Below are 138,307 nucleotides of genomic sequence, written 5' to 3' on the forward strand. Positions count from 1 at the left end.
ATCTTTCTACTCCGTAAACATTTTCATATTATGTACAATTTCAGTCTTCCATACTTAAGATAAGCAATTGAATCGTTAAAAATGGTTTTATTTTATTTCCGTTATTCCGGCTAGGGATACCTTCATACCCCATTGAATCGCTGGCATATGCTGAACAAAGCCTTGGGATAAAACCCAAAGTATTTCCAATAACCGATACAATAAGGAACTGAAACAATCGAGGTGTGTATGTAAAGCGGGAAAAGTCGAGCAACATGTAATTTGTAAAGCTTCCTTTGATTAGGCATCCGTATTCGTGTGTTCCTTTGTCGCCGCATGACTCGTGTAGTTTATGGCACCATAAACCAATCAGTTTGGCCTCGGACAAAGAGTATTCACGCTTCGATGGTTCCGCAATTGACTTCTCTTTCATCTTTATTGTATTCGCGATGTCTGTAGGTTTGGGAGTCTGAATTCTGAGTCTGAGTCCGGGTTTTCGGCATTTGCTATTCGGTGGTATATATCCTTTTGCGTCCCGGCGCTGTCGAGTTTTTCCCAAATGCTATTTATTCCTGTTCCTGCTGTAATTTCATTGTTACTCCTTTTTGAATGGCTGTGTGCAACAACCACCACCCCATCGTCATCATCATCATCATCATCGTCGTCGTCGTCGTCATCATCCGAGCAACACGGCACCACCACTTCCACTTCCACCACCCAACACCACCCCATTTTTGGCATTTGGCGTCTGCATAGAAACAACAAACAGGTAAAAAAAAAGAACAATAACAGTATCACAACGAGGGGAAGTGAAATAAAGGCGAGTTTACGTCATCGCCCGAAATTGCACTTTGCCCAGTTTTGATGGGCCAACTTATTAGCATATCCGGCAACAGGATATGAAGGATATGGGTGGATACTTGCGGGGCTTCCCCAAAACTCAACTGAACTGAACAAGCGCGTGTGTCCAGTTCATTTCAGAATCCAGTTACCATTCCGGTAATTCGAAACTTTGTATTTTTAATTACATTTGTTTCGGACTTTCGTACGAATTGGGTTGGGGTGTTGGTTGTGATAGGGATAGAGGGAATCGGGATTGGGATACCCTCTCTCTCTTCCTCTTTCTCTGCATTTCCAGCAAAATTGGCAGCTGTTGCAGTTGGAAAACAAAAGCGAATGAAACCCACAAATCGTTAGGCGAGAGTCCCGAGTTCAAAGACCTCTTCTCATGAGTGAGGAAATCGAAGGGAAGGGCACGAACCCTGGATCAAAACGTTGAGGTGCGGTCCAGGTAGCCGAAGGCAGGCAAAATATAATAAAAAGGACAAGGACTCGCCCAGCGATCTGCAGACGGGACATCAGTCGATGATCTACATAAACACACACTGAAGAAAATCGATCGCTTGGGATAAAAAAGTTATCTTTGAATAAGATATGATATAAATATAGCCCTTAAATATTTTGAAAACGTCTGAAAATTTATAGTAGTAAAAAAGACAGAAGAAAGAAATGAATAAAGAAAAGATATAAATGATAGAAAAGATATAAATCTATATTTTGGGTTAGAAAAATTGTCATTAAAACACAGCCCGTAAACATTCTCAAAAGCCTTTAAATTGTATTATGGTTCACTTAAGAATCCTTCAACAGAAATCAGTGAATGTTGAGTAAACAGTTTTCTTGCAGTGCCCAAGCTGCAGTCTGCATGATAATGATGATTGCTGGTGTCAGGACCAAAAACCCCTGTAAAAAAACAGCCCAAGGGCAAACCGAACCCCATACAGAGAGCGAAGACCGCTTTTCACTCGCCTTTCAACAATTTTCCGACAGCTGTCCACATTGGCATTATTTCATTTTCTATTTTCCATTTTCCTCTGCGTGGATGCAACAGCAGCTGATTCCTGATTCCTGACCCCGGTTTTCTGGGTTCCAGGTTCCAGGTTCTGGGTTGTAGGTTCTGGTTTCTGCTGCACCCAGATCTTGAATTTCATTTTCGGGACTTCGGGATAAAGACTCGTTTAGGGAAGGGGATTGCAGTAAGGATTGGGATTGGGTTTTGGGCTTAGGCTAGCGCCCTCTGGCATTTGTTTTGTTTGCCATCCATAAACTAATGGCTTTCCAGGATGCAGCCGCTTTGGAAAATACTTTGAATATGTGAGGCTTCATTTTCCCTTCGCGCAGCAGTTGATTCAATTAAACCCCCTGATAAGTCAAAACTGGCGAGGGTTAGGCATCAATCAAGGAACCGAGTTGATTCTTCAATTTGTGGGAATTACTTAGCCAACACTCATTCGCACAAAGGAAGCTGCTTTCGGCAAAATCTGTGCTCTGTAAAGTGGTAATTCCAAGTGTTAGAGAAGCCATGTGCAGATACACATTACTTAGAGGAGATACAAATTAAAGCTGGGATTCTCTACACTGAAGTTGTGGCAAGAGATTTTAATTGTTGCCAAAGTTAATATGTATTTAATTTAAATGTTTAAGTCAATTATTTATTATCTCAATTAAAATTAGTTTAGTGAAACGATTTAAGAATGTAATAGATCATAAGCATTGCTAAGGACATAAAAAAATACTTGCTATTTAGAAGTTTGTGATTACATTAACTTATACCTCTATCAGTTTTGGCATCTCAGTCTTTAATTGATAGTTTCATTTACAATTAAGAACAATTTAATCCATTTAAAATTACAGATGCACATTGAGTTTTAGATTTCCGAACGGATTTTCTTATACCTTTCTTAAAGACGCTTTAAGCTATGAGGATGTCAAGAACATCCTGTTAAATTTTTGCAGAGTGCAGCTAAAACAAAGCAAGCAGAATGGCATAGAACAAGTTAAGTTGTTTGTCTGTGGAATCCTGTCTTCAGACGAATACGTACTCGCACTCGCACATACGTACATATTAATGTGTGTGTGTGTTTTTGTGTGCATATTGAGTCACTAATCTTAATTACTTGTGCAGCATGCAACAAGAGCACTTAGCGCTGATATCCTGGCAGACTCGTGTTGTTTCAGACATATGCACATACGTGATTATAGTTTCCGATGGCCTTTAGTGCTGCCTGCCCTTCAAGATACCTTACTATATAACCCCCCCTTCTAGTTTTTCCTCTTTTTTCCCCATATCTATCTTATTGAAATAAATTCTCAATGAACGCGCCCATTCGATGGGCCTTTCATTTTCATTTTCATGCGTGCCATTTGCAGCAGCTGGCGTTTTGGTCCTTGCAGCTTGTTGCTGATGAGATGCTGATGCTGATGTTGTTGCCACTGCTGTTGCTGTTGCTATTGCTATTGCTATTGCTATTGTTGCTATTTCTGAAACGCTTGCAAATCTGTGGCAGATGCTGCGCCGCACATATATCCGCAGCATATACATTCCCGTGTAGTATATCATATTTGGTTTGCGCATTAGCCCGGCCAGCAAGGCTAAGCGACACATGGAGCTCATCCACGTAGATGGATACACTCCGTGCCAAACAAGCGCAATTGGCGGTATGTGAATAGGGAATACAATTTCATGAGCTTTGATTTGATTAAATTTAATTAGCAGCATTTATTATATAGTTTATCACGTTTTTAAGGCCATTTTGAATAATTTGTAGAAATAAAACATATGGCATTGATCGCTCAAAATAGCAATTAAGATATTTTCCAGTCTTGATAAAGTCATAACTGATAATATGAAAAACCGAACCACATTAGAAGAAATCAAATACATTTTAATAATAAATAAACAAAAATATGTAATCATTTCACAAGAAACATAATCTTTAAAAAAGGAAATGTATAAACCCTTATAAGGATTTAAATTTGTTTAATAATGTAATGGTGAAATAAGATTATTAAGAATTGTAAATGGTTTGAATATTTTATAAGGATCTTAAATCTTGTTATATTATTCGATTGGTAGGCTTTCTCAGATACTTATTTTAAATATTATTATAATTTATGACTATTACGCTCGTCACAACCTGTTAACTAATTTATTCCGTCTTATAGATAGTTTTGATTAAAAAAAAAGATAAGTAAATGGTTAATATATTTTATTAGCATCTTAAATCTTCTAGTTGAAATGGGAAGCTTATTAAATTTTGTGTTTAGTATGTTTCTCAGATACTTGTTTAATATGTATGATTTAATGACTATTATGGCCGTCTAACCTTTTAAATATTTTATTCCGTGCTGTGGATAGAGTCATTATTTTGACCCTGGCTGTGCATATATGTGCGAGCGCGCTTGTTTGCCAAGTAGATGTTTAGGGGGTGGCTGATGGGCGAAACGGCTGCCCCAGCCCCAGCACCATCCTTTATGTTATCCACCATGTCCTTGTGCTTCAACTCGACAAATATTCAACACGTATTCATTTCCTGCGGACGCTCAGTTGCCAACTGGCAACATTCAGTGTTGCAGGAGGTGTTTGTATGGGGAAAGGGGAAAATGTGTAAAATGGGGAGAAGGCGGAAAAGGGGGGTGGCGATGACGAAGGAGATGCTGCACAAGTGCAGCCAGGACATGGATACTTGCACTTGATGCCGTAGCTACATAGCTTTGGCTTTGGCTTTAGCTTCAGCTGTAGCTGCTGATGAAGTAGCGACAATGCGGCAATGCGTCGCAAACTCACTTTGAGTGCTACTTGGCAGCAAGACAACGACGCCCAGACTTCAGGAGAAAGGCGAAAGCCAAAGAGAGATGCTGATGCTGATGCAGATGCACATAGAGATGGAGGTGCAAAAGGATGTGCAAAGATTGGTCCTTGGGGGCGGGAAGAAGATGCCAGCGGCGACAGCGTGACACGCAACAGGAGGGCGGAGGACCAAGGACGAAGGACAGTGGAATTTGCCTGGCCAGGATAAAGGAAACTCTTCTTCAATTGGCGACAGATGCGCCAAGGAATCTTTCCGTTTTGGATGAAAAGAAAAGCTGCGCTATCACTGAGAGATAGAGAGTGTTGGAACCGACGCGCTAAAAGAACGATGAATAATCCAGAATGCAGATCAAACTCCATGTTGTTAATACTGCACTAGCATATATATAATTAATAGCAACATTAACTTTTGAGTTTAAACGTTTTAAACGTTTACCTAATACATTACAAAAGTTCGGGGAAAAGGATATAATCATTAAGCCATTAAACATAGTATCAAATTAGTTAAAATTAGTCGGTAATTGGTTCCAGTGAGAGATAAGTTTTGAATCCCATGCGTTAACAGAACGATGAAAATACAGAATGCAGATAAAAGTCAATGTTACTTATTAAGAAATACTATTGATTATATTGAGCTTAAAGTTGGTTTTAATTAACCATGTCAAATTTGTTTTAAATATGTTTAAATACTAAAATGAAAAGGAGTATTTTATATCGATTAACTTAAATCATAATTTTTCATTTAATTCAATATTTTTGAACACAAAATTTCTTATATTTAAAAACGACTAAATTAAATCATAATTAGTTCCAAATTAGTTTTTGATCCTCCGTAAATTTTAATGCAATCCTTTTTGTCATTTTACCTATAGATTTTATTTAAAAATCATCAAGTATAGTGTCAGTTTTATGCTTTTGATTTTAGATGACTTACTAATTTTCAGTTATGTTCTAATATATTCTAATATTCTTTAATTAAATCTTTAGAAAAATTTTTAAAAATATGCGGTTTACATCTATCAATTACTTGTTTCAAAGACCTATTGTCTCTTTCCTCATTGAAGTACTTTTTTCTTTTCTTAGAAGTCTGCGTTGGTGTTTCAAGGCTTCTTTATCTATTTCTTAAGTTCCTCTGCATAACCCTATGTTCTACCCCTTTTTAGGCGGAAGTTCCCCGTGAAGTCTTGATAAATTTCCCTCACGAAGCGACCTCATCGCCAGGCAAAGCGAAGATGTTGATCCTTTGACGATTGCAAAACACTTCCAGCGTACATGCATTCAGTTCCCAGTTGTCGGAGTTGCCTCATACTAAAACGTAGCCCACCTCTTAACCCCAACCGTTTTTGGCCCAGCATTATTTCACCCCCCTGGGGGTATCTCGTCAAGTGACCCTCTCGATGGCTGTGGCTGCTACTCGGGCTCGGGTTCCTCCCAGGATATCTGCAGGACTTCTCCAGGAGGAAGCCGTGAACGCTTAACGCCCGCTCATTCCCTGTGAGAGAGTCACACGTAGCCACGAAATCATTTTTCACCACTTAGTCACGTCGCTTTGACAGCACATCCCAGGGAGGATGGGGTATTCTGGATCCAGCATCCAGGATCCGGTGAGATGGGGATGTGTGTGTTGGGGTTAGTCTGGTTTGCGGGCTAGGGATATATATGGTCTCGGTCGCAGCCTCAGCATCCGCTCTTATCTGCGGTTTAGTTGCTTATAATTGGCAGACATGTGAAAAGTGGAGTGAAAAGCGAAGCAGAGCTTTCCCAGAGAGTCCTTTTCGTTGCGAGCCTCTCCCCCAAAAAACCGGATGCCGACTGTTAATAGTTACACTCGCAGGATATCTATATGTCAGTAATTAGCCAACCGTAAGTCGGTACTACACTACTTTCCCACGGAGGCGAACATTGCGTGATGTTGTCATTATTAGTATGTAGTTGAACTCCTACGTAACTTGCTTGGCAATTACATTTTGAATTGCTGTCGATCGTTAGTTAGTTTCAGGAGGTGAGGTGAACTTTCCCGCCACTTTTTGGGTGGTGGGTTGGCCAACAGATGGCATCAATCAAGTGGAAACCACTAAGTATAATGCAGCATTGTTGCCCAAAAAGTTGCCAGTGCAGTTGGGAAATCTTGTTGCCCACTCAGCACCCCTCTTGTACGTACCCTCTTATATAGTATACTGCACGTTGGCAAAATGTGAGAGGGGAAAAATTCTGATAGTGCTTAGACGGTACAGCTATGCCTTAAAATAGAAAATGCCTAAAACACATCCATCTTCAAAACTTGAGTATCATCAGAATCTGTTTATGGTTATCAGAAATAGTATCATAAATATGCCTTTTATAGTAAACGTATTTTTAAATAATATTGATTCAAGAACGTAAGTGTAACTCAATGTATCACAAATGTTATTATACTGTACTATAAAACGCTTAGCAATATTAAGTTCTTTCTATGGGTAACTATTTCTCTCTCTAAACTTATCCAAAATTTAGCTTTGATAGATATCTCCAGAAAAACGTATTTAAGTATTCTCTTTAAATGAAATTGATGAACGACGGGTAACTAACATATCTTACAAAGTATTTAAACTTTAACCTAGAAGGTGTTTTTCGGTTGGTTTCTGGCAGTGTAAAATTAGTCTCCCAAGTGCTTGTAGTACGTGTTGTCCTGCTATTTGGTTACCTTGTATGGTTGCACTTCCTTCGCTCTGCTTGTGGCACGAATCAAAGTATTGAATTTCTATATCCGTTTTTTTTTTTTTGTATTTTTTTCTCCTTTCGCTTCATTTTTGTGTATTGTTTGGGTGAAAGGGGCGTGTTGCTGCTGCTGCTGTCGATGTTGCTGTTGTCGCTGTTGCTGATGTTGCTGCTTACATAAAGGACAACAGCTCAGCAGGACTAAATGAGTGCACAGGAAGTTTTTACATTGCTCACCTTGAGCAGGGGGTTTGGGTTGATGGGTTTTTACGTGTGGGAATGGAACGGAACTGTAACTGTAACTGGGTGCGGGGCAATTAGGTCCTCTGTATATGCCCCCTGAGTATCTGAGGCAAAACGGAAACTGTCGCAAGTGATCGGCGTGTTGATAAGTCCAACAGCAACAACAGCAACAAGAGCAACAACAATCAGCGGGAGCAACAACAGCAACGACAACAATCACCATCAGCACCAAGTTGAATTCAAAATGTGTTTCGCATTTTGGCATTTTCGCAATTGCCAAGGCAAAAGTTTCGAATGCGTTTTGTGTGGTGGCACCCACAAAAATCCATTTTTCGCATTTGTATACCCTGACAGAGGTTAATTGCTCGAGTTCGTCATTTTAAAGGTCTGCGATTTTTTTTCTACCCCAAATTACATTGAAAACTTTTTCGTATGCTTCGAGGTCTGCTCTCTATTGTGCGTCCTTTATTTGTCACTAGCTCTTTGTTTTTTTTCCCAGATGCTAAACTAAAGGGCATGCTTAAAATGGCATTGAAACAAAAAGTTATCAGGGAGTTGCTAATAGGAACTTCCCACTGACTAAAACTTTTTACTTTAATTTACTCAGTCAATAAACTTTATCTTAATTAAATCTAGAAAAATATCACAATTTACCAAGAAAGTCATTTTCATATTTAGTCAGGTGTTGTGAAAATACTGCCAGAACGTGTTAAAAATATATAGTCTGGTTTCAATAATTAGGTTTGTAAAAGAAATTAAAATTACTCATATGCATGAGTACATTTTGTATTTCTTTCTTGTAAAGTTTTTTTTATTTCTTTTGAAAGGCTTAAAACAACATTTTTTGAATACCATTAATATTTTTCCTCACTTCTGTAATAATTATGTTTGTAAAGGGATTTAAAATAGCATTTACTTAAATATGGATGGTTAAGTAAATATTTCATTGGTTTCTTGTACAATTTTTATGAAATACTAAACACAATTACTTAAAATAATTGTTCTGAACATTTTTTTAAACCATTTACGTTTTTCTTCACTTTCTGAAAAGTTTGCATTTTTAGCTGTCAAAACAGTTTGTAAACAAGGGTATTCAAACTATTGTTTATCGAAAGTTTTTTTTTTTACATTTTAAAGGTATTTTTTGGTGCAAGTTCGGATTCTGGCTTTCTGTATAGCTGTAGCTACTCGAAAACAAAGTGCTATAAAAGTCACGCCCGAGGCGAAATGAGTTTTCAGTTGTTGCTGGGGAAGGGAATTGGGAAGGGAAAGGAGGAGGGAGTTGGGGGAAAGGAAAGCGGCTTTTCCAGCGTGTTTTTTCCGTGTTTCAGCATCAGGTAAGCTAACCTTTTGTGCCGCCCATTAGAAACATGCACGCAGTCGGCTTACTTAAGCATACAAATTGTGTACCAGAGCCAAATGCAAATGCGCCAGACTCCCGGCAATGTGGAAATGGGAAATGGTAAATGTGGAATTGTAGAAATGTGGAAATGCGGAAACGTGCGGGGATTTGAGGCGGCTCTCTTGGCTGGAAAAAGTTTGCCATGCGTGCCGCCATTTGACTCGCAAGATTGACACGCTGCCAAAGGAACGAAAACTGTGCAGATGTGTCCAATTTAGTGGAACACTGGACCAACGCCCCCGGCCAGATGCTCTGGCGCTCCTTATGATTATTATGTATACAGCATACAACCCCCAAAAAACAGCAAGAAAAGGCAAAAGGACCGAGAAGCCGAGAAGAAAACCCAAACGCAAACCCAAACCCAAGAAGAGCCTTCGGGCAGCTCGACAAGTGGCGGAAATTAATGCAGTAATTGTGGTAAGTGCTTGTCCTGCTGGCTGCTGATTCATAATCGCATGTATTCAATTAAGGAGATTAATTATTTTTGGGGGATTTAAATCTGCAGGGCTTAGGCAAAGAGTTTCATACTACTTTTTTGCCAAGGGGGTTAACTCCCCAGCGGTCAGCGAAAGGTCACGTGGCCACCATAAATATGCCGGCTATCGATTGTACCTGACCACGCCACAGAACTATCCATCTTCCATAAGATGTCAGCGGCAGGAGCTTATGCAAAGTTCTCCTTCTTCCCTTTTTTGGGGGAGAAAAATCTGGGAATTTCGACCATGACAATAATCAGCTGCAGGGGGGTGTCAAAAGTAACTCCCCCTTTTCGGGGTGGTTTCAGTTTCGGCTTCAGATTGGTTTGGTTTGGGTTGGCCAAATAAATTAGGCAACAAAAAATTGACATTCCAAGGAGGCCAGGACATCGCCACTGATTAGAACAATATGCGTGAGTATGTAAAAGGCAATCTATAGACCCATACATACATTTACTTATATATAGATATCTGTATAGGCGTATATTTATATAACGCATATCTAGAGCTGACCGAAAAAAAAGATGTGTTCAAAATAAATATGCGTGCGTGTTGCTTCCTCACACCCAAAATACAGTAGTCGAAATGAGTATAGATTTGTTTGTTTGTATGTCGTTAGCATTGTTTTTTCCCTCAGTGCGTGCGTGAGTGTGCCTCCATCTGCATTTGTATGTGTCCTCTGGCTGTGAGTGTGTGTATTTTTGCCTTTCGTTGACACTTTCACAATTTATGGCAAATGCTGTCTTTCCCCTGCCACAGGAAAAAGACGCCAGCGAGCAGCAGAAGCAGCCCAACCAACCCCCTGAAAGTTACTTTCGCCACCCACCAAAAACAAAAAAGACATTCCCAAAAAAAAGGAAGCCCATTCAGTAGTATCGGGAGGTACGAACCCGGGGTACCTAAAATAATATCTAAGAAAAAGGCTTTTTAAAGATATTAATTAGAATATTAGTATGACTTTGTTTAGTTAAACTTTACAAATAAAATCAATATTAAAAACTTTGAGTGATATTCCTAAATAAATAGATTTGATTGAATTAATTCAATAATCCGAAAGATCTAAATATCTATTCTTTTAAGGTTCATAATAAAATTATGGTGTGAAATACAAAATTAGTTTCTTAATAACAAAATTAAAATAATAATTTCTTGGAAAAAATCCTTGAAAAAGAGTAACTGAAAATTAGTATAGCTTAATTAAATATTCTTTTAAGGTTCATAATAAAATGATGGTGTGAAATACAAAATTAGTTTCTTAACAAAATTAGAATAATAATTTCTTGGAAAAATTTCTTAAAATAGAATAACTGAAAATTGATATAGCTTAATTAAATAAATAAAAAAGTGATTAATAGTTAAAAAAAAACATCATTTTAGGCCCCAAAAATTTTTTTTTAAACAATCTTGAATTTTAGAAAATTTGTTAATAAATAGAAAAGGTACTTACTCTATATATAGATTCCCAATCAATTTGGTTATACCTTCACTTCTACTACAGGGTATCTCTCGATGGGCGTTTTGGGGGCGTGGTCAGAGAAGCATTCTGTTTACCAGTTTCCGCAGTCCCCAGTTGTACACAGGACTCATTTGAAATAAATATTTTTGTGTTTTTACTTGAAGCGACAATAACGCAAAACATGGAAACGTACACTAACAAAGGAGACACATGTCCCAATGTGTGTATGTGTACGTGTGTGTTTGTGTGTGTCCTGTGACGTCCTGGGAGGAGGATGAGGGTGCTGTAGGCAAAACCACGCGCGGCGCAGCGGCGTCAAAGTCGAATTACTCATACGCCACGTTGGCCAATGTCGCCTGGCACTTTTGGCTTTGTTGCCTGCCTCTGCCGTCTGCTGACACACAATCCGTGCCTCTAGTATTCCGCGTTGACGTTAAAAGCTACAGAGCAATTAATCATTAGCTTTTACAGGATTTATTGCAAATACTTTTATCGGATATATTAAATGAACTCCACTCCACTCCAATCCAATCCACACAAGGCCTTAGGCCTCTCTGAAATTATGGCAGCATTAATCCAGTGGGGTCTATCTGCCGACAACATCTTACTATACTACTACTGTATTCAGTGTTTTTCAGGGGGCTTTCGTTCGGCTTTAAGATTTGCGTCATCGCGGAGTGTCAGTCATGTGGGTCACGGGGCAAAGAATAGGTCTCGAAATAGGGAAATGTGACTGAGAGGAAAACGAAAAAAAACTTTTAGACAATATGCACACACGCGATGGCTTAGCAACAGTTTACATCGTATTGTACTATGTTGTTTACTTTCGGTGACAAAATGAGTTACAGGTTTCATTCATTGCCCTAATGCAGCTTGATAAATTTGAGCGCATTAATTACGCTCACTTGGCGCTGGGAGCACAGAGTGGCGAGTATAGTACTATATATATCCTTCGTCCTAGAATTGGGCTGCTCCTTTGTCAGCCGCCGATTCGCCGAGTGCCTCTGTTGTTCAGTTTCATGTGCCATTAACTGGCTCAAGCCGCCGCGATTGATCTTGGCCGTAAGTTGGGTTTATTGCCTCCTCATCGCCAAAGAAGCTGTTCTTGCTTAAGCACTGAACAAAAAATGGCATACGTTAGTTTATAATTGTTAAATTTATAAGCTTTAAGTAATACAGAAATATTTGTTGAGTTGAAATCGTTTGAAAAGGAGACTTAAAGAATTAATTGTGCAATGTAATTATATCTGGGGCAAAATCCCAAGGGAAACAATTGATGCAATAATAAAAGACCAATTTCCAAGTATGGTTTAATTATAAAAGATTTCCATAATACACATAAATTCTCTTATTTTTTATAAACTTGACTTTCGTTTTTTTTCATAATTATAACGTCATTTTCAAGTTTTAAATTCAAGTAAGGCTTTAATGCAATAATTTATAAACAAGTTTGACATTTATTATTTAAGATAAAATCTCTTTCCAATCCTTAAAATGTGATTTTAAACCAATCGAAGACTTTTGTCTTCACTATTAATCGTGTTTAAAATCTTTATGTTCAGCCTAAAAATGTATTTCAAAACATTGAAATGAATCAATCTATTATAAATGTGTGTTTTCATATTCAAGACTTGTTGTTTTATTTATAGCCCAAACAAGCGGTATTAAAACATAAAATGTTTGTAAATTTTATGTGAAATCTCGTATACTTTTAAATTTGATTCAGGTTAGTTTTATGGCGAATCAGTAAATTTCATAGCGATTCTAAGCATTATTTTTCCGAGTGGTGGACGTAGTTGCTTCTTTAGAGACGCCTGCTTCTTTCGTCCTCAGCACATGCAAATTTATAACAATTTTACGTTCTCACATGCTGAAAGTCGTAAATCGTATTCGGCAAGGTGCGAACTGCTTCTCCATTCTCCATTGCGCGCAAAAACCAAGTGGCTGTGCATAAAAAATCGTTTATGGCTTTGCAGCGCTCAAATAGAACAAAGCATAAATCCTAATTTACTTATGTGTAGCTGCAGCAGTTGCTACTTGCTCAGTGTGCGGGTGTGCGTGTGTGAGTGTGTGTCACCCAACGGTAAACATATATCAACAACATCTTAAACTCATGACGCCAAATAAATACAAATGTTGTAAAATGCAGGGGATGCCCCGGGATAACATAGAACCCAGGCCAGACTCGTAAATCGTTCGGAAAAGAGGGAAAACCCATTCCATACCTACAGGAAAAAAGGAGGGAAAAGCACCGTGTTGTGAGCTTAGTGGCATCGCGATTGAATGGGACTCTGAATAAATTTCACCTTAGCAAGTGGCTGTAAATTGTTTATATTTTACTCTCGAGCTTGCTGTATTAAAAGAGAATTTGATGGAATATGGATTAGGAGTGTTTGTAAGCTCGTTTTGAGTGGGTTTTTGATTTGGCGGGAGCAGAGAAGTGATAGAGATTCCAATGGAGATACTAAAAATAACTTTTCAAGAGCTTTTACGATGTGTTTTGAAATACTTGTACATTACATGGAACATTCAATTGGAAAAAATATTGAGTGTTACAATAAAGGGATTTATTTACCAATATGTTGTAAATATAAATTATATAAATTAGAATATTATAAAAAGAATATTTGACCTTTCACTTTCATTTTAAGAAAATACATTTTATACAAACTTATAATACTCCAATATACTTTGTAATTTTGAATAAATATAAATTTTCTATAAACTGTTTTTGAAATATAAAGCTACAGATATTTATAATTTTATTATATTATGTTATATTTAAAGTTCTTAAACTCTTTTTAGGTAGTTTGTTCTTAATTTTCCCTCTACAAAATCGAATCATTCAAGAATCTTCTGCCTCAGAAATGCAACAACACATTTTAATAAATCTTCAAAGGACTTACTGTAGCTTGAAGACGTTTACAAAATGCAGCTGCGCCGACAATAAATGCATTTCACAAATATTTCAAAGTGTTCTTGGGCAATAAATCTGAACGAAAGTGAGCTTTACCTCTTGATCAAACTAATCAAGTTGAGTAGCCGCCATTGAAGTGGTTTTGTTTACTTGAAGTTCTCGCCCAGAAATTGATATAATTAATGGCTAGCCATAACAGGCCACATTAGAAATGCCGGAGAATATGCTCCTCCTTCATCTGTTTCTGTGTCTCTGTGTCTGTGAGTCTGTGAGTCGGAGTCTGAGTTCTTGTTTGCCCATGTATTTGTCCTCGATTTGGCCAAAAGGAGCTTGACTTGTGCAATCCGAATTCTAACAGGAGAAAAAATAGTAAAGCGTCAGCGGCATGTTAAGTAAACTTTATGACCAGAGAATTCCGCAAAAGCGGACGGGAGATGAGCACGGTAGATGGAAAATTGCGGGCCGCAAATAAAACCAGGACCAGAACAAGGATACCGAAACCCGAGTGAGGCATCAAAAAGTAAGAGCAAATGCAAAAGCAACAACTATAAAAACCTGCAGCGATAGTAAAATGCAAATTGGTTGGGGTGGTGCTGGTGGTGCTGGTGGTGGACTCCAGGACTTCAGGACTCCCTTGGTCCGTCAACGGCAAAAAAAAAAAAATGGAATAGTAAGCTCTGGCATTCGCACTCGTAAAATAAAAGTAAAGTGCAACAGCAATTTGTTTGCACAATTGCTGAATGCGGCCATTGCTGTTGCTGTTGCTGCCGTAGATGATGTTGCTGCTGTTTTTGTGTTGCTGTTGGCACTCGTCGCATTGTTTGCTTTGTAGCCGGGTTGTTGTACATTTTTATGACAGCTCAAATTGGCCCCCATCGCCACCCGCGAGCAACACTGTCAGCATATGGCAATAAATGGGCAACAGGAGTTGCCTGCCCAGACTATAGACTATATATATATATAAATATATATATATGTAGATCCTCTCTCCTCCCCGCCCCTCAAATTTTGTTTTTGCCCACTTCGCGTCTGATTTGCGATGACAGAACCCCAGTTGATTTGATGCCTTGTTGCGAGTCCTTTTGATGACTCCCCATTTACCAATCCCCCTGCCCTTTTTGCTCCATTTCATTTTCTATTTTGGCACTTTGAAATTAAAATATAAAACCCGCGCGCCGCTTTGACAACTTTTTAAGCTCCATTAGCGTTGACGGAAAGAAAGCCTATGAAGCGGCAACAAAAGGCGGCCGTGGAAAAAGGGTCAATGTAACCGCGAAGGCAGCCGACGACGCGGCAGGACATCAGGACATCATAGCCAACTCAATGGCAGTAGCAAAAGCAACAGCAACAGCAACCCTTTGGCCGGGGTAACCTTGCGGTTGTTTCCACTCCCATTCCCAGTCCATTTCCCTGTAGCATTGCCAGGACCCAAACCAAAACCCGATTGCGAAAACCATTTAAACACTATAAAAAAGTTTGAAATTTGTGAGTCTTACAACTAATTTAACCTTAGCGTAGTTAAATATATAAAATTATATAGATATGTATTTTTCTTACCTTTGTTTTGTGCAAAGTAGTTTTTGTTCCGTTAAAAACTGCAACCTCTAAGAATCTATAAATAAATTATTTTATTTATTAGATTTATAACTTTGTATTCAGATTGTTTATTACTTTTATATTCTGGAAGTTCCTGTAATTATTATTTATTTTATTTCGTTTAATTCTGGAAAAGTTGATAAAAATAAATTAAAATCAAATTTTTGTTATAGTTAAAATTACTTTTCATATAATACAGGTTTTGCACTACTTTAAAACTTTTTTGAGCATTAAAATAATTTTTAAAATCGAAAATATTTCTCAAATGTTTTATTTTGTAAATTGTAAATTGAATGTTTTAACTTTCGGTTGTTTTGCGCTCCATTAAAGCTCTTATGGATAGTAAAATAAATAAGAAAATATTTTTTTAAATGTTATTTTTTTTAAAAAATTGAGTAAGACTACTTCTATTACATATTGTATTACATTGATAAACCAGAAGCGGTATACAAAATTTTTAGTAATTAAATAGAATTCATAAAAACGATGGCATTATTTTCTCTGAGTGCATCCTGTTCCGGTCTGCTCTGGGTTGGTCTGTTGGTCTGTTGGCCAACTTGGTTGGCTGGTGTTGCACTTCCGTGGCTCGAACAACAGCGGGACCCCGAAAAAAAAAAACATTTAACTGTTTCGCTGTTTGGCATTCATTGCGAATTTAAAGGGCGGCTTAGTGACAGGAATAATAAGGAAGCCCGCAGCGGAAGCGCTGATGTCAACGCAGCAGCAATGCCACAGAAAAAAAAGCAACCACAGGGGACTCTATTGGATTCGGGTGGAGGGAACTGGGGAAATGGAGAAACGGGGGGAACTACCAACCAACCGACGAGGAGGCAATAATGGGCCACGGGCCATGGAGTCCTTGCGGCCGTTCTGTGTGTGTCCTTTGGCCCCCTTTCGATTCGGTCTCGCATCTCGGCCTGTGCAAACAAACCAAACCAAACCAAGCCAAGCCAAATGAAAGCAAACCAAACGAAACGTAACGAAATAAACCCAAAAACCTCAGAACGTTAAAAGGACAACAGCTACAGCAACGGAAAGTTTCAGTTGTCAACTATGCTAAATATTTGGTCTAGCTAACCTAACCGAAAGGAAAAGATAGAAAAAAAAGCCAACCGAAGAATGAAAACAATACCAAATTAAACGCTTACAGCTGGAACAGCTTATAATTTATTTCTATGCTGAAACCCCTTAGAATTTCGGACTTCCAGGTTTTTGGTTTGGTTTGGGATTGGGGTTTTTTTTTTTTTTTTTTTTTTTTTTGGCAGCCAAGTGGCAGACATCAAAACACACCCCCGGCTTTTCGGGTTTCTATGGAAGGTACTTGTTCCCGGTTTTGCGGCCCCCTGTGGCTCAACCCCTCACCACCCTCTCTCGATTCCAAATGCGGTGCTGTTGCATAATTTTCGGCAATCCACAAGTGTGTGTGGCACGAGTTCCTGCCAGGATATGTTCTTTTGCGATAGTATTTGTGACTCGTTGCTTGTAGTTTGCGAGAAATATCACAAAAATATGGAGAAACTGCGCAGTCGCTTTGCATATACTCTCTTGGGGTTGTTGCATGTTTTTGGGTGTTTTTTGTTTGGGCGGCTAGGGTTTGGTGTTGCTGGCTACTTGTTGTGTCTTTGTGTGGGATCTATATATTATATTAATGGCTAGCCAATAAATCATGGAAATATGGCCCAAGCTTTAGGATCTTTTGCCGGGGATTATGGGAAGGGCCTACCAAACCGTAAAAACTTTACCACTAGGCCACAAACCCACCCCCTGGCCACCGAAAATAACACCCTCTTTTAGTGGTGTGCGTTGGTGTTGACCCGAAATCACGCACACTCGCTGTAAATCACACACATATATATAGATTTCTATATATATATGTATATGCTGTATGGCAAACTGAGCGGCAGAGCCAGCGAAAAGCTGCGAATGCCAAGCGCACAGTAGAAGGGAGTGGTACGTCAAAAACTGACGCACAGCGGCAGGCCAAACAAGTCCATAGTTTAATATAGCCAAGCACAATACCGCACCACAATAATATAAACTGTAAAATACATAAAACAAAAGTCCAGAAACTTACGTGACCAAGTGCAAAACAGCAAAAAAAATGAAGGAAAATCTATAACTATAATACGAAAACGAAAAGAGCAAACTGTCAGTGCGTGTGTGAAAAAAACAAGCCACAAATCAGAGCGAGTACGAGAGTTTCCCACTATATCATATCATATAACCGCTATAGATGTATGCCTGTTTTGTTCGTAGAGCTAAAACTAAACAGGAAACTCAACTTAAATTACAAAACCAATTTATGCATGATTTGATTTTAGTGTTGCATGTGACAATGTGATATATTGCATATAGATTCTTTGTATGTGTGTGTATAAGTCGCTGCAGCTGCAAAGTATGCAATAAAAATCTCGCATTGTTTATGTGCAGCAGGAGAAAGAGAAACCGAGAGAGTTCGAAAAGAGAGAGAGAGAGAGAAAGCAAGAAGGAGGTGAAAGGGGGTGGTACAGTGAGGTAGGCTAAGGCAACCAACAGTTGACTATTTGTTGCATGTACTCGCTATTAGGATTTCTAGTAACGAGTTCGCAAGCTCCAACGAGTGCGCCGTATTATCTTTCTTTCTCCAGTTCTCTCTCTCCTCACAAAAAAACCTCTCTCTGAGAGTTTCACCGTTCAATTTCGATTCACAAAACATTCGACAAGTGCAGAGTGAACAAGTTGTTGTTGCTAAAAACAACGAGCGGAAAAAAAGAGGAAAATTTATAGGATTTTCCAAAAACCGCAAGCATAAACCATTACCTAATAATATATTCAACATGTGATACGACTAAACCAAATACATGCAAGCATTTGCAAGGATTATATGCGTGGGATAATACCCATTGAGTTCTGTAGAACCTCGGTTAGTGCATTTCCTAAACAATGGCAGCGAGTGTATGCGCCATTTTTAAACGTGGGATAGGGATAGATAGTTTCGGTGTGCGTGCGTGTGCGCCACCTTCCAATGGAAGCTTTTCCGCCCAGAACCTACCCCTCCCACCGCTCCCTCCACCGTTTCCCACAGAAAATGAACTGCCAGTCCATGTACAAACCATGCAATTTAGTGCAAAAAGTATAACAATTTATCAATTAAGTGTAATCAAGTGTTGCAAATTTTCCCCAACCCTCTTGGCAAAATCAACCACCACCCCCTCGTCGGAAAAGTGTGCTCCCCTCTGTTGATTGCACAGCGGTTTCTGCATTTATAATGTAAATATTATGACTACCAGCCAACTGCAGGAACTTGTTTACAATTTTCGCACTTTAATCGCCGTTTAAATTATGCAATTTAGTTGTCTGCTTTCTTTTTTCGAGTGCAAGGCGTTTGGAAAGTGGTGGAGTGTGCAGTTAATGGTTGCCATAGAGTATTTACCTGCGATTTATGGGGTAGCGATACGGCAAGGTAGTCTAATGGGCTATCAGGAATTGCTAAGGGAGTTCCAGAAACGATTTCTTGCTTTTTATGGGTTCAGAAAACTAAGGAGTTCAAGTTTATAAAAAAGCGAACATTTAAGACTGTCATATACGATTCTTTCAAATTTACAATTTAAAACATTGATTGATTAGAATACATTTTCTTTGAATGAAATAACGGTTGTATCCCACCAAATTGAATTTATCTAAATTTATATTTTTCCAAATACTAAATACTTTGTTCTGCTGTTTTTAGAAACTAGAGCTTTTAAACTTGACTCACAATTTGTATTTAGAATTATTTCTACTTGCTTTTTTTCGCTATTGCTATTTTGTGCATTTGCAAAAATTTATAGCAAATAAATATTTATGTCAGTAAATATGTATTAATAATATTAATTTTAATTTAAAATACTTGAGTAAAGTGTTGTTTTTAAAACTATAGCTCCTTTAACTTGAACCACAGCAATAATTTTTATTTTTAAATTTTTGCTGCTTTATATATACTTTATCTTGTATATTTTTGAATACATTTTTTTATAGTATGAGTAAAGCATTAAATAACGCTTCCACCAGCGAACATTCATTTTAATAAGCAGCATGTTTCGAAGACCCACCATTGTCTTTGTCCCTTAAAAGCCAAACAACTATTATTTGCATGTAAATGTGACAGAGTCTTTGTGCACAGTCTTACCGGTAAGGTAAATAAGTGGAATTTAATGTACCTGTATTTCCATTACTTGCAGAACAGGAAGGGCAACGCAACAACGAACGCCAAATACCTTCAATTGCGGAGATAGCCGGGCTTATGAGTTATATGAAACAAGCTGCCAAGCGGATGTGGATCTAAAAGGGATTTCTTGAAGGGGGCAGGAGGATGCCAGGCAGCCGGCGAGCCAAAGGGCACAAAATTGCAACATCCGCAACTTCGGGGACTTCGAGGACTTTGAATCAAAGCTGAAGGAGCAACCGCAGCAATATACTCTCAAGGCAACTCATGTCAATGTCAAAGTTGAAGTAGAAGAGGGCCAAAAGGACGGACAGCTACTGCTATATAGCTATAAAAGCAAAAGCATTTTAAACTGCAGATGACAAAGAAGGTTGTGCTACATCTACATAGTAAATACAAAACAAATTTAAGCGTAAGAAACCCCAAAAACCACACACCCACGGCCCGAAAAACCCAAACCCCAAAACGAAAACCAAAACCTAGACCAAAATAAACAGTGAGCGAACAAGTGGACGGGGAATCCCCGGATTTTCGAACTGGCAAAGGAAGGCATACGGTTCCGGATACGGTGACCCGTTTTGCAGGCTGCAAAATGTCCGTGGACTTTATACTGCCCAATCGCAACAAGATCCAAACGATTGCCTATGCAAGTGCCAGCAAGAAATATGTGGCTGGATCCCATTTGGCATTGGGTTCGACAGCAGCAGGATCAGGATCGGGATCGGGATCAGGAGCTGACTTGCAGAGCTGGCGACGCCCAAAGCCCAGGACCTCGGGAAAACTGAAGCTGGAGGAGAAGTCCAGCCCAGTGACTGCTGCCAGTTCGGTGCTAAGAAATGCCAATGGAAATGGCCTGGCAAATGGTGGCGGAAAATCACCACTCAAATCGCTGGCCAAGAGATCCTCACGCTCGGTTCTTAGACGGGAAATCATCGATCTGGACGAAGAGGAGGGCGAGGAGCAAGAGGATCAGCTATGCGAGCATCTGGAGTGGTCGGCCGCCCAGTCCCTGGTCCAGATGAACTCCTCCAAACAAGAAAAGCAGCGGCGAGCGGGAACTACGGCTTCTCCTGCAACTGTGGCAGCGCCAATTTCCACCTCAGGTAAGTTTTTTTTATACATTCTCCAAAGCTGATTTGGGGGAAATATTTGATTTCAAATATATTTGAGATTTTTTGTTTAATATAAACATTTTAAAGTATCTAATTTGATTTAAGGAAGGCAAATCTTATACGATATTTAAAAAGCAATTCTGTTTTTTTTAGCTTCCCAAACCTTTTAATATCCACAATGGGAAAAGATCAAAAAGCTTAAGTCCCTTTCTCTTTTATTTAAGTTTAAATATTATTATTTATGAAGTGTTTTTAATGATTTATTTGTTTGTTTTGAAAGGTAGTTTTCCTGGTCTTGAGAGTTTTAAAAACAGTTTTTAATTTAGATATATTTCCATTAGATATATTTTAAAATATTTTAATTAACTTGGACATTATGAGAAATCCTATTGTATTATAAAATATTTCATTGGAAACTTTAGTATCTTTAATTATGAATCTACTTTTTTTAATTTTTGTCTTAATTTCAAGTAAAGCTTTTTGTATTTAACTGACTAATTTGACATTCTAAATAACTGTTTTTTGTTTAGACATGGTAAGAAATACTTTTGTGTTGAAAAATATTTCTTGGATGCTTTAATTTCTTCAACACTACATCTACGTTCTAAATTTGTCTTTTCTTTACATTTTCTTGAGTTGCAAAAGCTGTTTTCTTCTCTGTGTAGCTATTGTTCCATTTGTGAGACCTGCCAACCACTTCGTAGCCCCCCGGAATCCACCCCACCTGCACCCCCCGTAAAAGTTGCGTCACAACAATGTGAACAGGTGGCTGCGACAATTTGTGTGTGCTGGACTGGCTGGTTGGTGTATTTATTTTTAGTAGCCTGGTTCCGATGATCCCACTCCACTCCACTCCGTCATCGAAAGCCAGCGGCACTTCCAACCATTTTATGGCCACCCACTTGGCCAGCGTCCTTCAACCGCGCTGGGGGGTCACCACTGGTGACCCCACACACAGCCCCCGTTCTCCATTTCACATTTCGCATTTCCCTTCTCCATTTGGAACACTCCACTGTGAGCGCTCGTGTTTGACATTGTCGCCGTTAGCTAATCTTTTTAGCGTATGTTGGCATTTTCCATGTTTGCGCTTGCCTTCTTGTCGATGTCGTTGCTTGTTGCTCTTGAATGAAGGGAAAAGCATGGGAAAGTGCTGGGGAAAATCGGGTGGAAAAGCTGAAGAAGAAGCAAATGCAAACAAGCGGCATTGACTGCCGTTGGCAGGGGGTGGCTTGGGTGGTAGGGAGGCTTGGTTTGGCTTAGGAGGTCGTCATATCGATTGAGGAACTCGGAACGTAACAGGTCAGCCGCAGTGGAGAAGGGACACAATGCGTCAGCCCCAGCTTCAGTCCCATAAAATGCCAAAATGTGCATTTATGGTTACTGCTTTCTCTGCCTTTATGATTCCTTTTGGTAGTCCTTTGTGGAATATGACTTGCAATCGGCACACGCACCCTAAGAACATACATATTTACATTAGAACGAGCTTGCAAGAGGGCACACAAAAAATACTCAGTTTTAATGAAGACAGTCTGAAGGAGCTAAAGGTTTCAGGTTTCAACCTTTGAGGTCTACAGGTGGGAACTTAACAAACAGAAAGAGGGCAGAGGAATATAAAGTAAGATACAGGCACCAATTAAAATCAGGGGTGTTTAGCAAGTACCTATGTATTTTATTTACCGGACTAAAAATAACACATTCTATTTCTTATGTACGCATAGTTTTAAGTACTTTAGTTATTATTGTTCTTTAATTTTACATAAGTCTTCTAACCAAGTTTTATAAATGTATGTCTTGTTTACTGTATGCATGGTTTTTATACTTTTAATAATAAATATGATGCTTACGCTAATGACTTTTAATTGAATACATTTTATTATTTTATTACTTTATTTCTTGTGCTTTATTGTTTAATATTGTTTCCTTAAGTTGATTAAGACCAAACATAAAATGTATTAATCCTGCTTTTGTAAACCAAAAATTGGTTTCAAATTCTTTTGGCTCAATAAATATATGTACTTAGTTTTATATTTTTTGTTTTCTTATTTTTGCATAATCCACAAAGGTTACTTTGGTGTTTTTAGGTACTTTTTACCTTTTTCAATCGAGTCCTAACCAATTTATTGGTATTAAAATCAATCAACCCTATTTAATCAAATTGATTTTAAGCTGATTCCTTTCCGTCGTTTCCAAATGTCGAAGCTCACAGTTTATTAGGAAAATCTGTAACTGGTCAGCCTGTAAAATCAACAAGTCGTTTTGACAATTATTTAATTTGATTAGAGACAATTTATTTTTTATTTTGATCTGCTTGTGATGTTAAAGATTAACTTCCATGCCCCTGGATTGCAAATCTTTGGTAATTCTAAGCTGATTCCATTCCACCGTTTCGAAATGTCGAAGCTCACAGTTGATGAGGCAGCCCTGGTCGGCATGCTGATCCCTGGTCAATAATGACAATCCTGTAAATGGTCAGTCTGATAAATCAACAAGTGTCTTTGACATTTATGACGTTTGGAGGTTAAGTTTATTTTTGATTTCCTGAGCTTGTGTCGTGAAAGATGAACTTTACGGATAATGATGAATCGATGCCCCTCGACTGTTAGTTTTTGTATGAGTTTGCGGCTATTTTTCGGGTAATAAACCTTAGTATCTATCTCACAAAAACAGTATCGCTGCGCCGTCCAGTGGGAAGAGCTCCGGCGGAGGATGGCAAGGTGATTTTCTACGCCCCGCCCGCCAGCGCCAGTGGATCGCCCCGCCAGCCGGAGCCGGTGACCTTGAAGCGGGAGCGGGACAGGGAGCGTGAGAGGGAGAGGGAGAGAGAGCAGGATAGGGAGCGGGACAGAGTGAGGACAGAGCAACAAGTGGCCGCCTCGATTTACCGCGGTCGCAGTGTCGAGGAAACGGAAGCGGCCCACGATTTGCTCTCCCTCTCGCAGAGCCTGCCGCCCCTGATCCCGCCCTGCGTGGTGACCATCATGAAGCAGGAACAGGAGCAGCAGCTCCGCTCCCCGGAAATCCACGAGATATCGAACAGCGCTTCCAGCCGATCGCCCCAGTCGACCATCCGGTTCATAGGCAGCAGCTCCTACGACCTGATGAACGGCTCCTCGGAGGCGGCCAACAACTGCTCGCCCCTGACGCCGCCGAACTCGGACCACAGCTCCGACGTGGACATAGACATGTCTTCCTCCTCCGAATCGGGCCTGCAGCAGTGGGGCAAGCCGCAGAATCAGCAACGGGCCTCGGCCCTCAAGATGTGCCTCAACATGCTGGATGGCCGGACCAAGGCGAGCCGGGCGGCCAATGTGGGCAAGCAGGAGAGGGACAAACAGGAGGACAAACTGGTGCAGCAGCCGCGGCCCAAGAGTGCCCAGAGCAATGCCTCCTCCTCGGGCGGTAATACGGTGGCATCGGAACCCCCTGAGGCACCAACAGCCACTGGCTCCTCGGGCAGTGGGGAGAACTATGCCAAGCGGAAGAGGGGCTGCTACAAGTGCTGCGAGTGTGGCAAGCAGTATGCCACCTCCTCGAATCTCTCACGCCACAAGCAGACGCACCGCTCCCTGGACTCGCAGTCGGCCAAGAAGTGCAATACCTGTGGCAAGGCCTATGTGTCCATGCCCGCCCTGGCCATGCACTTGCTCACGCACAAGCTTTCGCACAGCTGCGACATTTGCGGTAAACTCTTCTCGCGGCCTTGGCTGCTCCAAGGTCACCTGCGATCCCACACCGGCGAGAAGCCCTATGCCTGTGTGCATTGCGGCAAAGCCTTCGCCGATCGCTCCAATCTGCGGGCTCACATGCAAACCCATTCGGGGGACAAGAACTTCAAGTGCCATCGCTGCAACAAGACCTTTGCCCTCAAATCGTACCTCAACAAGCATCTGGAATCGGCCTGTCTGCGGGACACAGGGGCCATTGATCAGGGCAAGGGCTTGGGCGAGGATGAGGATGATCTGGAGGGCGACGATCTACTGGACAGCGATGAGAACAGCCAAGACATTGTGGTGGCCTAGGAACTCGGACAAGCAACCATCTCCTGCCCGCAACTATGATACTTTACACCAGAACCCTATAAGCAATACTCGAGCACCCTTATCAAATTAATACTAAAAACAAAAAAAAAAAACTAAATAAGAATTAAAAACAAACAAAATCTAGTCTAGAATTCGGCTTATACTAGCGGAGTAGTACGTTAAACAGAAGGCAAGATGATGATGATGAAAACTGGATCTCAACTCAATAGAATCTTCTTCAAGCAGTTATATACACACACTTATATATCTACTCACTTATAATCTCTCTGAACTTTCCCCAAAAAATCTCTCCAAGTTGCAACTTTTACGGAACGTAGATTGTGGGAGGCAAAAGAAACAAAGCAAAAAACAAAAGGTTTGAGAAGGAAATCCAAAACGTAACTTATAGTAAAAATCTGACACAACGAATATTATGGAACATAAGTAGAAATTCTATATATACACAGATCAAATAAGCATTATATACAGAAGAAGGATGAGGAGGAGGAGCGAAAAAGAAGAAATATGAAGGGAATGGCAAATTATATGTATACATATGAACTAAATGATTAATACCTAGCGAGCAGAACCAATTTGCATGTTTTTTGGTAAATATCTACTTTTAGGCATCGTTTTAGGGCTCTAGAGTTTATATACACCCCCAGCAACACACTCACCACTAACCCCCACTCACCTAGATATTTAGTCCGAGTCGGAGCTCAGTTCAAGTCTTAGCAAACTAATCAATTAGTGAACTTATAGCACTTCCCGCAACTCCCTATATATCTCACTTTCTCTCGCTCTTAGACTCTTTTTAACCAATAACTCAATGATCAAGTTTAGCAATCGGAAACCGGATATACATATATAGTGACGATCGATGAGGGCTGAACCATTTTAACCGCTGCGGCAACTTTACACTCTAACCAAGTTTAAGATGAGATTACTTCCATATTATGCTCTAACTCGATAAACAGAAAACTACTTCAATTACTTAGAAATGATTAAAATTAATGAGAAAACAATTTAGAAACATATCACAAGGACAATACTTAACATAAATAAATACATTCAAAGTATGGAAGGAAAGTGTGTGGATGATGGAAGAAGCGACCCAATTAAGACCCCAATTCTCATACACAAGCAACAAAGTACTTACGAAATAGTTATTTTATTACTAGCATTAGAACCCCATGATGATTCGTGTACATACATATACATAATTGCAAGTTTAAAAACAATTTTATACAAGAAACTACCCCCGTACCCGCGACCCCTCGAGCTTTGGCCCAGCCAAAGGTTTCCAAAAACAAAAAGGATATACTCCAAGAAAGGATATGCTCGCATGTAGATGCGAGTATCCTTGAAGTTCTGGGAAGTCGAAATAAGTTGACGAAACGATGATGATAGACGTAGAAGACGCACTTGTAAAACAAATGATAACTAAAAGCAATTCCAAAGTTAAGTGACATAGTTTTTAACGAACAAAAAAAAACCAAAAAATACAAAAACTTGTAATTCTATTTAAAACCAAAAATCGAGAACTATTGATATATACACAAAACATGTATTTATTTTACGCGTAGTTTTTATTCCGAAACCATAACCAAAAATGGCAAACAAAAAACCGAAAGAGTAAACTTGAAAACAATTTAATTAAATTGTCAATTACAATTATTTCATAATTTAGAAATTGAAATGAACGAGGCGAACGGCGATAGAGGTTATTTTTTAAAGCATATATATACACATGAATATATTACAAAATAAATAAATATATTTAAAAGAGGCAGTTTTATATCGAAATTAATAATAGTAAATGCAAAGTAACAACAAAATATTGAAAACCATTCGAACTTAATTATACAACGAGCAAGAAACCATTAATTATAAACCCCGCCCCCTCCACACACACACTCACACATACGCCCACAATTTTATAGCAACAATGCAGATTATTACATCGTACTCTACATACGTGCGCGCCATGTAGATAACCAAGTAGCGCCGCATGTCGCAAGTAAAAAAGCAGAAAATTCTGAAAAAGCTGAAAAAAAGCAGAATATCGGGGCAGATTTAGAATTTAGACCAGAGAGTGCTATGCGCATTGTTTATAGGGCCATAGTTCGAAATCGTGTTTATGCATGGCTTTATTGATGATTATTGATAGCGTTTTAAATAGCATTAAATGCCTATATACACATAAGCAAACTAAAAAAAAAAAAAAACAAACAAAAAACCGAAGAAAATCTGAAAAAAAACGTATATAAGAAATTCCATTGAACAGTAGTGGTAACAATTATGTGATTTGCAATTTTACATTCAAAATATATATGAAATAATTACGAATATAAATAGATTATATATTGAGGCGAGCGTTTAATTGATTTATTTATGAGTAAGATTTATTTATACACATTATACACCACAAAAAAAAATCGAGAAACAAACAAAATGACAAAAAAGTAAAAATAAGCAGAACGTGGATGGATTAAGTAGAGGCGAAGCAAAAAATATTTTTACACAGAAACCTTGTTTTATACACGCGGCAAATTGAATCCCAAAATCGTAAAACCCCAAGCCACACCTGCAAAAATTAATTAGAGCCCCACTGAAACACTTTTAAAACAGACGTGCAGCTGTGCTCCCGATTTCACTTTTTTATTTAATTTTTAAAATATTGAAAAAATAAATATTGAAAAAAAAAAAATAAATAAATGCTTCCTTCTTTGATTCACGACGTACTTTTATCAGACTTGAACTTTAATAAGAAAGGGAAATCGAGAACTCGAGCTGTTAAACACCGACACCAATAATTTCAAGTTCAATGACACCAATTCAATCTTTATTATTATACAATAAATGAAAGGGCGGCAGAAATCGAACATGGTGAGATATTTTATAAAATGAACGATTAATAACGTAAAGATATTAATTTATATATTCATATATTAGAGATGCAAAAAGACTTGAACAGTTATATACATTTAAAATTGCAATATATTGTATACTTCATCAAAAAAATTATATACATACATACCGGCATATATATGCAACCACGTATATAAGTAAACATATTTAACTTATTTATATAAATGCTTACAGCGAACCGTAAACATATACATCATAAACCGAATCTCAATTTTTCCAATGCAAGACGAATAGGAATCCCTCAAGTACATAACTCAAGATCAATTCAAGTATATACTCAATGACCAGGAATATATAGCTAAAAAGATATATAATTAATACTACTAAGTATGCAATACAATGCCACGCCCACTTCCTGGATGGCAGGCAGCGATTTTAAGGCGCTGCCCGTAGGTGATTTCACAGATTTTTCCTTTTGATACTTAGCATTTGTTCTTGTTCTACTTTTAGTTAGAGAATGTTCAACTAGTTTCAGCTTTCGTAGGAGTTAAATAATCGACTTTAAAGAATGTGACACACACACAAAACAGCAACAACAGCAAAAACAAGAACACCTAGATGAACAGCAGCTATACTAATCTAATAACCCCGTAACCCCCGCACACACACGCTCTATTAGACACTAACCGACATTCTACAGACATACCCACATGCATAACCGTGCGATTTTATGGCAAATATGTAGAGCATATAACCTATTATATCCCAAAGAAAGCTAATCCATTCTTAAATTAATATACACGCGAGTAACCGGAGAAAGCGAAGCGAATAGAATCGAATCGAGAGGAATCACAGAAGAATTCATTATGGAAATACGTGACAACAAACAAAAAATGAAACAAACAAAGTAAAACCAAACCATAACAAGATCCAAAAAAAAAACGCATGCCACGATTGAGACGAAGGAATATAAATTAGAATCATAGTTATTAAAGCTACACCCACACACTAGTGCAGCCATGTAACTATTTTTAGAGCCTCGGAAATAAACATACATAAAATACATAAAAATATTAAATAAACGACAGAGAAAACAAAAATTGCTGAGAAGCTGTTTTCATTGGAATGTGGTTTTAAAGTAAGTATAATGTGAAAATATAGTTTACATTTAAGTAATTCTTAATATTCTTTTAGAAGTAGTGCCTAATCCTAAAAGTTCTTTATTATACACTAAAATTGTAAATACTGAAAAATAAAATTGTAATATTTTATTGGCTTTATTTTAGGTCATGACAAAGACCTATAAAATTTAATTTAGTTATTTATCATAGTATACATTCTATTTATATACAGAATAACAATTAAATATATAAATATACATAGGAATAGAAATAGAAATATAACTATTTAAAAACAAAAAAGTCTCTAAATATAAATATAATATAAATATAAATATAAGATGACCTAACCTTAAATTAATGCTACCCCATTAAACCATCGAACTTCACTTAATGTTAATTTAATGGACCATAGAAAACACGCATTAAAAGTGCCTGGCTATCCACAAACATTTCGCCCTAAAAGTTGAGGGCATGTTGAAGGTGGGACTAGTAGTTGCCTTGTTTTATGGGCGAATTACACTGCAACTAATAAACTATGCATCGCTGATTCAATTCAATTGGTGGAGCTGCACGGCTAGCTTCGTCAACAAACATTTGGGTGCACATATAGCACAATATAGTACAATGCTGTACTTGAGCATTATATCGGAATCTGGAGGGGCGCTGGCATATAGGACACACAGAGCAGACAAGTGCCTCGTCATGTGGAGTGTGTTTAAATGAAATTGCTTGATTCGGCATAAACATATTTACTCTGTTGAATATTTGCCCAACAATTTGATTCGCAATCGGAGGGTACACGATGTGAAATGCCGAAATCAAAATGGAATTGTATCAAGGACGCGGAACAATCGAGGCGGGCAAACACACACAAGTTCAGGAGGCCACCTCCCAGTCCTTCACTTGCATTCAATGGCGTAATCGCAGGCAGATACGAGTACTTGTATTCCGATTTCCGCCGGTGCAGTACAAGCAATCTACCCAGCCATCCATCCATCCATCCATCCAGCCATCCAGCCATCCACCCGCGGCATTTCATCCACAGATGTCAGCAATTTCTCGATTTGAATACTCAACAAAAACGAAAGTGGGCAAACAATTCAAAGGAGAGTGTGGAGCAAAAAATAACAGGCACAGGGCGCAAAAAAGACGAACCTCGAACCTCTTCGCGCAAATGGCTTCTCTAACGACCCAATTAATTTGAAACAAGTTGAAAAAAAAGAATAACGTTTGAATTTGAGGAACAGAACAGAGCACAGTGTGGAGGAGTGGTAAGAGTGGAACGCCACAGGCCACTAAATGCTAGGTTAGAACCCATCCCCCGTTGCCGCTTTTCAAAACCCACCCACCCCTCAACACCAAACTCCACCAATTGCCGCAGAACCCAAAGCTTTTTATATGCCCCACCACAGCTTGAAAAGTTCGCCGACAGCTTCATTACCAGCCATCATCGGAGCCATCATCATTCCGCTGCTGTTGCCAATGCACTGAAAAGAAAAAGGGTGTATGAATGAGGTTGCTACGATTTGTATTACGCAGTAAGCCTTAAAATTGTCTTTAGTTTGTTAAGACAATGTATTTTAATTAAAATCAAATAAGCAAAAACATTTCTCGTATGACAAAAATAAAGTAGATAAATTAGATAAGTAAATTTAATACCGTTTTTAGTTTAAAACCTACTTTAAGTTGACCAAAATTACGAAAAATGGGCATTAGAAAGTTTAGATTAGCCAACAGAGTCTTTAAAATCGTACAATTCTTCTATAAAGTATTTATACACGCATATTAAGCATGATTTTAATCAAAGACAAGTACTCTAAATAAAACCAATATTACCTTTATAGTAAGCAATGTACCTTCTAAAGTAAAAAAAAAATCTTAAATAATTTATTTGTAGAATTATTTAAGTAAGATTGTGCTGTAAACCCCATGTTAGTCTTTTTTTTTCTGCGTGCTGTGATGCTGCTACCCATGAGTAATTGGCCCGGCAAAAGTTTGCTGGAGTCGAGTCGGATTTAAGCTTGGCTGCCGGCCGATCTAGCCTGAGTCTCGAGTCTGGAGTCGCGACGATCGCAGATCGCAGTCCGAAATAAAATCGCGAGAAATTCACAATTAAACAGCCATAGCCATGGTCAAGACATCTGCCTGCCTGGGAAATAGCATCTTGCTAGGTCTTCTAGTATTCCTAGTACTCGGAATTTTCACATTCACCGAGGGTAAGTATTCGGGCTAAAAAATGATTTATTTTGAACGAGCCTTAAGCAATTCATATTTATGGCACATCTGCTTGAAATATTCACGGCTATTGTTTTGGGATGAGAGCCGAAACAGGTTTTCGAGCGCCAGAACCGCAAATCAGAGGCGTAGTTTCGCAGGGGATCTTTTGGGGCTTTGGCTCTCGGCTCGTTAGTCATAATTACGCTTTGTCGTGATTCAAGGCTTCCGGGTGGTGTATGTCATAGCCAAGGCGGTCGAGATTAACCAGCTGATAGGGAAACAGCAAACAGCAACGGCTACATAATTTAATGGCGTGTAATTAAAATCTCCCCAGCGGCCCCCTACCAGGAGTTGGAGCCCCGCAAAGGTCATGTTCCCGTCTATATACGACATGGCGATGAGCCACTAAGTGAAATCCATTCCGGACTGGCCGAGGCCTTCAAGGAGGGACAGTCCAAGGTAAGTCCAGGAAAACTCTTTTATTACTATTATTTTCTTACTATTTTATTTTAAATGGTCAATAATTTATTTGATAGTCATATTGTAGGAACCTCAATAATATAATATATAAATGGGTATGATAAATTGGTAAACTATAAACTTTTGTTCAACCGTAGAGCTTAAATAAACTTACATTGTTGAATAAATTCGAGGAATTGCCTTAAGTGTTATAGAAATTATAAATGCATTTTTGTTCAACTGTTGAAAAGCCAGAAAGTTTATAGCTTGTGTTATTTAGTAATGCTTTTAACATCGGTTGAAAGAATTTCCGGTTGCGAGAAAATCTTTTTAAAAGACTTAACTTCAGGGAGCAGCGCAAACGATTTTTTACTATTTTAAATCTCATGTATAAACAATTTTTGGTTGCTTTGTTATGGTTTTAAAATTAAAAATTTAATGGTTTCAGTTTAGTAAATACGATTTTTCCTTTTAAAATCAGATTTATAAAATCTGGCAAAAACATAACTTAATAAAATCAAATTATGACAAGTGGTAACCCAGGGGTTAATTGTCCATCGATTTAAGGACAGTCTTTCACTATTTTCTAACCCACAGAGTTTGGTCACCGACGCGCCCCAGGCAGAAACTACGAACCCACCAGCCACATCTGATTCTCCTGCTCCATCCAGCTCAACGGTTTCGGATATAGCCAGCTTTGAGACCATCAAAGCGATGTTGTCCGAATAATACAATTGAATAATACATTACATAAAAGGCCTTGAGGTCTAGAGACAAAATGAGATGGAAAATTTAAATTATTTTAAAACAAAATAAATACACTTACGAGAGAATCATGCAACAACGTAAATATTAATATAAGCTGTAAGACATATGCGAATATGTTTTTATTTAATAACTTATAATCATAATGGTCCCTTATTTTTCAGAAAATTGTAATTTATGAGGCTATTTTAGAAAGAAAGTTTTCTGATTCGGCTTTATTTAGCTTAAACTAGTTAATGATATAATTTTGTTTTTAAACCAAATTGATTCATTTTGTTTATTCAATTACAAAACTAAACGCAGAAGGTTCTGACCCCGTCATTAAGTAAACTTAAAAGTCTTTTGCAACTTAATTATTTGTATAATTTACAAAATTACCAGCCAAGTTAAGTCGCTTTAAACGATCCCATTCCCATTGCCATACCAATTCCCATTCTCATTCCCATGCCAAAGTTCGTCACCAGTCGGGACTCGTGTGTCCTGTCTGTCTGGCGCGTTTAAATGAATTTCTGGGGACCCAAGCTCGTTAAGAGCTGCGCAAGTTTCACACATTCAATGGAAATTATTCGGTCCTTTTGGGTTTCGCTCGTCTCGTCCGTCGCCTGAAATCGCCTTAGAGCTTTGTGTGTGATTTACTTGTTGTGCCCATTAGGGAGTGGCGGACGGCAGCCGAGAAAATGCAGGAAGCTGTGGCGCAAACGTTTGTAATTAATATAATGGCAACGGCCTGTGCCGAGTAAAACTCCAAAATGGCCTACACACGTTGCGGTTCGCCTTTTTTTTGGGGGAATGGGAATGGGAATCCTTGGTGATTGGGGCGATCACAAATTGTTGTTTCATTGTCTCTCCTTCGGCCCGGCTGTCTAACGAGCAATAAAACTAAATACATACACATAAAGTTAATTATAAAAGGGCAAAGGAAAGTGGAAGGTCCCAGACTACAGACTATTGAGCTGTAGGATGCAAGTGATGGATTAACCAAGATGGAGTGTCCTTTCGCGGAGTGTGGGTGATTTTATCTGCAGACGGAATCGGGCTGCAATCAAGAGGGCATTAAAAGGAAGGCAAAAATACGAGTTTAAGTGTAGAAAAACCTCGAAAAAAAAAATAAAAGGCTAAGAAAAGAAAAGAAAGCAAACGAGAAAAACCCCAAAAGAAATGCCAAATGCCACAAAAAAGCGACGAAAACTATGCGTAGTAAAAGCGAATTTTATGGAGCATCCTCGTTTAAGAAACAGCTCCTGAATTTAAATTTCCTTGCGTTTCGTATTCGCATTGGCACTCGTATATACGTATATTACGTATACGTATATTTGCACACAGAGGCTGCCAGGTCCGTGTTCTTGTATCATTGTGTGCGTTCGAGCGCATTCAACCTCAAAATGAATAATTGCATATGCTTCAATGATTTGCGACTTTATTCGAGCACAAGCACAAGCTTCTCGCAAGCTGCCAATACTTTAAAGCCACCTCTTCTTCGCACCGAGTTAAAGGCCGAAAGTTCAATTGCATTTGCAAATAGCGTTAGCAGAATGAAAATAAGAATGAGAATGAAGACCATCCGGGCTAATTTGAGAATTGCTCGGCTTAATTGCGTGGCACTTAAACAATAATCAAGTTAACGGTTATGCCAGCGATAATCGCCATTTTTACACCAATGCCAATACTAAGGATTATTGGCTGCCCATTAACAGGAGCAGCAATTCCGATCCGAGTACCCCATGCCACGCCCCTAATTTCGATTTCGTCCAACCCAACGACACTTGTGCACTGTGGAAAAGGTTTTCACCTGAAAATATGCTGGATTGCAGATAGGCCAAGGCTTTAAATAATACTTAAAAGTTGTACTATCTTTATATTTTGTTGGGTCATGTACCTCTAAATAAATGAATTTATGATACATTTCTTTAAAGTGAATGTTGGATCAAGTACAACTTAAATTTCTAGTTTCCTTATTGGTTGATACTATTGTTAATACTTAGAAATAAAAATATCGAACAAAACGTATTTCAAAAGCCATTTAAGTTATTTTAAGTTACGTAGCCCATATAATGGTAATGGTAATTTCACTATTTAATTTTCTCTTGGGATTTACAGATTTCTAAATGTTTAAGTATTTATAGGATATTTTATAACATTTGTTAAAATCAAAATTTTTTGGTTAGAAGATCACAATATTTTTCCAATTTCTGTAAGCATAGTTTTGGATTAAAGAATATTAATTTATTCTTAATTTGTAACATAGCTTGATAATCTAAAAAAAAATTTTAGCAAAAAATGTTCAAAGTTCACTGTTTACTAAATGTCACTCCAAACTGATTATCTGACGCAGCGAATATCAAAAATGAACAAAATGAATGAACTATTAAAAGAGTTGCAGAAACTGGAGAATAGTCGCGAGCAAGTGCATCTGGAGGAGCCCAGCAGCGCCAATGAGACAAAGCGATTAATCGAACTAGAACTAAACAGAGCGCAGCATTTCAGTAGCCAGCGTTCTTCCATTCTGCTGAATTTGCAGGAAGAAACTGACAACTTTGTGGCCATAAGGCGTGAAGAGATCCAGCAGGCTGAGCTGGATTCCATGGCACTGGCCGATCTTTGCGGGCAAGTACGCCAAATCAACCAGGAACTGGACAGGATGTACGAGGTTAACGACTGCCCCATCTGCCAAGAGTCCTGTGAAGTGGGTGGCAGTCATTGTCTGGTGTCACTGCGATGTGGCCACCTTTTTGGCAGGAACTGCATCCGAACTGCCCTCCGGAAATCAAAACAGTGCCCCATTTGTTTGCGCGGAGCACGTCATTCCCATATGCGCCGGATCTACGGCTTGACACATTTTCCCTTTTAAACTACCATAAATTATGTATTTTTATTTAAAATTGTTACAGAACATTTAAAAACCAAATGGTGAGTTTTATTACATAGATAGATTAAAACTGGATCATGTATAAAATTTTAGAGCTACCATATATTTTTAGATGTTATATTTGTAGCGTTTTAAGCTAATATTCAAAGGAATCATCTATATTTTTTTTTACCCAAGACTAGCGTTACTAGAAAATGTAGACATATGTATTCTGTGGGCTCACGTTTCTTTTTTAACCTTTAAACCTTTTTAATAATAGATAAAAAAGTCTGCATTTTTGCCAGTGTCACCATCTTTATTGGGCTTAATGTGAGCACATTTTCGCAAGGTAGCGACTCTATTTGCCACCCAGCAGACCGCCCAAGATGCCACCGCCACCGCTGCTGCTTCCGCCGCCGGTGATGCCCGGTATGGAAATGAGATTGCCAAGCAATGGGTTGCCATTTAAAGCGAGCAGGCAGCTGTCACAGCAATTGCGTGGAAAAGAGCAAATATATATGAGCTAGATAGCGGACCAAGCCGAACCGGAAGCCGGCACTTACCGCAGATCCAGGCGGATGATGTACTGGCAGGCCCATTCCTGGAGGCACTGCAGACGAGATCGGAGTTTGGTTTTAAAGCTCAGGGTGGGATTTATTTAAGCTCTACTTACCCGCAAAGCTTGGGGAGAAGGTCGCGGGCAAGTGCCCCTTCCCGATCCTCCTCCGCCGCCACCGCCGCCTCCACCACCACCACTTCCGCCGCCTTCTCCTCCTCCTCCGCCACCCCCACCCCCACCACCACCTCCACCTCCAGAACCTCCATCTTTGTGATAAACCGGAACTGGTACAGGAACAGGCACTGGCACCTTCTTTATGGCAGTGGGAGGCTGTAACTGCAAGGCTGTTATTAGCAAGGATAACCAAATTTTAAGTTTTTAAAAATATTGACTTACATCATGACCCACAGCCAGGGATAGTAATCCCAGCACAGCCAGGGATAAGAGTTGTTTTCTCATTTTAGTCTTAATCAGATGAAAGTCATCCACTGATTTCGACTCAATGCCTGAAAAACCCCTTATTTATACGAGAAAGTCCCACAGGTGTTTTTTATGTGGGTCAGGCCACGCCATTCCCATTTTTCATATAAAATAAAGGTTGAATAAACAATAAAAATAAGGTGCAATCTTGTACTATGAAAATAAGAATTTCAAAAAATTTATGTTTTACTTATTTAATGAATCTTAAATGAATTTTTTAATAACTAGGTCATATTTGACTAGCGCTGGTTTTTCAAACCCAAATAAACTTATTAAATGGCAGTTAAATTGCTCTGTAACACCATTACAAATCCAGTTACTACTTGACTATGCACTTGTAGTGTTTTAGTTTTATCGGATAATAAATGATACCTTTCTATTATTAATAGCGAAACACCTTGACTAAACGGTACAAATATTTGTAACTAAACAACGTTAAAGATGCGGTAGAATTGTAATCATAGAAACTTTTATTTAGTTTAAGTATTGCATGTTCAAGAAAAAGACGTGGAATTTCAAATTTAGTTAGAAAAGAAATAAAGATGGTGTTCATTACTTTTTAAAGTTGACGAATTATTTGTTATAGGTAAATTTACTTTTTGAAAATTGCGCCTGCGCCGAATCGGTTCGCACAAACTTAATACGATCTGGCCACCCTGTTTCCCGTTTCAAATGCCGCCAAATTTAAAACCAAAGTTCTTACTAAAAACTAACTTATTTTGGTACTTTTTCAACTGGAAATTTCCAGTTGACATTCCGACATTTACCCTTTTTCCCTGAATTGTTTAATAGAATAATAAAACAATTTATTCCCATTGATTTTCTATGTATATTTCAATTAATTTGATAATCATAAATATTTTATTTATTCGCCATGCAAACCATGTACAATTACATAAATAGGTAGGTTCATTTCAATTTCAATTTGTGATTTTAGTGGTTTCGTGTACTTTTTTTGTTTTTTCTTTGGCAACTAGTCGTTTATGTATATGTATATATATATAAGTTATAAGAACTAATTGTACAATAATTCATCTAATAATACCGCTGTGTATAAGAGTAATATGAACGATCGCTTGCTAGTTGATTAGTATACGTAAGACAATATCAATATCATTACCGTTGGCAATACAAATATCAATGGTGTAATTGATCTGCGCGAGAACAAGCGCATCAAAGGAGGAAAAACGCACATCCATAATCGAGAAATCGGGAAATCGAGAAATCGAGACTCCTGCTCTCGTAATTCCTAGTTCCATTGTACAGGTAGGTGAGGCTAACCATGCTAATCATGTTCGAAACATTCAACTGACTTAATTGTACTTCTTGAGCAGTGTTTTTGTGGATTTTCGTGGACAGATGGGTAATTTTGTTGGAGAAAACCAAACACAAGGACGAAAAGTTATCTCTGAGTACATTTTGTAAGCTGTTTTTGCAAAAGTAGTGAGAAAAAAACATTATTAATAATTTTCTTTGGTGTTTTCAAATTAAATTCATTTTCGTGCTTTAAATATGAACTTTTTTTAGTTTTAAGATCTTTTAATTATTTGTATCGGTTGTCTTAAATCATATTGGATAATTCTTAAGCCTTCACATTTTATTATATTCGTTTTCGTATTTAAAAAAGTATACGTTTAATTTGTAACCTTTATTTTATATGTGCAGTATTTCAAAATCAATTTTAAAGCCCTTATCCTTTTTATGCAAATACATTATTGTAGCTTTTCTGTAGGTATTTAAATAAACTCTGACTATAAAATGGTTTGTTTTACTTCTTAGTGAAGCAGAAAATATTTATTAACCGTATATAAGCATTAATGTTGCTTTTGTTATTTTAAATTTAAGTACTTGTAATGTTGAGCTTTGAATATTCTTTAAGTTATTTTCAGAGCAAAAGTGGTTAAGAAATTACTTTTTTTTAAGATATGTAATTAGTTTATTTGGTTAGCCAAATTTGAGCTTTCCAAAGTCAAGGAGTATTTAAAAAAAGCCATTTACTTTTTTAAAAATACCCTTTGACTTTGAAAAGCTTAAATTTGATTCCCCTAGAATACTTTTCGTCCTTGTGTCAGTTTTACAACCTTCAAAATCACCACACCCATCTATTAGTGATCAGTGTTTTGTTGCATCGCAGTCGTTTAGAAATCGGGGTGGTCGAGTGGAGTTATTAAGCCAGTGAAGCGCTAGCGTCCGAATCCAAATCCAAATCCGAATCCGCAGCTGCACTGCCCCGGCGATCCTCAGGTGCACTGCATCTTCTTGCAGTTGCACAGCCACTTGATGATCCTGGCATTGCGTTCCACAATCGACGGCGGCTCCGAGGGTCGGTATGCCTGCGTGGCCTGCGGCTGCGTTTCCGTGCTATCTGGCAATCTCATCGAGTCCACGGTGCTCACGTCCGAGAAGAAGACCGTGCTGGAGTCATCAGAGGCATCGTCCGTTTCGGAGTGGTGCTGTCTCCTTGGTTGACTGTAGATCTCATGGAAGGCCTCGTCATTCAGGCCCAGGCGATCGAAGAACTTCTCCAGCTCCGAAATGCTGGCGTTCAGGGCCTCCCTCTCCATGTCCAAGCTGTTGTGGTAGACCTCCGAGGAGAAACCTTTGGGGAAGAACACGTTCTCGTGGTCCACACTGCCGCGATGCTGCTTGTAGGCGGCCAGCACTCCGACACCGCCGGCCGTGGCCATTCCTCCAGATACTCCAGATCCTGCGGCCACCAGGCCACCCGATCCTGGTGGTCCTACCATTTCTGCATAGGGAAAATAAATTTGTACAAATTAAAATGATTTACACATTAAATTGTTAATTAGGAAAATATTAAATATTCTATTTGTTTTAAATGCACAATAGTCTAATATGTTTCAGATAATAAAAGCTGATTCGAAAATAGTCAAATTAAATATTAAAAAGAAAACTTAAATATTTCCATATTTAAAATAACTAAACACTTCAATAGATAAAAATAAATGCGAATTAGATTCAAAATGATTATAAAATTCTTGGTATTTTACTGAGTATATATTTTTGTTGGCCTTTCTTTCTGAAATTTCAAAAGATTTGTATGAAATAAATAAATAAAGTAAAATAATGTCGCGGTATTATTAACAATTAGTGAGATGTACAAAAGCCTATGGTTAAGTTTGAAACTTATATGTTTCTGTGCACTTTAAAAACCAAAACATTCGGAAATAATTATTTTTAATAATAGCCAAATAATTAAAGCCAAAAATTTAGTGTTATAAGTAGGCTATCTTAAGACACATTTTAACCGTTTTATAACTTTTTATGATTTCAGACTCTTGAGAGATCGCAGTAAAACCAAGTACAACTGTAGAGCAAATTACCTCCTTGAACCGGCAGTCGATTGCGGTTCTTGAAGCGAATGCAGCGCTGCCTTTTGAACTGAATGGGCGGCGGACTGATGTCGTCCACGGATGGCGCCGAACCGGGGCTCTGGACCAGCGAGCTCTGCGAGTGATTGATGCTCGTGTAGCCCTGGGAGCTGGTGTGCAGCTGCTGACTGGAGGAGCTCGAGTATCGTGGCGTCTGGGTCTTCAGCCTGGGCGAAGGAGGCGTGGGGGTGTAGTCGTCCTGAAAGGCCTCCGGAACCTCCGGCGTGGGCGTGAAATTCAGCAGATAATCCGAGCCCATCGCGGAAGTGTCCTGTTTGCAGCGGCAATCCAAGCACTCCGTGTTGCGTCCACTCATCCCAGAATAATCCCCTGCCGGGGTGACATAGCCACAGTAGGAGTTGGCACTGTGCTGGGTGGAGGAGCCACTATCTCGGCGCGTCGTGGCCACCAAAGTGCAGCAATTCTTGATTGTACCGCTCGCCGGGGCGGCCACATCCCGTTGTCGCTCCCGCTTATAGCAGGGTTCGCTGCGATGGGTGTAGTGGCCGGAGCTGCCGCCCGAATCCCGATTGATCGACGACTCGCCGGCGGACTTTATCGACCGGTTGCCACGGCTGCAGCAGCTCAGGATCTCGCTGTGCGGCGAATGGCGACTGATCTGCGTGTGCAAGTCCGGCAGCGACTTGTGGCTATTGATGTTGTAGTCGCCGGAGGGGTACGGAGCACTGCGGTCCTCACCCGAATTGGGCACCTCATGAGAGTGTGAGTACGAACGCTGGTAGTTGTATCTGCAAAAATATTCATTTATTAGTACCCCTGATTTTATATTACATTTATTTATCTAACTCTTTACTCTTTAACTCAAAAAGAGTAATTTCTTTCTACAATGGCCTCTAATACCATAACTTTACTTACAGATATATCCGATTTTGTAAAGACATAGGCTAGTGGATTTTTTTTAGAGAATCTGCGTTGAAATGTTAGTCTGTGATTTTGGATTGATTTTCATGAAAATTACGAATGTAACCCCTATCGATTTTTTCTACTAATTTCCTTGCAAAAAAGTGATGTACAACCAGCACTTCTAGGATTTTATCTTTACTCAAATGTATTAGATTGTGTAAAAGTTTGAAGCGCTTTAACATATTTCAAAAGGGGTAAATCATTTAACAAGTCTTCACTTATTAATATTTATTGCCTTATGAAAGTATCTTTAGAAAACTATGGAAAAGCTGTATAGCTCTATATGGCCATTAATTTCAAACAACATTTTTAGACAATTTCGGGTTTTCCATAAAAGATTATATCATAAATTTGTGTGAAAAAGCTCAAGTTTGAATGGTAATCGAATGGACTGCATTGCAATTCAAAATCATTGAGGTATGAATTTCTGTTTTAGGTGGGTACTAAAAGTTGATTTAAAAGTTAATTATATATTGCTCGAATTGGCTCTTGATTAAATTTTTTTTTTTGCTTAACTAATTCACCTGTAGCGATCGTTGTGAGCCTGTCCCGATTTGGCTGCATATTCGGCGGGCGGGCTGATGGGCCGATAGTTTTCAGTGAGCACGAGCGGCTCCTCGCCGTCCCGCCCGAAACTGTGGGTGGGCATGTAGAGGGGCGGGGGAATGCGCAGGGCGCCCGCCTGACCTCCGACCTCCTCCTCGCCGTAGTCCGTGGGCAGGAGCTCCGCACTGGACCCGTCGTTCAGCTCGTGGCGCCTCAAGGTTCCGCCATTTCGCTCCTTTCCAGCCTCCGAGCCGAGTAGCATGCGCAACTTGTGCTGCAGTAGGTTGTTATTAACGGCTGCTCCGCCGCCGCCGCCTCCTCCTCCTGAGCGACCTTGACCTTGGCCTTGGGCGTGGCGGGAGTGCGGGTGCTGGTGTGGGTGTGGGTGGGGATGGTGATTGTGCAGATACTGCTGTTGCTGTTGCTGCTGTTGCTGTTGCACCTGCTGCTGGCGGCTGTGATTTAGACTCATGTACCGCCTGTCCTCCAGTTCGTAGCCATGGTGACCATGCACTGGTAAAAAATGAGGTAGCAAAAATTAATATCTGAAGTCAAAATTGTGTATTTTATATTTAAATTAAATATATAAGCAACATGCATTGACACGAACTGGAGTAGTAAAAATTCATATTAAATTAAATATAAAATCATAAGCCCAAATACAATACATATTAAATTACTTAATTTGATTATAAAATATGTACAATTTGTTTAAAATATCTTATATTATATTAGAGTTTAAAAGCTTATATGGTTTCAATTTAAATTAAATTATCATATATAAAAATAGAGTTTAAATTTAAATTAAATTTTCAGATATAAAAATCTTTTACAAAAATAGGACAATTAAATATTAAAAAAGAATAAGTAATATTGCAAGCGATGGCCATTTAAATTGATAATGAAATACTTGGATTTGCTATGTTTTTGTTTTACCAGAGTGCGTTTCCTCCGGCCGGCGACCTCTTTTACCGCTGGTTACTCCATTGTTACCACCACCGTTGCGATAGCTAGCCTGCTGCAGTCGCTCGAATACCGCCTCCGATTTGATATAGAAAGGCTTCGATTCCGCTAGCAATTCCACGGCCGATTTCCGCTTACTGTAATGCCTGCCGCCCGTGTGATAGAATGCGTTGTGGTGACCCCAATAGTTCCGGCTGGCCGCCGCAGTTTCCGGCAGAGCGGAAGCGGAAAGTGGTCGCTGACCGCCGGAGGAGGACATTCCATAGCCGTAGCTCGGGTCCGGCATGTTGCCGGCGAAAAACTGCTGAGTGGTGGCATACAGCGTTTGACTGGTGGCCCTCGAGTATTTGGGAACATTGTGATAGGCGGAGGAGGACCCATGGTGACCTCCCGGGGAACTACTGCCGTTGCAGGATCGCTGCCGAGGACTGCTGCAACCATGGACTACTGCCGCCATTTCTGTTACTGATTTCTGGATTTCCTAAATTCTTGATTCCTTGCAATTCTTGAATTTCCTTTCTTGCCTATGCGTTATGTCAGTTTCCTAGTTTCTCAAATTCTTTGCAATTATCACGTTCCATGGGTTTTTTCAACTCCTCAAATTTGTGGGACACTTTGGCCTCCTTAGGTACCTTGAAAATGTTGTTAAACTTCTTGGTTTCCTTGAAACCCTTTAGTTTCTTATGTGTTTAAAGAATTTCTCGTATTTAGGTCCTGGAAATATGATGGGTTCTGAATGGTTTGGCTTTCCTCGATTTCAGGGCTTTCTAGGATTGCTTGAATTCCTTGCGATCTTTGTGTTCCTTGGATAGCTAGTTTTGTCTCTAGACTTCTAGTTCCTTCGGTTCCTTATTTGGGCAGGTGGTGCTGCAGGTGTCACCTGCTGTTCCTCCTACTTTTTTTTGTGCCCCAGCTTTTCTGCTGGCCTCGATTGGCGGGGGGTGCGAGTTCGGGTCCGGGCTTGTGGCATGCGCAGTGGTCGGCGTGCTGCGTATACTGAAATTACAATACATTAATTTTCAGCTAACCAAGGCTTGCTTGCAGTCACCTCCTACACCTCCATGCTGAGGCCAAAAACTAGACCAGACCAAGGCGAAACCAATGAGCAGCAGCACGACATGCACTTGGCCAAAGGAGGTGGGTAATAGTTGGTTGCTCTGTCGTGACTTGGTCTAGTTACCCAAGGAGTATTTATAGATTCCAGCGCACTTTCACTTTGGTCCTTTATGGGTAGAGGTTTCGAACTTGTCAACTACTTGGCTTTTTCTTGCATATTTCATCTTTACTAATATGTTAGGTAGCACTTTTTAATGCCCAGACATTAGTTTGGGTGTTTTTTTCGGTTTGAAGCACTAACACATTCCACGGGTGGGAACTCACCAGGCGCTACGAAAATTCCTTCACTTGTGCGACGGTGGCAAGGTCTGCTACATTGTGCCTCTTTGAATAACAGATGTTGTGCCGCTTCCAAAATGTTCCGTCCTCCCAAAAGCTCCGCACATGCGCTGCAGAAAAGTAGCTCCAGGCGAAGCTTTTTCTAGTCCTTTAGGTGTGGTGTGATTACCTGAAATAGTAAAAAATAATGCGCTTTAATAGTAACCGAATCATCGAAAAATAAATCGAATGTCATTTGTCTAGAATCGAGGTCGAGAATGAATAATCATTGTATTAACAGTAAGTAATAAGCAATATTTTCATTCATTTTCTTTCTTTCTTTTGTAGCCTAAACTGTCAGCGAGATCAATTCCTTCGATAACTACGCTTGATTGCTCTGTGTTGAAAAAAAAGAGTTCTGCGGCCTAGACTAATTGAATTTTGTAAATTATTGATATTAAAAGGATCTATTGGGTTTGTGTTGCGTATTATTTGATTTCTATGTTTTGGGGTGAAACTAGACGGCATAAGTAGGCAACTCATGTTTTTATTCTTAGCTGCTATATAAAATTATTTGTAGCATACTTTCGGGCTGCAGCTCGATAGTATACTTTTGGGCAGCTAATTGTGACAAAAATTAAATGATTTGTAGCATACTTTCGCGCTGGCGTTACCATACCCGCATAGCATACTTTTGGGCTGCTGATTACAACAACAATCAAATTACAACAACAAATTACAACAACAACAAATTACAACAACAACAAATTACAACAACAACAAATTACAACAGCAACAACAACAAATTACAACAGCAACAACAACAAATTACAACAGCAACAACAACAAATTACAACAACAAGACAACAACAACCATAATGACCAGTGCTTCTCAAACTATACAGCAGCCTCCCAAAAGTATGCAACAAAAGCGCGATGACCGGCATCCCCAAAGTATGCTACAGAATATATTGAATATTTAATTAAATATTTCAGCCCAAGAGTATGCTAGAGATAATATTGAACACATTTAACATAATTCAGGGTACACTGTCAAGTCAATACAACGAATTCTTCTAAATACGTTTTTATTTGTTTTTATTTTTTTATAGTACAAATGAGATGATGGAGATTTTAAACTCCCCGACGAATTAGCTCCTCGTTCGGATTTGCAGGTTGTTTCTAAAAAAATGTATAAAAAAACATATATATTAAATAATATTTTTGGATATATTAATAATAAAGCAGAAGCAATTCTAAATTAAAATTGATCTTAAAGCTCTCTTGTTTTGTTTGATATACTTGCATATTTAAATAAAAATAAATATATAAATCATCTTTAAAAACAATTTGTTAGACATTCAGATTGATTGCAATCAAAACACCGAAAACAAAATTGATTAATTCTATTGATTACGGTCCATCTGGTTACTTACCGGATTATATTTAAAATTAAACCTTTTAGAAAAGCCTAAAAAAGTTTCTCTTCAGCCTGATAATATTTTACCGCCATTTTTACTTGGCTTTTGAAACTTTGAGGAGCTTTTTCCATAACTTTGTGAGAGAACCTCAACGAGAATCTCGGTTCAGTCAGTCAGCGAGCAACTGTGGAACTGCGAAGATGACCGGCAAAATTCCGTACGTAAAGCACAACAATGGCACCCAAATCCAGAGCATTGGATTGGGCACCTATACGGTAGGTCCAAATCTTACAGATCACGTCTGCGATATCGATCGGGGCAATATATCAATAAAATGATTTGCCCTTTTTAGTCGCTGGGTGGCGATTGCGAGCGGGCCACGCTCCATGCGATTGATGTGGGCTACCGGCACATCGACACCGCCTACTTCTACGAGAATGAAAACGAAGTGGGTGCAGCGGTTCAGAAGAAAATCGCTGAGGGCGTCATCAAGCGGGAGGACATCTACATCACCACCAAGGTCAGTTGGCTAGCTGGGCTTGGAATGGAAATGGCAATGGCAATGTCATAAATCCATAAATGGGTATATATATTTCCTCAGCTTTGGTGCCACTTCCATGAGCCGGAAAGGGTGGAGTACGCCTGCCGCAAGACCCTGCAAAACTTTGGACTGGAGTACGTGGACCTCTATCTGATGCACTGGCCCTACTCCTATGTCTACAGGGGCGACACGGAAATGATGCCCACCGATGCCAAGGGAGAGGTGGAGCTCAAGTGAGTTGTTAAAATCTTATCAATTGGAAAAATTATATTTTTCCCACTTTCAGCGACATTGATTACCTGGACACCTGGCGCGCCATGGAAAAGCTGGTGGAACTGGGCCTCACCAAAAGCATTGGCGTGTCCAATTTCAACTCGGAGCAGTTGACTCGCCTGTTGGCCAACTGCAAGATCAAGCCAATCCACAATCAGGTGCGTCAATTGCGGTTGGTCCCTAAGTTTTAAATTACTAATGGGTTATTTTACAGATCGAATGTCATCCCGCTTTGAATCAGAAAAAACTGATCGCCCTGTGCAAGAAGAATGACATTGTGGTGACCGCCTATTGTCCGCTCGGCAGACCCAATCCCGCGGAAAAGACACCCAACTATATCTACGATGCCAAGGTGCAGGCTATTGGAGACAAGTACAAGAAGTCCACCGCCCAAGTGGTACTCCGATACCTGGTTAGTACTTAAACTTAATATTTACCTTTAACAAAATTCCTGATATTGATATTATATATACAAACAGATTGAGATTGGAACCATTCCCCTGCCCAAGTCATCCAATCCCAAACGCATCGAGGAGAACTTCAAGATCTTCGATTTCAAACTGGATGCAGAGGATCATGCTGTCTTAGATTCGTATCACACCGGCGAACGTCTGATCCCTATGACCCACGCCATCAAGAGCAAGAACTATCCCTTTCACATCGAGTTTTGAGCTGAAAAAAGGATCAACAAATTTCAGTGGCCGTTAGTTTTGATATTTTAAAAAACTTATATGCTGAGAACACGATATTTTGAAAAACAATCATAACAATAAGATTAAAATCTTTTATTAAAGAGTGGTTTGATGCCTATTAATTTGTAAATATCTTAGAGGAAATAAATGTTTCGAGAAATGTGTGAAGTAGAGATCTACGCATATCTACATTTCTTTAAGAAACGGTTTATGATCTCTTGTTTTATAGCTTTCTATGTACATTGTTAGTTCTTGTTACCTACAACCGCCTATTTGTGTCTTATCACTTTATTTATTTACTTTTAAAGTTCAAAAGCATGGCTAATCATTCTTCAAGAGAATTGTTGATTTAGGTTTAAAGCTATAATATTTTTTTACAAATGGGTAAGACGTAAAGTCTTTAAAAAAAAAAACAAAGTACTCACAAACCCTTTATTAAATTGTGTCATTTAATTTTTAAACATTAATATTTTTAAATTGTTTTTCTTTTGTACACCCCTGCTGATATTTTAGTAAATTGAGAGTGATAAAGATAGAAACAGAGAGATAATGACAAAAAGAGAGAGCTTTCGCAACTAGTTTTTAGACGAGAATCCGCATGGAAAATTCCATTTAATCAAGACCACATATACTAATTCAAGTCTACCGGCAGATTTAAATATTCAATAACCGGAAATTGGAAAGCAGAATGCAAAAATGTAAAGCAATGCAATGTTTTAACAAACCCTCATAATAGTAATCATATATACAATGTAGTTAAGTAAAAAAGCTTTTGGCGCCACTACACTATCAAACTTTCGATCAATTTTATTTGAATTTGATTACACACTTTTAAATATGGGTATTTCCACAGTCAAAAATTGGTTGTTCAAGAACAAAACTTAACATTTGGAAAATGTTGCTCATAAAAATTAGTTACTTAGTGGAATTTGTTTGTTTAAAAAAATCCTAGCTATTATAGGTAGTAAATGCGATCTCTATTTAAGAACAGCATTGCACAATTAGATGGCTAGATTACAAAATAAAATATTTTATTTTTTAATTTAACTTTTACAAACTAAAATTATTTTGCACGAGTTCAATAAACTTTTTTATTCTCTTTTGTGATTAAACTAAAGTTCCTCGACAGCTTAGTTATATGTTATCTGCAATTCTGAAAGGTCTTTTAAAGGTTCTCCAAACCTTTTCCCGCAACTTTATAAATGAGCTGCAGCGAGGAACACAGACATTCAGCGAGCAACTGTGTAACAGTAAAGATGGCCAGCAAAACAGAGTACTTCAAACACAACGACGGCACCAAGATTCAGCCCATTGGATTGGGCACTTTTGCGGTAAGTGGAAGATTTCGTCTCCGATATTGATTGGGAATAAAAATGTAACTATCAACTTGTTGTCAATTTGGAATTTATACTTAACATATCACTTTGATTTGTTCCATTAAAAAGAAAAAGCTGAAAATTACCATTAATAAATATCAATTTTGCACTATTCAATGTTAAAAATGATAAGTGTTTGTTGACCTCTGAATATGAAATCATAGCTTACTATTTTAGAGTGCGGTAAGCGGGAGATCACGTCTCCGATATTGATTGGGAATGTCCCTTATCAATAGGCCCCATTGAACGTCTAACGTTATTGATCACTTGTAAATTTCAGTCGCTGAAAGGCGATTGCGAACGGGCCGTTCTCCATGCGATTGATGTGGGCTACCGGCACATAGACACCGCCTACTTCTACGGCAACGAGGGTGAAGTGGGTGCGGCGGTGCAAAAGAAGATTGCCGAGGGTGTTATCAAGCGGGAGGACATATTCATCACCACCAAGGTCAGTTGACTAGTTCGGGTTGAAATGCACAATATCCTTAAATGGTAGCGTTTGTTTCCTCAGCTTTGGTGCCACTTTCATGAGCCGGAGAGGGTGGAGCACGCCTGCCGCAAGACCTTGCAAAACCTTGGTCTGGAGTATGTGGACCTCTACCTGATTCACTGGCCCTTCTCATACGCCTACCATGGCGACAACGAAATGATCCCCAAAGATGCCAATGGAGAGGTGGAACTCGTGTGAGTAGTCATCAATAACTATCTGATGACTTTTATTTAAAACTTTCAACTTATTATGACATACGACTCAATCGGCTGACGTTGCCTCTTCAGTTATCTTTGATTTACAATAAGTGGTAAACAACAAATCCCAACTACAATCTTTTACCCATTAATATAAACAACTTATTAAACGCAAATTCTTAGGCTCTAGATTTCTGCTCTCCACTTATATTTTATTTAGAATTATTGGACGGGAGAGCTAAAAGTCACATAAACAATAATTTTACCCTCAATTTAAAATAACATTTCATCATTAATAATCCTACAGTGACATTGATTACGTGGACACCTGGCGTGCCATGGAGAAGCTGGTGGAACTGGGCCTCACCAAAAGCATTGGCGTTTCCAATTTTAACTCGGAGCAGTTGACTCGCCTGTTGGCCAACTGCAAGATCAAGCCAATCCACAACCAGGTGCGTTAGTTGAAGGTTAGTCCTCTAGTTTGAAGTAAACCTTTGGCCTTCTTTAAGATCGAAGTCCACCCAGCGTTGGACCAGAAGGAATTGATTGCTCTGTGCAAATCAAATGACATTGTGGTAACCGCTTCATGTCCACTGGGTAGACACAATGCGGAGCTGAGGACGCCCACCTTTATGTACGACGGCAAGGTGCAGGCCATCGGCAACAAATACAACAAGACGATTGCCCAAGTGCTGATCCGATATTTGGTAAGGATTTGGAACAAGTGGTAAAAACAATATGATTGATCACAAACAAGTTTGGTTTACAGATTGAGATGGGAACAATTCCCCTGCCCAAGTCCTCCAATCCCAAGCGCATCGAGGAAAACTTTAATGTCTTTGATTTTCAATTGGATGCTGAGGATCATGCCATCTTAAATTCTTATCACACTGGCGAACGTGTGGCTCATGCTCGCCAGGCCATCAAGAGCAAGTACTATCCCTTCAACGTTTACAGTGCTTGCTTTTAAAATTTTGAATAAAGCTATAATTTATATTTAAGCAACAACCTTTTGATTATTTTCCCTGTAGATGTTCATGGAAATGAAGAATACACGCATAGAATTAAAAAAAAAAAAAAATTTTAAGAGACGAATTGAAGATCGATTTAAATGAATCAACAGAAATGATTTTCGAATAATGTGCTTTTATCGTTAACAGATGCTTAAGCTTAATACATTAAATTTGGAAACCTAAATATAGTAAGGTTATTGTTTGTTTTATAAACAATTTAACAAACCAATTTTTTACTTTAAGAAGTTTCAGAGGACATCCTGAATTCAGTTTGTTATTTGTAGCCAATGGTCCCTGAATTATATTTTATTATAATAATTTACAGAGAAAAACCTTCTATTTTTATTGTTATCTGTATTGAGTGGTCACTGTGGTATTTTGTAACGGTTTACACTAAACTTGAAGCATTCAATATATTTCAGTATATTATATTGAGCCAAATGGTATTTTTCCCTGACCCCCACTACGGTCACACCAAAAACTATTACAAGATAATTATCCTTGTAAATCGCCGGGATTTCACAACAACTTCCGGGGTAAACAAAATGCCAGCAGTACGTGGCCACCACCGCAGCGAAGATTACGTGGATGAGCAACTGCAGGAGGAGAAAGTGAAGTGAACCCCGGCGAACTCCAAGTAACTCCGTCCAAACAACGAAAATCACAGCAAAAGTAGAGCACGAGCACGAGCAGCCAGAAATCGATGCCCCACTGCCACAATATGGTCTATATGCGAATTGTGCTGACAACCTTGGTGACCATTACGTGTCTGCTGGGCGACAACTTTGTGGAACTGACCCAGCATCCGTTGCTGAAGGCCTTGGCGGACAATGCCACCCATGCGGCCATTGGAGCCCTCACGGGAATCGCCTTCGCCATGCAGTTCTACGAGCGAACTTCCCAGCTCCTCGGCTGGATATTGATTTTCACCTGCTTCGTTGTGTCATCACTGATTGACTTGGATCACTTTGTGGAGGCGCGTTCCTTGTATCTGGAGGTGAGTTTGGGATATCACAAAAACATACAATAATTAAGCCATTGCGATTACCCAGGATGCCACCAATCTCTCCAAGCGGCCCTTCCTCCACTGCTCCAGTATTATAGTGGTCATGCTGATGTTCTACATCTGCACCGCCTGTTTGAACTACTTCAGGACCAGCCTGATGCTGGGCTCCCTGCTCTGTGCCTTCATCACCCATCACACAAGGGATGCCGTGCGGCGGGGCTACTGGCTCTGCCCACTGGGACACACGGAGAGGATGCCCCAAGTGGCCTATATAGTGACCACCATCCTCACACCTCATCTGCTGGGCTGCCTGCACAACATATGCCGCAGTGCCAGCGTACTCAACTTCCTGGGCCAATACATTAAGCTGAGCGAGGGCCAGTATCGCAGCAGTAGTTCCACTGCCAACTATCGCTATATGCAGGTCTAGAGCTGTATCGTCAGCAAAAAAACACTTTGTGATAAGACATTGCAAAACATCATCAAATGGTAAATGCAAAATGCTTTTCAAGCTTCAAGCGCTTTAGAAATTAGTAAGGGAGATCAGCTAGAAACCAAAAAACTTCCACACTACAGGACACAATTTTACACGTACCTTTTTCTAAATTGGGAACTATGCCTTCCCCATCAATTGGTTATTTCCTTGTTAAGTAGGGTAGGTTTTTACTAGCAACTAAATATAGTACAGATAATATCCGTATATGTGATATGTAGTTATTAGACAAAAGACTAGAGTAACAAGCAAAGCGCACAATGATATATATGTAATCGATTTTCAACTTCTACTTTGACTCTTCTACTTGTAGGCCATACGAATTTTAAGCTTGTCGAACAATAAACTCAATGTAATTGCCTTAAAACATACGGCCTTGTAATCACGATTAATTCCATTTATTTACCTGGCCCACCTTAATTCTATTCGCTGTATATTTGTGGGCCAAATTAGTTGCCATTTACAAATTGGCCCTAATAGCTGGCATAGCTGCGAAAGAATCCCATCATAAATCGACTTTTCCGCTTATTTTGCCGAATCGGTCGCGGTTATTTTTAAACGAATTTAATTTTAAATGTTCGCCATTATAAATAAATCAAATTCGACTGAGAAGGTTCGCAAAGAATATAAAAAAACTTGCGTTTTCGCGAAATTTTCCTACGCATTTCTGCGGAAAATCGCCGTGATTTTGCGGGTCAATAATTGGGTAATTAAACTTCCACGTGCGGTGGAACAAAGAATACGTTCTAGGGTATTGTTGGTCCCAGAATTTCCCACGCATGCCCATTAACTGCGCCACTAACAACAATAACAGCGACTGAATCTGTTGGCAACACCCACGAAACAACATTTGTTTCACATACACTGAGCGATAAGTGTAGCAACAGAAGTTCGGTTTTGATAACAAAATGGGTTCTTCCTTGTTTGGTTCAAGTTTAAACATTTATGTATATATAATTTTAATATATTGTATAATAAACATAAAAAAAAGTTTATGGGGATCCCATTATATTTTTTGGTATTATTATCTGGTAAAACTTAAAACTACATTTATTATGTTTTAAGTTTTACTTAACTTTTATCAGCCATAAGTTATCAAGTGTAAACATTATTTTTTTTGTATTTCTTCACAATTATTTTTAATTTTTACTGTTAAAACCTAATGAGCTCAAATCGATTAAGTGACATATTTTGAAATGTAAAACATTTTACAATACCACAAGTTGATGTTTACAAACTAAACATTTTCTATATGTACTCACAGAAATTAATTAATTTTTTACTTAACTTTGAAAACAAAAAATAGTGAACCAAGATTTAAATAGTTTTTGGAATCAATTGGGAGAATATTGTAGCTTTTAATTTGGTACCACTCAGCTCTTATATTTGATGTTAGAAAATGTTTCTTTGTAGTTTTAATGTAAAGCTAATTTTAAATAACAAATCATGTAGTGCTCATTAAAACCCAAAAATGTATCTCCGTGTACACAAATAATGATCGCTTTGGGCTTGTTCACGTCTCGTTAGTGGACACATATTTATGTGACTGATCAGAGGCGCAGATCGCTGCAGAGAAGCCAGTACAAAAAGTGACGGCGCGGTGGCCACAGCAGTTGTTCTAAAAAAAAAAAGCAAAGCGGTCGCGTGTTTTTAAGAGTTTTCGGGCCCATCGATCGCGTGTGTATTTGTGAGTTGGCCAAGATTGCGGACCAAGAGGATATCAGTGAAAATCCGCTCGCCGTAAGTGCGCTGGATTTGTAGATTTTGGCTAACTGCTTGGCTTCCGTTGCACTGTTTTTTATTTAGAATTGTATAGTTAGAGTTTCGCTGTTTTTTGTTTGCCCCTCGACCTTGGGCACTTTTCACGCTTCGTTTGGCAGCCGACCGTTTATTTGTCTATCGATGATATCACGGCCGGGTCATTAAGTCCACAGCCAAGTGCGACATTTCTGTTTGCCTTTCGCCAAAAGCCGATAACTAACTTAAGTTGCTAAACGCCGTTCCCAGAGTCATTAACACCCCGTTTAAATCCAGCGTAAATCACGGGATCCGCCATTGGGCACCAGCAAAGTTTCATAATATTTATCTGGCACGATCCTAACATGGATACACAGTGTACGAACATGTATATTATATGTATATGGTTTATAAATAAACATTGTAAATATTTACATTGGAAATCTATAAAGAGCCCCAGAAGCCGATTTCTCCCCATAATTCTCTCGCTCGGCGATCACACGCTTTTTGGTCACAGGTTTATTAGTATTTTCTCTGAGAAAAGTAACAATAATGGCTAATAAATAAATAACTCATAAAAGTTCTATGTCTGACTGCAGCTGCTGCTGCTGCTGCTTTCATGTTTATGAACTGATAATGAGCTCGTAAACAGTCCAATTCCGGTTCCCTCTGCTTAGAAGCCATCTGAACTGATCCGATCTTGATGGCAGATCTCTGAATGCTCTTGCAGCATGGCAAGTACCTTCGCCTCTAGGGGTAAAGTCATTAACTGATAATGCCAATGATCGATAACGAGTTTATTGACAGCTCTCAAACAGATGTGCAATTTTTAAAAAGTATAATTAACCAGACAATCGTAAATTTAAAGTTTAATATCCATTAGCCAAACTGTAATTTGTAGCTACTTGAAATATGAATTATTATTATAAATATATTTGATAATTTATTATTTTTATTGTTTTATATAAAAAAAACTCTCTAACACTTTTAATTGGCAAAAGCTACCTTAGTAATGATGTCTAAAATTAACTTAAAATGCTTGAAATGAGAGTTAATATAACGAAGACTATTGAATTAAAATTGGTTGTCCTAAAACAAAAGATACAAAATTTGCTTACCTACTTACTTACTTAACAGACCCATTTCATACCTTACAAAATTCATTCGACAGAATTTAAAGACTTAAATTGAACTTTATGTTTGAGCAGCTGTACAGTGGCAAATAAAAAAAATTCGAGTGTTGTCTTAACCGCACAGAGATGAAGCTTTAGCTTATTGCGACCCCACGTCGTATGAGCAATGTGTCATTTTTGGACGCCTCACCTGAACAATTTGAATGGTCTGCGACAGCTGCCTAATTAAAATTATCGAAGATTCCGATGCTCCCTTGCCGTCTGCCAAATTTGTTGAGTGCGGCCAATGGGGCGGCTGGTCGATTGGTATAAATAGCGCATACGCAGAGTGGGCACACGAACGCACTTGCAATTGCATGGGGCACTTATTTTCTGTCATTTCATGTGCAACCGGGTTGAATGACTCGAGTCCCGTGCGTCCGACTAAATATAACTCTTGCAGTTTGCCCAGTGTACTCTTTCGAGTACAGCTGATCTTAGCTATAACATGGATTTGAAAAGTAACATGTTTTTGGCTCTAGGCTTTGAGATGGGGAAACGTGTTTGCTCGTCTTCTGATGGCACAGATCTTTCTTTAGAAAAACATATACACACAGGGAAAATTCGCCCCGTCACAAGAGACAAATTTAAAGCCGTTGACAAGAGCGAACAAGCAGCAAAATCGATGAAAATAAATAAAAACAAAAATAAAAATTAACAAAATGGCAAGCCCTGAACGAGGCGAAATTTCAAAATTTTAGGTTCAAAAACAACAGACAAGAGAGAGTCGCACTCTCTTTTTCACTCTCGTCTTTTTTGCTTTTTTTTGGCAGCTTTTTCGAGCGCGTTGGAGCGTCGTGAAATGCTCAATGTTGTTTGGGATTCCGTGGCGAGACGATCGTCGAAAGAGTCGCGCGCGCTGCTAAAATAAATTCAAGCAAATCACAAAGAAAAATATAATCAGCAACAAAAAAAAAAAACACACACACCATTAATAATCCCATAATAAAATTAAGATTTATATACACAGACAAATAGGATAAAATACAAAGTAAACACATTTTATTCGTGAATAATTATACTGTGCACAGTGACAAGAATGCTAACATATTTTTTAAACATTTAAGTGTGCTTGGTAAATAAGGCCGAAACTAGGCCAGCACAGAGAAAGACAGAAAGTTGATTTCAAACAAAATATTACTCATACACCACCGGCACCCCTCATTCATTCGCATCTCTGTTATCAGTTATCAGCTTTTGAATGAGCCCAATGAGCGGACTGCGTCAACAGCTAAAGGTAAGTACCGTCGATCTTCCCCAAAAAAAGGGACCCTACAATCCCTGACGATCTTGAGTCTTTAGTCTAAACCTGCTCGCAGTTGCATAAATATTTACCTAATCGGTTTTCAATGGTGGCAACAACTTTAGCTACCCGTCTGGCAGGCACTAAAGCAGCCTCTGTTGTATACACAATTTGTTTTCATTTCTTTTATGATGAGCAAATATTAAATCCCTCTCTCTGGTGGCACCGGCTATAAATAATTTTAATAACAATATTGGTACTACATTGCGGCACTTCGCTTCTCAGGGTCGCCAAGAAATATGTAAATTAGCAGATCGTATTTGTTAATTTCACCATCTTTTGTTCAATATTTAGGGTAATTAACTTACACGAGGCTTTAATAATTATTAAGGCATTAACGGTTGTACTGATATGAATAAGCTGATAACTGCAACTTTTGTAAATAAAAAACTTAGTTTATAACCAAAATTGAGTTGCACTAGGTTTCATAACAACGTTATAGTTTTTTATTTAAGTATTAGAAATGTTGACGTACTTTCATTTGATAGCTTTCCTTAAATATTGTACTTTTTTTAATAGGAGAAAAATTTTTTTAAAAATGAACAATGATCAGTTAGTTGGATCATTTTGTATTTGTTAAACAAAAATGATTTTTTTAATTGTAAACTAAACTTCCTTGTTCTTACCGAAAGAGCAAAAGCTAATTAATCTTTAATAGTACGTCTAAAAGCTTGACCAAATTGAGTAAAAATGCTGCTATATAATTTCCAAAAATAAAATTAAAGTCATATGTCGAGACACTCATAAAGTTGCCCCACAATATTGCATTCCGTTTTTCTTAAGCCATAAAATGCGTCGCTGTCGCAGCTCATAACTTTGTTGCCAAAACACATCATTAAAAAGTACAGGCGAGCATCCATAAAAGGCAAAACAGATATAGATATAGACATGTGCATATTCCCCTGGAAATTAGCCATTTCGAGGGAGGGCATCATAATGGTTTCTTAATGTGCACGTCCAGGATTTTTGGCGTTCAACATGCGCTTCAGTGCTTTCCAAGGCATTAAAAAGTCGATTGTTTATCGGCATAGACGAACATATACTTGGCGAATATAAACATTGGCGATTATTAACTTTTTGCCTACCTTTTCAATGTGTATATTTTAATTTCGTGTATCAGAATATGATGTGAGCACATCATACGAATTTCTATTTGAGGTCCAAAGTTTCGATACTTGTTTATCAGAATTTCCCAATTGACGACACAACAATATATTGTCTGGACTTATACAAACAAGCCGCAGATTTATGATTCTGGCAAGGCTTTTCGGCACATAAACAATTTGCCAAATTCGTGAAAAAGTGTCAACGAGAAATGCCATTAAATGAGCATAAAAACGCCGTTCTCTACAAATTTATTAATTTGTTTACATTTTATGCGTATTGGCACGTGAGCCATGCCAGCATCTGCATTTAATTTATTTTTTTCTAAAAGCCAATAGACCAACGGTTGGCAAAGGTAACTATCCTGGGACAAGGTTTTACATGATTGCCGTTCATGCCATGCGAACATCTGCTGCATTCTAATTACCAATTAGGTGGTAGATTGAATCTTAATTTGGATAACAAGACAACGTAAGATTAGTGTAAAAATTATAAATTGCTTCACTCATTTAAAACCCTCAGGTTTTATAACTCAAATAAATTGCTCAAAAACTCAATATAGAATATATTATTGAAACTTTGATTTGATTTAACAATAAATTAACCAGTAATAACAAGATAATCATTAAGAATACCACAATACCACATATAACAAACTTTTGTTTAGTAAACAACATTTTAAGTTATAAGTTTTTAAATAAACCAACTTAAAGAAAATCCAATTATAAAACTGTAAAGGTCAAAACGGAGCGAACAAACAGCACATGATTAAAAAGTTAATTATTTCCCAGTACACAATAGAAAAAAATTTCATTTAAGCATTGTTCGGATAATTTGATCTTTTCAGATATTTACGTAAACACTTTCCCCATTTTGTAATTAATCAAAAATAGTTGAAATACTTGCCTTTCACTACGTAATTGAATTGCAAAATAAATACATATATAAGAAGCACGAAATTTTGTTCCTCAAATTTGATCTAATCGAAGGGTTGATGTTTTGTTCTTAAAGAGCCAACTAATTGCATTTGCACTTTCTTTTGGCTCAGTTGAGATGTTCGGAATTCCTCGCATTAAAATAGATTGAAAAACAACAAGTTTCGAACGGGTGCTAAAATAACCAAAGAACAACGTAATAAACAAGAATGTCAAAAATAAAAAAGACTAATAGACGAAATGTAAAAATACCCACTCAGCCCAACCCCAACAAATGCCTTTTTGATTTTTCCCTGCAGCTCAAGAGTATGCTACATTTCCTTTTATATTTTTTATTGACTCTGACATTTATTTATTATGTTTAATTTGATATTTTTTTTTACGCTTTTTTCACAGATGCTGGGAACAGCTCTGCTGGGCAAACGGGCCACCAAGGTAAACACATTATTATTTCGGTTCGGTTTATTTTGACTGACCGTTTCTTTATTTGATTTTCACTTTCGTTTCGTTTTTTTGCCTTTTCATTTCACAGTCTGTCAAAAAGAAACCATTTACGGAGGTGGAAATCAAAGGTAAGTTACCAAATCAAACCACAAATCAACAAACAAATTGTTTATTAACAAACAAGACGTGTACAGTGACCTCTGTTCTTCTGGGAAAAACTCAACAAAATATGGGTTAATATACCAACAGTGGGTGTTGCTATCTACTATTTGATTATTCACAATTACAGAAATTTTATGGGCAAAGATAAACAGCGAGATCTGCCATTTCTTGGTCAAGCCCGCACTGCGTATACGCAATGTGTTTCAGATTATTTTTTGGTATGCAGTGAGAACAAATTGTTATGTTCCCTTTGATGGCCATAAATTCAAAACCTATTTACATATTTAAAACTAATTTTTCTATCTAAAAATATTATATTAAGGGTATATTGCTTAATAACTGTTCGTTAAATCTAAAATAAAATATAAAAAAAATGAATCTATTTCTGTGAATATACATTTAGCCCGACAAAGTTGCTGACCGCCTTAACGATGTTGGCAAAATGTGATTTATGGTGCCTCTAATTGTAGTCTTTGGTAGAACAGGTGCACTGGCACGCAAAGTTGGATGGATCCACACCTCTACATGAGTTATTTTTATATCTTGAAATTATTCTGGCAATACTGCTGCTTTAATCTAATCTAGATAGCCATAATCGAGTTGAAATTTAATTAACGCGCCTCCTTCTTTTCCGTCCGATAGTATAAATATGGAAGCGGAATACAGAGGGGTTTTAGCGGGCGGGAGATGGCTGACACCCTCGCATCACGTGCCCAATTAACGGGCGTATAAAGCGTCCAAAAAAAACAGCAATTTTAAAGTTTAAAGTGGAGCAGAAACAAAAAATACCTGACGTTCGGCTTTTGTGTTCATAATATAATTTTGCCCCCGGGATTTACCACCACACCTGCCATCGAATGTTAAATCAGATAATGCTGATCCCACCACCCATGTGACACATTTCCCCGGCTGACAAGCCAAACAAGTCATATTTAAATCGGCGCCAGGCACTTTCATTTGACATTGCCTTCAGCTGTTGATCTCCAGCAAATATTTGGCCAAAAGTGGAAAAAGCAGCGGTGAAAACAATCATAAATCGCATGACTCATTTATGAGCAAGGTAGGGTTTCATTGTTGCAAAATATTTAATGACAGTTGGAGCACTAAGAAAAGTATGAAATATACAAATAAGAGTTTATCAAAGTTTTAGAAAAATGTTTGGTAAAATAAAGTTCAAAACAACTAATTTAGCCTAATTATAAAAAAAAATCACTTCGTATATTTTTAGATTGATGAACTTCTCCCTAGTCTATTTTGCTTACAATAAAACCCCTCAATAAACACCTATGAAAGGGACGTCATTTGAACTACTAGTATTACCACATTATTGTCCAACAATCAAGATGACCCATTCACAACCACTTTTTGGGCTAAGGCCCCACCCAAAGTGACTGATTGTCTCACTCCGGCAATCACACAACTCAAATCAAGATAAGGCCAATGAGAAGAACAATAATGAGAGGGCAAATACCATTACGACATATAGACTAGCACTTAATAAAGTCGACCCATCCCAGATATACTATACTACATAGGTGTAGGGTGTACAACCACCTACCGACCAAAATCGGGCGCTGCCATCCGGCTGATAAGTCTGTTAGTTTTATCTGCGGGGAGCGGCGGGTGCTATCACCTCAAATGAAATATAATACAATATACTATAGAACTCTCTGCAAAAGTCGGCTGAGTTCTGGGTTCTGAGTTCTGGGCCCTGGTTAGTTCGTTTTCAGTCATTATCTTGGGAGTTTTCGTAGATAAATCGCTCGGTAACGCTGGCATTCCTGCAGCATTATTATTTCGCGCCCTCGCAGAGTATCGCCAGCTTATGTAGCGCTCGGAAGTGCCCCTCGAGTGTCTCTCCCCCAGCCGAGATTGATTGATTGATTGACTGACTGATTAACTGATTGATTGCCCGATTGTAAGTGCCGCCGTGTTTCTGCCTTCGAAACCCCCCACAAAGCGAACCAGTTATACCTGGCAAATTAGCGTCTTTTCGCTTCGGAAATATGAGCAAAGATGATAAGTGTGAGTATAAGTTGGCCAAATAACAAACTTTAGTCAATCGCTAGTATCGTTATCGGATGTACGAGTACTCACGGCAAGTCGAATATTACTAATTTGCAAACAGCAATCAACTTTCGCAGACACACGGCAATGTCAATTTGTCGCTCCACTTGTAAAACTAATTAAACGTTTGTCAGAAGCCACGTATGGCCCAATCAGAGAGATAAAAAATGTTAAAACTAAAGTCTTTTCAAAATAATAGGCAATTATTAAAATATTTTAAATTAAATCAGTTCTAAAATACACTTTCTATTACTAAATTGTTACTTTTACAAATACAAAACATTATTTCTAAAAACTTAAATATAATGAGGAGTTCCTCCTGATAAATTAATTTAGAATAACAATATCTTCTAATAAAAAAAGAAAATTAACATAATATTCTGATTTTCAAGACCCTTATTTGGATTTTTTGTATTAAGTTAATAAAAACAAATTTTTTTAAGCTATATCGATATAATATATTAATTAAAATTTTTGTTTTCTCTGTGTACCTCCCTGGCCCTTTATATATCTCTCTGTGATCGCTCCGGAAGTAATAAGCAAAAATGACCGAATATTTTTCTGATTAAAAACGTTATTAATGAAATCAGTTCTAACTAAATTGTTAACGTTAAAAATACTTAATTCATTTTCATAGAATGAGACTCAAGTTGAGAAGTGCTTTTTGATTCTATTAAATTTTTAATTAGATAATGAATTTAGAATAACCTTAATTTGATATAAAAGTAGAATATAAAATAATATTCTGATTTTCAAGAAACTGCCCTTGGATATTTTGTATTATTCTAATAAGTGTTTTTTTTTAAATATAAAGCACTAATTTAAAAACTAATACAATTTATTCTCTGTGTACCTCCGTGGCCCTTTATTTATCTCTCTGTTATCGCTCCGGAAAAATTATCTCACTGTGTGTTTGTGTATTTGGCAAGTGGGCGGTTGGCAGTTAATTTGTTGCCACTTTGCCGCTGATGAAACCTGACAGTCAAAGGCAGCCGTAATATTTTCTGCGAGTTTTTACTTATTTGTACTCTTTTTTGGGACACGCCTGCATTTTGATTTATGGTTACGCAACGTTGGCACTTTTTTTAGGCTTCGTTTACAGAATTCTCGGCTTGCTACTCGACTTGAGTTATGAGACAATTAGCCGAAACGAAAATAAGAGCGTTTGTTGACTGTAAAAATTCGAATTGACTTTAAATTTGATTTATTTAAGTCGCTTGATGCACCAAATTGGGCTCATTAAGTAAATGAATTTGTTGAGCAAACACTGGTTCGAAGAGTTTACCCATAAAACGTATTCATAAAAGCCTTTAAGCACTCGAATGTTTGCATTGTTAAGCAATTTTCATATTTATGAACTGTAATGTGTACATATATGTGTAAGTAAGTGCAAAGCGCTAATTCGGTCACGTAAATGGATTCAATAACAAAACGAGATGAAAAATTGTTTTCCATCGTCTGCTTCTGTGCGTGCCATAGTCCTTGACCCCCAAACATCTACCATCTACCACCCCCTTTTCGAACCCCTTTCCACTCTCTTTTGAAGCTCGTTTAGGGGGCACGTTTTGCGTATGAAAGATTTTGACGATGCCAGCGGCCCTCGAATTGATTTTTGCATATTAATGCAGGACATTGAATCGGAACCCAGCTGCACTTGCTTTCACATTTCAGGGTAAATTCTATATGGACCAGTTGACTGGCCTTGGGTATTTTGACGGGCCATAAAAAAAACCGCAGATAAAAAGCATTGAGTGCAAACGCATCTATAATGGCAATCGCCTCGTAAAATGCCACATTTATGATGCATTTTTGCGCACTTAAACTGAAAAAATTTAATTTCATATAGTAAACCAATAAGAAAATATTATATATATTTATAAAAAAAAAATGTCTTGTTTGTAAAAAAATTTTTGTTTTTCAAAATAATAATTGTTTAGAGAAACACAAAACTAAGAAAATATAGTGCTTCAAAAAACACTTTTGGTTACCCATTATAATAAAATCTATAACTTATTTTGTGAGCACAAGGAACCATTTGGCTTAAATTATCTATTATTGACATAATGTCACTGTAATCAACACTTTAAATTCGTATATTAAAATAAAGATAGTTAAAGAAGAGATAAAGTTTGGTTATAATTTATCATATCAACATAAATTGCTATCTAGTGAGGCAATTTGTTCCTTAGTCTAATGGCCTTGCCAATCTTATTATAAATGGCTTTTTTGTTAGGCACTAAAATCATAAGAATTAACCGTCTTAACCCACTGTCCGTGGGTGGCGCCCTCTGGTGATGGCACGTGACTTATTTTGCGTACCACCCACGATTTTCGTAGGCGTTCGTGATGTTTTTGGACCCGCCTTGTTGGTTACTCCGTGCCTAATACAATTTACGCCTTCTGGAAAAGTTTTTTGCGTCGCAGTTTTCCCTTTAATATACAAATCAGATAGCTCTGCAATAAAGGCCATCGTCCTGAAATAAGCTGCACATATGTATTGTGAACTCTATCCATCCATCTGTTAAGTTAACTGATTGGTGTTCGTTGGTCCTAGCTTGCATTTCACTCTGCTGACTGTTCAAAGTTTTCCCAATTAATTTTCATTAAAAAGTTGTTTGCATTGCCGAGAGTTGAACGAACTGGGGAATCGAGAGAGGAAAAGCGAGGGGCCCTTCAAAGCGAAAAATGAGTAAAAGTGGAAAAAGTGGACAGGACTTCGTTAAAGGATTGCAACTTATTTGTCGGAAGGAAAAACTGAAGCCAACATTTGTTTTAAAGTTCTTTCAACTTGCCTTTCTTTATAAGGAATGAACCAAAATATTTTCTGTATTTATCAAACTTAAATTTCCATTTAACTTTTTAGACTTGATGTTATACATAATTTACCCTTACCTGCATGTACATATGTATGCAACATTAATTGGTTATTCAAGAAGAAAAATACCTATTAAAATTTGGTATCTTTTAAATAGTAGTTAATTCGTATTTATAGGCTGAAATGATATGTAAGTTGACAATGCGATTTAATTGAAAATTACATAAAAATGCAGCGATACCGTTGCATAAAGCCTTACGTATAACGGTTGTCCCCGCATTCTCTTTACCTTTCTCTTTACCCACTCGCTTGGCAGATTTGCACAAATGCCGTTGCCTTGCGATGACAACAAAAATCCGTTTTCCATCATTTTGTTTTGTTCCGAACATTCGCTGAGCAAAACAAACGGGGCTTCCTCGCGATGGGTGTGAGTGAAAAGTAAGAGCGATAAAAAGAGAGACTCAGTCGGCATTCACACGATGTCTGCCGAAGAAAGTAAGGTGAGAGCGAACGAGAGACAGAATTGCGCCTCCATAAACACTAATACATTGGCAAAAATTGCATGCTGTACAGAATGCAACTTGTTGTTGTAATTCTCATTTGGTTGGGGCAAGGTTACTGGAAGCATTCTTATAAGATTTTGTTTTGAAGGGGCTTTCCATATACAGGGCGTATGCTAATCTCTCAAAGTTATTGGTAATAAAATAAACAATAATGTTTAATTTTCTTTTACTGTTACCATTGAAAGCATTTAAATTTAGTATATTTCTCAAAATATGTGCTTTTTTTCATATTTCAATTTAAAGCGTTTTTCAGATTTTTGCTTGCCCGCTTTTTAAAAGATTTTCGAACAGTAAAATTATTTAAACTTATTAACATATCTATATTAACAAAACATATTTTTTATTTGCAAACTTTACTTTGTTATTGCATCATCTTATCTCAACAATCAACACCCTTATCTAAATAATGATGCTCCGAACAACTTTCCTTACCACCAATTAAAAACTTCTTAAGCGCCGAAAATGAAACCACAATGAATATTAAATGATAATGAAATGCAAAGCTAAAAGAAGTGTGTACAAACTTATCAAATTTCGTACGAAAAACACCGAAAAGTCCTTCAAAAGCAATAAGCAAACGCCATCACGTGAATTCCGCCGAGTCGAAAGGGAAAACACTAAAAGGCATTCCAACGCGGAGGAGAGAGTGCCCACTCCCACACTCTCTTCCGCTTTCTCCGCGGCGCGAAGAACGTTATGAAAACAGAGGCAGCAACAAAAACAGAGAAGAATTCTTTAGTTGCCTCAGCAATGAATGAAATTTCGACGAAGCCAGGGAGTCCCGAAGTCTCGGGGACCCGAGGAACCTTCGTATAACGGGAATCAATGGGGGAGGGTACGAGTGCGGGCACGAACCTACTGCCAATGGGGCTGCCATTCATGGGGTTCCTCTTTATGGCTTTCAGTTTCAGTTTCGAAGTCGGCGCGAACGAAAGTAGCGACGGATTGAAATTAACTAACAAAAAATAAACCGAACTATCGGTGCGCTATCTCACTATCTTTAATCTAACACTCACTAAACTTCTATCAGTTTTTTTTTTCGATTTCTTGGCCCGAGCAGCTGGTTTCCTATTTCAAAAGGTTACAAATTATAAGAGCTTTTGCCTTTGTTTTGGTTTTTAAAATTCCGATTGACATGGACACCACCCCTTCGAATATTTTGAACTTAGTGCGCGTAATTGAAGCGTAAACTGCGGCCTTGAAGTTTTCGACTATGAGTCGTTAAGTCTTTGGTAAAAGTTAAAGGCCAAGGAACTTAAAACAGGACAGCAAGAACACCAAAAGAAGTTGTTATGTCACTAAGAGTTTCATGCAGTGCACTGCACTATGCATTGTTGTATGGCAAATGCCACAATCGCCATGACAAATGATGAGTCAAGTTGTGCAAATTTGATACGGAAAGCTAGTTTCCACATGTGATAAATTATGACATCAATTATATTTCAGGATGAGTTATTCCTCTAAAGTTGAAATATTTATAAACTTGTAGTTAAGTCAGTGTTATAAATATAGAATTATGTTTAAGGAGAGGCAATTTGTAAACAAATAAATTTTTAATAACAAAAAAGTAACAAGGTTATTCAAAATCAATTTGCTTTCTTACTTTCTTTAAGGTGACTAAATTTAATCGTTTACTCTTGCTGGTATAAAGAAACATCAGCTTTTTGCCATTTACCACCACACCTCTTAGAAATCGAAAGTCAGCTTAATTTGCCATCATATTTCTCTTGTTCGTGCCATAAAACTTTCAATTTGCATCACCCCAGACGTATATTTATTGGCCTTAAGAGAAATGGCTGTCAGGCGGCATAATTATTGAAATATCAAGTCTGGGAAAACTCAGCGAGTGACGGGCGATAAATTGAGGAAAGCCGACAAGTGTCGGCGTGATGTGAGGAAAAGGAAAACAAGAAAGGAACAAAAAGGAAAATAATAGACCCTGACCCTGAACGCATTTTGACCTCATTCAGTCGTGATTTCAGTAATTAATTGCAATTAAAACACCAAGCCAAACCAATCAGGCCGATTATAATTGTGTTCTGCTCGAGCCAAGATCAACAATAATCCAGTAATGATTTCCATTCTCCTTTTCATTGTTTAAGTAGTGAAAACTAAACAAATCGCTGGCGTTACTCATACGACCCGTTAACAGAGACAAAAATAAGCACACACATCCGCAAAAAAGCTAAAGTCATAATTGCCGGCGAGCAAAAAGAAACATTACGCTAATAACAAGTAAACGAGCGTCGAAAATAACACAAAACACTAAATCTATAAATACTATATAGATATAAGCAAAAAAAAAAGCAGAGAACAACAGAAATGGATCACAAAGAAATCGCAAGTGAAGTGCGAGGTGAGCTAAGTATGGAAAATAATTTATTCTCTTATTTCGTACATTAAATTTTGCTATTATTATGATACCCACAAGTCGCGATAATGCAATAAACGTTATTAATTTTTAAACTAATACACCAAATAGTGCATCGTAAATTAACCATGCCCACACTTTTTATTAACTACTTTGTTTTGCTATTGAAATTATCTGTCACACATTTCTATAATAGTGCTCAACGAGCACATGATGTTGATATGGGTAATTATCGCTGAAAACCCATGTGCATGTGTGCAATATTTAAAGGAGAAATTAGACGAGGGTGAATTTAACAAAACAGAGTCGTGTGTCATGCCAAATAATAAATACACCCACTCGACAAAGAAACACAAACAACGTTGCAAAGCACAATCAAATACAATCAACGGATTTTCCAATCTAATCAACACGATAACTTTTGGTTGTGTTTTGTTATTTTTCCTTTGCTTATTTGCTGTGAATTACCATAGACATGAAAATATCTTATCTTTGCGAGTCGACAACAAAGTCCATTATTATTTCACAGTCTCATTATTATTGTTGATTCTTTATTATTAGTGGGTGCCTTAAATTTTATTTTAATTTGCCTTAATATTTAAAATCATTGTGAACAGGCCAATATGATTTCAGCATAATTGACTGCACATGGTAATGTGCTTTACAGATTTTTATTACCTTATTATTGTCAATCAATGTTATTTTGTCTTAAACTTAAGAATAGCGCATTTCATTAAATATTCTTTTGCTTATCTCAACAAAGCAAATCAAAACCACCAAGTTTAATTGTGTTGTAAACCAATCAAGTCAGTTTCAGAACTCCCACTTTGACTTATCCTCCTTGCTGTTTTTTCCCTGAATAGTTAGTGTTTTTATCTTGACTTTGGCCAACTTTATATTCTACTATGTGCTCTATAGAGACTCCCACACGATGCCCCATATATGTATGTGACAAATAGAGGCTCTTGAACGAACACCCACGCCCACTTCAACTTGACACGTTTGAAGTGTTAAAAAGCCCGCGTAAAATGTTCAAGCCGCGTCCTTTGTGTGGATAATTTGATTTCAGTGCGAACATAAAAGGGGATTAAAAGGGGATTGCTTATTGCCAGGCTATTAATAGCCATGGAAACTCTAAAAACAAAAGGGCAAATCTGGATTTTCTAATCTAAATAAATTTGAAGTTTATTCAAAGTCATTGCTCACATTTACATGATGCTCTGTAAACATTGTTTAATTACTCATTTAAAACAATCAATAAAATTTAGGTTTTTATAAAATAAAATTTATACGCAACTTGATACATTGTGAATAAAAAAATAGTCAAAGAAATCCGTGATCCTGTTGTAAAACCCCTCTTGCTCTTTTAAGTCACATTTCATGGTCGCTGTGGTTTATGCATAGGGCGATTCCCTTCCCAGCGTTTTATTTCGCTTGACAAATCTTCTGCCAATATATGTGGGATGGCAAAAGTTTCGGAGCTAAAAAACTTTTCACTTTTAAGCGTTATTTACGACGGCGGCAGCACAGTGTGCAAGTGCAGTTTATTGGGGTTCCTCTGGGCGATGGCGAAAGTGTTGGCAAGTTTTGTTGGCAACTCAATTACACAGTCCCCAAAAACGAGGCCCCGGGGAGGAGAAACTGAAACTGAAGCTGAAGGCATAAAGGGTCCGTCGAGAGCGATGCAATGCAATTATCAAGTTCATTGACAACGCCAAAGAATAAACGACAAGCCAAAACAGACAAGGGCAAACAATAAATGTTTTTCTACCACATCGCCCCTTGTCTAAAAAAGTTGTTTAGCAGCAGATAAGGGAATACCCCCAAAACTATTTGTAAAATCCGAGGGACTGGTTCCCCCAGATGTCGCCTCAATTAGTTGCAGCGACACTTACTGATGGCCAACTTTCTGCCACATCGCTTTTTGACTTTGTCATGGAAATGCCAAGCCGATGGAACCTGAAGTTCGTCTTTGTCCCGACTAAGTAAGGCTATCATAAAACTTTCGCTAATTGCTAGTGCAAACACTTGAGCGCTGTTTGTGTCCAGCTTAGTTTACAATTTATTTAAAGGTCAAAGGAGAAAGTGCTTCGTTTTTTTCTAATTCCCACAGGGATTTAATGACAAGCCAACAGGCTAATAAGTTGATAGGAAGGCAATTAAAAAAATAAATATAATTTTTGTGTCTATAAAAAGAAATTTTTGTATTGTATTATGATTCGTTTATTACAAGTGGTTAACAGTTTTAAAAATCAGCTAATTGCATTAAGTTTTATTATATATATTTAATCTTTACTAAATTTGAAACTTTAAACCTTATGATTAAACTGAGTTTATTAAGTTTTTTTTTAAATTGTAGACCTTTTTTAACACATTATTAAAAATATTTTATACATTATTTGAAAATATTAAAAAATAACTTCAATACTATAGCTTTAAAATCTATTTTCTTAGAAACTGTCCACATTATCATTTATTTTTTTTTAAACATTCAAGTTTATTGCACTCTTTAGGTATTTACTCCGACACTGTGCACGTTACCAAATTTAATTTTGCCAAATTTGAATCTAAGCCACCGCAGCCATCAATCCGCTGCCAACGCCATAAAAGTCGAAATGAGCAACAGACCAATTTGAATTCGTTTCGAGCGTCGAATATATATTATATACAAACGAACGAGTGTGTCTGCCGTGGAGGCGACGACATCAACTTAACTAGATGCCAATCAAATGCGCCGATCCATGGGTTAACCTCAATATGTCCCAACTTCCCGACAGACACCTGTCATTCCCTCCATTCTCCATTCTCTACTCTGCATTCTCCGCTCTGTTCGAGCTGCACTGTGAAATATTGGTGTCAATATGTCAATATTTGAAGTATAAACACGTGTGCAATTACAAACTATACAAGTACGACAGCTCAAGAGTGTGTGTGGTCGTATTAACAAAAGGTACAGCAACGGAAGTGCTCTACATGCGCCGGAAAACGGGGAAAATGGAAAAAGGGCTGGCGGGAAGGGTGTGGTCTGTGTGGATAAGCGGCTTTTGCCCAAAGCAATTTACATGCAATTTTCGCATATCTACGTCCCTATTCCCTCTTTTCCTTTGCATCGCAGTTCATCCAGAAAGGGCCACGGCCTTTAAAGGATAATATTGTTTTTTTTCTGCACTTTCACATTCTAATTTTATTACACAATAAAAAAATTATAGCATTGAAAGATTGCTCAAAAAATATTTCGAAGAAAAAGAATTATACACCTTAAAATTTCGGAATACCTTTTATCTATGCTTTTCTACCACAAAATTGCTATCGGTACTTGCTAGCACTCCCTTAATTGAGATAAAACACAGTCAAAAATTATTTTAAAATCCTGCAAACTGAATGAGAAAATTCACAATGTTATCTTAAATAGTATCGCTCGGATGAACTCGGTTTTAAGCATACACTAATAACAAAAAGTAGTATATCGAAAAGTTTTTACTCAATTTAAGTATATTTCGCTTTGATTTTCATAGATTTCGGTTTTTAATTATTTTAAGTATGAATCTGTTAACATTTTTTTTTAATTTATCTCTTAACTACTTTTGAAATTGATTTTAATATTTCCAAAATTAATTTAAATTGAAACCATATTTAACTTGGGTAAAATGCGTTTGGTCTTAATTTTTAAGCTAGACTAACTAAAAACTTGAAAAAAATGTAATCTACGTTTTTCCTAACTGTGGTGTGATACAATTACCCTATTTTACTAACTCAGTTGCATAGCAAATTGCACGCAAAGTTATGCGCGATTGGGAAAATTATAAGTTTTGGCTAAACGGCAATATTATGGCCTCTTTCTGGCAGGCTGCAAGTTTGATCGATTTGGCATTGGGGCGCCCAGATCTCTGATTTTATGGCCACAAGGCATTGACTGAGGACTTGGTTCCCCGTTTTCTGTTTTCTGTTTTCCGTTTTCCGTTCTTGGCGTGCCGCAGAGAAGGCCATCGCAAGGCCTTAATTATTGTGCAAGGACCCCGCTGAAAAGCAACCCCAAACTTCAATAGAAGCCGCCTGAAATCCCGAATAAGCCTTTAAACCAGAGTAATTTCCGTCTTAGCCTGTGGAAGCAGGCAACGATTATTTTTTGTTTTCTCAGTGGGAAAAGGGAAAAGCAAGAAAAGTCCCCGCGGCGATAAACATTTTTCAATGGTTTTTGTTTTTCGCGCGCGTTCCATAATTTGTACAAATGCAGTAACAAACAAAAACAGGCACGCGAGTTTTCCCCCCAAAAAACAAATCACGCAGTTCCATAGAAATGGTCTTTCATTTTTACGACTCCTTTGCCCTACTTTATCACCCCCGCAAATATTTTTGGCAAATTTGCGTTTTGGGATTGTAAGAACTTAAGACGCCATTTCATTTCATTTCATTTCAACTGATATGTAAATACTTATGTCGCCTGTTTAGGTTGTTGTGGCTAACACGACGCATACGTAATAATGTCTCAAACGATTGAGGTTTGGATTGGGGAAAACCATAAATGAGAAATTGAATAAGCGGTTTTTCTGATGAAACTCGACAAACTTGAAATTTATATTAATATATTACTCGTTTCATTTGCATGTTAATAAATACTTGGTTACAAGAAGCTAAGAACTTCTAAATTTAGACATTGAAATAAATTTAATGATACAATACGTATTAAAACTCTTTTATAAATGTTCAAATATATTGGTTTAATAATTTACTTTAGACTACAAGGTGTTTAGGGACATGCCTTATAATTTTAAGAAAGTCTGTAAAGTTATCATAAGTAAGATAACTAAATTAGAAGGAAATATATAAACATTTAAGTTTTAGAAGTTTTTTATTTGTTTTATAATTTACGGATAATGGAGTATAGTTCTTGTATTATTCATTAAATAAATATTGTTAGGTCATTTAAATTAATATTTTAATATGAAGACCAATGAAGAACACTTTCTTTTGTCTTAACAAAGATATTAAATAGGTGTTAGATAAATAAAAATCGAGTGATATTGACTCTGCTCTTATATTTCATTCATATCCCTGACTTATTATTATTATTCTTTGAACATTATTTCAGATCTACGCACAGCATTCGATCTACTAGACAGAAATCGCGACGGACGCGTCACCGCCAACGAGCTGCAGTTTATGCTGAAGAATTTGGGCATAAACGTGAGTGACGAACTCATCCACGATCTCATACGTGAGGCGAGCCACTCGGGTAAGTGCCACTCTAGTGCCTAGTGCCTAGTGCCTAGTACCTAGTACCTTTGAAACCCACTTAATGTGGCCCTTTTCCACTCGGCCAACCTGGCCAACCTGGCCAACAACCTGTGGACACACAACACACAGAGTGCAACAGTTTGTCGCCGTGAAAGTGTTTCTTTGTCTGCCCTTTAATAATTCACAATGCCAGGTGGCACTTGAAAGGCCGTCGGGAAACGTTAATTAAACCCACCGAGGCATGTCGATTGGTTCTAGCGGTCTAACATTTAATCAAGTTTAGAACTGGACAGCCATAAATAAAAGGGTTGAACAAGAGGGTTTTTGTTTCTAATTTCCCACAGGTGAAACAAAAGTTGGAAATATTCCTTTTTTATGTTTGCATTCAAGTTATTAAAATAAATTAAAGTTTAAGGAAAATAAGTTAGCTCAAATAAGTATGCTATGCACTTGAACTAGACAAAAATCTCGATATTATAGATTGAATTTTTTAAATGAAAGGTACTTTTTTAAATTTAATATATTTTGAGTTACGCATTAATAACAGAAAAGATTGTTTATAAATTTATGTATGTATTCGTTCTTTTACTAAGAAAAATCCCGATTCTTACACAAACAAATAAGACAAGTAGGAAATCAGATATCCGCTTTAAGCCACTTTTCCACTTTTCCACTTTTCTCCTGTTTCCCGACGGCTGAAGTTTTTCTCATTTAATTTACTCGTTAGGAAATGCAATTTTTATTATAGAAACTCCTTAGGGAAGCAGGATATCCGTAAAAGGACTTTGTTGGCCTGATTGAAAATAGACTGCGGCTGTTGCATTCACGGGGTGCAGAATATTTATGTTATTTATACAGTATTTCATTCATCAATTTCGCACAGTTGCGCATATTAAAATTAAATTAGGGCAACCTGGCACATAATTGAATTCCGTTTTCTATTAAAATGCCATTGTTGTCGTGCCCACTACGTGTTCACGTCAATAATGGACTTGTCCTTAAATAGACATTATTATAATTATTAATCATTTATGGTACACTGAACAAAGTTGTAAGGAACATGATTCACTTGTGAGAAGTGTATTTGTTGCATAATAAATAAAACAAAATAGCCCGTTGAACGGCTTAATTTTAATCACCAGCTTACAGTTTTGTTTGCGTAAATAAAAGATAGTGCGTGTTGCCAAAGCCTACTTGTTTTTGTTTCTGTTTGTTTGACAATGTCAATTGAGTATCGGTTAATCGCTTCACAGGTAATTTAAATATTTGTCCATTGCATTATGGGCTCTTATCGATGGTCTGCAGTTTGCAGTTTGCACTGGTTATGCTGTAAATTTAAACTCGGTCACGTTCAGGACGAAAAGGATGGGCGGATGGCAGGTTTGCGGGCAACTGACATTTATCATATAAAAGCAGGCAACTGTTGCTGACAGCCAGCTCCAGACAGGACAGAAATAGAGGGGAGGGGGTCCTGGGGCACCAGGGACATGTTTTGATGGGTGCCACCAGCAGGCGAGTGTTGCACACACAGGCACACCCCTTCTGGCCACATGTGGATTGCGGATTGGCCTCTGGGAGACCTGTAAGTTGACAGCAAACAATTCTCGGAACACCAAGCAGCGACATGTGCCAGACAGACAAAATAAAAGGCTGAAAAATGCAATGGGTATAACAACTAAATCCGATCATAAATTTTGCGTTTTTGGAAACAATTCCACACGATTTTTTCAGTTGTTTTTAGACTAGATTCCTAAAACATAGGTCACCCAACACAAGTTTACATATTTTGTAATTGAGTGAAACAAAATATCTATGTAAACAAATTAAATATTCAAATGCCGTTGGGCTTTTAAGATAAATTCCAAAGGGCCTTACAAATCTTTTTGAACTAGTTTCTTAGAATATAAGTAAGCTGAATCAAAATCATTATTAACATAATAATAAAAACAATAATGTGGCTGCCCTCAAAAATAATCTATAAAGCATTGATGTTATAGATTTAATTAGCTTTTCCATTAATTATTTGGTAAAAACGTAGAAAATAATGACATTTTTACTTTAAAGCTTAAAAGAAATATCTCGAGTTTTAAATTTTTATAGTTTTAAATTTGAGCTCTAAATAATGTGCAACATCCGCTTGCCAAATCAGATCCTCAACCCCATTAAAAGGCAACTAAATTAACATAAAAGGGCAACAACTTTGCCCAGAAATGGCCACAAAAGACCCAAAGACAATGACACACTTGGCTCTGTTTTTTGTTCTTGCAGCATTTCGATTAAGGCCCGGTCAATTTGTTGATGTGGCTTAAAGCGTGCACTTTATGGCTTCATTAACATTCCAGGGGTTTCAATGACACCCTCTGTACGAAAAGAAAATGGAGGCCTGGAAAAGTGTGGGGAAAAGTGGGGAGAAAGACGCTGATTTAGCCATTCTGAAATGGCTAAGTGACCACCTGGCCGAGCTTTTTCTTGGCCTTATTTATGCCGTTAAAAGGAGCACGCAAGCAACAGTTTTTCTTATTGCTTTTTTTTCCAGCTTTTTTCCACATTTTTCCACTTATTTTCGGGGGTCAATTGCCGCTTAAGTAGAAAATTGACAATTTATGTTGGACAACATTTAAGAATTTACTACTCCAGGAGCGTTGAGCGCTATTTAAAAATAATTGTCACACGCTTGTAGGCCACGCAATTAATTGATATTTGGGAGCAGGTTGGTAGGCTACCTGCTTTTAGGCGCAAAATCCACATAAACGCCAACTGTGAGCCATTAAATTTGCTATTAGCCAAGTTGTTAAACATCAAAGCCATGCCCCTGGGGGATGTGTGTGTGTTTTATGTGTGTGTGTGTCTATGCCATGTTAAATTAGTTTGCCACAACCGCTGGGCTTCACATTAGCAACAACTGTTGGGGCGGCGATTGCACAACCACCCAAAAGTCAGCAGAAAGCCAACAGGACCACCCACCGAAATGGCATTGGTGCATTTGACCCTCTAATCGAATTTCAACGAAGACCTCTCTGGCCGAAATTTGCATAACCGAAAATGGCTGAAAGAAGTCGGGAGCCAAATTAAATACAGCTCAAATTCCTTGAAAATTGCAGACCAAGTGGAATAAAAAGCAAGCTAAGTTCAAAGTTCAGTTGAAACCCTGAAATCGCTGCCTTGAACTGCTTTTCTTGGCCCAAAAATGTTGGGAATTTCCCATTACCAGCAGACATTGCACATACGTAGCGTTGCCTTTTGGACGGAATTTAATCAAGGTAATTTATTGGCCATCAAAGGCAGTTACTACCTGTGTATTAGTCAGCACTTAATGCCCGTTTTACAAGCCCAAAAAGAGTGGCCAAAATGTCGCCTCACTGCAGAGCAACAATCGAACAGAAAAGTAGTGCCTCCCTCACAAATACAAAGAACCACCGGGTGAACTTCCGCTTCCGTTTGCAGTGGCATGAGGTCACCTACAAATTACAACCAACAATCTTCTACCAGCAGCTACATTTGCCAATAATTGATTACACTTTGGCATGAAGTTGTTGCCACACACCTCAGCAATTCCCTGCTCGAGACACCACCCTTCCCTTGAAGTCCTGAAGCCAAATGCACTGGCAACCGCAGTGGCCATTTGTTATGCCGGTTGTCATTGGACGTCTCTCATCGAGGGCAGACTTTAAGGCCCAAGGGAGCTGTGATTGAAATAGAGCCGTCCAAAAAAGGTGTCAAGCTACAGTAAAAGAAAAAATATCTTGTTTTTTATTGAGTATTTAATATTTGCTTAAATGATTGAGCCTGACAACTCCCGATTGATACTTAAGATTGCTTTTGACTGGCTTGAATTTAAATTTATTGAACTAAACTAAGCCAAACTTTAAGATACGATTTTTCGAGCATATTCAAAAGAATTTTTCCTCTTTTTGGTAACTAAATGTGTTTATATGTTGTTGATTTTTAAGATCCCTGAATAGACCTGAGTAGAAGTACTATTTTTGTAATTTTTAAATCGTAGAAATCATGACTTAACTATTTTCAAATCCATGATTGATTTAGCTAATTGATCGAAAACCTTTAAGTGTTATAACTTGGAATATAAATCTATAAACTAAACTGGGAAGCACATTCTCCTTTCTCCCAGCCATCGATCAATGTCAAGAAATTCCTGCAACTGCAGGTCAAGTTTGAAAATTCGTTGCTCTGCTTAACGAGCCAATTCAGAACAGAACGGGCATGTGTATGTGGCAGGAGCTCTTCCACAGGACACGTTGAATGCAGGACATTACCGAAATGTGCGACAAACAGTCGCAGCCAGAAACGCCCTCGCCTTCGTCCATATGGCTCAAAAAAAAAAAAGAAAAAATAAGGACGACAAACGATGACAATGGCGGCAACGTCAACATCAACATATATATAACCAAGCCATTTTCATTATCCTTGGACTTGTCCTTTTCGCAGGCTGACACAGACATTGGCGCAGATAGAGGCACAGATAGAGATAATGTGCATTTGGTTTTCGCATTAAAAAAAAATAGGACAAGCAGGAATAAGCTAAAAGGAAGGCCTCTCAAGAATTTGGGGGCTTGATACTAAAGATGTGAAAGGAAACTTAAAGAATTTGTAGTCCTTTAGTCCTGTAGACTTCATCCGGGATACTCTGTTTTTTGGATAACAATACATTCAAAATTATACTGATTTTCTTATTCCATTTATTTAATTAAAGTGAAAAACAAATTCATATTATTTCCATGCTTTCCATATTTTGTTTCCTAAAATTTCGAATTGTTCCGGTTATAGGTTATGAATGCACCCAATATTTAAATTATAATAAGACATTCAAAATTCGTGTAATTAATAAATAAAAATAAATTCTAAATAATTTGATATTGCAACTCTTAATGCACACAGTTTCTAAACTATAAAACTGTTTCGTTTTACAATTTGGGCTTGAAGAAATACTTAATACTTAAAAATTGAAATTGTCGTTTTCCGATTAGCCTAAAAACTCACGATTTTTTTTTTATTATTATTTATTATTTTCTTAGCATGAGGCATAGTCTGTATCCTGGCCGATGTTAAGTCCTATTTTAGAGTAATGGGAACTCCTAGTGGAATGAAAGCCGCTAAGCGCAAATGAAAATATTTTCCAAGCAGCGCTGACACACAAATGTCACACAGATGTCAGAGCGACAAGAAAAGCAGGAAAAACTGCGGCAGGAAAATGGCAAATAAAGGAAGATGGTTCGGGCCGAAGGGGGATGACAATAATGGGCCATGTATGACCACGTTGGGTGGCAACATTTGAGCAAATACCCAAAGCAATCATCGTGATATGTTGATATGTTGACGAGGGAGCAATATTTGTATTCATCGAGAGTTGAGTGTTTGGAACTCTGTTTTGTTAGCTGGCCTCGGGCCAAGGAACTCATTGGGTTGCACTGTCTAATGGGTGCGGATTCGGTTGTTTGACCCTTAATGCATTTTTGATGCCAGCAAAAGACCAACATTCAAATTGTTACTCAAGGGCAAAGTGAAAGGAGCTTGGTTGTTAATTACCAGCAATTATTTTCCTGCCAATTTAAACCGAAAATGTATATTTTACCTAGCAAAACGTCTTTCGTTGTCTTGGCCACGACTTAGGTATTTTTATTCAGAACGAACGTAACAAAAATGAAGCTCTGGAGTATAAATGTCTTGATTTTTTGTTCTTCCTGAGAGTTTAAAAAAAATTGTTACTTCCTTTTAGTATTTTTTACTGCCTTTTGAAGTTAATTAAATTGTATATATTTATTTCTGCGCTTTGTTTTTTGACGTAACAAAGTTTTTGTTAATACAAAAAAAGTTTTCTCAAGAATGTGTTTTTTTCCTGGCTCTTAAGAAGTTGGCATTTTAATTGAAATTAGGAAATCAGTCCCACAATCATAAGGACGTAAATTATTTATACCTCCCAAGTCTACTTCTTTGCTTTCAACTAACAAATAAATTAGCAATTCTAATTAAGGCTGCGGTTTGGTCAAACAAATTGCAATTAGAGATGAAAATGTGAATGATATAGAACCCACTTTTACTTTTTTTATTTCCCTTGGCATTTGCCAGAAAATTTATGCGAGCGGAGATTATCACAGATTTTGACTTCATTTTCGTTGCCATACACACAGTGAGAAAGATCCTTTTCGCTTGTTTTTCTTTTTAGGTTTTTTATCTATATTTTTTTCTACTATATAATATTTTGTCATGATTATGGTGAGGGTCAAGGCCGAAGAGCAGAGTGGAAAGGTTTTTCGGACGCCGTATCTTCTGCGTTTAATTATAAAAGTTTCAGCGGCAGAGAAAAGTTGAGCTATTCTCACTGAGAACATTCACTTGCAGCTTTTGGCTTGGGATTTTCACTCAGCTTTGGCTTTGGTTTTTGGTTTTGGTTTTGATTTTTCGCTTTCGTTTTCCCATTCTTTTTATTTTGGAATGTTAATGGTCCCCGAGATCTCAGCCGGAAATGCCTCTGACAATGCCACCACCTGGACGGCATTAGGATTGGCGCAGGAGGAATCCCTCCGAGCACATCCTGCCAACAAAGGATGTCCTCGTTGCTAAGGATTGAGGCGTGTAAACATTTCCCAACAATGAAAATGCATTTTTTTGTGCTCAAAGAAGTGTTCGTGGAAAATGTTTCCAGCAGCACTTACACGGAAAATATATATGTTTGAGGAATTGGAGGAACTACAATTATAGCTAACTCGGTTCAGAAAAGCTTTATTTGTAATAGTCCTTGTATAAGTTTACGTTTCAGCTGAATCAGAATGCCATTAAATGTTTTAACTTGACCAAATAAGGATCTAAAGAACGTTTAAGAGCAACCTTAAAAATCCTCTTCGTAAGGGGTTTCCTCATTAAAGTTAAACGAGGTATTTGATGTTTTACTTATGGGCGATGAATGGTTTTATTGAACTCACCCCAAAACGTGACACATGTTAATTAGCAAAAATAAGTTCTACTTTATAAATTAATTTTGTTTAATAGTTTTCATAAATAAATAAAAGATTGCACTGACTTTTTTCTCTATGTGCTTTCAAGTATTGCACCATGAAAATCTCTGTCCTCCCAGAAAACCCTACGTTTTTTCTTGATTACTGTCTACTTTTGCCGAACCCCTCTTGCAATATTGAGTCACATTTGGGGCAGAATAGACCAAATCCAATTTAAACCAGAACCCATTTCCCACCATTTTTCCGTGTGCATTCAATTATTGCAACCAAAAAATGTGATCTCTCTGGACGGAAAACCCTGCTGTTGCCCTTGCTTACCGTCTAGATTTTGCCAGAATTTTCCTCTGACTCGATTTCTCTGTTTCCCTATTTCGCAGGCAATGGCTTAATCAACGAGGCCGAGTTCCTGCAATGGGTGGGCAGGATCCAGGCGTTGCGAGACGACCAGCAGTCACATGAGGACAGCAAGGACAACAAGCCGGTGGACGAGGCCGATGATGTCACCGAGGACTTGATAGCCGCATTTAGGTATGCTTAGCATTTGTACTTGCAAACTTAGAAGACATAGCACTAACCGCCAATATAATATAATATTTCCTGCAGAGTATTCGATCGGGATGGTAATGGGTTTATAACGCGCGACGAGCTGCAGACCGCCATGGAGATGATTGGGGAGCCCTTGAACGAGCAGCAGCTGGAGCAGCTGCTGGTCATCGCCGACTTGGATCAGGATGGCCGCATCAATTACGAGGGTGAGTGCAGCCGCCGACACACGAGGCACAAAGGACACTGCTGACGCAGGCGTTCGCACGGAAGGACATGTGTGCACGGCAAAAGTAGCCATCAAAATGTGTCGCAAATGCAGAAATTTATAATTCCAAACTGGAAACTGGTTGTCAAATTGGGTTACAAAATTAGCCAAATTTTATAAATCGAGATTTGGAATTGTAAGTTTGGAAAAAAACGACAAATTTCAGAATATGCCCTCGGAACGAACCTCCTGTTGTAGACAGTTCCTTTATAAAATCAGTCAAATATTTTTTTTGCATACTTTTTAGCTTAAATATCCTTAGAGAAACAAAGTAATTTTGAGATTTTTGTTGGAATAATTAAATTTTAACTGTTGCATTACTGTCGTCTTGAAACAAAATTATGTTCATATATAGTATTTTATTGAAACTATATTGGACTTAAATGCTGTTTCTTCTGTATAATTGAAAAAAGCCTCCAAAGGCTGTGATCCTATGGGTTCTGCTATGGCAAACTGGCAAACTGATGTCAATATTTGTCCTAGCCACCGAAAACCGTACGCCCATAAATCAGCTAGACAAATAAGGCGACAACAAAGTTTATTAACCTCAAGTAATAGCAACAGGAGTTCACCTAATGCGGCCGAAGGTTTATTTGTTTGTTTACTCGTAAAGTTTTTTATACCCGCTACTCGCAACCTTGCTGGGCTTATTAAGTTTTCATAGACTGAGTCTCTAGAACTAGAAGTAGTATTTTATGATTCATTTACTTAAACTAGTAGCTGTAATATTGAGCATAAAAACCATTTAATTTCGAAAATTCACTTTTTAAATATAAAGAAGTAATGAAAAATTAAGTTTTATTGAAAATGGTTTCTTGTTTGATCCAGGATTGGAGTTACAGCCTTGTTAAGGCTTTCATTTCATGATATTCAATGAATCTTTGAACAACAAAGCTTAAGACTTTTTAACAGATTTAAATGTACTCTTCAAAGATTTTCTTTTACTTCGGGCATCGTTCTTAAATATATTCTGCCTGAAAGGTATCTTCTAGTCGTACATTGTGATGAATTCCAACACTGAACTGACGTCTGGGGCTAAACTTAAGTCGCAGACATAAAAAGTTTTTGATAAAGAAAATAGCTACAAAAGAAAGAAAAAGTCCATAATGCAGTTGACCCAGAATGAAGTGGAAGCACCTCGCCGTAGAGTCCACACCCACGTATCATTCTGCACTAATGGGAAAAAAGGACAACACAGAATTCCCTTGACTGGCATTAAATTTGTTTAATAATCTTAAACTAATACGGGGACATGCTCGACTCAAGTGTCCTCTTTGTACTTGGTTTTTTTTTCTCGCTTTTTTGCTGTTTGCCCGGCTTGGCATCCCTTGTATCATTAGGTTCATATGCCATCGCCTCGCTAGTTGATACTTTGACCTTGTAACGCATTGGCATGTCAGCGCAGAACACCCAACCACCCAACAAGCCGAAAGGCCCAACCCGCAACCCGCATTTGTTTGCTGGCATCTGCAATTTATTTACTCATTTTGCTGCTGTCTTTGCCTTCACGCTATTTACTTTGCACACCGGCATCGACAACGGCCAACAATGCGTATACTTTATACGTTTGTTCGGTATACGCAACGTTGTCCGTTCCATTTTTGCTGACACTGCAGTGTTGTTTGGCCGGAGGAACAGGTCGATTGGCCGGAGCAACACGTACGCCAACCACGCCCATGAAAAAATAGTAGTTCGTTCTTTCGGGCCGTGATTACCCAAAGGCGACAGCTTATATAGTTGGCCATCTCATCTGTGAAACGTTTTTGCCTCGGTGGACAAAACTGTTAAGGGCAGTGGTCGTCCTTCTGAAAATCTGGATTATTTCCTTTAATTTGATCACTTAACTGGTAGGTGTTTTGAGGTTTATTGGTGAAGGATCTACAGCATTTAAAAACCAATGAAATTAACATACTTATTTAAATTTTATAGAAACTGTAGAATTCCTGAATTGTGGGCATTTAAATTCTTGTTTTATGAAACTTGTGGAATTCCTGAATGGGCATTTAAATTTAATATTCTAATGAAAGCCACACTAAAACCCACATTTAAAAACATAAACTGCGTTTAGGTAAATAATTTCGCGTAAAACAACCATTGTTGATTCTATTATTTAAAAGTCTTGTGTTATAAATGTTTCCTGTGTCAACAATTACATTTAATGGACTCTTTTCACATTTTATTTTCAGAATTCACGAGACTTTTGCTCTAAGCAGTTTTACGCCCGACATGGAGGCATGGTCAACTGTAACCGCGGAAGATTTCGAGTGGAATGCACCCCGAGTTACCCCTTCAGCATAATTGTTAAGCTATTAAGAATATACTCAGACAGGCAGAAAATAATAATGCAACAAAATGTGCAGAACACAATTGTTTGAAATTTTATACAAAATATAAAACTTATTTATACAAGGGTTTGACAAAAATGCAAGGCAGGCCACACAGACACATTCATAAAGTTTTCGTTTCATTCAACACCCACCCCCACACACACACACAAACATATTCATATGTAAATTAGTTTCAAAGTTTGGTCGATTGTAAAAAGTGAATTACTGTTTCATTTTCTATACGAATTATGAGAAAAAGCATTTGAAAAGTCTAAATGGAAGAGTTTAAACTAATTATGGTAGACGATTTGCGTTGAAAATTATTTAAATCACACAGAGACACACACAACATAAGCATACAACATATAAAAAGCATATTCGGATAAGTCTGAGCGCGTGAGTGATATTGTGTTTAGGGTGCTGCAAAAACAAAGAGCAAGCAAATGAAAAACTACAAAAAATAATTACAATAAAAATATATCTTAATTCGGAGGAAGTCAGCAAGTGGATTCATATATTTGTATTTTATTGTAGTTATGCTGCTTTCAATGTATGCGTGTTTCAAATACCCCAAAACAAGCAAAAATTGTTTCAAATTTGTTAGAATAAGGAAATAAATGTTAACAATTTATATAAGAAAACAAAAGATTTAATTTCAGTTGGGAAATTGTCTTGTGTAGCTGTCAAAACATCGGTGGCGTCATTTATAAAACTTTAAAGCCCACTATCAAATTACCCATATTTTGTATACTTAAAAAACAGAGCTAAAGAAAATATTATGCTTTTTATTTGATCGGATATAATCTATACTCTTAATGATTTTGTTAGCTCTCTTTTTAAGGCATAAAAATCAGATAAGGCGAACAGTAAAAATTATATTTAATGTTAATAACAACGTTAACTAACAATAACCAACATCACGAATGGAACATTTCAGAGTTCTTAGTATACTTAAATATCTAGCAAGTTTAAAATTTATTAATTTATTTTTGTTGGTTTAAAAATTTGTTTTTAGAAATTCATTGCATATTGCCGTCCCATAGATAATTCATCAAGAAACAACAAATTATTTTGTATAACAAGTAAAACTCATCGATTTAAGGCATTGCGGTTTCAAAAAAATAGTTTCGTTATTAATTTCTATGCCCTTTTTTGATACAAATTTAAAGGTGTTAAAAAGAAAACAGAAAATTAAATTTAAACAAAAAATAAATAAAACAAAAGTGCTCTTTTGAAAATCAGTGAAACGAGAATTAAAAATATATTTATATTTAAACACTTTATGGATAAAGTTGGGTAAATAAACATAAAACCAGGTCGAAGGTACAAATAGCAAAATGGGTAAAAAACAAGGAAAGCAAACAAGGAAACCACATTTTTTGTATGGTATTTACAACAGAACTGCAAAGGCAAAGCTAATTTAAACCGAGTCAAAAATCGAAAACCTAATCAAACTAAACTTTAACCCAAAATATTGAATATACCCGATAAATGTACTTCAATTCAAGTAGTTTTTTATGACCTCTAAATGTGCTTAACTATATGCAGTACTATACCTATACCTACCCAACATTATACTACTTATATACATGATTACTGTTTATGTTACGGTCAGACTAAATACTTAATATTATCTTCTATATATATAGATACTGGATAACACGAAACACACAAAAACTAAGACATTATCTGTATGAGAACTTAAAGTGGTAGATATTTGGTTTAGGTATTAATGATTTCATAATTTATAAATGCGATTGCGAGAAAAACGAGATGTGACATAATAAATAACGGTACACCAACGCTCAATAAATGTTTTATTACTAATAGTTTAAAATTTGTAGTAGGCTTCTGCAGCTTCTGTCAGTTGGAAATCTAGAAATCGTAGTACCTATAAAGTTGTGCTGTTCGGTTTGACAAACGTTTCCTAAATTTCTGGCTCTGCGCATAATATTGTGTATATTTTTTTTTTTTGAAGACTTCTAACGCGGTTAAGTTACGACAATGGGTGAACCCGAGGAAAAAGTGAGTACATCAGTGAAATTGAATCCATTTGCTTGTGTGGGAACTGCAGTTTGCGCTTCAATGCTACATATGATGCATATTCGAATAAACTCTGGTTTGTCATTAACTTTACCAAGTAAATGTTAGGTGAATACATGAAAATCAGTAATTAAATGCTCAGTAAACCCGTTAAAATATTTTTGGGTATTCAAACGCTTACAAAAAAAAAGTATCAAAAATTGATACTTTTGACATGACTGTTTTTAGTGAAAAATCATATTTAAAGGTTTTTGATTGTAGGATAAAGTATATAATTAATAATATCATGAGTAATAATAAGTACCATGACTATTCATTAAAAAATCAAAAATACTAGAAGTGCAAAAACGCTTTTTTAGATTTCTCACGAATGCGTTGCGATATATCGATTTCGTCGATATCCACTATCGCTAAAAGTCCACCACTGAGCTCACGAGGAGCAGCACGGTATAAAATCAATTTTTATTGAAATTTTAAGCGACTGCGAACGAAAATTCCGCTAAGGCTCAATTAAATGCCAATGCGAACAGCATTTTGCGATCAATTTCCGTGATAAGTTCTGTAAGGGACCTTTCCAGGGGTGGCTATAAGGACAAACCCTAGATTTTCCGAGCGTGTGCGTTGATTTTAAGCCGCAAAAGTGGATACCGAAACAGTGAAAATCGAGGATTTGATGGACTCTGATCCTGAAATCGAGTTCATTGAAAAGGACAGCGGGATGTCATCGTTAGGCGGCAGCAAGGACGAAACGCCCGAGCGGCGCGCAGTGGCAGCCGTAAGTAAAAAACGTGGAGGCCCCTCGGAAACCCCCTCCGTATTCCCGATTCCCCTCAGTTCTTATCGTGCTCACGTAATTGTCGGTCAATCGCAGCAGCTGTCCCACAGAAGCGACTTCTTGATGCCCTGTACTAATCATCTTCTTTTCCCCTGCTTTTTTACAGACTTCAAATGAGCCACAAGGCGAAAATTACGATGATGTAAGTGGACCTGTTTGTAAACACAACATGCAAACTAACCTCAAACTTGAGGAGCATAAAGCCCACCATAAGGACTTTATTGAAGAAGAATTGTCCTTTTTGTATCCTTACTTTGAAGGGTTTTAACTTAATTTATAAATTTAATTTATATATTATTTGGTTAAGAAATCTGCTGTTAGCCAAAACGTGCTAGTACGTTAAAAAAGGTCATTGTCACTATGTATGTGAGTTTTCATTCTTTCTTTCTTTTTTAATGAAGAACTATGCCTTAAGTTTATTCAAATTCCTGTTAAGACAACAATAGAAACAAGCAAGTTGATTGTTAAAGACATTTTCATTATTGGCCCTAAGTATAGGTCATTTAAAAAATTTTTTTTTTAATATAACTGAATTGTAGACTAAATTCCTTAGTTCATTATAATATTTTGATTATTTTGATACTTATTTGTGGAGTTTTATCCAATACGTTAATCTGATAAAGCTCTTCTTCAGGGAGGCTTAAATTAATTTTTTTATACTAGTGAAGAATAGTACTAAAAATGTTTGAAATTTCTAACTCTGCACTTTAACCCAGTTCAAACAGAAACCCACATCACATTTACAAAAGCATTCTGCTTGAAGTTTTAATGCTTTTGTTAATCATCAAGGCTTAAGTCCTTTTCTCTGCCATCTTTGTATCTTAGTATAGAAATGTACTAAGATAAAATAAAATACGCAATTTCTTATACCCCTCTTCATGCCATTTCCCACAGGAACCCGAGGAGTCGGCGTCCGAGCGAATCTGGGGCCTGACAGAGATGTTCCCGGAACCACTGCGCAACGCGGTCGGAGCTGTGAGCAAAGCCACTGTGAACGGCGTCAAGGGATTCTACACGTTCTCGTGCAACGCCAGCTGGATATTCTTCACCAGCTCGGTGATCCTGTTCGCACCGGTCATCTTCGAGACGGAGCGCGCCCAAATGGAGGAGCTGCAAAAGTCGCAGCAGAAGCAGGTGCTCCTCGGACCCAGCAGCGCGATGGGCCCTGGAGGATCCTCGCCCAGCTTACCCTTGATTCGTTAACCGAGAGACACCCTACACCCTACCACATACGCATATTAGCTCTACGAAAACCGGCAGCGGAACTCCGGAAATTGCCACACGTTAGCTTAAGTTTGTCGATACCAATCAATCCCAGTCGAAATCGAGAGGTTGAGGACGTCCCCCGAATGGCCGAAGCTATTGCGCCAGCAATAGCACCCCAAAAGTAGTCACCCATCATCAAATGCCACTCCATAGCCCAGCATTTACACATCCACATTCAAGGAACTCCCTTCCGGTCCAAGGAAACGTCGTCCTCTTCGATCGAAGCGAACAGTTGCAAAACTTCAGATAGGTGTTAGCATTGTAGTGGCGTACAGTGTATAAACAAAGCAACCACTACGGTTTAAACCAATTAATAAAACTACGTTTATTAATAGTTAAAATTCCAGTTGTCCAAGTTTTGTTTTCATGTGTTTGCTGTTCATGATTATAATATTGTCTTATGTTATTCTGAGTATTGGAGGGTAACATAATTTAAAGACAGTTCTAAGCAAAAATGCTAGTATTTTTCATAATTTCAACTGATTTGTCAGTTTTTAAGCCCACACAAATCAAACCAAACTAAAAAGAATCGTGGATTGAAGATCTGATCATACTTTAAACATGGAATTATCAAATCTTGGTTTCATTATTGATTTGAAAGCTAATCAATCATATTAAGAGTTTAAGTAGTAACCCAAAAAACTGAAAGTATAATGGATATTCTCCATATAAACGTAAAAATAATTTTATTTAGATTCAAGCACTTACTGCAAGCCTAGGGACTCCCCAGATATTCCCTTGGAATCGGATGGTCCGTGAAATAACGCCGGAACTCGCCAGCATACTTGTTGCGCAAGTTGCGCTCCCCGAATTCGTTAAAACGCTGGGCCAGGAACACAAAAACATCCAAAACTTTGGCATGAGCTGAGAGCTTCTTGAACGATTTAGCGGCTCGCTCCAAGATGTCCAGGGACTTGAGGAGCTGCGCCTTTCGCTCCTCCACATTGTTCTGACTGATGGCCAGCAGGCAGCGAACGAACACAAAATCTGTTTTGGCCCGCTCGTAAAGACCACCATTGATGTGGATGTCGTGCATGCAGCGCTTTATGGCCTGATAGGCTTTCTGCGGCATTCCGAGGAGCAGAAGTTGCTGGGACAACAGCAGGTCCACCAAGGCCAACTCGTAATCCATCTGTGAGTCAGCCATTTCCTCGGCCACGCGCAGCAGAAGCATAGTGGTTTCGCTTGAAAAACGACCATCCGCCATGCCACAATAGCCAAGCAGGACTTGAACCCGCATTTTAAGGAGGAAAGGCAGGTTTTCCTGCGTGGCCAGCTTGTCCAGCAGGCGCCTGGCATTGAAGAACTCCCTTTTGGCAACGTATATCGAAGCCCTTTGCATTATGGCATCCGAGGAGTCTAGCAAATACAGCTGATCACAGGCTTTCAAGGCATCATGCCAGCGACACTGGTAAATGCCCGCTTGGATGACCACATGGCATTGGCTGATCATCCAGCTCTCGGCGCTGGGCATACGTGGAAAACGCTCCTTAGCCCGATGCAGCAGCACTTTAGATAGTTGCGGCTCCCCCTGCAACTGAAGCCACAGGGCGTAGCTGGCTAAAGCGCTGCCCAGACCCGAAGATCCGTTGCCAAAACGATGGCGGGCTGATAGTAAAACCTGGGAGTACAGGGCAGCCAGTTCGTGCCTTCCATAAGCTGACCACACGGCACTCCTTAGGGCCAAAGCCTCCGAAGAGTGGTCTGGAAAGTTGTTAAGATTGGTGAGATTGTCGCTGTGCTGCAGGAGATCGAAGAGTTTCAAGGGCTGATAGCCAGCCACTGTTCCCAGTTTTACGGCAAAGTGCAGGGCCAAAGTGTAGTTCTGCAGCAAAGACCTATCCACTTCGTTGGCATCCTGCACACTCTTTTGCACAGCGGACAAGGGCAGCTCATCCCTGAGCAGGCAGTACCAGGTATTGGCCAGATTGAGACTCTTTTTGTCGCCGTGCTCCTGGGCCAACATAATGCTTTCCCTGAGCGCCACTAGCGCTTCATCGCGATGACCAAAAGTGGCATGCAGCACTGCCAAATTGACGCAGAAGTACTGATAGCCCTTCTCCTGGCTCATCAGCCTCACGGGACTGCGATCCAAAGCTCTGTGCAGAGCAGAGAGTGCGTTATTGTAGTCCCTCACCCTCAACTGGTTCATGTAGCCCAGGAAATAGGGAGTGGTTGTGAGTGGCAGGTCGTGTATGATCTCCTGGATCTTCTTTTGCAGCTCCAAAGGCGGCAAAGCCATCCGCTCATTGCTCTCCAGCAGTACCGACTGCTTGTTGATGAAAAACTTGGCCTGTTTTGGCGCCCATTTGCTAAGCGGATTGCGTTCTAGAGCTTCGATCTCGTCTTTCTTTACAGTTTCAGGATCTGCAGGCTTTTCCGTAACAGGATTTGGAGGTGGAGTCTCTTCCCGGTGGAGTATGCCACCAGCTACGGCCATTCTCGAGCCAGAGGCTGCTGCACGAACTCCTCGCTCGTAATAGGAGCAGATGTTCTTGTACATATCCATCATTTCGGGGAAACTGAGGCGTTCCAGGACCACGCCCACTCTGCGCACATAAACGCCCACCATGCTGAACTGGCTTATGCCGTAGTTCTCGTTTAGAATCTCATCGATGTTCTGGATCTCAGTGAAATCAAACAGGGACTCAATGCTGCCCGCACAGAATTCGGCCATGGCCTTTTCGAAGGATTCCAGCATCAGGGTGTCCAGTTTATATCTGCCCGTGGTCAGCAAACTGTGCAGCTCATTGTAGCTCTTATCGGCCTCCTGGACCAGCTTGAAGACAAGAATATAGAACATGCGACGTCGCTGGGAGCCCATGGATACGCCGGTGTCCAAACAGGACTTCTTATTCTATGGAAATGTAGTAATGGGTAATATCAGGTTTTGGGGTCTGTAAACTTGGGAGGCACCTACGATCACATATTGCTTCAGCAATATCAGCACGGCTATCTTGTGCGCCGTGGGTGTTTCAATGCGGGGTGGCTCGATTTTGGAGGAGGGCTCCAACGTGTCCAGCTCCTCAAACAGATTCATGATTTAATTTTCAATTTAAGTGCACAGATTACTTTTCCTGTTTGCCGGCAAAACGTAAACAATAAAACCAGCAGCCGCAGCCAACTTAGCTTCGTTACAGATGACAAGCAGTTGAGAAAAGTTGAGCTTTCAGCCATCTGGCAACTCTAGAAGGCGCGTGTTTTGAATATTGGTTTATTACAATTGGAAATACAATCAGAAGGCGCGTGTTTTGAACATTGGTTAGTTCCACTTGGAAATAAAATCAGACGTTTATATAAACATGAAATAAATAAATATATTGCTTGGTTTATATATTTATTTAAATATTAAAGCCAAAAAAATTGAGCAAAATGTAACTATATATCATTAAGCTCCAAACTAGAGCTGCGCCTTAGATTTGTTCAAATTTCTGGGCACCTGGCGCACCCAAATAAACAATAACTGATTACGCGCGCTCCATCGAACTGCCCATACGATCAAAGTCCATAAAGCGACGAAATATGCACATGCCAACCGTAAACCGTACGCTTCTCCAAATTGTATTTGCTTTAAATCAACGAAAGCACAAAGTTCACTAGACAACTACCCGGTTAAACGCTAGCCAAAATGTGTAAATGTGTAATGTGGAATAGGTAATTGGTAATACAGCGAATGTGTGTGTCGCGGGGACTTCCATCCTACAGAGCCTACAGGACGAACGGGAAGATGGAGCGGCGCTGGCGTGGATAGTCCTTGAACTCCTTCCTGTAGTTGCGGTGCTTGGCCAGAGCCCACACGGTCATCTGGAAAGCTCCGGCGAAGGCGAACAGATAGGCGGCCAGGCAAGAGGTCAGCACGGAGAAGGAAACCCAGGCACCGATCTCGTATGTGTAGTTGGGGCACGAAACCAAGCTGGAGTTGGGAAAGTGCCAATTAAAATACTAGTTTGGATAAAGGTTAATACTATCTATCTACTCACTTGAACAGCTTGGTCAGGGGATTGGCATCGGGCACGGGAATCTTGCGCACTTTGGTTCCCGGTGGACGCAAGTTACGCAGGGCAATGTGCACCGAAAAGTTGCCCAGTTCGCAGAACTGAAAGTCGAAAATCAAGTAAGAATAAAAGTTGGGAAAATATGGGAATATGACGACTAGTAATGGAAAACTTAAAGACTTATCAAAGTATTGATATGCAATTATGATGATTCATACATTGTTTTCAGTTTTTTATGCTTTCTTATCACCTAACGTTTTAGTCATTATTTCAATAAGTAGTAAAGATGAAGAATGCCTAGTATTCTGGTAATAGATTTAATTATGTTAATGCGATTGGTAAAATTAAAAACAAATAAAAATAAAATGCATAAACTATAACCTGCATTTCAACAAATTTTGAGGATGAACAACATTTAACATACTTACAAAAGAAATAAAAAATATGCTTCTAAACTAATTAATATTTCATAAATAAAGCATATTGCTTTCAAAATGCCAAATATTTTGTAAGCTTCTGTAAAATATTTAAACTGCTTAGTAATGACTTAATTTTATTAACTTAAATCATACACAACAAATATTATCGAATTGTATATAAACATTAAACCATTTTAAAGGATTTTAAGTGAGTAATTTCATGATATGCACACTAATTAGTTAAAACTTTTCTCACATATCTTGTTAAATAATTATATTATAAATTTAAAGTGACATACACCTTATAAAAATGACCAATTTAATAAGTAACAAGTGTTTATTAATGTAAATTTATGTTGTTACTGCTAAAATAGAAGAATTTTGTTTTGGAAATCATTTGGCTTTGAGAGGGTTTTAAGATTAAAAAAATACCCATTTATAGTATTTTGTCATCCGAATCCAAACCCCAAAATACTTACAGCAAAAGCGCCGAGAGCTGCCCAAACAGTGCACATGCAGGGCGAGGTGAACTGCGGATGGTTCACGTGGTAGGACACATAGGCCGTGAATCCCCAGTAGTAGGTGCAGTTCTTGAAGAGATTCCTCAGCGGCATGGTGGCATGGGAGAACCGGTGGACGAAGATGGTCTCCAGTAGACGCTTCACATAGTGGACCGTATAGCAGCCAGCGGCGATACTACAAAATATAAAGAAAAGAAAGTGGGTTACTGGGTGAACCAACATCCAAAGTTCGTGGATAATTATGCAGAGCTGTTGCGTTTTAGTTTGCATAAGCGACGAGGTCAATTCGGTCGGAAATCGAATGAAAGATTTCAGCGACTTTCTAATATACTCACTGGGTGGTGAGGGAAATCGGCAAAGTGGCCGACTTGCCGTAGATTAACTCCGGCCGGAAATAGAAAATCAAGTATACGATCAGGGGACCGGCGTATTCGGCGAGAAAGACGGTTTTCCAGCCAATCTGGGGACCCAGATCCTTCACATAAACCTTATCACCGGTTCGCAGGGATAGGGATTCCAATGTGTCCGTATCCTTCAGACTTTTCCCCTTCAGCTCCAATCGCAGCGATTGCCGATTGGCATCCGGCGTTTGCTTCAAGCTCTTGTGGATTAGGGCGCGCAGATCCCCGATGGGCGTGGCGCCGGAGGGCACCTTCACCTTTCCATAGGGCTTGCTGTTCTTCGCGTTCACTATCTCCAGCTCCATTTTGCGTCCGGTCCGCGCTTGCAATCTATAATGTCCGAAATCGAAAGCTGGAAAAAAATCGCCGATAGCAGGTGGGCCGGGTGTGACCGTATCTGGGGGGTAGAAAAATCCACTAGCTCTGGAATGGTCACATAATTAAGTGGCATTAAATTTATTTCTTTGCTGATTTGCCAGGTAAATTCGACTATATCAACACCTAAACTTACTAAAGCTACTTAAAAATAAACTACGAAAAAAATTCTTTTTTATTTAAAAAACGGGAGTTAAAAGTTTTATGACAAACAACTACGAGTAGTGATGAATAGAGCCGATTTCAACAATGGAAATTTAAAACTTTTAAGTAAATGAAGACTGGATTATGAATTAAATGTATTTAAAACATGCCTTTTATAAACAAAGTTTTTATAAAAATATTAAATACCAAATTAATATAAGCGACGGCAGATATTTGAATTTTTACAAATAAATTTAACAAGGTAAATACAAAATTTTTATGAGTGTCAAGACTAGATTATGGAATAATATTATTAAAAAGATTTTACAAATAACTTTTTGATTTATAAAAAGGGATTCTAAAGAATTAATTTTTGTCTGATTTCTACAGTAATCATAATTAATGTTTATTTCCAAAAGGGTATAAAATCAAAACTATTTTTAAAGCAGTCGTTGCTTCGACAGTCATCACATCACACTTTCAATACACATTTACACAAAATTTATTCAAAATTGTCCAGTCAAGCTGCGTTTTTAAAAATAAATTTGCCGGTAAAGAGTACAGTGTCAAATAAAGGCAAAGTAGCAAAGGTACAGGCGAATACTACAACTGTTTTGAACAAAACTTTGGAATTCGGTAAGTGTAGATCTAATCTTCCTGTGAAATTACTGTCAATGTCAAAATTTTCTTCAAGTGATCAAAGTCAGTACGGTATCGAGGTCTTTTTTAAAATTGTTCCTTAAAAATATTTTTACTCTGCATTGTGGTGAGTAAGCAGTGAAAAAACCTTGAAAATTCAGCGTATAGGAAAATACGTATCACTATATACTTATATTTACGCGAGTCAAAAATCATTTGTCACGAACAGCTTATTCATATTATTTGAAATTCGAAAGGATGTTTTACTGAAATTTGGTTAGTTAATATATTTTCGGTAACATATATGTAGAATATAGTAAAGTATGTTTCTTGTGAATTTTCAGCAATTCAGAGATTCAGACGTTTCGGAAATACCTGAATTATTTAATTTCCTTAAAATGTAATTGGTGTTCAATAAATTTCAGTGTAGTGGCGTATTTTAAAACAAAGTAGCAATTTTTAGTACATTTTTTTGGAGACCGAGGGTATAAATTGCTCTTCCGCGAACGGTCTCACTTAAAATCAATCTGACAATTGCAGCAGCAAGTACAAGCGTAAAATCAAACGAACTCATATAAAGTATATATTATTTAATTTGTTGGTGATTAAAAAAAGAGGAGAATACCTTCGAAAGTTACAAGAAAACGTAAGTTTTTAAGCTACTAACCGTCTTTATAACAAAAAAAAGGCCGTAAATAATGCAGAAAAAATGCAGTTCAAGGTCTTTGTTCGGCCATTTTGTTTTTTCTTACTCAACCCTCTGCGGAATCAGAAAATTAGAAATTGGCAGCTACGCATTTCTTATTTAACATTAATTTGGCATCAAAATACAAACAAATCTATAAATAAAACTTGCGTGTTTATGCTTTTTCGCCAAGATGGCAATGGTGAAATTCGCAGTGACGCCACTGAAAATTCGAGAAGTCACGCATACAAACACGCATTTGAGTGATTGCAATACTAGTTTAAGTAACTAAAGCAATTGCTAGAAGTAAATTTGTTTTTTAAGCTCAAATAAAAATCATTATGCTAATAAGGCCACGTCTGAAAATTTTAAATTACTTGCAACGACGTGACGTCATCAGTATACATACGAAAAATAAAAGTGTATGTATGCATTTTGAGCTGCGTATACATGTACACTCACACAACGATACAAAAGTGACAAAGCAACGGAACAACGGTTTCTCAACTTCCCTTTGTTTCCCTCTTCGTTTCCTTTTGTTACAATAATCGGAAAAACGGGAAAAAAAGTCAAAACGATAATATTAAATTTGAACTTCAATAGAAAGCAGGCGTTGATTAATTCGTATACTCATTTCGATTAGTCAGACAGGGAATTTCATTAGTTGTGTAAATTTCAACCAACTGAAAAGGTCTAACTTTATACTGATTTTCCATCTCTCGAATTTCTACCTGCAGAATAAATCAAAATGCAGATCTTTGTGAAGACCTTGACTGGCAAGACCATTACTTTGGAGGTCGAGCCTTCCGATACGATTGAGAATGTGAAGGCCAAGATTCAGGACAAGGAGGGCATTCCCCCAGATCAGCAGCGACTGATCTTTGCCGGCAAGCAGCTTGAAGATGGCCGTACTCTTTCCGATTACAACATTCAGAAAGAATCCACCCTTCACTTGGTTCTCCGTCTCCGTGGTGGCATGCAGATCTTCGTGAAGACCCTGACGGGCAAGACCATCACTCTGGAGGTTGAACCTTCTGATACCATTGAGAACGTGAAGGCCAAGATCCAGGACAAGGAAGGCATCCCCCCAGATCAGCAGCGTCTCATTTTTGCTGGTAAGCAACTGGAGGATGGCCGTACGTTGTCGGATTACAACATCCAGAAGGAGTCGACTTTGCACTTGGTGTTGCGTCTTCGTGGTGGCATGCAAATCTTCGTAAAGACCCTTACCGGTAAAACCATCACTCTGGAGGTTGAACCTTCTGATACCATTGAGAACGTGAAGGCTAAAATTCAGGACAAGGAGGGAATTCCTCCAGATCAGCAGCGTCTCATCTTCGCAGGAAAACAGTTGGAAGATGGTCGCACTCTTTCCGACTACAACATCCAGAAGGAGTCTACCCTTCACTTGGTTCTTCGTCTGCGAGGTGGTATGCAAATCTTCGTGAAGACCTTAACCGGAAAAACCATCACTCTGGAGGTTGAACCTTCTGATACCATTGAGAATGTGAAGGCCAAGATTCAGGACAAGGAGGGCATTCCCCCAGATCAGCAGCGATTGATTTTTGCCGGCAAGCAGCTTGAGGATGGACGAACCCTATCCGACTACAACATCCAAAAGGAATCGACCCTTCACTTGGTCCTCCGTCTTCGCGGTGGCATGCAGATCTTCGTGAAGACCTTAACTGGCAAGACCATCACCCTTGAAGTTGAGCCCTCTGATACCATTGAGAATGTGAAGGCCAAGATTCAGGACAAGGAGGGCATTCCCCCAGATCAGCAGCGTTTGATCTTTGCCGGCAAACAATTGGAGGATGGCCGTACTCTTTCCGACTACAACATCCAGAAGGAGTCTACCCTTCACTTGGTTCTTCGTCTGCGAGGCGGTATGCAAATCTTCGTGAAGACCCTGACTGGCAAGACCATTACACTGGAGGTTGAGCCCTCTGATACCATTGAGAACGTGAAGGCTAAAATTCAGGACAAGGAGGGAATTCCTCCAGATCAGCAGCGTCTCATCTTCGCAGGAAAACAGTTGGAAGATGGTCGCACTCTTTCCGACTACAACATCCAGAAGGAGTCTACCCTTCACTTGGTTCTTCGTCTTCGTGGTGGCATGCAAATCTTCGTGAAGACCCTGACCGGTAAAACCATAACTCTGGAGGTTGAGCCCTCTGATACCATTGAGAACGTGAAGGCCAAGATCCAGGACAAAGAGGGTATTCCCCCAGATCAGCAGCGTCTCATTTTTGCTGGTAAGCAACTGGAGGATGGCCGTACGTTGTCGGATTACAACATCCAGAAGGAGTCGACTTTGCACTTGGTGTTGCGTCTTCGTGGTGGCATGCAAATCTTCGTGAAGACCCTGACCGGTAAAACCATCACTCTGGAGGTCGAGCCCTCAGATACCATTGAGAATGTAAAGGCCAAAATTCAGGACAAGGAGGGCATTCCCCCAGATCAGCAGCGTCTCATTTTTGCTGGTAAGCAACTGGAGGATGGTCGCACTCTTTCCGACTACAACATCCAGAAGGAGTCTACCCTTCACTTGGTTCTTCGTCTTCGTGGTGGCATGCAAATCTTCGTGAAGACCCTGACCGGTAAAACCATCACTCTGGAGGTTGAGCCCTCTGATACCATTGAGAACGTGAAAGCCAAGATCCAGGACAAGGAAGGCATCCCCCCAGATCAGCAGCGTCTCATTTTCGCTGGTAAGCAACTGGAGGATGGCCGTACCTTGTCGGACTACAACATCCAGAAAGAGTCCACTCTGCACTTGGTGTTGCGTCTTCGTGGTGGCATGCAAATCTTCGTGAAGACCCTGACCGGTAAAACCATCACTCTGGAGGTTGAACCTTCTGATACCATTGAAAACGTAAAGGCCAAAATTCAGGACAAGGAGGGCATTCCCCCAGATCAGCAGCGTCTCATTTTTGCTGGTAAGCAACTGGAGGATGGTCGCACTCTTTCCGACTACAACATCCAGAAGGAGTCTACCCTTCACTTGGTTCTTCGTCTTCGTGGTGGCATGCAAATCTTCGTGAAGACCCTGACCGGTAAAACCATCACTCTGGAGGTTGAGCCCTCTGATACCATTGAGAACGTGAAAGCCAAGATCCAGGACAAGGAAGGCATCCCCCCAGATCAGCAGCGTCTCATTTTCGCTGGTAAGCAACTGGAGGATGGCCGTACCTTGTCGGACTACAACATCCAGAAAGAGTCCACTCTGCACTTGGTGTTGCGTCTTCGGGGTGGCATGCAAATCTTCGTGAAGACCCTAACTGGCAAGACCATTACACTGGAGGTGGAGCCATCTGACACCATTGAGAATGTGAAGGCTAAAATCCAGGACAAGGAGGGAATTCCCCCAGACCAGCAGCGTTTGATCTTTGCCGGCAAGCAGTTGGAGGACGGACGCACTCTGTCCGATTACAACATCCAGAAGGAATCGACCCTTCACTTGGTGCTCCGTCTACGCGGAGGAATCCAGGCTTAAGCTGAACACATTTCCAAATAAACACAATTCTTAGCACCGACACTGAACCCGAAATTCGTTTAATATTCAATAGTTACTATATGGTCACGCCTCTTTCTCTAAATTTGAAAGAGACGGGCATATCAAAATTCCAAATTTCAGTACAGACCAGGATTTCACTACTTACTGCTTAAATAAATCCAAATTTTCTTTTCAAATTCATAATACACACAAAATAAATGAGCAATTGTTTAAAACTGGTTGTTTTTAATGGGTGTTGATTTTTAAGTCAAGCAGTGCAAATAAAAATACCAACAATACTAGATTTAGTTGTTGCATCCCTGGTTGGCCACAAAGAAGGCGTTAGTACATATTTATTATTTACCTTTTGCGAAACTTCATTTTATGGGAAACTGGTGAAAAATGGCTAAATTACTGCAGCGGGTGGAAATTACGCTGCGTAGTTTTTACGTATTTAACTCGAGTTTTGGTGAGCAAGAAGGCGAGGTGGGTTTTTCTGGACTTGACGATAAGAAAACGCCCCCTAAATGAGTAATTTTCTTGCAGGAACACAAGAAAGTTTTGTACTACCATCCAAATGACATTGAATTAAACACGAAAATCAAAGATGTGGGGCTAAGTGAGGCCATTATAAGGTTTACAGGGTATTTATGGGACTTTAAACTTCAGTGTAAATGAGTAAGAGTAATTAATTAGCTGATTTTCCAGAACTTTTGCCTCCGAAGATGACTGTCAAGCGTTGCACACCCAAAAAACCACGCAACTTTTTTACCAACCTGAGCCAGGATATTGGATTGTTTTGGTTTTAAATGTTCCCAAGGAGGTGCGTTTGAAGGATGGAGTTGAAGTGGCCGATTATCGAGGTGCTGAGATCTCCGACAGGATTTATAGAGCCATCCTACGACATTGCTATCAAATGTTTCACTTCCAACATGGTAGCTTCTCCTCTTTTGCATCTGAGGAAACTAACAACGATAAACGAAGGGAACTACTCTGCCAGGAGCTTCTCCATTTCTATGGCCAGCACTTGACCAACTTAAAGGATCCCTCGCACTGTGATATCATTGACATGATGCATTCTATACAATATCTTCCCCTGGATAAATCACTCTTTTTGCGGGCCCAGAATTTCGGAATGCTGGGTGAGACCTTCCCTGCCATCAAGGAGTGCATAATGCTCTACCAGGAGCAGGTCCTTTGCGGCGGAAAACTCAACCCGGATGATCTGCACAGCCTGCATTCGTATGTGGTGCAGCATGTGCTAAAAGTGGAGGCCAGTAGCTCATCCATTGCCGTGAGTCCTTCGCTTAAAAGGAGCATTAGTGAGTGTCAGGTTGGCGGATTTGTGAGGAGCCAAAAGAAAGGTCGGGATGAAGGTCAGGAGGAGGCGGACAACCTGGAGGATCATCCACTGAAGGTCCATGTCATGCTGGAAACCAAACAAGTGAAGACCTACTACCTGCTCATCTATCGTGCGTTGCACATAACTCTCTGCCTGTTTTTTGATGGTACGTGTATACATTATAATGAAAACTTCAATTAATTAATATTAATATTGTAAATTCTAGAATGTAGACTACACGTGGCAAAAAAATCCTTAATCATCCTTTTTTAATTGCTAAAAAATCTCTAAATTTCAGCGGACCAACCTGCACCCAAACAAGAGCTATATGATGAACTCCACGCCTACATGGCTCCCCAATTGACATCCCTAGCACGGGACATCACCAGTGAGCTGACCAAGGAGGCAGTGGGTGCCACCGGCCAGGAGATCTCTTCCGGCAACAGCGAAAATGCACCCAAATATCTGTTTATCAACGAACAGAGCTTGCAGCATCATACGAACCTGCAGAGGCACTTGCCCCAGGGACTTCCCCGCAATGTGCTCAGTATCATTGCAGATCTGGCCAATCCCAGTGGCAGGGAGCAGGAGATGGAACCGGCCGAGGAGCTCCAGGTGAAGACCACCAACGACTATTGGATTGTGAAGAGGCGCTGCAACTACAGGCAGTACTATGTGATCCTGTGCAACAGCAAGGCCACGCTACTCGACGTCACCCAGGAAGCGAGACGCATTTTCGAGCAGGAGCTCACAGATGATGTATTTTTTGACAAATAAACAGCAGGATCAGATACAGAATGGGAGTGCGCCAATTGTGGTTGGTTTGCCCCGATCCCTGCCAGCAAAATCGGCATGTGGATGGGGCATCCGAAGACATGTTTCAAGCCAGCACGGCCCCGGAATCGCTGGCATCGTTGTAGACACTATTGGAAGAAGAGGAGCTCGTCGTGGTCGTGGTTGTAGCGGCTCCTCCATTTTGGGATTTGCTGATCTTCACTATATATATGCGACGATTGGACATGCAGATGCTGTAGTAGTGCTGCTCGTAGTCGATGGTGATCCTTTCGCAGCTCGAGTTCGGCATGAAGGACTCGTCGATACTGTGGAAAAAAGGAGTGCGATTGCATTAGTAAGTCCTTTGTTTTACTTGGGAAAAGCAACCTTTCTGTGAGATTTAGAAGACCCATTATCACATTTGCACTGCGCTCATCATTTTTCAGTTCTCCTCCGGACTCCAGAACTGCCCCATCCTCTTTTAAAATGAGGTAGCCTATTTGATTGGGCACAATCAACTTTTCTCTGTCCATTTTCCAATAATAGATTTATTTATTTATCTTTTGCACTGGACCCACACCCGTGGTACAAGTGTGACCAGAGAACAATTTAATTATGCAGTTAACGTTAGTTTGAGTTAGTGCAGTCTGGTAACACGTAAATTTAATTAAAAGTTTAATTGTTTTGAATTTATACAAATTTTACAATCTTAAATAATTTGAAACATTTTTTAGAGTTTTTCAAGATTAAAGTGTGAGAATGTTTTTTATTTTATTTCACAATTTTTCCGACCTAATGAAGGACTACAAGAAAATTCATTAAAAAAAAAGAAAATGTTACAATGTTACTCCATTTTGTTTTAAAAATGTTTATGAACAAGTGTAGGAATCTGTTTGGTTGCTTTCTCTGTTAATTTAAACGAAGTAATGTAATTACACTAAAAAAAACCTTTGCACTGCTTGAAAAATACTTAGTTCTATTTATACTTGACAGCCCTATTCCTAGTGTTGGAAATCGCTTAATTGCGCGCCATTGACACAAATTTGAAATTGGGACACCGGGCTAAGGTTAATGCATTCAAAAGACAAACAACGCACATCAACAGGAAACTAAAACTCCGGCTCTAAGTCAACAGGGGCGTGGTCGATATGGAGGCGTTTCCAAGAGCATGGCTAATGTTTTCGTCTGGCGGAAAAGTTTTAAAAGGCCATGAAAAAAGGAATTCCGGACACAGTCTCTCCGGAATGGCCAACTACTATCGACGCAAGAAAGGCGACGCGGTGTTTTTGAACGCCAAACCTTTGAATAGTGCCAATGCCCAGGCATATTTGTATGGCGTTCGCAAGTACTCCATTGGATTGGCGGAGCGTTTGGATGCGGACTACGAGGCTCCACCGGTGGATAGGAAAAAAAGCTCGGACAGTACGGCCTCTAATAATCCGGAATTTACGCCAGTTAGTAAAGCTAACTACTATAAAAAATCCATTTTAAAGAGTAACATCTTTGTTTCCAGAGTGTTTTCTACAGAAACATAGCTCCTGTCAACTGGTTCTTAAGGATTATTGGTGTATTACCCATCGTTCGACGTGGTCCTGCCCGTGCCAAGTTCGAAATGAGCTCTGCCTCGTTTATTTACTCTGTGGTTTTCTTTCTGCTTTTAGCGGTGAGTGTGTTTTTATATAGAAAAATAGTGTTTAAACCTTTTATGCCTCAAAAATGGAATCTTAAACATTAAAAGGTTGCTAACAAACAAAATATCCTATAAAAAAATACAATCCATTTCTTGTTTTGTAACATTCTCGTTCAATTAACATTTCAGTCTTAATAGTTATATAATTGTAGATTTCTCTTCCCAATTATATTTTAATTTCGTTAGAGTTTAACACGAATTCTGGAGATTAATTTGAAATTTTAAACGGTATAGGTTGTTGAGAAAGCTATTTTTAATTGTTTAGTATCCTCAGGGTTGTGCAGTTGATTGAAATTTAGATTTCATATGTTATGTAATTTTCTTAGAACAAATTTCATGAAAGTTGATAGAGGAATATTTTTAATTAATTTTTTATTTAAGTTTGGTAGATAAACGTCTGTATTATTATAGTCTAACATTAGTAATACCTCCCCCAGTGTTATGTAGGCTACGTGGCGAACAACCGCATCCACATTGTGCGATCCCTGAGTGGACCCTTCGAAGAGGCGGTGATTGCCTACCTGTTCCTGGTCAACATCCTGCCCATAATGATAATACCCATCCTGTGGTATGAGGCCAGGAAGATAGCCAAGCTCTTCAACGATTGGGATGACTTCGAGGTGCTGTACTACCAGATCTCGGGTCACAGTTTGCCCCTAAAACTGCGACAGAAAGCGGTTTATATAGCCACCGTGTTGCCGATTCTCTCAGTTTTATCGGTGGTCATCACGCACATTACCATGTCGGATTTGAACATCAATCAGGTGGTGCCCTACTGCATTTTGGATAATTTAACTGCCATGCTGGGGGCCTGGTGGTTCCTGATTTGCGAGGCAATGAGCAACACGGCGCATCTTTTGGCGGAACGTTTCCAGAAGGCATTGAAACACATTGGACCCGCTGCCATGGTGGCGGATTACCGGGTTTTGTGGCTCCGATTGAGCAAACTAACCAGGGATACTGGAAACGCCTTGTGTTACACTTTCGTGTTCATGAGCCTCTACCTATTCTTCATCATCACTCTGTCGATTTATGGTCTAATGTCTCAACTCTCTGAGGGATTTGGCATCAAGGACATAGGTCTTACCATAACAGCTTTGTGGAACATTGGACTACTCTTCTACATCTGCGATGAGGCTCATTATGCTTCGGTGAATGTGCGTACCAACTTCCAGAAGAAACTGCTCATGGTGGAACTAAACTGGATGAATTCGGATGCCCAGACGGAGATAAATATGTTTTTGCGAGCCACCGAGATGAATCCGTCGACCATCAATTGTGGTGGCTTCTTCGATGTGAACAGGAGTCTCTTCAAGGGACTGCTAACCACAATGGTTACATATCTGGTGGTCTTGCTGCAGTTCCAGATCAGTATTCCCACCGATAAGGGGGATTCCGAAGGAACTACTAACATTACTGTGGTGGACTTTGTGATGGACAATCTGGATAATGATATGAGCCTGACGGGAAGCACCACTGGGAGCAGCAGCAGCACTACAAGAACCACTTTGGCACCACCAATTAACAAGCAAAAGGCACGAAAGGGTTGAAAAACGAGTGAATCAACAGCATTAGGCTAAATAGATAACAAAAATATTATACATTTGAGATAAAATGCATCTGTAGCTGAGGCCAAATAATAAAAGCACCTAAAACTACATATATCTATCAAATACTTTAACATCTTTGTAAGGTATGTAACGCTCTTTACCTAACTCAAAACATTTATAAGGTAAAAATAATTCAATTAATATGTTTTTTATTTTTTTTTAATACTTAAACTTTTTTTGCGTGTCATATAAACCAAAAATTATATCATGTTACACTTTTATTTAATATTCATACTATTTCTAAAGCAAAACATTTAAAAGGTAGAAATAATAATACAAAATTGTTTTTTTATTATTAACAAGAGTTGAATATTTAGAACTCTTTTTCGCGTGACATATTAACCAGATATGTTACAATGTTTCACTTTTATGTGATATTCATACTTTAGTAGTTCGTTGCTAGAAAACAAGAGTACCTAAAATATTGCTAGTTAACTGAATTTAAGGCATATTTAGTTATTTTTATTAAAGTCTAACCAGAAAACCAACTTTTAACTTCGTTGCTATTGATTGAACGCCAATTTAAACCAGACAAGCTTTTCATTTTCTAGATTCCGCATTAAAATCCAATCTTACCGCTCTAAAATGTGGCGCATTTGTTAGGAAGACCCTAGTTCGAGTCCTGTTAGAAACTAAAATATTTTTTTTATTTTTAAAAATTTGTTTTCCTATTTTTCAAACTTGTTTTTAGGTGCTAGAAATTGAGTGGAGATTAAGTTCTACACAAAAATAGTTTATGTACTTGCCGGCAATGCCATATTGCCGACCGCGTTAAACCGAAACTGCCCTTGCTTCCTCTTTATTTTGGAACGTAGACAAGTTGTTTACGGTTTGGTATATGTGTTAATATGCCCCTCGATCCGCATCCTTTGGCTATCTAAAATAGTATCTCTTCTTCAACCATATCACACTCGGATTTTGCTATACAGAAACTGTAGTACAATTGCATTCAAGACACCTGATGGGGAAAAATCCAATCTCTCTTCATTCACTTAACACTGTCCATCGGGGGATTCGGTTAGGATGTGCTTGTAGCCATTGCTTCCCAAATACATATGCTCGCGTTGGAAACGATAGGGTATCTAGTGTGTAAGGAAGTTATTAAAGGATTCCGATACATATAATTTTACCAACTTACGGCTCCTGGAGCTGGACAGGGTATGGCCACTGTGGCAATCTCCCGAAGTTTGTTCATGGTACGCAAACTCTGGTAGAAGCTGTGCATCACATACCACTTGCAGTAGTCCATGCAGATCAAGATGTAGCAGACGATAACTGAAATATATTATATATATTATATAAAGCATTATAATGTAAGAGTAAAAACTCACAATAGGGCACCTGTCCGCCCAACAATTGCACAATCTTCGTATCCCTCAGCATGAAAACCAGAGCTCCCAAGGCCACCATCAGCAGGAACTCCACAATTAGCCAGGGAATGATTAGGCCCGGTTTGTTCTTGTAGACCCCAAAGAAAAGGGATATGGCACTCAGGGCATAAGTTCCAGCCACTCCAGCCATTACATATAGTAGGTTCTCCGTGGCAGCCGCCAATTGGGCGGCCGTTTGCAGGCGAAGATCATTGTGGAAGGGCGACATGTTGTAGAAACCATTGTCCTTCTGGTCCAGGATGTCCAGCTCCAGGACCTGGCACATCTGTTCGGCATGAGCCAATCCCAGTAAAACCAGGAACAGGGCGCAGTGCGAGATCAACTGGGTAAGATAAAATATATTTAAGGTTTTCTTTCCTTTGAAACAATTGATGTACATAAAAAAAAATTAAAACATTTAAAAAACATTTTTCATTTACAATATATATATTTTAATAGTCAGTCAAGTGTTCTAAACATTTAAAGACTTTCACTTCAGACTTTTAAACTCACTTTCTATTTGAACTTACTTTCTAATTGCACCACTCATCATAAAAATATATATATTTTATTAGTTGGTAATGTTAAAAAATTTTAACTTATTAAACATTTAAAGCTTCCCACTTAAAACTAGTATTACATTTTTACTAATTTTTCTGATTAAAGTTTATAGCAATTATCCATTAAATATATATACTTTAATAGTTAGTAAAGTGGAATTAAATTTTTTTTTAATATTTGCAGCTTTCCAGATATTGTGAAAACCTGAACAGCCCAGCGATCTTCGGAGGCTACTACCCCTATTAACCCCACAAAGTGAATGCGTGCTGCTCGTGTAATTCCCAACTGGTTTTAGCAGCTTTCTGCATGACACCCGCACATGCTCCGACAAAGCTTTAAAAAGGGCGCTCGTCCTGGCACGTTCTCATCACGGAACACAAGTGCAGACGCATTGCGCCGCAGGAGCGTCTCCTTCGCTCCGCTCCTGGGATTCCGGGTGCGGGCGGGGGCGAGCGTCCAATTGCCGCCCTTGACGTCTCCTTGCGCGCCCAGTGGGGTATGGCTTTGCATATCCAGTGCGTAATTTTTGTATTTGGGGCCGCGGCTGCAATTCCTGGATTGCTTGGGGATTCGGGACTCCCGATCCTCCTGCGTGCCAATGCGCTGCGCCCCGCCTTATAAATCCATTAGTAGAGTTTTAATATAATCCATATCTGTACCAATTTATTATAATAATATCTAGTTTTGTTGTTTATATTAATAGTAAACTAAATTTCATTAAACTTATTTTATTAAGTCCTGTTTTTCCTGGCTGCACGTTTTCTACTTGCAAGTCTACATAGGTATCTCTTGTATACATTTTTATTGAATAATACCTGGTTGCAATACAAATATATGTTGCTTATTTATATAGGAAGTTTGTTCATCGGGAAGATTATTAAAAAATCTCAAACTCTTAAACGTATTTTTCTTAATTTTAAGAATTCTTTTGCCTATAATTAATTTTAAACGGTTGTATATAATGAAACACCCACTCACCAATTGATAGATACTGGTCAGCAGGGCCGTGGTCCTGAGGTTCTTGGGCGATACGGGTGCCATCAGCATTTCCCAGCTGCGGCGACAACAGTTTTTCCATTTGCATCCTGCGGTGGACGAACCACTGACCGTCGGCAGCAGCATTTTATTGTAGTTTTCCCGTTTTTTCTCAATCAATTTATGGATTTTTCCCGCTTTCAGCTAATCAAAGAGCGAGGCAACTGTTCCGCGGCTGTTTCGTCATGCAATTGAATTGGAGACCTCTTCGCAAAAAGGTGGAAAGATAGAAACGGGCGACACCCACGCACCAAAAAACTTTTCCGGAGCTTTTTCTGTAGGTTTGGGTGGAAAACTGCACTCGCGAACTAATTAAAAAAAAAAACTATATGGATTAAACAATGTTGAGTGCCAAGGTCTGCGAAATGTTTTGACTCGCCGGAAAGCTCTTACGACTGTGTTTTGTTTCCCTTTTCTAGGGTAGAGTGTTTTGACTACGTTGTTATTGTTATTTGCAATTCATAAAAGGCAAACATATTTTCCATACTCCCAATTTTATGTTTCAAATCGCCTTATTATAATGATATTTTAACATCTTAAACTTTTAGTTTTTAAGTTTTTTAGTTTTAGTTTTTTTTTAATTTTTGAGATATTAACTTAAGGTACATTACCGGTCTTAAAGGTCTTTTCAATATTACAACAATTGTGTTTGCAAAATGTTACCCATACAGGCTATGTCCGTGTTTTAACCTATTGGAATTCCATATTCCAAAAAATGGTTCAAATATTGTTAATTCAACGCTTAGGATATAACACTTTATAAGTTATGTACCGATATTATATTACTAAAAGATTTCATTTGTCAAAAACTAGAATTATTTTACTGTTTGAAAATTTGTAATTTTAAGGGTATACAAACTGCGTAAGACTCCAAGTAAACCCCCTCTATAAAACATTTTGGGGTTGTTTTCCTCTTGAAATCGCGCAGATGTTTATCGGCAGAGCTTTTTTCGACTTTTCAAAGCTTCCGCCAGAGTTGCCACTGCCTTTTGCAACGTATGCAATTAAAGTTGAGGCGCGGGACTTCCCCCTTCAAACCGCCGTTGCTATGATAAATTTTTGCATTTTAAAAGTCAATTTACACTGGAACTATAAAAATGTAACATAAATTTTGCCAAAGCAGGCCATAAAACTGCGACCAGTCGGCGCGGAAAGAGAATCAAAGTCGTGTCGATGCCACTGGGCAACTGGGCAAAATTCACATCCAAACATCCAAGCAACTGAAATTTGAAATCTGGAAAGCCCATCATCAGCATCATGATGATCTTCGGGGGAACCCTAAACCTTATGGCGCTCCCTTCGAGTTGGAAGCTACTTGTGGGCCTAATTGATTGTTTTTCTACGAGCTCGGAGCTCCGTCGAAAACTATACTCCTTCAGGAGGATCGAGGATGGAGGACTGGGGATCATCTCACAATGTTGGGAAAACGAAATGAAGACCTCAGGGGCAATATATGGCCGAGCGGCTTGTTATCATTGGGCGTGTTTTATTAACTTTTAAGCTGCCATGCACGCGAGGGGCCATAAAAAAGTGCAACTGCAGAACTGCAAAAGTCAATTAAAAATTTTTTACATTTGTTTGCACACACAGGAACGAAAGAGTTTCTTTTTGGCTCTTTGGCGTTTTTAACCCCTCCATCCTGGCGCGATAATCATAACTGCAAAAAAGTAAGAAAACTACGCGCAGGCGTCGCCCGTTGATAATTTATGGCCAAAAAGTGGTGGTTAAGGGAGGAGGCAAGGGCAACGAGCTGGCAGTTTGTGGCACAGGTGATCCTGATCCCGTCCCATCCCATCCCATCCCATCCCATTCCGGCTGGTGTATTGAAATATCATCTTGCAACCATTTGCCGTTCAATTTGCGTTCGCAACGCTCTTTTGATTGGTTTTTCCAGCCCATTCACCCGACCGCCCGCTCGCGATCCACGCATTTCAACTACAAATTGATTGCCTTAAAGTAACTTGTAAAATGCATCTAAGAGATGCACTTCCAAAAACTCTTAGTCTTTGCAAATAACTGCTTTAAACGTTAAATTTTTTTATTTGAAATAGATTTCATTCTTAATTTAAAACAGTGGGCAGTAGTGAGAGAGTAACTATACACCAATATTTATGTGACGACAAAAACAATAAATCCTTGAGCAATAATTAATGATTGTCTAAAATATTATTGTATTTTTTGCGTTATATGTATTTTAAATACATTTTAAAATGTTAATTAGACTAAACCAAATATATAAATGTAAATTTAAACGGCCTTATAGCATTTATTTTAAAAATCCAAAAGGCTTTTTACTTCTTTGGTTTTACAAAAAGGAGCGAAAAATTAGACACTTGTATTTAATGGATCTAGTTTTTAATGAAAGAAAATTTTAAATATTTTTAAATGGAAATTTATTATAGGACTTAAATAAAACTAACAATTTTACCAATAAAGCTAAAAGAAAATTAAAACCAATTTACCTATTTTTAATTTTATTTTTATTTTATATGATAAATTTTGGTTTCTAGTACATTTTTATTTTGTTCTATAAATTTTCGACGCATTCTTTCAGTGTAAACATTCCCCGAAGTTCCTTTGCTGTCTTTGCTGCTTCCTGGGCTCCTCTTTCAGCCAAAAACAGAAGCAACATTACAAATGTGTGGCGTTATTGCCACGGGGGAGGAGTCAGGAGTCTGGAGTTGGGGAATGGGAATGGGAAATAGGAGTTGGGAGGCAGGAGTCAGGAGCATCGACTTCTTTTTGATTAAAAAAGGAAAAAGTGGGAGATTGAGGCGGTTGAGTTAAGGAAGGAGTTGGATTCGGTTGGAAGTGGATGTGGATGTGGATGGGGATGGGGATGTGGTTGTGCATATAGACTGGCTGCCCAAAAGCAATCGATGTTGTTAACAAGCATTTCAGCGCATGACAATTGGCATGCACACCTCCGGGCCATTAATATGCAACCGATGCTGACACATTTGGAGCTTGAGCTCAACTCCTGAGCTGAGCTGAGCTGAGCTGTGCTGCAATTCCTGTCATTCGGCGTTCGAGGGGATAAAGTGAGGCCCCAGTTATTTAATCACAGAAAATCTTTCGAACATAAATAACATTTCCCCGACCTATTTGCACAATTTGTTTGCCTGTTTTGACAGTCGGGCTTTGCAGGCATTTTCGATCTTATGGACCTCGATTTGATATAAAAGTTGTAGGCTTTTGGTGTGGAGAAGTAAAATAGATTTGGTATGCAATTGCACACGCAATTATTAAAGGTTTGTAGGCCTCTGAAAGTAATTAAAAATATAAAAACCCTACTACAAGCCAAATAAATTTATTAAGTAAAAACTAATACAAAGAATTTATTAAAATATAAGAACACCAACACAAAAATTACCGTATTCTGTTTTTTTTTTAGGAATTTTCAAAATGTATTTAGTTAAAAAATGTTTAGCACTTAGTAAATTGTAAAAGGTAATTATTAAAAAGTATTTAAAACCTCCTATTTATTTTTTTAAAGATTAACTTATAAACAAGACCTCGTTTTTGTGTATTGAATTTTGAATTTTTCCCATTTTGTATTTTAGTGAATTGAAAATAACTTCTTGGTGTGTTTATTCTCTTTATTTGTTGCAAATAAGACCTTCATACACCTCCCTCACTAGAAGAAATACTTCGTCCCATCCTATCAATTTCATAATTTCGCTAAGCATTTTGCACCTTCCACGGAATCCAGTCTCCGTTAAACATTGTCACGTTTATAGATTCACATGTTGTCGCCAAATATCAATTGTCGCACATATTTACATAGGCAATATATGAGGGGGTTTTAAGGGGTTTGACTACCCCCTTTTAAAAGGAGATGTATTGTCATCTCGGCGTTGGAGGTACATTTGCACATGGCTGACTTCAATCGCGGATTTTTGCGGTGCCGCAACGATAAAGATGTTGCCGATTGCGATTAAACATGCAACCCCCACCAGCAGCAACACGCACAGCAGCAACACCAAGCCCCGCAGCAACATCAATTCCCCGTAGCAACATCAGTTCCGTTGCAGGACAAACAAACGAGTGAGAAAACCCTCACTTACTCGAATCTCAAGGGTGTGTTCAATTGTGTCAATTTAACGCCTTTTACGGCCCACCAACCTCGAATCATTTTCACCCTCTCCAGCCCATGAAAACCCCCCTTCTTCAGCCTGTGGAAACCCCCTTTTCTACACTGATAACCATGTGGAATATTAAAAAAAAACATATGGTTATTAAATCCTTCATATTTAAATGAAATGCAAAATCATAATACAAAGTGCAATGCATATAAAACTTAAAATTCAAATATTCAAATATTCTATTATATATTTATATATTATGTATCTTTATCACAATTAATAATAACTTAACACATCAATTGATGAAACTCAAAGCATAAAATATTTCAAATGAGTATGAAATACTTGGAATTAGATGGCTTTTTTTTTACCAGTGCATGAAAACCCCCTTTGAGCATATGAAAACCCCCCTTGAAAACCACCTTTCTAATGCCGTTGCACGTTGAGCATATTAATTATTGCAGGGCAACGGTTTCAAATAGATCGCTGATGTCGATGTCGATGTCGATGATGTTTAGCCCACTCGATTTGCCAGCAGCCTTAATTATCCATCCAATGCTATGGGTTTGGTTTGGTTTCATCTGGGATATCGGGATATTTGCCAACTGAATGCTCACTTTACGCCGGCCAAACACGATTATTAGTAGTTGCCTGTCTAAATATTGGAAATTGTCAGTGCGCCAGAAGCGCAGTGCCTAACTGGTTTATGGATATGTGCAGTTGATGAAGGACGAGATGGATTTGTCCAAAGGATGCGCAACGGATGAAGGATGCAAACACGGATTGCTGGGAAGGAAGAAGGAAAATGAAGCTGCTCCGTTGCAAATGTGGGCGGTGTTTTGCTTACTGGAATTGTAATTAAATTGGTAGTTGCACAAACCGTTTATAGTTTATACAGGGAGAGCCTTCATAAATGTCTACCATAAACAATATTACTTCAGTTTTGTATTTTCAATTTAAAGAATAAATTGTAAAAGGTTTTCTTTGATGCGTAAAGATAAATGTCCCTAAATATATATTGATTAAATACAGGTATAATATTTTTGAGCAAAGTTATTTATGTTTTGTATCACATTTTAAAATATATTTTTCATGGTTATATTGGCTTAGTGCTACTTGTATTTGTGTTAATATTTTTATTTTTGATTTATCAGATGATAGAATAAATTGTTAAACGATTTATACTGCAATGACTGGAATTTAATAATTTAGGTTTTAATTTGATTTTGTTTTACGAATTCAGAGTATCCTTAAGCTATATAGCGCTACTGGTAATATTTAGCCCTTTTGCCAAAATTAAGCAATATTTACGTGCGACCCAAAAGGCCTTTGGGCGAAATCTAATTAGCATGGCGCATTATACGTACATTGTTATGAATAGCTGAAGGCTTTATCAGAGTCCCTTGGGCTTGTATTTATTTAATCCCATTTTATTTGCAAAACCCTTGCCTTAATTTAGGTAATATTTAATCAAATGCCCACTGGCGAAATGCAATCACTGTTTTCAGGAGTTTCGCTCATAAAATCCATAGGCTTTAAGTCGCAACCTGCTGGCAGGAGCAAAAGCAGTCGCGCTTGCCTGGCAAATATCCTTGATATCATTTAGTCAACTGGAAAAAATTCAATCAGCATACTTGGCAAATATTCAACAGTGCTCTGGATGTGGATGTGGATGTCGATGACGATTGTTTGACTGAGCGAGCAACCCAAAGGAGGCGGAAAATGGGGGTGTTCGCTGCATAAATCAACAGCAAATAAATGCTGATACGCTGAAAGTTCGTCTTGGGATGCTTTTGGCTGAAACAAAAAAACATTCGAAGCGGAAACGAAAAAAAGAAAAAAAAAGAAAAAACATAAAAACAGAAAGCGGAGGAGCAAAAATTCGCATTCGATAATTGAATTTTCCCCGGCGGAGAGAATATAGGAATAGGAAACGAGTGTCCAAAGGAAAAAAGTGGGCGGGTGGGCGAGTGGGTGGCCACGAAGGACCCCAAAGCGTGTCCAGCGATGCATGCGTCGCACGTATCCTGGAGGAGCAGAAAAAGGAGGAGTTCAAGGAGAGGACGAGCAGCAACTGCCAGCTTGGAGCTGCTCCCATATTATGTGCACAATAAATAGACGTGATCAGCATAAGCAAGGTGGGGGAGCATCGCTGTCGTCCTTCTCGTCCTCCGTTTCTCGTCCTTTTCCTCGGGAGCTGTCCTTGCGCTTGGCTGAGCGGGCACATCGCTGGCTGCATGCTGAGAAGTAAAACACTAAGGGAAAAATATAATTTAAATCAAAAAAAGGTTTAATTTTTATTTTATTTATTTTATATAATATCACTAAAATATATAAACTTGTAAAAAAATTATAAATATTTACAATTATTTCAAATTCCAAATTTTGGTTATATTTTTGAAAGTAATATAACTAAAATCCTTTCAAAATTTCCCTAAAAGTATGCAGTGAAAATTCAACATTTTAAAAATTTTTAAATCGTTCACAATTTTACCATACTGTTTGTCACCAAACAAAGTTTTCGATAATGTTTGATAAATAATTTTTAAAGACCTAAAAATATTTTTACAGAATTAAGAATTTTCAGAATTTTGTAGAGTGCAGAACTTGGAGCTTCGAAATCCCCGAGTGGAAGAAAAAGCGAAGGAAGCACTTGAGAGGATGTTGACTGAGTTTTTCCTCAGCTTCTTTTTGCCGGCTGTTTCCGGCTTTTGTTGCACGAAAAGTGCTCGACGGAATCTTTTGTCCCAGTATCTGTATCTGTGTGTGTATCCTGAGTGTGTGTGTGTGTGTTTGTGAGTGTGGGCTAAGTACGCCACCCACTTTTCCCCCGGAGACGTTAAAAACTTCCGAAAAACAAGGCGCCGCTAAACTTTTTTTATGCTAACTTACTTTGTAGTTTCTTCTTATTTGCAACTTTGATTTTTGTTTATTTTCGCTTGCGAGAGCCACCCCCGCAGAGCGAAAAAAAAGGAAGAAAAATGGGGGAAGGAAACGCTCGGGAAATCGCAACCCCCAGAAAGAGAAAATGGCGGCAAAGCAGCTTCAAGTAGAAGGAACATTTCTTGACACGGAAAATTTCCTTGGACTTTGTTTTTCTCGCTTTTCCTTTTGCCATTTCTCCATGCCTTTTCCATTTCTGCTTTCCCGCTTTTCCATTCACTTTAAAATGCGCCATTTTCTTGTTTGCTGACCCCGGCCTACCAACACCCCCCTTTCAGATTTTCCAAGCGGAAGTTTTATGAATTTTCTACAAAGCGGCCAAGTTTTTTGTCGTTTGGGTTTTCCATTTTCCTCTTCATTTTTTTTTGCAAGTAGAAAAATGTCTTTCTTGCTGTGGAATCACTGCAGTGTGAATAATGACAAAAAGCAGAGGCGCTGCGTCAGGAAATATTCATAAAAAACTTATCAAGAAATTCTTTGCCAGAGAAATGTCACCCGAAACAAAATGAGCTGATGGGGCCGGTCATGCGGGTTGGTTACAAAATTTCAAACATTTCATTTTCGTGCAATTAAAATGGAATGAAAAAAATAAAAATGAAAAATAAGTCAGCCCTTTTTCGGTTCTAATGAAGTTATTATAGGCTTCAATGAAGGTCAACGAATCGACAGCCCGCACTCAGAAATGATCTTTTAATTGTTGGGCCCAGGCACCTAACTCAGAATTAGCTTCAATCATAATTTTCTTATTTTTCCGAGGACTGCTAATAATGATGTCGCCTGGCCAATTGACAGAGCGTGAAGCGGAAAGTGTTTCCATGTGTAGCTAGGTCATTAGAGAGTGTCATTTGTTCACAGTCTTCAAGGGGTTAAAACAGGTCATTAACAGGCGCACACATTTGGCTAATTGTGGGCCTTCTAATATCACTTCATTATATTTTAATTCTAAAAAAAAGTCCTTTTGTATTATGAAGATTAAATAAAAGTTAAACCTTATCTTATGAACCCAAAATCCCCAGGATATGGTTTTAAATATGTAAAAAGAATTAAGTATAATTTTTTTTGAAGTAAGTTTTAAGTCACGGCGCTCAAATGTATATAGACTGATTTAAAATGATTTTATCCTAAAGGTATGGATATTTAAAGTCTAAACTTTTTACGACAAAGCTGTATAATTCATAAAATCAACAAGGTATATATCAAAATTTGTAAATATACTTGCAAATCAATTGGTTGTACTTAATTTAAAGCCACAATTTTAAATGTTTATTAACTTGTTTATAATAATTTGATTTTTTGGCATGGTTATCTGTACCGCCAGATTTCTCACAAAAAAATTAAACAAGAAATTTAAATATAAGAAAAAAGTATAATTAAATCGTGAAAAGAATTTCTTAGGCCGACATTGAGCGATTTAAAGCAGAATTACTCAAGTAAGCTTGAGCAATTAATTAAGGAGTTTAGCACTTCTAAAGTCATGCGTCAGTGATTTAATTTAAAGAACTAATGAGCGCGCTGCCTTTGTATTCCACTCTGAAAAGCATCGGAAAAGTAATACTCTGGGAATACGGCTTATTACAAAGCTAATGTTAATTATAATAAATTGTCATAGCTCAGGTTAATCTTAAAGCTTATGTTTCCCTTTGCTGTTCTTCCTGCTCTATTTGTATATAAATATTTTTATTATTTTTGCTTGCGTTTCTCAGGCGAATTAGCATAAATTATGCACGCCCACTTGCGAATGCAATTCGTGCGTGTTTTCCCCCTTTTCCCGCTTTTTCCCCGCATGTGTTGCACGTGCCATTTGCCATTTCCATTTCCCTCTTCCATTTGCACGGCAGGTGAGTACGACGCACAATTAAGCCTCAAGTGGCAGGACCAGCGGGAGTCCTTGTAGTCCTGCGTAGTTTATTGAATTTTCATATTTTGTGTCTGCGACTCGCTCAACTCAACTATGTAAAGTGGATTTGGTAAACGAATTAGGCATCTCGCTGGCTCGAAACTTTGCCCAAACAAACAACTCAGCAGCAGGGCCACAAAATAAAGCTGAAAAAATATATATGCCACGCCCCCTCTACGAGTGCCAAACGCCTTCGTCTCAGCGGGGGGTGAGGATGGAAAAAATAGGGAAAGAACACTTGGAAAAATCACTAAAAGGTCATAAACAAAATTCTTGTAGTTTGAAAAACCAGACAAATAATTAAATATGTTACTTATATTTACCATTATCTTTTTTCAAGAAAACAAGAAATGGAAATCGTTTTGTAACTATGTAAGATTTTATTTATTTTTAATAAAGTTTTTGAATAAATATTTTAGTAAACAAAATATTTATTTGACTTTATATTTTCCCAGTTAATCACCAAAAATTGTATATATTAAAATCGCAATCAACTTTCAAGCTTTTGCTTAATATATCTAAGATGTTTAGTTATTTTAATTTGGGACATCTTTTTTATCTATTAAACATATATTGTTGTGAAATATTGATTGCCTTACTTTACTAACAAAAATGTAGAACATATTTTAGTTTTATTAATTCAAAGAAATCAACTAAATTCAAGACAAAAAGATGTATTTCTGATATTAAATAAACAAATTCCGAAGGCAAACAATTTTGTTCTTAATACTGAGAGCCCTTTTCCTCAAGTGTGCCATAATCGAATTTATTTGTCTGAGGGTTTTCTTTTGGGCAAAAGTTTTTCGCAAAGCTGGCAGCGGTTTTCAGTTTTGAGTTCATCTGGGTTTCGTTTCTCCGCCCCCTGGAAAAAACCTCAATCTCAACCCCTAGAAACCACATTTGCACACGCTCGTCCACACACGAGATTTGATTTTATTTCATTTTCGGGATGCTGTAAAATTAGCAGCATAAGATTGGATTATCTTTATGTGTGTGATGCTGCTTTGCCCAACAACTTTGCCCCTTTTTTTTTCAGTTTCGTTCGGTTTTTGTTCGCATCGGTTTTTGTTGTTCAGGATAGACACTACGACACAGCCCTGTGATTAAATATGTCGGGGCACGTGCCACGATTAGGCCAGTCAGGGGTTAAGGCAGGGGCGCACGAGGGTTAGGGGACGGGGCGACAGGGCGACACTTTTGTTGAATTGCTAATTTGCTTAAAGTCAGCCTTTCTTTCGCTCGACTGGCCAAACGGACTGGATTTCGATGGCGGTCCCTCTAAAATGGGATTACTCTGAAGTGGCATCGCTTTTTCGGGTTTCCAGAAAAGAGATGTTAACGGAAATAATGGGGGCATTATAGGGTTTGTCACACGATTTGCTGCAAATCAATAAGTTCATAACCGAAAATTTTAAACAATTCAAGTTACGAAGACATCACTCTAAAGAAAGTAAAGAAAAAACACAGTTCTTAAATACTTACAGGTATTATATTGTTATACCATCAGGTTCCGGATGTTAATTTTTGTATATTATATAATAATATTATTATACCTTTAATATGCAAAAAGTCATTATCCACGATCGATTTTCATTTTTATACAAGTAGTCAAAGCGTTTATAAACATAATGGTTTCGCCTTAATCATGTAAAGAATAAAACCTGGCATTTAAAACAAAACTAACTAGATTTTTATTATTTGTAGCTGCCTGAACGTTGAAGAGAAACAGCATGAAATTAATATTGTGTTTATTTGTCATCTTACTGGTTGTACAAAATCATTCGGTTAATAGCATTGATAATGGTAACTTATGTTTAAGGGCCATTACAAGTAAATATAACTGTTTATTGTTGTTATCATTTTTATTTAGAGAGATGTAGTGATAATACTCCTATTGAAGATAATTGCGGCGGTCAACCTAAACCAGCATGGACCTATACGTTGAATGTGTGCTGGAAAATTCAAGATACTGGATGTAAAAGTAAAAACATTTTTGACACAGTTGCCGAATGTGAAAAGGTCTGCTACTAAACAGATTTGTTGTCTGTTTTATTAACACGTAATGAATTATATTCACCGTAATTAAATATTTATAAATTTTAACAAATTTGTATATATTTTTTATTTTTAAAAAATCTTTAAAATTTTAGAAAATTATTGTGAGTTATGAGTTACTTATCATTTTTTAATTTAGATAAAAATGTTGTGGACATATGTTTTTAAGTAGCACTGACTTACAGAAATGAATAGTACATGAAGATTTTCCTTATTTCAGAGGACTTTATATGGATGCCTTTCTCGCGAGGAAAGGGAAAAGTCTTCTCCAGCTGCCTTGTCGTCGGCAAACGAAGCGCTCTCTAATTGGTACCCCATCGGCTCACTGGCTCTGTAATATAGTTGTTCTATAAACTCCATCTCATTCCCGTTCCCCTCTCGAAGTCATAAAGTCAATTAATCGCCTAAAGTGCGGGATAATAATTCCGGGCTCAGAGAAACCGCGACAACCGCCAAAAGACGACTCAACTATAAATCGACCCGAAATGGGAATGGTATACGGAACCCTCTTTATAGAGGGTATGGGATAAGATGGCATGGGTAACTCTTGTTTTTGGGCCTCGCATCGCGCCTTTTGCTGTTTGTTTTTGATGTTGAATGTTGATGTTGATGAATGTCGGTGGCCGCAACTTTCCGCTGTTGTTTTTGGGCCCTCTGGTGTGTGTACATTTCTGACCATTTTCTGTTGTTCCCGGTTAATGTTTTCATTTTGTAGATTGGATGGGATTGCGTGCTGCTTTTGATGCATGTTCCCTCACATTTCACAGGTCCACTTAACCTCGTGATTGATACGTTGCAATAATTCTTATCAAACAATGACCAAAAGAGCAGTGAAAAATATATGGTTATATTACCCTGGTCAGCACCGCCTTTTTTCCACCAAAAATAAAACGATTACAAGTAAAAGCTCTTGGAGAAAATATGTTACCCCGAAGTTCTCACTTTTGTAAGCAATATTAAGAAATATTAATTTTCATTTATCATTTTGATTGAGCGATCAAATCAAAAGAGATCTCTCTCCGTCTTCTCCGTTTGTTTTCTCGTGTGATTTCTTTATTATGATAGCAGAGATTCTCTTTTAATGATCTTTCGCCGTCTTGATTTATGGATTCCAAAGATTCCAGACCCCAAGCAAAAGTCAAAACCAAAAGCTATGATCCATATCGAACTCGGCTTTAGCCGCAAGGTGTCGAAACTGCAACTTGATTTGGGAATGGGAATGGGAATGGCAATGGAAAGGTGTAGCTTTGGCCTGGGAAAAATAGCTGATCTAATGGGGTCCACTCTAATAAAGGGGGCCACTCTTGTGGGTGTGAATCAGCGTGAAAATGTCTGTGAAAATACACAAAATTTTAAAGATTATCGGTTCTCAGGCCTGGAAGGTATATCAACTTTGGGGGTCATTTGCATGAAATTATACACGTATTATGTTTATTGGCCTTTCTTTAACAACCATTTTTAACAGATTTTATTCATTTTAAAGAATTATTATAAATTATTTAGCCGCAAGGTGTCATACAGTTTTAAAATGTCAGGAGCACAGCAATGTTCAAAATTTGACGTTTAGGTTAATTTGAAAGAATAATAAAAGGAATATTCGAAATAATTTTCTTTTATCTTACCTCTTTAAATATATTTATTTTTTTTACTTATATATTTTTAATTATATTTACTACATAGCTATTTTCATAACAGCATATTTAATGGAATAATCCAAATGAAACTTTTTATCTCATTATTTTTGGGTGCCAGCAGAAATCTTATCTTTGTGTAATTAATATATAAGCAAAGACAGTTGTCTTAAATATTTTCAATTATCCAATAAAAAAAGTCACATTTCAGTTGTGTTCACTCAGTAATTTTTAAAGCTCAACAACTTGTGAGCAACATACAAAAGTTGTTCACGGATTAGGCAGCCTTTTGAATTGGAGTGTGTCCTTTGAAGCTGACCCCGCCCCTGAACACATCCTCCCACTTCCCCCGACCTTCGCCCTTTGACCCCACCCACAAAAACCCCTCCCCCGACTTCCGACTTCCGAGTGACGTCGACTATCGACTCTCGACTTTTGTTCTTTTTTCCCGTTCAGCCAAGACTTAACTTAATTATACCTTGTAAATAGGCGTTCGCGTTGCGCAATCCCTTTTCGCCTTTTGTAAATTTTTGGGGTGTGGGCTCCGCTGGCTTCCTGCTACTGCTCCTGCTCCTGCTCCTGGTCCAAAAAAAGATCCTTTGTAAGCCGCTTAGATCCCGAAGGGTTCCGGTATCGGCGAGTTTGAGGTCCCTCAACCAGTTTCAAAATGCTGCCAGCGCGCAAATTAAAATTCGGTTTCTGCGGTTGCCACACTTGCATAACACCCCGTGCAAACACCACCGGCAGGCAAACAACCCACACCCTACTAACACCATACCATACCAAACCAAACCCAACCACTCAGCATCACACCACACTCAACCGCACGGACATGCTCTCTATAATTTATTTTGACATGTTTGCCAACACATTTCAATTGATTTTATTGTTGCCGCCAGTCGAGCGCTCTATAAAAATAATATAAACTCAAATCAGGCGAAAAGTATCACAATTATTGAAATATGAGAACCTTTTGACTACCAACACACTGAAAATAATTTAAGGCTTAATAAGCACTATTACTTTAATGTATTAAATTATTTTTTATTTATTTATTATTTATTTAGTTTAAATGTAAGTTTTAAGATGGTTAAGCCATAAGACATAGATATATACCACTTAGAAATCGAATGATTGCAACAAAAGTTAGAGATTTAACAGTTCAGGTTTTTGGTCACTTTTCTGCAAAGACGATTTTTTCGGAAATTTTGAAAGGGGTTACATCATTAAAATTGAAAAAAACGACCCGAATTTACAAACTAAGTTTTTTATGCAGTTTTTTAGAAAACTATGCACCAAGACTTTAAAGATATACAACTTTGAAATCGGATACCTAGTAGAAAAGTTATAGATTTAAAACTGCGAGATTTTGGTCACTTTTCTGCCAAGCTATTTTTCGGAAATTATTTAAGAAGTTAAATCCTAAAAATAATAATTCATAATTTTAAAACAAAATTTAAATGCAGGTTCTTAGAGGGTTAAGTCATACGACTTTGGAGATAATCCACTTGGAAATAGGATGGCGGAAAGAAAAGTTATGGATTTAGAACTGCAGTTTTTTGGTCAGTTTTCTGCGAAGACGATGTTTTCTGAAATTTTGATTAATGATTTTCATTAAAATTGCAAAAAATCGAACCGAATTTACAGACTTAGTTTTTAATGCAGTTTTTTAGAAAACTAAGCACCAAGACATTAAAGATATACCACTTTGAAATCGGATACCTGGTAGAAAAGTTATAGATTTAAAACTGCGAGATTTTGATCACTTTTCTGCCAAGCTATTTTTCGGAAATTATTTAAGGAGTTCAATTTGTAAAAATAATAATTCATAATTTTAAAACAAAATTTAAATGCAAGTTTTTAGAGGGTTAAGTCATACGACTTTGGAGATAATCCACTTGAAAATAGGATGGCGGAAAGAAAAGTTATGGACTTAGAACTGCAGGTTTTTCGTCACTTTTCTGCAAAATCACTTATTGGAAATTTAAAAACTTTATAAAAATTACATAAAATCAACCTGAAATTACCAACAAGTATTAAATGCAGATTTTTGTGAGATTTAAACCATACCTCATTGAATTTTTCATACAATTTACAATCGATTGGGATTAATAGCGGGGATTTTTAAATTACCAAAAAATCAATTTCATAAATATAGATTTTTTTTCAAGTGCAAATACATGGTAATAACAAGTTGCAGTCACACCGCTTCACCCCGAAAAACGAAAACCGCAGAGCAGACAGACTCCCTCGCCGGCAAATAGTTTTGCGGATTTGTAAATTAACAAATTGAATTAAATGCGCGACTGGGCAGCAGAATCAGAACCAGAATCCTGGAAACCCTGGCAACTTGTTTTACCCTCCCTCGCAACATTTTAGTTTTATTTTGGCTGGGCTCTCACGCCTATTTGCATTCGCTGCCTGTTTTTTTTCGGCTCATCTCGAAAATTATGAAAATGTTCATGTTTGTTATTGGATGATATAATCGCGATGATAATCGGTCTGTGTCATCATGTGGCAAATTGCGGCAATTGTTGTTAATGATTAGGTCGTGCAAAAATTGCAGAGATCAATGGCCTTTGATTGCGGTCCAAATAGTTCAAACGGCAGGTGGCCCTTTGGGTTTAAAAAATAGAGGGTATTTTGAACGCATTTTCCGACTTTAAAGCATGTGCAAGACTTTTCTTAAGCTCCGAGATTTTTTCGCAAAGGGTAAAATTTGATATTTGTGCATATTTTAAAAGGCAAACAATTTGCATGCAAATACTCACACATGCGAAAAAAGTTCTTTTTGTCTGTTTGCCATATGGGTGAGTTTGTATTTGTGATGCCTCCGCCTGTGAAAATATTCGACATATTTTCCAACAACCAAAGCAAACATCAAAGGATGCCAAGGAAACGAATGCAAAGTGCTCTAGATTTCTCAGAAAAGAGGGTTCATGTTCTTTGCAGAATTTAGAGATTAAGCTAACATCTTATGGGCAATAAATAGAAGAGAATTGGACAATTGAATTTTGATGTAACAGGCTTAGCTAAATCTTAACAATATCAAGATAAAACTGAACTTACTTTATTTCTTTCAAACTTATCTAAATTTTTGTAACGCAACAGTCTTAGCTAAGGCATTTAAATTGTTTTATTATATTCTAATAATTTAATCATATAAGTATATGATCTTGCATTTAACTAACTTTTCAAAATAATCCCAAATTGTCGATACGATTATTATTTAAACAAAGGAATTTAAATTCATTAATTATACCCAAGTATTTAATAATAGCAAGTACTTTTCCGTTGTCTGCCGTCACTTCCTTTAATTTTTCCAATACCCCTTACTCTCCCATTGGAGCCCTTCTATAGCAAGCAGTAAATATGCATTTTGCTGAATTTTCCATTTCCATTTCCATTTGGCCAACCATTTTGCGCATTTTTATGTTGTTTATTTTTGGTAGCTTTTTAAAAAACATCAGAACTTTTCATTTACATATTCGCTTTGTAAAGAGACACGGAGGATGGTAGATGGTAGCTGACTGGTGTCCTGTGTATCCTTCGAAACGTTTGCCACATTTTGCCTGGTGCTGAAAATTTGCATAAAATGCAAATGATGCCGGCAGCCCGAAAAAAGATGGGAAAGGGGGGAAAATCGGTGGGGACGTGGAACGTGAAGGAAGGATGAGCCACCGCTGTGGCTTTTTGTGGTCCTTTGCGATATCATATTTATTAAAAGGATTATTGGTGCTTCACTGGCATATCCTGTTAGCGTCGCTCAGCGAACCTGTGAACAGTGAACCCCCCAAAAAGGCACCCGAAATCGACCACCCACCACTATCCCATTTATGCAAATGAGCAACGGCTGGCTTTTGTTTCAGCTCTCCAGCTCCCCAAACTCCTTTGGAAAATATGCTGCTTTTCTTTTTTGCCTCCTTTGTTTTGCAGTCGGCGCCATATTTGATTTAAAAGTTGACGCTGTAAGAAAAATTACACAAATACAATTAAAATGGGCGAGTTTTCGCTTTGTAACTTTGTCGGAATTTTCAGAGTTTTCACCTGATTTCACACCTGGCACTTAGCACTTAGCACTCAGAATCCAGAATCCAGAGACGGCGCTATCTTTGGACTTGGCGCTTTGTTATGATTGCACTCTATTTACTTGGCTTTTCTCACCTCCGAACTCGGTTTACTTCTAATGAAGTCGAACGTTTCGGCTGGATTTTATGGTCGAGCGCCTTCAACTGGCGGCAGGGTGAATTTATGGTGGAGCTAAGGATTCCCAGGATCTGGAAATCGAGTTGAGTGCCGATTTATTGGGTTCTGGGTAAGTTGGGCCCTGGTTCGCAGAGTGATAATTAATCAGGATGGTCCACGCAATTTATTGTCGAACATATCTTATTGTGTATATTTGTTTCTTATGACTTCTACACATAAACAAAATACATGGACCACAATAAAGAGCTAACCAGATGGAATGGTAAACCATAATAATTCTTACATCTAAATTCTACAACATTGCCTTAACCATATTTTTGTATTACTAAGTATTTCGCTTAGCTTTTTTCTATTAATTTAAACACATAAGTTATCTAGCACTTAGGTCACTTTTCGTAATAATCAAAAACTAATTAAATATATTATTCCATCTTGCTCTTTTGTTTCTTAACCCTTTTAAAACCTAGCAATTGTTGTTATATGAAATCAATAGCTCTAAGTATCTGGACCTTTCAATGTTTATTTAACATTTTTGCATCATTACATTTGTAATTCACTGCATTTGCATTAACTATACAAATTAAACTAAGCTCTGCATATATTTGTTTTCATAAATTTTTAAAATATATAAAATCTTATACACCTTTGAAGCTGAGCGTAGTTTATAATAAAAAAGTAATAAAAACAGTATCCAAAACCTTCTAATCCTTAAAGTTCCTTAAAGACTTTAGTGAAAAATTCCCCTTTAACTTCAGATGCCCGTTTTAAAGATCTCCATTTGGTTTTTAGTATGTCAATTCAAGAGTTCGTCTCCGAATGACATATTGCAGCAAGTGGAAATTGCTTGATTCCAACCCCGAAGCCCCAAGTCATCCCCTCGCACACAGAAAACACCCTTTTCGCCACACAGATAACACCCACATATGGCACTAACACCGCCAATTTGACGCCAAGTGTGAGTCCATGTGTGTGTGTGTGTTCAAGCCCCTTTTCCCCCGTATTCCCCCAGTTTTCCCCACACTTTTCCCCACACATTTTCCTAGCCATCCCCCGATGTTGATGCCCACTTGTCAGTCATTTTACGAAAATGTTAAAGTATCAAATTCATTGGAATTGCGTTGAGAATGTTTGACAGTTCATAAATGCCCGACGCTTGACTTGCATAAATATTTTGCAAGGCAGCCGGAAAATGGGGGTGGAAATGTGGGAGCGGAAAATGTGGGAGGCATGTGTGTGTGGTGAGCACTTGAAAAACTTTCCAAAATGCGAAAAGTCAAACAAACGTCCGCGCCTCCGCTGCCTTTTTACAGTTTTCAGTTTTCCATCTCGCATTGCTGAGCATTTTCCGCTTTTCATGGTTGCCATTTTGTTTCGAGAGTCGTCGAAAAAGTTTCCCCCTTTGTTTTATTTTCAACACGCTTCAGTTTGTTTTTTTTCCCCATGTTTGTTTGTTTTTCTACATTTCTTTTTTGAGTTTGCGTCGGCGCAGTGTTGAAGTTCACTCAGCAGAAAGTCACTCAAAGTGAAGAAATCCACTCAAGGGGGCGTTGCCCGAATGTCCGAGTGTTTTCGGCACAGTTTTGAGTGAGTGATGGGTGACTTTTGGGACAGGGTGTTTCTGTTTCGATTCTGTTTCTGTTTAATTCCCGATTTCAGCTGCTGCCGACGAAAAACAGCTGTTGGCTGGCAAGAGAGTCCTGCAGTCCAGAGCTCTGAGTTATGTCCTGCAGTCCTTTCATTGCTCCTGGCGCTCCGTCAGTCCAGTTCGTGGAAATGCTCTTGGCAGGAGGCGTTTTCACCGTCACCGCACTTTTCCACTTTCCGGGTTGGCGAGATCTAGCGCCGGCAAAACCCTTACTGGTTCTACAAATGTAATGGACTTGAGTAGAAATATTAAAGGCATAACTTCATAACTTATTACTTAACTCTTTTGATATTGTAAAATATAAAAAGAATTTATTACATTACGCATATATTGATAATCGCTTACTAAAAAGACAATATCTTTACATATGTTTTTCAAGATATTAATAATAAATGTTGTTAACAATAAGAAAGATATTAATATTAAGTATTATCAGAGGGAAATTTGATATTTTGTATAAAAAACAGAAACATAAAATATGAATTTATAGCACAACTTATAGTTTAACGATTGCTAAAATAGAAGCAAAAATTTATGTATCTCTAGTTTTTAATAATGAATGTCATAAATAAATCATTATGTCAGTATTTTAAGTTTATTAAAACTAAACTAAATTTACTTAGTGTATACATTAAGTTAAGTTTAGCATCAAATAAACTTCGATTTGTAGGTAAGTAATTAAATTTATATTTCTAATTTATGTAGCTAATTCTTTTTATATTGTTACCAGTATGTTGCTTATAAATAGTGGAAAATTTAAATAGAAAGCTGTTGGTACAGAATTTTTCAACATACTTATTCGTTTTTTATTATTGATGTATTTTTTAATAACAACATTTATTATCTTACAAAGAAACTATTAAATTATTCATAAAGTTATATGGTGGTTATATGGTGTTTTTTAAATTTTCTTTACAAGTTTAACCCTCAGCCGGCTTAGCCTGTCATGTCACCAGCTCCCGTTGGCATTTTTGCTAAAGCTCCTTTATCATTCGCACTTCAATGGGGCGGTAAAGGCGCCTAACAATTCACTTCCGCGTCTACAACCATTTCCGTTGCACTCCTCAACAAAACAAAAGGCAACACCTAGAAATGCAAAAAATATGAGGCCTCAAAAGAGAAGAAAGACAAATAAATAATAACAAAAGCTGAACAACAGTCGAAAGTACACAAAACAGCGACAGGAAAAAGGTGAAAAATTTATGTTGAGGTGCCGCATGCAAAAGTTTTCAGGCCTCATACCCCATTTCCCCCCTTTTTTCGCCAATATTGATGGCTTCTGCACACGAAATACAACAAGAGTATGACGCGATTAGAATCTGTAATTAGTTTTCGTGTATCTGCAATTGTTGTTGGCGCTGGTGAGAACTGCACTTGTTCGGCGGCTAAACTTAAAAAGGCGTTAAAACGAGCGCCGACGCTTCGGACACGCGATGTTCTCGGGTTCCTCGCCCCAAAAACTTGGGGGCGTTATGAGGTCCCATGCTTGATGAATGGCCCCTGAGATGCAACAGCCATATCTCTAGAAACGAAAAAAAGGAGGCAGCCACCTGTCATGAAAGCCAATTGCCGCTGTTTGCCGTCGTCTCCAAACGGGGCCACAAAGTTGCAAAGTCAACAAACATAAAACCAGAAAGGGTGTCCCGGCTCAAAAATGTATTTATACAAAAACTAATTTATAAATAATATATTTAATGGCCTTACCTAATAATATATATTACTTATTAGTAACATAATTCAATACATATAAAAGTAGACAGTGAGTTACTAACATTAAAATTTAATAATATAGACTTAAGTTTTATTTAGTCTTAAGTAGAATTTATTATTAGTATAAATTAATAATTTTATATTATTTAAAACTACATCTTAAAACATTTGTTGTACAAATAGGCAATGATGTAAGTATATTTATTTAAATTTGATGGAGATGATATATTGGTAAAATACTAAGACTTTTTTTGGTATATTTAAATTAAGTATTTTATAATTTTGTTGTCTTATTGATATTATATGTATTTATTTTGCAAAGTGACAGAAAAAAATCATTTGATGAAATATTTGATCTAGTACAGATACTATATAAGTTAATAGTTATCTTCAAATGCTGTTATACATTACGTCCTATCCTTTTGAACTTAATTTACCCTTAGGTGTTTGGGGTTTTGGTCATCGTTTAAATTATATCGATTTCGTATCATAATCAAATGTTTGCTGCTTGTCGTTTGGCGGCATCCCCATGTCCAATATAACAACTACAAAAACACCGACAGCACCGACAGCAACAGCAACAACAATAATCAACGCACGACAACGTCAGCAAACAACAACAGCAACAACAATGGCAAACAGTAGTGCCAACAAACAGGCTCATTTGCATATTTACCAAACACACACACTCTCACACACACACACACACACACACACACACACAAACACACGAGAAACAGAGGAGCATGCCAAAATATACGATATCGTGTGCTCATAATAAGTATCTGATAAGTAATGATATACAAACACAGATACAGCGATATAGATACATGTGTGTGTGTGTGTGAGATAAATGCATTCACAAAATGGCCGAACACCGCAACGTACACATGCAAACATTCGAGGCACCGTTATGCAAAGTGCAATGGCTGCAAAGTGCAATATTGCAGTTGCACTTGCAACACATGTGTTTCTGTTGTTGCTGTTGCTGCTGCTGCTGCTGTGCTTTTCACATTTGATGTTGCTCTCGTTTGGCTTTGTGGCGCATTTTTGGCGTAACACAAAGTGCAACACACACACACAAACAAAGTCAACGACAGCAACATCAAATTGCAGCTGCAACAGCAAACCAATCGAAGCCACCAGCAACTCAATTCAGGGACAGTCATTTAATCCATTTAAACGTGCTCTAGAGGGGTAAATTAAAGACGAGAATAAGTTGTAGATGATTGCCTTTAGCAAGAAATAATTGATGTTGTGTTGAGGGTGAAATTTAGAGTTTGTATTTTCGTTTGGAAAAAAAACGTTTAAACGTTTTATTATTAGCAATTAGCAATCGAGCAACTTGTTCCCCTAAAAAAATCTATTTAAAAATATTATACCCCACATTGTCTTAAGTTTCTTAAATACTAACAACATAGCAACTTTTATTTAAGCAAAATCAAATCATCAAATATTTGGTTTAATTATGGATTTAAAAACGAAAATAATTTATAAAATTGACAAAGATTAGTGTGTTAAATAAGTACACTAGGCTCTCATACACTCGTTTTTACTAGAAAATAATATCAATAAGGACTAAAACAAAATAGTACCATTTTTTATTTTCCCGTTCCAACGATATCATTTCCAATCAATCTGAAGTATATCTCTAAAAAATTAAAATAGGCAAGAGTTTAAAACTACACCTTCCCACAAAAATGAGAAGTGTTTTGTAAAGAAAATGAATTAAATGTTCGTTTAAGTAAATACCTTACCATATTATTACGAAATTATTTACTTAAAAGCCCATTTTCAGCGCTATGACCTATGCAAATACGCACATTAAGCCATCATTTAATTTTAGCACACAATCCAAAGATAATCTTTGGCTCTTTGGAAACAGCTTCTATAAATACCCGATTGTTTTGTGGATCATCATCTTGAGATACGAAAAGCATCGTTTTAGTAGCGCTGCGTTATCGAAATTCATAAGCGATTAAACATTTAAAAGCCCATAAGAGACAGAGAGATTTTCATAAAAAATCGATTTGACTTTGTTGCGCCGTGCCGCCATCGACTGAATTAATATTGAATAAACGTGTATGTGTGTGTGTGTGTGTGTGTGTGTGTGTGTGGATGCGAGAGCGTAGGTCTAAGGTGGATTTGGATTTGGTTTTGGTTTTGGTCGAGCAATAAAACACACAAAGGAAATTTTTCAACGCAAAAGCAAAGGCATAGACAGTGAATTAATATCGGGGGATGACAACGGCGGGTAAAATTAAAAGCGCAGGCCCAAACAGAGGTGATTAATCAAAAATTGTGGCTCGATTTGTCCGGGGCTCCGATGATAACTCTATTATTGTGGCCACATCTTAGTAGCGACTAGATACGGATTTACAAGCATTTAACTTAGGGAAACCTTTGCCTTTCTTTCTTTCTGTCCATTCGAATGTGGCAACTTGTCAACAGGTTACCCGAAAACCGAAAACCGAAACCCGATACTTTGGGGCCCCAAAAAAGGGAAATCGGTAGGTTTAGCATTTATCAGGGTTTCGGGATCGGGCATAAATTAACTTGTTACGCCCCAGCCTGGGAAAGAACAGAACAGAATCTCACCCAAATGTATCTCTCGAATCGCATCTATGTAGTATCTAGTATCTTTCGCATTCAAACCACAATCGGTGGAAAAGGACGAGGGATGTACTATAATTACCGGATTAAGGACACGTGCCTGCAGCTTCCTTTTGACTCAATGAACTCGCTGCACTTGGCGCTCTGTCCTTTGTTTGAATTTCGTGTAAGCCGCGTGCGAGTCTCACTTGATTTAATCATAACTATAGTTGTATAAATATCCTCTATCTCGGACGACAATTCGTCGGCGACTGCATTAAAAATCAATCAAACGAAATTAACAAGTTAACAATGGCAAAAGACACAGTAATGTGGGAAGCGCCCGGGGGTTTCACAGTTACGAAGCCGAATCTATATGTACACTGTAATTAAAACTTGGGGAAAATTAATTGACTTTCGAAGGTTTTATTAACTATAAGTTAATTGAAATATAATCACATTGTAAAAGTGGATACAACGAAAAATAAATGATTTTCAATGTAATGCAATGTACTGCGACTATCTCAGTAAAGAATAGATATTGAAGATGTAGCATTAGGATACTTAAACCACAAAATTTAATTAACAAAATAAAAAAACTAATTAAGCAGTAAAATATATTCTTTTTGCTTGTTCAGCATAGATTTCCTGTGAATCGAATAATATAATAAAATTGCTTACTAAAAACAAAAAGGAAAAAATTAAATCTTTTTTCTAATTTTCTTTTAGTACAACATATTTCAGATTTTTTTAAGACATTATATTTAAAATATTTTTTCTGTGCATTTTTGGACTCAATCATTGTGCAATTATGTGTCCATTCCTGTGACATAAAAAGTCAACAAGGAGAGTCCTGAGTTGGGTAGGAATTGTTATTGCTCGAGGGCTCTCGGCTCATTTGTTTGATTCTTTTAGCATTTCGCGTGGGACTAGCGATTGTTACGACTACAGGATTCAATATCCTACCCCGGCAGAAACAAATCAAAACAAAATAATAATTTTTCTGGGAACTTTTGTCGTATTGCTCTAATTGTATGATAGCGTTGAATTTTCCATTTAAAATACAGTTAAAAATGCTTGAAAACAGATAAAACTTTAATACCAATAAACCTTACAATTTGTGCGATTGAGATTTACCACCAAATGACTCCATTCTTTGGAATTCCATTTTTTAATTAACCAGTCTGCTGGAATAGTTTTTTAATTGATTTTCTATAAACACGAATCTGGTTTGAAAGCATTACTTAAATATTTGAGCTGCCAGTGGATCCATTAAAATAAGAGCTTCCCCCAATTTGATGGCTCTTTAATGTGCTGCAGATATACTATAGTTTTTGGTTTTTTTATATACGGAACCACGATCTATGATCTGCTTGGGATTTATTTATGCGGCCAATAACATAAATAAATAATTTTTTGGTGTCCCAAAGTCGGGTCATAAAACTCAAGCAAAGTGTCAAGCGGGTTCCATTTAAGGTTTTATATAGCACGTTCCATGTTTGAGAATGTGATTAATGTGAAGGGGGTCTTTCAACAAAAATGCTTTGAGTTAATGTATATTGATTAAGTGTGAAGCCTTTTAAGGCTTCCTTTTTCAAGGAATGTATGTTAAAATCTTTTTTTTGGCTTTTATAAATATGTATAATTTTTCCTATTTAATTTAGGCGCCAAAGTTTAGTTTAGTTTAAATAACATTTACATACTACTATGTTAATATTCAGTTAAAATCAAAATAATATTTTTCAACGTCTTATTTTGCCCTTAAGTCATTTTTCAAATTCTACTGTGAAAGAGTTATAATACAAATGGGGTATAAAGGTTAAAAGAATACTTATATTTGATTGTCCAATTACAAGTTCTTCTGCCCTTAACCCAAATAAATAAAATTAAAAATACTTGCCAGCCTAAGAGTTAATTATAAAAATTAAGCAAAACAATGGTTTAGAGCAGTAACACTTTAACTGCTAGTGTTTTCCTTACATTTTCCATACGGTCTAAGTGAATTGGATGGCTAATAAGCCCCATAACTTCTTGGTTTTGGCTAACAATCACCGGATTTATGGCAGGTTCAGCCCACTCCCCGTTGGAGCAGCATTGGCAACAATGTGGCGCCTCGGCCATTTGCCAATTTTATGGCCCATCTCGACACACAATTTTCCAGTCGAGTGCGGAAATGCGCGCATCATTCGACGGCTGATGACTCGAACCGCCGATTTTTCGGAAGGAGGAGGAGGAGGTGGCTCAAAATCGGACTTGGATTCGGATTCCAAGTCGGACTTGGAACTCGAAACTTGGAGCCGGGTGCACCTTTCCAATGCCATTAAATAGGCTCGGTAGTTTGGTTGCTTGTCTGGGTTATCAGCACGATGGCATCATTGTAATAGACTCTTCACAGTGCGCATTTTTACGATGCTTACAAGCATTTCAACAAGTTTTACAGCTTTTCCACTAAAAGCCAGCCCCCGAAAAAGTGGTCGGCACAAAAATCTCCCTGGCGCTCCGAATGAAAATCCAAGAAGAACTCCCCCTCGCGGCAGTGGGACCTCAATATGTCTCAGCTAGGGCACTCAGAAAAATAATTGCCTGGTAGAAATAGTAAAGAAATCTATGACCTGGGAGATAACTTTGTTAGCCTAGCATTTACATAATAGAATAAACATTTAAATTAAATATTTTAAAGCATTTATATTTTCCAAATAAAATAATTCATCAAAAACGATGCAAATTATTTAGAATAAGAATTTATCGATCTAGCCCGACTTTCCCTACGGTCATCAAAATATTTTTTAAAAATTAATGTTTTCTAAAGAATTTTTTAAAGCGAAATAATATATCTTTACATTTTCGTTTATATCTTTACATTTTAAGTAACCAATATAATTTATATATGTTTAGTATTGTATTGTATTTTAAGTTCACTTTTTTTTATGTTTATCATTTTATTTAATTAGTTTTTATTAAAAGAGGGTTGTTTAACTCAAAATTAAGTACTTTTTTATATATAGTTTTAAGTTTTAGAACAATTTTTCGCGAGTGTGGCCGGCAAAAGAAATCAATTCGAAATGAGCCATTAAACGCTGCTAAACACACGGGCATTTTCCACCGTTTCCACCTTTTCCCACTCCACCTTTTCTCCTTTTTCACCTTTTTTCCGCCGGTGGCTTCGTCTCCGCCGTCCAGTCATAAATTTCCCAACAAAAGAATGTAACCCGAGGCCTGAGAGTTATCCGCTGGGCAGGTTTTTCGGTTTTTCGGTTTTTGGGTCTCCCGTTCGATAGCCGCAGTCCCAATTTCTTCTGAATAAATTTAAATTAAAATAAAAATCGTTTGTTTTTTTCGCCGCCTCAAACGTGGGAAATATGTGCGTTCATCTCCAAAGGGGGCGATGGATGCATTTGGATCTCCTTTATTCCTCCGCCCCACTGTTTCACAACATTGGGGCATCATCGTTTTTGTTATTTTAATTTAACGATCTCTTAAAAGTGCAATAGAGCCAAAAAGCCTGACCAAAGTAATGTCAATGATGTCATAATACAGCGGGATTCCCGACAAATCGGAACGGAGAAAAAACAGAACTGTCTACCCTCATCGAGCTTGTCTTGTACTTTGTCAGCTGAGCATGACCGACTGATCTAATTAGGATATTATGTCATCCGCTGAAAATGAATTTTGGGGAATCTGAATAAAAAGTGTGCGAAACGTGCGAAAAAAGAGGTCGAGATAAGAAAAAAAAAGACATTAATGTGTCTTATTAAGGGAAAGTATATCTCTTAAAATCTCAGATGAACTTTGGAAATTAATATATCTTATTAAGGGGAAGTATTTTTTTCTATTCTCAGTTGCACTTTCGAGTGTTTAATTTTGTTTTTTTAGCTGAGTACTTAGTACTGTCAAAGACAAAAAAATTACCACTTCCAAAAAATTATTATAATTGTATAAAACTGTTAATTAAAAGTTGACAAAATAAAGAACTATTGCTTGGCTTACTCTCAAGATATTTTGATATTATTTAACTATCAAATACTAAGCCAAGTATCACCATGAACTATGTAATTTCATTTGAGTTTTTAAAAAACAATTTTTAATAAAAATAAAAGCTGGTCAATTTGACTGTAAATAACATTGGAATAAATTCCTATGTATTAAATTATGAAATTAAGTCAAGCTGAAGACCTTATTACTTCGTTCTCTTATTTTTCATTAATTTTTCCAGTACCCATGTCGAATTGTGATCCACTTATGAACACTCAATGAAAGCCATGTGATCTATGGATGGGGGAATTAAGACCTAAGCTCTGTGGCAGCGTGGTCAAGATTTCCAATGTCTTATCTGGCGGGCTCCTCTTGTAAATTGTCATTCGGCCAACAGGCACTAGCTCAGTGTGTAATCTCCAGTTTACCTTTCCTCCGTCTCAATTCCTTCAAAATTCCAGCTAAATAGGCGCGAGTCCGATAAGATTTTTCCGCCTTACAGGATGATGGCTTCTAAAGTGTATCCCAGATCCCAGATTCCAGATCCGAAAACGCAGCGGCAGCCAGCTCCCAATCGCAGATACCATTTCCATTTCGATTCCCATCTGGTGCTCACATTTGACATTTAGGGGCGAGCATATTTCTCTCAAGTCTATGCCGCATGAACCGCCAAATTGGTATTAAATTACTCACTTTGGTGATAATCGAAATGGACACGACACGATTACACGCGGCGATCGAGGTGAGGCACCATAAAGTCGGGTCCCCCGGTGAACCAGTTCTTCGGCCTGGCGACGCGATCATAAAGAAAGTAAAAATATTGAGACGCAGACAAGTTGAAAATGCCACCACATCACATTTTGAGCGTTTTCAAAACGATCAATTCGAGGAGATAAGAAATGGGGGCCTGGGACTCTGGATTCTGGGTTCTGGATTCTGGGTTCTAGATTCTGGGTTCTTGTCCAGTTGCCAAGCAACTATATTAAGTCCCTCTTCGACTCAATTCCAATCTCAACATGTGTCAAATTGGGCAACTAACTGACTAATCTCGGGAGCAAACAGCAGCCGTTGAAAAACAAGTGTTATTATTTCTCTAAATGCTCGGGATCAAAACAATTCAACTGTCAAATGGAATTGGCCAACACAGACACAGACACACAAAAACGAGGAAAAAAGGGGGAAAAACGGAAATCCTATTTGCATTTCAAACATTGCAATCCAGGGACTATTAAAAACAAATATTTGTGGGCACCACAACAAAACCAAAAAAGACGACAGAGGGCCGGCATTTCAAAGGATGGACCTAGAATTACTTATTAATTTATAACACCTATACTTGTACTGCCATCAAATTAGTTATTTTCACTATAGTTATGTTTTTTAGTAAGTCAATCGAATTTATTAAAACAAAGTATGTAAATTTAAAATTTTTAAAAGTTCTTTAATAGGTAAAAGAAGAATTATGTATTTAATACATATTATTTAATAGTTAATTAAAAATTACAAAATAATTAAACTCAAACTAAAAATTATTTAATTTTTAAAAATAAAAATATGATATTGTAGCGCTTTCATACATAGAAGCGTTCTTATTAGATCTTTCTTAATTACTACAAATTTTAAATGTTGAGGATATTTTTCGGTTTTTTTTTATTTGTATTTGTTTGTGACAGCATCCGAGGGCTACAAATTAAGCATAACTTATTATTAAGTATAAGTATTTTTATTATATTATTATACCTGTATAAAAACGCAACATACCCTTAGCCCTGTGCTGGGTAGCAGTAAGGATCAAGGCGCGAACACAAAGTGAACATATGTATTAGACGGTGGCAAGGACACCCCTTTTGGCTGCCTAATCCTCTGGCCCGAACACCCAAGCACCCCTGCCACTCCTCTGGATTTGGGATTTCGGATTTTGGCCCGCGCAGTGGACATCCACTGGAATGGAATTCGAGCTCGAACTATTTTATCCCTGCCAGCGTTTCCGCCTTGACAATTTGTACAATTGTCGCCCAATTTATATGTACAAAGGGGCGGAGGAGGAGGGGGTGTGGTATGGTGTGGGCAAACGAACAACTTCCGATTACAACTTCATTTGTAAATGTTTCCTTCGAACCATTTTTATCCTGGCGCAAATACACAATGCCTTTTGGCACACGTGCCCCTGCCGCATCCGAAAAATGCGTTTTATTGGTGAGGGTGCGAATTCTCTAGCTGTCAGAGAACTGAGAGTTGAGAATTGGGAACTGAGAACTCAGAACTCAGAACGGAGAACTGAGGACAACCCACATCTGTCAACTTCAATGAAGTGTCAAAATGGGAAGTTCATCATCACCAGAAATAGAAACAGAAATAGTTGCCGCGATGATTTCCTCTTTTATATTTTTTATTTGTTTCTGTTACTGTTTTTATTGCCGGGGAATATTTTCTCCCAGTGGGTGGTAAGTGGGTGGGTTGGGTGCTCGTCCTTGGGCATTTTGTGTGCCGGGGGTGGTGACGTAAATTAAGCCTCTGGTGTATTTGGATCCCTCAGATTTAACGTCGTCCTTTGAAGGCAGCTAATCACTTTAACATACATTTGCATTGCATTTACACGCACTTTGACCCTCATTAATGCGCTGCCTAATAGCCCCAGGGGCAATTCCTTTTTTCAAAGGGTATCCTTCGGTTCAGGTGTGGGTGGCGTTTGACAGTTCTGTCATAACTTTATTATTTACGATATTGTTTAACAAATTTCTAAGATTTTCATTGGGAGATACGTATCAGAAGTTTTGGTAAAGATGGGTGATAAAGAACCGTCATTAAAAAGGCCTAAGCCTCAAATAGTAATTATAGTAATATTATATGTTACATTACTTTTAGAACAAGCTACTATTTTATAATCTTAAAACTTTATTAATACATTTTCAAAAAAAAGTTTTTAAACTATAAAACCATTAAAGCAAGTTGAAGGATAATAGTGAAAAAAGTTTCACAGTTTTAAATGTTACCCAGTTGAAATGTGTTACAATTTTGTACATATTATATTGAAATATGTTTAAAAAAAAGTTTTTTAAAATTTCCAAGACTTTTTGTGACTTTACCACAGAATTAAAAAAAAAGCTTTAAGTACTGTTTTTCTAAGCCAGCTAAATTCCCTGTGAAATGCTGGCCATGTTACACGAATGTTATCAAAATCAGTTGGGTAAATACAACCGAAACTCTCTCGTCTCGCAAAAATAACAAACGTGACAAATTTCGGTGAATTCAACTGTGAAAAAATGGGAAAAGACTGCAGAAACAACAAGAAAATTTAACAACGATGATGATGACAGCGAGGCGAAGGCATAACAAAAACTTTCGGTGCAACAAAAACTTTACACAAACTGAAATTCGGGGAGCTGGCAACTAAACAGTCGCTTAGATTTTGGCAGTCAAGATACAACTTTGAGCCACCAGCCATTTATTCACTACAGTGGGTGGCAAAAGCAAAGCTTCTCTGCTATATTTGCCAAGTAAACAAAAGTTTTTGGCGCAAAAAAACAATTCAAAGATCAGATTCAGCAGCAGTACCCGCATCTAAGCCAGAAATTGTAACGAAAACAGCCCAAGAAAATTGGGGATGACGAGGGGAATGCGGGACAAAGCTGGAGGACAGCTGGCAAAATCCTAAAATATTGTCTGAGTTCAGAAAAGAAGGGCATCCTTTACGCAGTTGCCAATGTTTGAACGCGCAGAACGCGCGAAAATTCACAAGTGCCACGAAAACTTCGCACCGAAACTTGAAAAAAAAGCCATGAGAGGGTATGTTCTTCTAGTAATATTGCAAAAACTTACACAAAAAGGACATTTTTTTAGTGGTATCTTGACAATAAGTAGAGCAAAAATCAAAATAAAAATGTAAGTAATATGTTTACTTACTATATTCAATATTATATTAAAATCATTTAAATTCAGCTTAATATTAATATTTTTTGCTTACTCCTGCAACCACGCCCTATATCCCATAAATCGCAAACACGAGCATTTTGTCCTTTATAAAGTCTAATCCGCATTTATTTTATGCTCGGCTACAAATCGTCGCTTTAATAGTGTCACCATGAGTTATTGGAGCAGATCCTCCATAACTCGCCCGCTCACTTTATAAGCTATAAGGAAGGGGATCGGGAGATCCCCCCTACGCTCCTGCGTTTGAATCGCCCCAGCAAATAACAAAAATAAATGCATGCATTAGTTAATGTCCAGTCGTTGTCGTAGTTCCCGTCCCTTTCCCCCTCACGAAACCCTCACACACGGGGACAGCGGACCACAGCAGGATGCAGTTTATAAGCGGACCGAATCGAGCATCCAGTTGCCCTGCCCTGGCCATCGCCCCACTTGATGTCTGCACTGGGAGAAAAGATAACCAGGAGTATTCATAAAATATCCCCCAAGAAATTGTTGTGTGTTCCGATAAACAGAACTTTTACCCATGGCAACATTGCATAAAATTTCTTATTAAGAGATTTTTGTATGACCCATTCAAGATTAGGTTGTGTTTAAAATTAAAAAGAAGGCACAGCAGTAAGTCCTATTTTTTTAATTTACCATTTTTTATAACATTCTTCAGTAACCAATTTGAAATAAAAGATTTAATTATTTTTACATATTTAAGGTAATTGTAAGTTCAAAATTAAATAAAAAATTGTTTTGTAACGATTCTCATATAGGTTTTTTTATATTCTAATAATTTCTTTTAGTGTACGATGGTGTTGCTGCTACCGCTGTTGTTGTTGTCGTCGAAGGCGGCGGCGTCGCTTAAGCCAATTCAAAACGGTGGCCGCTGATCCGATCCCCCGGCCTTCTTTCAGCTCCGACTCTCGCTTCCCGATTTCAGCTCCCAGTTGGCTGCTCGCAGATCCAGTGCCCAGTTCCAGTACCCCGGCGACCAGATCCAGATCCAGATCCTCCAAGAGGAATCTCCAGCGGTGGACATTGGCCGCGTATTACATTTCGCGCTCGATAAATCTCCGCTGCCTGCCTCCCCGACACATATTTCATATCAACGCAGAAAGTTCCATGAACAGTGGATCGAAATCCTTGATTTCAGATTTTTCAAATTCCACATTGATTTTGGGGATATAAAATGTTATAGTTCCATAAAGCATAAAGTCAAGTCAACGAATTTTAAAATAATTATGTATAATTCTCTGTACTTTGTTCGAAATATATTTAAAAATGAATGTAATACCATTAAATTTTTTTGGCTTAGAGTTTGGAGGTAAGCAACTTTAAACTAAATGTATAAGGTGCTAGTCACAAATTTTCTACTTTCTTATTTTCCAGATTCCAAAATAATATTAGAAAAAAAATTCCATATTTCCATAAAGCATAAAGACAAGAGAACAAGGTTTTGCATTATTTTCTACACTTCGATCGAAATATATTTAAAAAACAATGTACTACTAAATTCTTTGGCTTAGAGTCTTAAGATTAACAACTTCAAATTACTTGTTAATTTCCTACTTCATTAAAAGGCATTTTCGTTATTTCCTACTTCAAAGATCCCCTGCAGTAATCCAAGCTCTGATTTTAGATTTGTAAATTTTAAAATTATCTTATTTTGACTTGGAATAAAGTCAGATAGAAATGTCCATTTTTAATAAATAAAAATGTACTTTTATCTAATATTCAATCTTTGTTCACCATAACCAAAACCAATGTGCGTAGAAACGTCGAGCGGTTGCGCATCATAAAGCAAATTTCATTTTGAATTATTTTCTTATATATTCTTTACTCACTTATAGCAGGGATTCTCTTTTCTTTTTTCTTTTTTTATTTATTTTTCTTTTTGGTTTTGTCGTTTTGCCAGCTTGTTGTTGAGACGTATTGTGTTGGTCAGAATGAGAGTGAGATCGCGGGCAGAAAGGTGTTAATGATGATGATGATCATCATCATCATAGTGGTCATAGTGGAGGGGGTATGAGTATTCAGAAAAAGAACGAGTATCTGTGGACTGTGGACTGAACTGGATGGGATGTCAGCTGCCCATTGATGTTCTTAAGTAAAATTTAGGAGCTTTTCGGTGTCCAGTCGCCGCACTTTAAGTTGATTTGCTGTGGCGCGCATAATTCACCTGAATCTGGAGTATGGAGTATGGCGTATGGGAGTGTCCATAACTTGGGGATTTCAATACAGACGAAGGCATAATTTATGAAATTAAACCATGAAAATATTTACTCTTACATGCAGCACGAGTTTTCGAGTTCAGTGAATAAATAACATGATAAGTAAATGCTGGAAAATATAAATATATAAATAAGAAATTGAAACTGTTTGATGAACTTTAGCACAAGTCGGAGTTGGCTCGTTAAAATTGCGTGTGGTCAGACGCTTAAATTAAACAATAAAAATATTAAAAAAATTGTGTTCGTGTTTAGTGAATAAATTATAGACCATAAAAATATTTACTAAAATAGTTATCGGCTTTGAATAAATTAAATAAATTATGCTTAAAACTTTAAAGAGTTTTTTTAGAGATTTAGTAAAAATATCATTCCACCCATTTTAATATAAAAATGTTTAACTAACCTTAGCACGAGTCGCAGTCGGCTCATTAAAATTGCAAGTGTGGCCAAGAGCAAAGCCAAAACAAAAGCTGGAAATGTGGAAACCACCCGAAAGTGGCTAATAAAGCAAATCTTGTTGGCTGGACAGCTTGCAGTCTGCTTCCTTTGGCTCCCCCGTGTTCTGTTTTTGGTTAAGCTCTACATGGAAATTTCGCCAATTAACACCTTTTAGCATGTTGGCCAAAAAGACAACGACAGCAACAGCAACAGCAACAGCAGGAGGCGACAACAACAGCAACATCATCGAATGCGTTAATTAAAATTATACTAAAAGGCAACAAAAACAAAAAGGCCAGCAGCGCCCAGCAAACAAAATAAAAGAATGAGAAATGGGAAATGAGGCAGCGGCACAGCACTAAGTTTTTACTGTCGCTCAGCTATTAATATACTTAAAATGGCTAAAATACGATTAGCCAAGTTCTGTATTTGGCGGCAACATGTTGCTCCGCAAATATTGACAAGCAGCAGCAGCCACAGCAGCAGCAACAACGCGGCCCAAAGACGCAGCAGCAACATGAATATCGCACCTTGTAAACTCATTTGCGCGTACGTGTTGAAACAAATGTTTGCGGGGGGTAAGTGAAATAAAAAAATTGCCGTCCTGCGAGCAAAAACAACAGGAACTGCACCACCAATTCGAGATTGTCGCGTGATTGAGTTCCAGATTGAGATTGAGGCGTGAGCAATCACGATGAGCAATTGGTGCGGCAGTCAATCAAAAGAAATATTTAAGTACCAGCTACAAAATTCATTGACCATTTTAAGTTCTATTATTATATTTGAAAAGATCAATCAATCAGCTATATATGCCAAATGCAAAAAGTCTTCCATATTATTAAAAAGGGTATAGAGTTAAAAATATTTAGAAGAATTTGGTTTTATATATTATATTTTATAAATGTTTTGCTTTAATTTGTTTTGTATGGTTTTGTGAAAGTTCAAAAATTAAAACTACATCTATTGTATTTCCTATATGAGTTGAGGACTATTAAATGTTGTCTAAATAGTTAAATA

At 38.0% G+C, this 138,307-nt stretch overlaps 18 protein-coding genes, 1 long non-coding RNA gene and 1 other non-coding gene across 33 annotated transcripts; 12 read left to right on the forward strand and 8 right to left on the reverse strand.

The window, feature by feature from the left end:
- Window positions 1-7,528: 7,528 nt before the first annotated feature.
- Window positions 7,529-7,835, reverse strand: LOC108145598. Its single transcript, XM_041708448.1, is given in 2 exon segments — window positions 7,529-7,753; window positions 7,755-7,835. Coding segments are annotated over 2 exon segments (306 nt in total).
- A 9,498-nt stretch (window positions 7,836-17,333) lies between these two features.
- Window positions 17,334-28,676, forward strand: LOC108146311 (zinc finger and SCAN domain-containing protein 21). 4 transcript variants are annotated; one of them, XM_017272269.2, is made up of 3 exons: window positions 17,334-17,607; window positions 19,617-20,703; window positions 23,380-28,676. In XM_017272269.2, exons 2-3 carry the CDS (start codon window positions 20,193-20,195, stop codon window positions 24,729-24,731), a joined length of 1,863 nt encoding a protein of 620 aa, XP_017127758.1. In that variant the 5' UTR covers window positions 17,334-17,607; window positions 19,617-20,192; the 3' UTR covers window positions 24,732-28,676. The 4 variants fall into 4 exon arrangements, with proteins under 4 accessions (XP_017127758.1, XP_017127760.1, XP_017127759.1 ...); XM_017272271.2 differs by having other exon boundaries at window positions 17,351-17,367; XM_017272270.2 differs by lacking the exon at window positions 17,334-17,607 and adding an exon at window positions 18,089-18,319.
- A 2,082-nt stretch (window positions 28,677-30,758) lies between these two features.
- Window positions 30,759-32,232, forward strand: LOC108146546. The gene is made up of 3 exons (XM_017272590.2): window positions 30,759-30,939; window positions 31,275-31,399; window positions 31,997-32,232. The coding sequence occupies exons 1-3, from the start codon at window positions 30,852-30,854 to the stop codon at window positions 32,126-32,128; spliced, it is 345 nt and encodes a 114-aa protein (XP_017128079.1). The 5' UTR covers window positions 30,759-30,851; the 3' UTR covers window positions 32,129-32,232.
- Window positions 32,233-34,470: 2,238 nt separating this feature from the next.
- Window positions 34,471-35,069, forward strand: LOC108145788 (E3 ubiquitin-protein ligase RFWD3). Its single transcript, XM_017271359.2, has one exon. It carries the CDS (start codon window positions 34,509-34,511, stop codon window positions 35,010-35,012), a length of 504 nt encoding a protein of 167 aa, XP_017126848.1. The 5' UTR covers window positions 34,471-34,508; the 3' UTR covers window positions 35,013-35,069.
- A 298-nt stretch (window positions 35,070-35,367) lies between these two features.
- On the reverse strand, window positions 35,368-36,027 carry LOC108145812 (glycine-rich protein 2). The gene is made up of 4 exons (XM_017271402.1): window positions 35,961-36,027; window positions 35,683-35,912; window positions 35,573-35,619; window positions 35,368-35,491 (listed from the first exon to the last, which is right to left on the reverse strand). Exons 1-4 carry the CDS (start codon window positions 36,025-36,027, stop codon window positions 35,368-35,370), a joined length of 468 nt encoding a protein of 155 aa, XP_017126891.1.
- Window positions 36,028-36,872: 845 nt separating this feature from the next.
- LOC108146390 lies at window positions 36,873-43,320 on the reverse strand. Of its 4 annotated transcripts, XM_017272385.1 has the most exons (6): window positions 43,254-43,309; window positions 42,922-43,095; window positions 41,847-42,869; window positions 40,889-41,423; window positions 39,393-40,189; window positions 36,873-38,797 (listed from the first exon to the last, which is right to left on the reverse strand). In XM_017272385.1, the coding sequence occupies exons 3-6, from the start codon at window positions 42,328-42,330 to the stop codon at window positions 38,289-38,291; spliced, it is 2,325 nt and encodes a 774-aa protein (XP_017127874.1). In that variant the 5' UTR covers window positions 42,331-42,869; window positions 42,922-43,095; window positions 43,254-43,309; the 3' UTR covers window positions 36,873-38,288. The 4 variants fall into 4 exon arrangements, with proteins under 4 accessions (XP_017127874.1, XP_017127875.1, XP_017127873.1 ...); XM_017272386.1 differs by lacking the exon at window positions 42,922-43,095 and having other exon boundaries at window positions 43,254-43,320; XM_017272384.1 differs by having other exon boundaries at window positions 42,922-43,296.
- Window positions 43,321-44,321: 1,001 nt separating this feature from the next.
- On the reverse strand, window positions 44,322-46,032 carry LOC121467109. Its single transcript, XR_005977229.1, has 2 exons — window positions 45,920-46,032; window positions 44,322-44,429 (listed from the first exon to the last, which is right to left on the reverse strand). It is a non-coding gene; the product is annotated as an uncharacterized LOC121467109 (long non-coding RNA).
- On the forward strand, window positions 44,829-46,385 carry LOC108146515 (aldo-keto reductase family 1 member B1-like). The gene is made up of 6 exons (XM_017272551.2): window positions 44,829-44,943; window positions 45,021-45,188; window positions 45,270-45,442; window positions 45,496-45,640; window positions 45,697-45,894; window positions 45,962-46,385. Exons 1-6 carry the CDS (start codon window positions 44,869-44,871, stop codon window positions 46,151-46,153), a joined length of 951 nt encoding a protein of 316 aa, XP_017128040.1. The 5' UTR covers window positions 44,829-44,868; the 3' UTR covers window positions 46,154-46,385.
- Window positions 46,386-47,281: 896 nt separating this feature from the next.
- Window positions 47,282-49,238, forward strand: LOC108145655 (aldo-keto reductase family 1 member B1-like). Its single transcript, XM_017271208.2, has 6 exons — window positions 47,282-47,505; window positions 47,831-47,998; window positions 48,062-48,234; window positions 48,545-48,689; window positions 48,747-48,944; window positions 49,007-49,238. The coding sequence occupies exons 1-6, from the start codon at window positions 47,377-47,379 to the stop codon at window positions 49,205-49,207; spliced, it is 1,014 nt and encodes a 337-aa protein (XP_017126697.1). The 5' UTR covers window positions 47,282-47,376; the 3' UTR covers window positions 49,208-49,238.
- Window positions 49,239-49,703: 465 nt separating this feature from the next.
- On the forward strand, window positions 49,704-51,116 carry LOC108146525 (transmembrane protein 267). Its single transcript, XM_017272562.2, has 2 exons — window positions 49,704-50,247; window positions 50,303-51,116. Exons 1-2 carry the CDS (start codon window positions 49,954-49,956, stop codon window positions 50,684-50,686), a joined length of 678 nt encoding a protein of 225 aa, XP_017128051.1. The 5' UTR covers window positions 49,704-49,953; the 3' UTR covers window positions 50,687-51,116.
- A 1,226-nt stretch (window positions 51,117-52,342) lies between these two features.
- Window positions 52,343-82,575, forward strand: LOC108146153 (calcium-binding protein E63-1). 5 transcript variants are annotated; one of them, XM_017272017.2, is made up of 7 exons: window positions 52,343-52,489; window positions 57,397-57,435; window positions 57,533-57,572; window positions 70,512-70,655; window positions 78,006-78,156; window positions 78,232-78,380; window positions 80,626-82,575. In XM_017272017.2, the coding sequence occupies exons 2-7, from the start codon at window positions 57,397-57,399 to the stop codon at window positions 80,646-80,648; spliced, it is 546 nt and encodes a 181-aa protein (XP_017127506.1). In that variant the 5' UTR covers window positions 52,343-52,489; the 3' UTR covers window positions 80,649-82,575. The 5 variants fall into 5 exon arrangements, with proteins under 5 accessions (XP_017127506.1, XP_017127505.1, XP_017127509.1 ...); XM_017272016.2 differs by lacking the exon at window positions 52,343-52,489 and adding an exon at window positions 54,473-54,895; XM_017272018.2 differs by lacking the exons at window positions 52,343-52,489; window positions 57,397-57,435; window positions 57,533-57,572 and adding exons at window positions 63,988-64,131; window positions 65,157-65,416.
- Window positions 82,576-82,670: 95 nt separating this feature from the next.
- On the forward strand, window positions 82,671-85,251 carry LOC108146327 (mitochondrial import receptor subunit TOM22 homolog). 2 transcript variants are annotated; one of them, XM_017272293.2, is made up of 3 exons: window positions 82,671-82,791; window positions 83,751-83,786; window positions 84,539-85,251. In XM_017272293.2, the coding sequence occupies exons 1-3, from the start codon at window positions 82,771-82,773 to the stop codon at window positions 84,845-84,847; spliced, it is 366 nt and encodes a 121-aa protein (XP_017127782.1). In that variant the 5' UTR covers window positions 82,671-82,770; the 3' UTR covers window positions 84,848-85,251. The 2 variants fall into 2 exon arrangements, with proteins under 2 accessions (XP_017127782.1, XP_017127781.1); XM_017272292.2 differs by lacking the exon at window positions 82,671-82,791 and adding an exon at window positions 83,218-83,584.
- LOC108146326 (anaphase-promoting complex subunit 5) lies at window positions 85,206-88,001 on the reverse strand. 2 transcript variants are annotated; one of them, XM_017272290.2, is made up of 3 exons: window positions 87,831-88,001; window positions 85,619-87,767; window positions 85,206-85,552 (listed from the first exon to the last, which is right to left on the reverse strand). In XM_017272290.2, the coding sequence occupies exons 1-2, from the start codon at window positions 87,948-87,950 to the stop codon at window positions 85,626-85,628; spliced, it is 2,262 nt and encodes a 753-aa protein (XP_017127779.1). In that variant the 5' UTR covers window positions 87,951-88,001; the 3' UTR covers window positions 85,206-85,552; window positions 85,619-85,625. The 2 variants fall into 2 exon arrangements, with proteins under 2 accessions (XP_017127779.1, XP_017127778.1); XM_017272289.2 differs by lacking the exon at window positions 85,206-85,552 and having other exon boundaries at window positions 85,580-87,767.
- Window positions 88,002-88,455: 454 nt separating this feature from the next.
- Window positions 88,456-90,620, reverse strand: LOC108146506 (very-long-chain enoyl-CoA reductase). Its single transcript, XM_017272542.2, has 4 exons — window positions 90,181-90,620; window positions 89,804-90,020; window positions 88,891-89,006; window positions 88,456-88,823 (listed from the first exon to the last, which is right to left on the reverse strand). Exons 1-4 carry the CDS (start codon window positions 90,549-90,551, stop codon window positions 88,619-88,621), a joined length of 909 nt encoding a protein of 302 aa, XP_017128031.1. The 5' UTR covers window positions 90,552-90,620; the 3' UTR covers window positions 88,456-88,618.
- A 1,297-nt stretch (window positions 90,621-91,917) lies between these two features.
- LOC108146194 (polyubiquitin-C) lies at window positions 91,918-95,632 on the forward strand. 2 transcript variants are annotated; one of them, XM_041708515.1, is made up of 3 exons: window positions 91,919-92,050; window positions 92,827-93,219; window positions 94,132-95,632. In XM_041708515.1, the coding sequence occupies exons 2-3, from the start codon at window positions 92,838-92,840 to the stop codon at window positions 95,583-95,585; spliced, it is 1,836 nt and encodes a 611-aa protein (XP_041564449.1). In that variant the 5' UTR covers window positions 91,919-92,050; window positions 92,827-92,837; the 3' UTR covers window positions 95,586-95,632. The 2 variants fall into 2 exon arrangements, with proteins under 2 accessions (XP_017127597.2, XP_041564449.1); XM_017272108.2 differs by having other exon boundaries at window positions 91,918-92,050; window positions 92,827-95,632.
- A 304-nt stretch (window positions 95,633-95,936) lies between these two features.
- On the forward strand, window positions 95,937-97,725 carry LOC108146487 (vacuolar fusion protein CCZ1 homolog). The gene is made up of 4 exons (XM_017272516.1): window positions 95,937-96,071; window positions 96,132-96,229; window positions 96,294-97,093; window positions 97,226-97,725. The coding sequence occupies exons 1-4, from the start codon at window positions 95,988-95,990 to the stop codon at window positions 97,702-97,704; spliced, it is 1,461 nt and encodes a 486-aa protein (XP_017128005.1). The 5' UTR covers window positions 95,937-95,987; the 3' UTR covers window positions 97,705-97,725.
- LOC108146488 (ragulator complex protein LAMTOR4 homolog) lies at window positions 97,661-98,312 on the reverse strand. The gene is made up of 2 exons (XM_017272518.2): window positions 98,089-98,312; window positions 97,661-98,027 (listed from the first exon to the last, which is right to left on the reverse strand). The coding sequence occupies exons 1-2, from the start codon at window positions 98,232-98,234 to the stop codon at window positions 97,808-97,810; spliced, it is 366 nt and encodes a 121-aa protein (XP_017128007.1). The 5' UTR covers window positions 98,235-98,312; the 3' UTR covers window positions 97,661-97,807.
- A 487-nt stretch (window positions 98,313-98,799) lies between these two features.
- LOC108145774 (gustatory and odorant receptor 63a) lies at window positions 98,800-101,003 on the forward strand. Its single transcript, XM_017271343.2, has 3 exons — window positions 98,800-99,155; window positions 99,215-99,364; window positions 99,829-101,003. The coding sequence occupies exons 1-3, from the start codon at window positions 98,850-98,852 to the stop codon at window positions 100,939-100,941; spliced, it is 1,569 nt and encodes a 522-aa protein (XP_017126832.2). The 5' UTR covers window positions 98,800-98,849; the 3' UTR covers window positions 100,942-101,003.
- A 198-nt stretch (window positions 101,004-101,201) lies between these two features.
- On the reverse strand, window positions 101,202-104,343 carry LOC108146494. The gene is made up of 4 exons (XM_017272526.2): window positions 103,911-104,343; window positions 102,333-102,714; window positions 102,140-102,276; window positions 101,202-102,083 (listed from the first exon to the last, which is right to left on the reverse strand). Exons 1-4 carry the CDS (start codon window positions 104,052-104,054, stop codon window positions 101,994-101,996), a joined length of 753 nt encoding a protein of 250 aa, XP_017128015.1. The 5' UTR covers window positions 104,055-104,343; the 3' UTR covers window positions 101,202-101,993.
- Window positions 103,270-103,545, forward strand: LOC121467163. Its single transcript, XR_005977313.1, has one exon. It is a non-coding gene; the product is annotated as a U11 spliceosomal RNA (small nuclear RNA).
- Window positions 104,344-138,307: the final 33,964 nt, after the last annotated feature.

The sequence above is a fragment of the Drosophila elegans genome, unplaced genomic scaffold (genome assembly GCF_018152505.1).
Source record: "Drosophila elegans isolate 14027-0461.03 unplaced genomic scaffold, ASM1815250v1 contig_208, whole genome shotgun sequence".
NCBI lineage: Eukaryota > Metazoa > Arthropoda > Insecta > Diptera > Drosophilidae > Drosophila > Drosophila elegans.

Excerpts from the sequence above, each read along its gene's own strand:
- LOC108146311 (XM_017272269.2), top strand. The coding sequence starts at position 20,193 with ATGTCCGTGGACTTTATACTGCCCAATCGCAACAAGATCCAAACGATT. Across the intron at positions 20,704-23,379 it reads AGCGCCAATTTCCACCTCAG|TATCGCTGCGCCGTCCAGTG; the intron begins GTAAGTTTTTTT and ends TCACAAAAACAG.
- LOC108146546 (XM_017272590.2), top strand. The coding sequence starts at position 30,852 with ATGGTCAAGACATCTGCCTGCCTGGGAAATAGCATCTTGCTAGGTCTT. Across the intron at positions 30,940-31,274 it reads AATTTTCACATTCACCGAGG|CGGCCCCCTACCAGGAGTTG; the intron begins GTAAGTATTCGG and ends AAATCTCCCCAG. Across the intron at positions 31,400-31,996 it reads TCAAGGAGGGACAGTCCAAG|AGTTTGGTCACCGACGCGCC; the intron begins GTAAGTCCAGGA and ends TCTAACCCACAG.
- LOC108145788 (XM_017271359.2), top strand. The coding sequence starts at position 34,509 with ATGAACAAAATGAATGAACTATTAAAAGAGTTGCAGAAACTGGAGAAT.
- LOC108145812 (XM_017271402.1), bottom strand. The coding sequence starts at position 36,027 with ATGAGAAAACAACTCTTATCCCTGGCTGTGCTGGGATTACTATCCCTG. Across the intron at positions 35,913-35,960 it reads GGCTGTGGGTCATGATGTAA|CCTTGCAGTTACAGCCTCCC; the intron begins GTCAATATTTTT and ends TGCTAATAACAG. Across the intron at positions 35,620-35,682 it reads CTTCTCCCCAAGCTTTGCGG|TGCCTCCAGGAATGGGCCTG; the intron begins GTAAGTAGAGCT and ends TCTCGTCTGCAG.
- LOC108146390 (XM_017272386.1), bottom strand. The coding sequence starts at position 42,330 with ATGGCGGCAGTAGTCCATGGTTGCAGCAGTCCTCGGCAGCGATCCTGC. Across the intron at positions 41,424-41,846 it reads GCCGGAGGAAACGCACTCTG|TGCATGGTCACCATGGCTAC; the intron begins GTAAAACAAAAA and ends ATTTTTTACCAG. Across the intron at positions 38,798-39,392 it reads TCGACTGCCGGTTCAAGGAG|AAATGGTAGGACCACCAGGA; the intron begins GTAATTTGCTCT and ends TTCCCTATGCAG.
- LOC108146515 (XM_017272551.2), top strand. The coding sequence starts at position 44,869 with ATGACCGGCAAAATTCCGTACGTAAAGCACAACAATGGCACCCAAATC. Across the intron at positions 45,189-45,269 it reads ACATCTACATCACCACCAAG|CTTTGGTGCCACTTCCATGA; the intron begins GTCAGTTGGCTA and ends ATATTTCCTCAG. Across the intron at positions 45,641-45,696 it reads TCAAGCCAATCCACAATCAG|ATCGAATGTCATCCCGCTTT; the intron begins GTGCGTCAATTG and ends GTTATTTTACAG.
- LOC108145655 (XM_017271208.2), top strand. The coding sequence starts at position 47,377 with ATGAGCTGCAGCGAGGAACACAGACATTCAGCGAGCAACTGTGTAACA. Across the intron at positions 47,506-47,830 it reads TTGGATTGGGCACTTTTGCG|TCGCTGAAAGGCGATTGCGA; the intron begins GTAAGTGGAAGA and ends TGTAAATTTCAG. Across the intron at positions 48,945-49,006 it reads AAGTGCTGATCCGATATTTG|ATTGAGATGGGAACAATTCC; the intron begins GTAAGGATTTGG and ends TTTGGTTTACAG.
- LOC108146525 (XM_017272562.2), top strand. The coding sequence starts at position 49,954 with ATGCCCCACTGCCACAATATGGTCTATATGCGAATTGTGCTGACAACC. Across the intron at positions 50,248-50,302 it reads CGCGTTCCTTGTATCTGGAG|GATGCCACCAATCTCTCCAA; the intron begins GTGAGTTTGGGA and ends GCGATTACCCAG.
- LOC108146153 (XM_017272016.2), top strand. The coding sequence starts at position 54,860 with ATGAGCCCAATGAGCGGACTGCGTCAACAGCTAAAG. Across the intron at positions 57,573-70,511 it reads TACGGAGGTGGAAATCAAAG|ATCTACGCACAGCATTCGAT; the intron begins GTAAGTTACCAA and ends ACATTATTTCAG. Across the intron at positions 78,157-78,231 it reads GACTTGATAGCCGCATTTAG|AGTATTCGATCGGGATGGTA; the intron begins GTATGCTTAGCA and ends TATTTCCTGCAG.
- LOC108146327 (XM_017272292.2), top strand. The coding sequence starts at position 83,483 with ATGGACTCTGATCCTGAAATCGAGTTCATTGAAAAGGACAGCGGGATG. Across the intron at positions 83,585-83,750 it reads AGCGGCGCGCAGTGGCAGCC|ACTTCAAATGAGCCACAAGG; the intron begins GTAAGTAAAAAA and ends GCTTTTTTACAG. Across the intron at positions 83,787-84,538 it reads AAGGCGAAAATTACGATGAT|GAACCCGAGGAGTCGGCGTC; the intron begins GTAAGTGGACCT and ends CATTTCCCACAG.
- LOC108146326 (XM_017272290.2), bottom strand. The coding sequence starts at position 87,950 with ATGAATCTGTTTGAGGAGCTGGACACGTTGGAGCCCTCCTCCAAAATC. Across the intron at positions 87,768-87,830 it reads TGCTGAAGCAATATGTGATC|AATAAGAAGTCCTGTTTGGA; the intron begins GTAGGTGCCTCC and ends ACATTTCCATAG.
- LOC108146506 (XM_017272542.2), bottom strand. The coding sequence starts at position 90,551 with ATGGAGCTGGAGATAGTGAACGCGAAGAACAGCAAGCCCTATGGAAAG. Across the intron at positions 90,021-90,180 it reads CCGATTTCCCTCACCACCCA|TATCGCCGCTGGCTGCTATA; the intron begins GTGAGTATATTA and ends TATATTTTGTAG. Across the intron at positions 89,007-89,803 it reads CAGCTCTCGGCGCTTTTGCT|TTCTGCGAACTGGGCAACTT; the intron begins GTAAGTATTTTG and ends TTCGACTTTCAG.
- LOC108146194 (XM_017272108.2), top strand. The coding sequence starts at position 92,838 with ATGCAGATCTTTGTGAAGACCTTGACTGGCAAGACCATTACTTTGGAG.
- LOC108146487 (XM_017272516.1), top strand. The coding sequence starts at position 95,988 with ATGGCTAAATTACTGCAGCGGGTGGAAATTACGCTGCGTAGTTTTTAC. Across the intron at positions 96,072-96,131 it reads TTGGTGAGCAAGAAGGCGAG|GAACACAAGAAAGTTTTGTA; the intron begins GTGGGTTTTTCT and ends ATTTTCTTGCAG. Across the intron at positions 96,230-96,293 it reads GCCATTATAAGGTTTACAGG|AACTTTTGCCTCCGAAGATG; the intron begins GTATTTATGGGA and ends CTGATTTTCCAG.
- LOC108146488 (XM_017272518.2), bottom strand. The coding sequence starts at position 98,234 with ATGGACAGAGAAAAGTTGATTGTGCCCAATCAAATAGGCTACCTCATT. Across the intron at positions 98,028-98,088 it reads CTTCTAAATCTCACAGAAAG|TATCGACGAGTCCTTCATGC; the intron begins GTTGCTTTTCCC and ends TTTTTTCCACAG.
- LOC108145774 (XM_017271343.2), top strand. The coding sequence starts at position 98,850 with ATGGAGGCGTTTCCAAGAGCATGGCTAATGTTTTCGTCTGGCGGAAAA. Across the intron at positions 99,156-99,214 it reads ATAATCCGGAATTTACGCCA|AGTGTTTTCTACAGAAACAT; the intron begins GTTAGTAAAGCT and ends CTTTGTTTCCAG. Across the intron at positions 99,365-99,828 it reads TTTTCTTTCTGCTTTTAGCG|TGTTATGTAGGCTACGTGGC; the intron begins GTGAGTGTGTTT and ends TACCTCCCCCAG.
- LOC108146494 (XM_017272526.2), bottom strand. The coding sequence starts at position 104,054 with ATGCTGCTGCCGACGGTCAGTGGTTCGTCCACCGCAGGATGCAAATGG. Across the intron at positions 102,277-102,332 it reads GGGCGGACAGGTGCCCTATT|TTATCGTCTGCTACATCTTG; the intron begins GTGAGTTTTTAC and ends AATATATTTCAG. Across the intron at positions 102,084-102,139 it reads CCTGTCCAGCTCCAGGAGCC|ATACCCTATCGTTTCCAACG; the intron begins GTAAGTTGGTAA and ends CTTACACACTAG.